The sequence below is a fragment of the Neopsephotus bourkii genome, unplaced genomic scaffold (assembly GCF_033783945.1).
Source record: "Neopsephotus bourkii isolate Nb327-2 ecotype Australia unplaced genomic scaffold, CSIRO-AGI_Nbou_v1 NB_1638, whole genome shotgun sequence".
Taxonomy (NCBI): Eukaryota; Metazoa; Chordata; class Aves; order Psittaciformes; family Psittacidae; genus Neopsephotus; species Neopsephotus bourkii.
Window position 1 is genome coordinate 6,122,801 of NW_026902113.1, and position 144,179 is coordinate 6,266,979.

The 144,179-nt window shown below is 43.7% G+C and overlaps 2 protein-coding genes across 2 annotated transcripts in view; one reads left to right on the forward strand and one right to left on the reverse strand.

Annotated features, from left to right (window-relative positions):
* The window catches only part of FDX1 (ferredoxin 1), a 16,508-nt gene extending 16,456 nt beyond the window's left edge, over window positions 1-52 (forward strand). Inside the window, exon 4 of the mRNA XM_061374506.1 lies at window positions 1-52. This exon is cut by the window's left edge and continues 2,477 nt beyond it. The gene's annotated coding sequence lies outside the window, so the exon portion shown is untranslated.
* Window positions 53-17,799: 17,747 nt separating this feature from the next.
* On the reverse strand, window positions 17,800-81,979 carry ARHGAP20 (Rho GTPase activating protein 20). Its single transcript, XM_061374296.1, is given in 17 exon segments — window positions 17,800-18,769; window positions 18,771-18,833; window positions 18,835-19,847; window positions 21,381-21,492; window positions 21,965-22,154; window positions 23,414-23,523; window positions 24,934-25,095; window positions 27,997-28,175; window positions 32,628-32,810; window positions 34,729-34,795; window positions 38,669-38,746; window positions 41,603-41,687; window positions 42,648-42,689; window positions 44,559-44,708; window positions 51,758-51,928; window positions 70,794-70,879; window positions 81,764-81,979. Coding segments are annotated over 17 exon segments (2,820 nt in total). The 5' UTR covers window positions 81,866-81,979; the 3' UTR covers window positions 17,800-18,742.
* Window positions 81,980-144,179: the final 62,200 nt, after the last annotated feature.

The following is a 144,179-nucleotide window of genomic DNA, read 5'->3' on the forward strand; positions in this document are numbered from 1 at the left end:
CCTTATTGTCAAAACGATTTGGAAATAAATCTTATTTTTGGCCACTTTCTGACATACCTTGTTTGTATTGATTTTTTTTTTCCCCTCTAAGTTATTGAATGTATTTCTGGGCATAAAATGGAACTTAACAGTTAGTGATGCATGTTCAAGTGTAAGTATGAATTATTGCACAATGGCACACAACTAAAGCATCAAAACTAGTCAAATATATATTTTGCTTCCTTGTCCAAATAAAGTTTACAGGTAACTTGCTTTCTAAAAGCTTTTCCTTTCTCTGGTAAAACAAGGAGTCAGTGGGTCTCTTCTGTTTCACTCCCACTCAAAAATGAAGAGAAAATCAGAACTGACTTTGTTCCCTTTGCCTTCTGAACCTCAGTTTGCAACGTGTGCTTGCAGTCTGGGGCAGAAACAGACCTTTAATTCACAATTATTGGTGGGGTCCTGATTCCTGGTTTTGTGAGGAAGCCAGGCCAAAACCCTCCTCTGGCAGAAGGAAAGGTCTCATCCCCACTCTTCCTTTCTGAGGGTGTGGGGGAACTTGTCTGTGCCTCCAGGTCAAGTCCCTTCACCCCCTGAAGCCCCAGTCACGTTTGTGGTCCTACTGTCTTCTGTTGTGGGCCGGGACACCAACCACAGGAGCCAGCAGTCCCCATTTCTGTGACAGTGGTGTCTGAAGGGGGAAGAGGAAGTGCCTCACACTCCCACCTTGCTCTTCTGCCAGGGAAAGTGTCCATCATCTGGGCTGCAAGCTCTCACTAGGGAGAGGAAAAGGAGTTCTCCAGGCAGTGTGTTACTTTGGACAGAAAAACTCCTATGTCCATTTTTAGCTACAGGGCTCCAGAGGATTTAAGGGAGCTGTGTTCAAACTTAATGTCCCAGTTGGAGGCAGGTTGAAGAGGCCATGTCCAAAAACTAACAGTGGAAGAGGTGATGCAACCCCAGCTCATGAGTCTGGGCTGGGCACAGAGACTGTGTTTTGCCCTAACAGAGGCTGATGTGCTATGCAAAGATTGGGTAGTCCAATATCCAACAAACTCCTCATTCCTTGGGAGGAAAAAGGAGAGAGAAATCTTTACAGGAGATGCTCAAGATCAGTCACTGAGGTATCAAATAGTACAAAACATTGGAAAGGGGCTGCTGGTGATTTCTCTGCAAATGATTTGCAAAGATGTGGAAGGGATCAGGGATTTTGTGCATCCTGGCAGGAGCTGCTGATTCTGAGGGTGGCTGTATAGATCTATGCACTATAGTGTCTCTGCTCCTCTCCCTGTTAACCCTGCCAAGAGAGCAGCAAAAAGTGCGGTCCATACATAAACCAACCAAAGTAACCCTGAGATTTACTTTCTAACCTACTGCCCTCCACTACTTTTTTATGAAGTTAAGCATTTCATTGTTGTGAACCAGTCCAAATTAAAAAATGATTGGTAAGTAATTTCTGGCCAGCAGTGATGGAGCATTTGCAACTAGAGCAAACTTCCACCTAAAGCTGTGGCCTCGCTCTGCTCAGAGAAGTATCTCTGGCATCCTTCTCCATGGCTCTGGAATCTCCCTTAACCTCAGACCAACAACAGAAACGTTATTTTGAGCACTAAAACGGCTTGTGTGCTTCCACCAACTTTTGTTATCTTTGTCCAGCGTAATCACCTTGTTCCTAACCCTTTCCAGCACCTTCTTCCTCAAACAGGCACTGGAGTGCATCTCTCACATTTGCTAGAGATCAGAAAGGATAAAAAGCTTGATATAACCTTCCTTATATCCACTCAGCGAAGCTTTCATCTTCCCATTTCTGCCTGTTTAGAGCACGTCTGTGCTAGAGCACAGGCTACGTGTGAAATTGCCTCCGTTGTGCTGACCCCAGGTGGTACATCCCTGCAGCACAGCGCTGGTAGGAGTGAAATTTGGGCATGGGAACAGCAGCCGTACATGTGAATCCAGCTCGGCTACAGCCCTCGGTGGAGCTGGTGACTGAAGAGCTGCTGCGAAAGAGACGTAGGGTCAGTGCTACAGTGGACAAGAGCTATTGCTGAATTATGCCAGGCTGCCATGGCTGTGGGTATCTGTGCCCGGTCATGTAGTCCGACAGACAGACAGATGCACAGGCACACAGAAACTCCTGAATCAGCCCCCTTGACCCATGCAGATAGAAATGGGGTGCCAGTCCCTGCAGACAGCAACCCCCTCTGTGAGCTACTGGGAGCCTCTTCCATTGACCTGTGACAGCTCTGGGAGCAGCCCTATCAGGGACTCAGCCAGCTCTGCTGTGGGTACTGGGGTTCCCTGCCTGTTGCGGCGCCTCTGCTCCTTCATGTTCACAGGGATGAGCAGTCACATAACCCACCAATGGCAGGGTGGGACATTTGTGCTCCTGGTTTCTCTAGTGCTGCAGCAAGCAACAGAGGAGAGCACATGAGAAATGATAACAGCACTGGACACTGGTGCGAAGTAACCGTTTGTAGGTAAGCCAGAGAAGTCTGTTGGTGCCTGTGGCAGCTGTACCCGGATTGCAGCTATGGCTGGGCTGGTTTTCTTCCTGCTGGCAGCAAACTGCTGCTGGCAATCTCTGGGTTTGGAGAAGTCGGTCCCGTCTCACTGAAGGAAATGCCAGGCCACAGCATAGCACAGTTTCTCCTTCATGCTGTGCTGGATCAAAAATGTCTCTCCTTAAGGATCCAGTTTTGTATCAAACAAGCATCCAGGTAAGTGGGATGTTTTTCTCCATCCAAGTGAACGTGAGAAGGTTCAGAGCAGCTCATTCTCATTTCCCCCTCAAGTAGCAGCCCTTGCTTTGCAGAGGTAAACCAGCACTAGCTGTTGATGTGGTGAGCACTCACAGGCTTCACTGGTAATGGTTTGGAAGAGGAAGGTCATTGCCTTCCTAGAAATCTCTGACTGGAGGGCAGAAAGAGACAAAGAGGGAGAGCTGAGCAAGATCATGATGCAGCTGCAGCCTCTTGGATCCAGGGCAGAGGCAGACTCATACCACCCAGGGAGCCAGCGATGGGTTTTGGCTGTGGATAAAGGTAGAAGGTCTCATCTCAGAGGAATGTTTAACCACAGATGAAAATAGCTGCAAAAGAAAACAAATGGTGTCACAGAGACAAGGTATGTGGTAGCTCAGAGTGCTGGGGAGGCTCATGCAGACTGTGGTTCAGTTCCAGGGAACTGATGACTGTCAGGAGGGAGCACAGCAGGTGATGGCCAGAGCAGCAGAGGCTTTGTTTCAGATTTCAGCACTTCCAGCCTAATTGAGTTGTTGTGATCATCACAGCCAGTGGATTTTTATCAGAAAATTAGGAAAAACACACTCTGTCCTGGCATGGAGAAATAAAAACAATCAATGTCCTTTGCCTTGAAGTTTCCTGCTCTTCTGGGGCTGTCCTTCAAGGAGAAGGGCAGCACAAGGAGCCTCTGGTGCAGAGGTCTGGGGAAGCAGAGCAGAGCTGCCCCAAGGTGAAGGTTCTCCTGGGTGGGATCTCCCTCCACTGAGTGATGTACACAGAAAATGTTGGAAATACAACCCAAACAGCCCCTGTGTGAGCACTGAGTGCAAGCTTCACATTAAAAATGACCTTAATCAAAGCCCTCATTGCAGGTCTATTCTCTACTACTTTTGCATTTTATTAAGCGTTTGTCTCTGGATACGAAGGATGGAAAGGTTTGGCTTCTGAGTTGCCTGTGAGAGTACTTATTTTCAGAGGTAAAAATGCCTAAAGGAGGCAAAAGACACCAGTGACCTTTGCTGCAGCACACAGAAATAAAGGGGTGGGAACAATTACCAGGGAGCAGGAGTTAATTCTTAGGATAAAGGTACAGAGTAACCTCAGGGTAATTGTTATGGTATTTCACTGCTTATATAACAGGTTAATCAGTGCTGTCAACTGGTTTGCCATAAAGCACTGCCTCCACCATAAATAGTACGTTTAATCTATTTCTGCTTCCTTCCAACTGAAGAGCCTCTGTAATGGCTCTAGATCGCAGGAATTTCACAACATTAACCTTCCTCTGAGCATCAGGTACCAGAAATCCTTACTCTCTGGCAAAATACTTCCCCAGATCTTTTTGCTAGCGAGTGAAAACTGAATCCCAGCTCCAAGGTGAACTTGAGCTGCAGTATAATCAGTGCAGGTACCACTGCCCAGCACTTGTATTGCACAATGCAGGCGCAGTTGGCAGCTCATGGTTTCTGCAATGCAATGTTACTTACAAGGGCTTTTTTTGCTGCTTCAAAGCTGGAGTGCTTTCAGAAAGACACAAGAGGGTTCTCTTGCTGAGAACTCACGGTCACCTTTAAATCTGGAAGGAGACCTGTGTTACTTAAGTTCATTCCTAGCAGCAGGTTTGTGTTTGTAAACACTTGACCTAAATCCACAGAGGGAAGAAAAAGTCCCTTTAGCTGATCCATGACACTTGCTGCCACCTCTCCAAAATAAAGAGACCGGTATGCTTTGGTTAAACAAAAATGCTGAAACATGTTCCATTTGGTACAAGTCGCAGCACTATTTCAGAAGTAAAGCCAGCAATATTCCTTCCAGAGCGTGCTGCATATTTAGGTATAACAATGAACCACCCTGCCAGGCCCTGACGGTACATGCACTGAGCTCCCAACCCTCTCCTCTTTTACTGCCTACGCTGCTCCTGCCAGAGAGACCCTGATTTATCAATTGCTTCTCTCCTGCTCTGTTGCCGTCAGGTCTTCATGTCTTCCACTTGCTCCTTGGGTGAATCTGTTTGGTTTGGTTTTTCTGCTCAGTTTCTGTCCTTTTCATGGTGTTTCTTTGACAGAGATGTCAGGTACCTTACAAAAAAAATTCCTTTCTACTGCACAGGTCAGTATTTTCATTAAAAGCAAACTTTGCTCATTTTAATAATCATGAAATTCTTCATCTCTTGTTTTCCAAGAAACCAGGATACCTGCAATCCCAGAGGGGTAAATTGCTGGTAGGAAAAAAGCACCCTCTGGGAGGTGGCAAAGGAGATAGGGAATGGGTGCAGGAGCAGCTCCTGGCTCCAGTGCCACATCCTTGTGTTTCAGTACTGGCTGTGGCCTCTATTCCATCCACGTGAGTTGCAGGGGAAACTCAGGGCTTGACCCCAGTGTAAAGCTGAGGTACGGCTCAGTGCTGCAGAGGAATAGCCGAAGTGAATTTGTGGACACACGTGTTCTCGGAACTATTCAACACCAGAAAACCTCCATTTCTGCTGTGTGGCTTTCACCACAGCACCTCCTGCAAAGTGCAGAAGGGCTGGGCAGCTGGGCATACAGCAAGAGGCAGTTTAATAGTCACTACTTAGAGACCTCATGTCTAAACAGCTTCATCTGGCGCTGTGTCCTTCCTGTGCAATCTCTGCCAGGCATGATGTCCGCTTCTATTCCAATTAAATCCGATAGTCCCCTTAAAAATGAGGAAATATGGTAATTCTGTCTGAAGATGCAGCAACAGAAATCTCGAGCCTGCTCCTGTTTTCTCCCCCGTTATCCACAGCTCTGGCGCCATCTGTAATACAATATGCTCTTCTTCCAACTTCATAGCCCTGATATTAGTGGGTTTGAAAGAAAAATCCCCATTGCTGATAGCTACCCGAGGCCCTGGCTAGGAGCTTTTTGACTTCCAAACTGAATTTCAGGCTCAGTCTTTTGACAATTACCACTTATTTTTCTCGTGGTAAATGTGAAATAAACTGCAGAGTAAAACATTTTTTTTTTCCTTGAAAAAGTGTGAAATTTGAGTATTTTTCTTTTTTTTTCATTGTTACTCATATAGTGAAAGCTGTTAATTGAAAAGGCATGTGCAGAAAGCCAATTCCGTTGGTTTGCACATTGTACCATTTAATTCTGGTAAGCTTATGCGTAAGGCTTCACAAATTTGATAATTACTGGAATTGTCTGTAAGTCTCTCCATAGCACAGGCTCTGAAAGATCTCTTCTAACAGTCCGTTGTTTCATAGATAAAATAACAGACACAGGGCTATAAACCAGGATATTTCATTGGGGAGTGACACAACCACAGAACAGTTGGAAGGGACCTTCAGAGATGACCTCCCATACTTGATGAGGCAGCTGCATAAACTTTGTGCATCTGATGAACTTTATTGTGTAAAATTTGTAGTGTGTCTGATAAGTTTATTGCAGAACTTGTCTGGATTCTTTTTGAGGAACTCGATTGCTTTGAGATTTGGTGTGTTCTCACAGACTTCATTGGTTTAATCTGTTCAGTAATTTCTGGTACATTATAAAACAGTTGACATTTTTTAATTGAGTATGATACCAGCAGAATGTGACGTTCACCTTTTATTTTTCCATTAAAAGCCTAAGAGCTATAACAGGTAAAGCAAAAAGAACGTGAGGTGTGGATCCCATCTTCCTGGCCAAGTGTTTTTTAGGGCTGGAGTGATCCTGAGTTTATGGCAGATGGGCGCTAAACAACCCTTGTTGTAGGGTAACAGAGACCTTTAACAACATGTGAGATGGTGTCTCCAGTGCCCTTGAGAGCATGAACCACTGTGGGGACTTCTTGCTGGCCACAGGCTGGAAGGGGCTGGATAATGATGGCTTGAGATGTTAAGTGGCAAAAGTATCAGAGGTGAAAACAATGAGAACAGGTTTAAAGGAAGGAGCTGTTGGTCTGAAATCTACCAGCAGAAGTCAGCTGGCATTCAGGCAATTTGTAGAGAAAAAGTCAAGTGGCAACTGAGTGCGGATCAGATTGCTGCTTCCCAGGGGTGTTTGTTCATGAAGAGTCAAAGTGCCAATAAATCTAAAGTTTACCCTAAACTGCACTCAGTAATTTTGTCCTCAGCTGTTTGCTTGACTTGGAGGCTCTCAGGCTATGAAAGTGGTTTTGTTGCTGTTTTTTTATGATTCCCAGGAGCAAGGGTTCAATTGAAGAGTTAGTTCAAGTGTTATTCTTCGTGTAGAGCTTCTAGAATGATGTATTTGAACCCAATGTGTCCTACCGTGGGGTGAGTGGCCACCATGGGGACAAGTTTAGGAGGCAAAACTGTTGTCTTCGTGGAAGAAAAATGTCTGACAAAGCTCCTCAGAGATCAAGGTTGAGAAGGAGAAATAAAAATTGTTTGGGAACCGCTCAGATGGAAAAGTAGCTGTGCTCATGGAGTCCGTGATACTTAGTGTCTGAAGCAGTTATGAGTTTCTCTTCCAAGTTTTACCTTCTGAAGGTGGTTTTATCCCTTGAGAATCAGAAGCCGAGAGCTGGAAATGGAACGCTGTGAACATACTTCTCTCACGTGTAACTGCTTACTCTTGGGCCTTTATCAGCTGTCCCAGTCAGTCACTTTTGGTGGCTAATGGCCATTTAGCTTTTCCCACAAAAGCATTTTAGTTGAGCATGATGATCACCCACAGCTTTTGGTGTTTCTATCATGAGGATGCATTGTAGAGCTTTATCAGCCTGTCTTATACGTGCTTTGGCAAGATCAGTCTCCATTTGGTGTCTGTTGGGCAAGAGGCATCTTGCCTCTGGTGATGAGATTGGAATGGGTGGAACTTGCGTGGAGAGAGGTTGTGGGTAAAGAAAGTAGTTCTAAGAAAAGTTATTTCAAGGTATGATCTTTCAGCCAGGTTTTAATTATCCAACGTTTTTCAGGATATACCCAGAAGGAGGAGAAAACTTACGATCCTGGGTGGGAAGATGGGTCTTTCTGTTTACCTGTCAGTCTGCCTGACGTATCTAAATACTCAGATACTATCATTTGTCTTGGGAAATTAAGGAAATTGGAGTGGGAGGATTAGAGACATTTTTAATCACCCCTGGCTCTGCATCCAAGGATTTTTTTCCATGATTCATCTTCACCATGGGCAAGGAACTTCTTTTCTGGGCCTCAGAGGATACAAACCCCACTGCAATTAGGTCCTCCAATACCTTCTGTTTGACAAAGTCAGTAACAGCAATGCAGGGTGGGGGTGATCTGAGGAGCCTTTATGGCTCATTTCTTTCCCTGTAATCTCCGGTGGCAGCATCTCCTTTTTGTCTTTTTTTGAGGGAGACATTAATGAAGGGTGATAGCCAGCTTAGGGCCAGCCCAGTATTTCATGGTAGATTTGTCTGCTTCTGGGGGCTTTGCTGTGCCTGGGGGGTGGGTGAGTGGTTTAGGGTGAGTTTACGTCCTCTGTTGGGTGGCTCTCTATGCTCAAAATATTTACTGATCCCAGCTCTGTCAGGGACTGCATAACCAGGTGCATTAATACACCCTCTCTGCTTCATCTCTGTTGTTCAGATGGAATTTGAAGCCCCACCCGACCTGACCCATGATCTCATGTTTTGTACAGCGTGCGTTTCCAGTTGATTTGTGAGGTGAGTGTGTGCTGCTTTCTGGTTTGCCAGGTTAGGACTGTCCCCTTCACAACAGAGACTCTTGCTGTCTTGTGAATGATCTTTGGAAGGAGATCTGAGAGCATACAAATATGACAGAGTGGGAGATAGAATGTGGCATTTATTTATTGTGCCAAATATAAAGCAGGGAGTAAGAAGGGTAATACAGTAATTGTGTTATTTAAAAGTATTTAGTGGGTAATGCTGATGAACGGCAAGGACGTTATTAGAATGCTTTTGTTACAGGGAAGGATAAAAATGGAATTATTATCTCCTGCAGGGAATTACTCTTAAAAATCACAGCTCGTTCCCTGTCTCAGAAGCTCAGTGGGATGGTGGAGCTCTGGTGTGGGGCCAGAAAGGGTGAGCACGTGAAAACCTGACCCTTGCTCCGTGCCAGGTTTCTTCCTGTAAAATTCCCCCCACCCACCACACCTCGCTCTTAACTCTACAAGAGCAAGAGAAGGCCACTTGAGGGGTTCAGAGGGTACCTGGACATGGTAGGCGCCTCAGTAGTTCAAAGCAGGGTTTATGTGGTTGATGGTGGCTGCTGCTGCCGGTGGTGGGCTTCAGTGTGGCTGCCAAAGGAGCCTCTGGCTTTAGGCAGCCTCTGGGATGTGCAGTGCATAAAACCCCTCCTGCTTCTTCTGCTTGAAGAAAGATCTGATGCAGAATTTCATTTTGCCTTTTTTCGTCTCTAATGTGAGAAGAAAATGGGGGCTTCCGTGGATAAAGGAAACAGGGCTTCAGCACTTTTTAAAAGAGAACAATTAAGCAAAATTGATGTGTGTTTAAGAAAGGTTTGGATATAACTGAACCCTTGTTTTCCAACAGAAAAATATTTTGGCTGAAAATGTCTACCCGACTACAGTATCACCTGAAAAGAGCACAATGTAGCTGCTGAAAACAAGCTGCAATAACCACACAGCACAAGACTCATGCCCCTTTTTCCTTGCAAAGGGCTGCTATCACTACAGCAGCAGTAATTGCCAATTGCCAATATTGCCAGGAATTTGCATTTCTGGTTATCGTAAAGCTTGCTATTTCAAAGGAGAGACTGCAGAGAACTAATTAACACACAGGCTCATTAAATCCTAAGAAATGCTCTCACTATCTAGATAGAGCATCCAGGCCACTAACCCATTTCCCAAAGGCAAACCCATCTCTGCCTCCTTAGGCTCCATTCTGAACAATCTGAATCATTTAAGCTGTGTATGCTCAGGGAATGCCATTTTATTCCATCTACCAGCTTTCCATATCAGTACTGGGAAGTGCTGAGGCTGCCCCATGGTCATCACTGCCCAAGCCTGGTGCTGCAGCGGTGAGGGGCAGGACCATCAGCACAGCCCAGCGGTGAGGGGCAAGGTGAGGTGGGTTCAATGGTGCATCCCCCCGACACAAGGAGCACAGGGATGATGCTGCCAGAGCTGTTGCAGTGAGCCAAGCCCAGCCTGCAGCCAGTGTGTGCCTGCATAGAGGGAGAACGAAAGGGGAATTACGGCAACTCCGTGCTCGTGTTCGCCTCCTACTCAGCACCTAAAGAAATGGCTGTGGCTTTGTGTGGAAGTTAATTAGTGATAGTAAATAATATTCCTTTGTGTAGCAGTGAATAGTGCCCCTTATTTGGGGGTCTCAGTGTGCTTCATGCTTTGTGTTTAATTGAGCTTCACAGCAAATGCTAGCTGAATTATTCATTGCAAATAAATTATCTGAAGAATACAGTCCGGGTTTTTTGCTGTTTTTCAAGCCCAGCCTGCTTTCTTTCATGCCATTTTCCACAGCCAGCGGTGTCTCTGCAGCGATTTGGGCACCCGACCCACAGCTCATTGTGCTGTTTGCTAATTGTGGCAGTGTGCCTGCACGTGGCGGGTGGAGGGCGGAAACCTCCAGGTCTTGCTAATGGTCTGAGAGAACCCTGAATGGGGGAGAAAGCAATAAGCAATGCTGGGCACATAGATGAATACACACATATGCATATGTATACGGAGGTTTTCATACACACGTGCTGGTGTTCATGGAGTGCCATGAGAGACCAATGGCAAGTCTACAAATAAGAGATTCAGAGTGTATCTTTCTTGACTGGTTTTGATATAAAGCTCAATGTTACCTACAAAACACGTCCACTTCCTGATACTCAGGTAAACAAAACCCTCTCCCCCACACCCTCAACCAGTAAAAATCTCTGTATTGAAAAGCGGGGAGATTTCATTACTCAAAGGGAGAATGAACCCAATTGCTTCAGGAAAAGCAGCAGGCTGTATTACAACCCAGCCTCTTGAGAAAGACAAATTCCTGAAGAAGGTAGGTTCAGATCTGTCCACATATGGATCTCAGAGATTTTAGGATGCTCTGCGCCTGAGGACGCTTTGGTTGCAGGGTTAGCCAGCCCTTCATCAGCACTTTGTTGTGAGTGGCAGGACCCAGAATGCCTTTTCCATGTGGGCAGAGCTCAGCTGTGAACTCTCTACTACCGCAGGTTTGAGATGCCAAAAGCTGATGTGGAACCAAAAAGCTTTCTGCTTAATTCACATACACAGAAATGTGCAGGTGTCACCTGTGCAAGGAGACAAAGGCCACCACGTACCCACTGGTGCTCCTGAGGAGGGAGAAGGGAGGCATGAGCCAGCACTGGCTCCAGCCCCAGTGCTGCAGGGAGGCTCTTCCCATGTGAATGGTCCTACTACTGTGTGGGTTTGCAGGACCTCACCTTCCCACCTCCTTGAGGAGTTGCTGGTCTGGGTAATTTTGTCAAAAGCATCTATTCCATCAGTATTTTGTGTGTTTCTGGCAATGACCCCCCCAGATCCGGTCACCGGGGAGCCTCTCAAGGACAGCTGCATATGGGATGCTAGAGCTGCACTGGACAGGGATATTGCCCAGCCAACAGCTGAAACGCTGGGCACATGGCAGTGTGTCACTAAATCTGTAGTTTGAGTCTCATGGTAAATGAATGCATCACTGAAAATCACGAATTCCCAAGTTTTTAACATAAAACTTCTGCTTGCTGTTTCTTGTTGTTGTTTTGTCTGTTTCTTTCTTTCAAAGAATAAGGTCACCCTTGTAAGAAGGGCTTGTTTTCCTGTTTACAAAGATCTTTCTATGCAATTTTTTCTCCTTTGGAAATAGCTAAGCTGACAGAAAAAGAAATCTTAGGTGCATGTTTCTGTCAGTTCCTTGTAATCAATAACTCCCACATATAAAAAAAAAAGCTGACATCAAACATCAGCACGGGAACAGGCCGAATCCGTAACAGTTTTGCTGACCTCTTTTGTAATCACATTTGCTGAGAGGAAAATTAATCAAAGTAATCCAGCCTCCTGCCTCAAACCTGATGCATTCTCTTGAGTTCATTGCGTGTTTGCCCAAACACCCTCCAAGCACTGAGTGAGGGAAGCACTCAGACTGGGGTCCAGCAGGGATGTGATGCTCAGGAGATGTCAGCAGCCACGTTTCTCCATCCTAGGAACGAGACTCCTAAATGTGCCCATTTCATTTTCATTTTGACTTGCAGATGTATGGAAATCCATGATAATGTGGCTGTGTTTTTCCCCATGGATTTGCTTGTTGGAACCAAACCCTGACATGTTCGGTCTGGCGTATGCAGCAATGTTGTAGAGTTGAGTTATTCCAGTGTCACCTGAGGAACCTGAACATACATGGCTGTGGCCACAAACCCAATCTTCTTTAGCAGTGGGAAGGACTTTGCTCCTCCAGCCCCTGTCTCATGGTCCATGCATTCAAGAGGTATGGCAAGAGAGGTTGCCAGTGAAGACTGAGGCAAAAAAAAGGTAGGGTAGACCAGCTGCCTCTTACATCTCCCATGTATATTTAAAGTACATCCAGGGAACAGCCCCAGAGAAGGGAATTGAGCACCAAGATCTCGCAGCAAGGTCAAACGAGTTCCCACCCTGTGCCTGGTGTGAGGGTCCGGGATGGACAGACTGTTTCCTGTGCTGAGATTATATTCTACTTTTTCTTCAGAAAGCAATTCAGAAGAAGACACTTGTGATGGTTTTTGTTGCCCTTGCAAACAAGCAGTGAAAGGTCCATGGGATGCTTCAAGGAGAGAGAAGCAGATCAGCATTCCTTCTGGATCTGGGTGCAGGCTCCAAGTGTCCCTGGCCACCTCTGTCCCTGTCCTGCTCTAGAGGGTTGTCCTTCCCCTGTCCCTCCTCAGGAGGCAATTCACAGCCCAGCTGGGGACACAGATCTGAAGTGATGTGTTGTCCCCTGCCACTGGGAGCTCAGCAGCTGATCCCACCTTCTCCCTTTCATTGCAATAGCCCCCCTCTCCCCAGATAAACTGATTTTAAAACACATAGGTTTCAGGGCCTGATTCTACACCAGACATAGGAGAAAATCAAATTTGGAAGCATCCATCCCTTTATGGGATGAGACCCTACAAGTTCCTAACAGAAATCTAAATATGGGGACTGCATTAAGGTTATAAATACCTTGGAGTGATTGGCCTGGACTAATGAACTGGGACCTGCTCTGCACCCGTATTGTGTGGGTCTCCTGACCACGAGGCCAGGCTGGGATTTTGCTCACAGAGACCCATTTGCAGAGCTGTGGCTTTTATGGCCTTTCTGAAGGTGAGAAAAGTGAACAATTTATGTAGTAAAAATTCTTGGCAAAGCCGGAGCCTCCAGTTTCTGTGTAATAAACCAATCACCCTGCTGCTGAATCCACACAGCTCAGACAAGAGCACTGAGAACTCATAGCCCAAGGTAAAGACATGCAAAAAACTCAGACTTCAGATTTGCCAAACAGTTTATTGGACAAATTCTTTTCATTAAATCTAGACAGGATGTGTAAGAGCTGAACACCTTTTCTTAGCTCTTACATAATGAAAGAGTATTTTCAAAGGCTCTTTATGAAATAATAGGTAGGTCTCTGAAATGGAAATTAAAACTGTAGATGGAAACTTCATAGGAACCCGTTTTACAGTGCAGTAACATCTGGTATGGTTTCTAATTTATTTAGAAAATAGGCAAATGGGCTCCAGCCCAGTGAGGAATCTAAGCTTATAAACAATCTGATTGGACTTTTCTGGGACTATTTACACATTTAAGCTAAGGCCAAGCCTAAGCACCCTGCTGAAGTTGACCTTCCAGGTTCCTCCTCATGCTACCTCTGCGTGAACAGTAGGACATCATTTAGATGCTGCACATTTCTGCAAGTGTTTGGATATGTAGCAGAGGGATAGCAGTGCCATGGGCAATGTTCAGATGGGCCTGAGCAACCAAGAGCATCTTTCAATGCCAACCACCCATGGAGACCAGGTCCTGCTTGAAAAGGTGACTTCAGGGCATAAGCTTCCTTGGTTGCTTGGTCACCTCAGGCTCCTTGAGTCAAAGACACTTGTGGACATGGTGTCAGACATCCCTTTCCCAAGCAGATGTGCCAATAAAGCACCTGAGCACAGCCCTGACTCCTTCCTAATGCCTCCCAAGCCAGCCCCAGCTGTGGTCAATGGTGTTTTCCGTGGTGTCTCAGGTAAAACCGGTTTGTTCAAGCGAAACATTCCGAGTAGGCTGCTTGTGTTAACAGAGCCTGCTGTGAGGAGCTAATGAGCTGCTCTCTGTAGCAAATGGCAACTGACCCCTTGGTGGCTCCAGCTGGATCTGGGGGAGGGGGGATCATCTGTCCTCCCCTCAGTCCTTTCAAACCATTCTACACTACATATCTTACATAAGCTGTCCATGGGGCACATTTAGAAACTCCTTCTTGTTCAAAACTATTTGCTGACCATGGTGTAAGGCAGCCACTCACTCGCTGTGCGTGCACGTACATAAACAGTGTGGGCAGCAGGTGCTGGTCCTCTCTGGCTGGTCAGGACTAACTTCCCCTAGTGAAATACGTACCCACATGTGGAAAATGGGTCCCTCTGGAAGCTGGCATCAGCTACTCATCTGCCTCAGGGCTGGTCCAAGGCCTGGTTTCCCCGATGCTGGCACAGGCACCCTCCAGCCTCTGAGGTTCCTGGTCCTGCTCCACTTCCCACACTTGGCTCTCACACTGCTGTGCACTGGTTCATCTTGAAGGCTGCTGATGGAGTCTCATGTGTGTTCAGAACAGAGGGTGCTCCCACACAGAAAATAGATGGAAAGAATGTAAGAGTGATTGTTATTAGGAGTAGATAACTAATTACATCATTACATATGGATATTTAGTAAGACTGAAGGGCAGGCTGTGGTGATCAGACACAGGGCTGGGCCAGACGAGCACACTGACCAGGCAGCTGTTACCCAGAGCAGCCCCTTTTATGCCTTTTCCCCTCTGTTTTCTTATGCTGGTTCCTCCCCAGTCCACCTTGATCCCTCCCTTTCCCTGCATTTGATCCTTCCTGTAAACATCCAATAACAAGTCTTGCACATTCCCACAAACCCCTTAAAACACCTCATGAGAAGCTGGTAACATCTCCAAATGCTTTTCCCCAAAGCTCCTGTGAATCCCAGGCCCCTGCAGACACTGATCCTGTCAGCCTTAGGACGAGGTGGTTCACCCATGAACCATGAGGTCTCCAGGTGCAGGTGGGGTGACTGAGGTCCTGCATCCAGCATTGCCCTCTGATCCCTATGGGGCTCTCTTGAGTCCAAGCTTTAACCAAGCAGGTGCCCTCCACAGCTCACTCTTGCTTCATCAGCCCTTACAGTGGGGGATCACTGCCCAAACCCTCCTCTGGGATCCTGTAGCCTCCGCTGTGCACACTGGCAGGTGGTCCTGTCCCTTCCCTCCCTGTCTGGCAGATCACCCACCACCCATTGCCCAACCCAGCCCCTGGGGCAAAAGTAACCTCTGCAGAAGCTTACCCCATACGCAGGATGAGAAGAAAGACAGAGGAGGAGGAGCAAGAGGAGAAGGACATCCTTGCCTTCCATGATCACATCAGAATTACAGCTGCATTTGAGAGCAGAATTGTAGAAATAGTAGATGGAAATAGTTTGTGACCAGAGAATCAAGCACAGAGAAATAATTTCTGCACTGAAAACACCTCTCCCATGTAGTGGCACAGAATGGCTAAACTCTGAAATATTTAACTTAATGCAACTGGCAGCAGCTACGGGAGTACTTGTCCTTGAGGAGCTGCTGACATTTGCAGTCTAGCCACTATGAAACCGACAAAACAAGTCCTGGAGCAAACCTAGCATCAGGCAAAAATCATTACAGAGTGCGTTGTGCATATTTATAGAACACAAGTGATGTCCAAAACCTTTAGGCCCTGTGTGGTAGCCGCGTCCTAGCGGAAATACTCAACACCTTTAAGCAAAGAGTCTTCCCCTTTGGACACTAGTAGGTCAATTAGTTCAGCTCGACAGTGGCCTGAATACAGAGGTGTTGGTGACTGATCCTGGGAGTAAGTGGAACCATGCAAGCACATCTCTGAATGGGAGAGCTGGCTTACTTCCTGTGATGTGGATGTAAGGCTCTGCCTGCCCAACAGACACCCTGCTCCACCACCTCTTGCACTGGGCAGGAGCTAAGGGCTCTGTGGAAGGGAGGTGGCCTTGCACAAGTGCCGAGATGAGGCTCAGTGAAGCTGCTTACTCAGCTCTTCCCCCATCAGCCCCCAGCGTGGCCGATGCCTTGGGTCCTCCTCTAGATGATGCCGCAGATTGCTGTGAGTACATGAGGTTGTCCAGCGGTGTCACCAAGGCTACCTCCTTATGTGTGTTCAGTGTTTTGGACCCAGGGTATGGGGAGATATTTAGTATTGAGGGAAAACACCTATCATAGTCTCTGCTCCTGATATAAAAGATCCCATCCCAGCCCAACATTGTGCTATGGGGAAGAGAGTAGAAGGGACTCTGCACATTGAACGTGGGCTTCCCAACAATAACGTAACTAAAACTGCTGCTTACTGCAGTCTTCAGAGTTGCATCTGACACTTTGAAAAGGTTCAGTATAATCCATTTTGGGTCTTAACAGCATTTAATTCCTTCAGTGAGGAGCAGCAGACAGTGATCTCCTCCGTTAGAGCTCTTTTTTGTGATTGTCACAGAACATTCCCTGTGCAGCAGCAGGGCATACACCCTGTAAGACAGAATTGCATTTCAAATTGCACGGGATCTACATCCAGCTTGTTCACCATATGTTTAAAGCTGAAGCACTCTAGCATTAGCTACAGCTCAAGAGCAGACACATAATTTGTTTCCCATTGAAGCACTCTTGGATATACTTTTACTTCAGACTAGCAGAGATAAATGACTTGCTGGAAGATATCATTTGTAGGACAGAACATTTATATTGCAGAGACTAGAGTTTTTTCTAAAGCTTTATTATTGTTGCAATGAATCAGCATTTGCTACTTGATGTAATCTTGGCAGCACAGCAATATGCTTTTTACCGTTCTGAAAGGAACCGCAGAAGAGCTTTTTATTTCAAAATAGCATCTTTTTCTTGTTTGTTTTAAAGGAGGTGCATATGTAGGGCTATTGGAGTACAGGTCTCAAACTACATACCAGTGCAGTCACCTTTGGAAGGTGACTATTACACATCAGATTCTGCATATTACCATTTTTACTAGAATAGCTGAATATGAGAAAGATGAAAAAGAACAAATTGCAGTGAAGCCTTTGAGCCTGCACATAATTGCACATGCTGGTATTCTAAGTGAATGATGGTTTACTGCATTATATGGGTCTCCCCAAATGCAGCTCTGCCTACAGGTACAACTTTCACAGGATTTGAGCCTAAAATAATAGCCCCCTGATTCTGTATGTTCAAGTAAGAATATTTCTAACTTTCTTAACAGACCTCCTCCCCTCCAAACCTGCTGGAGAGTATCCACTTTGTCTGATACAGAGCTAAAAACCTTTTAAGCTGATAATACCTGGAAATGTCTCAGTGCACTAGGCAGTGCTTATGGGTTTTCCGTCACTTAGGAGCACAAGCACCTTTAGGAGAGCACAGTCAAGCAGAATCCGGATCTGAAGCTCCAGTACTGGCCAGTATTAACTGCACTGGGGGAGGCTTTTGAAAATGGAAAGGTAATGACTGAAACAATGCAATTTCAGAAGCACCATATGCGTGCACACACACTCGGGTGTGTTTAGTTTAGCCCTGCTGCTCCTTCTTGCTTTCTCTATAACCTTGCTAATATTAAAGAACTCTTCCTCTCACACAGTGTCATGCTCCCCTCCTTTCCTTACTCCCAACCCTGGTATCTATTGTCTGAAATGATCTCTCTGCAACTCCATATTGGTAACTGCATCCCATTAGCTGAAAACACCCTCATCTCTCTAGATAAAGAGCAAAAGGGTAGGAATTCTTGTTTGAATGAATACTGCTAAAATTTACAAAGTCAATGGGTTAATGACATACAGTATGAGCGATGCCACCCAAAGTGGAGGAAAACTGCTGCAAGTCCTTCCTCAAGCAAGACTTGCAGTATTATCACTGGGGCTTCTGCTTTAGCAATAGCTTGTAGAACTGACACCTAAAAAAAATTACACAGAATATAAACTGAATTTATGACATAACAAATAATATTTAATATATAGCATTGAATGCATACACATCAATACCAGTGCTGTAACAACAAAACAGAACTCGTAAAATTAGCAGCAGTTTTTTGCAAGTACAAAAATACACATTTTTTTTCAGAACATATATAATAGCAAAATTTATCAGGATATATTATACAAACTCAAAGCATTTAGATAATGCATTACTTTTAATATATTATACGATGTTTTAGATGCTGCATAATAAAATTACATGTGTTCTGCTTGCAACAATACATAATGCCATTTACAGCAATGTTAAGAAACTATTCACAACTTAAAACACGAACAGAACAGCCAATGAAGCACAATAAATGAAACACACAGTTGTGAGGTGTTAGTTACAAGCTTCAGCGTTTCTCTTTACATGTTTTTGAGCTTATTTTTTTCTTTCTTTTGCAGTGTGAAAGAAATAACTACACCTATCGAATATACCTTCTAAACATACAGAAAACAATACACTTATCCCTTGGAGGACAATGAAGGTAATATCTATCAGTTTCAGAACAGTAGTATAATACCACAGGTATGGAATCTATGCTGACTTTGCACGATACATCAAAACCACAGAGAACTGGGACTCACATCCGCAAGGCTCAACACACAAGTGGTCAAGGGGAGAGGCCCATCAGGCACCCCACTGCCCTGGCAGGCTCACAGAACAGGGCACTGCTCGTAGCTACCTCCTGCAACCCTTCCAGATTTTCAGGAGGTTTCTGCTTGCTTTTTAGCAGTTTTCATTATTCTTACAATGTTCTTACAAAGCTTCATGTGGGAACATTACTCAGTTTCCTAAAAAAAGAAAACCTGTGAATCTGGGGACTGCTCAATTAAATTTGAACAACCTGGATATTAAAATGAACACACATTAACACCAAAGGCATTTTCTTTATGGTGTTTATTTTAAGTGTTAAGATTCCTCCGCAAAAAAGCTTTGGTCAGTCTCTTCAAACTTTGGATTGCTGTAATGCTCTTCTAGACCTCCTTTTTGATCTTGGATCATGAAGTCTGTCTCTTCCCGTGGCTTTCAGAGGTAATGGCTGAATGTCAGGTTTAATCAAATAGCTGTCACCTCCATCGGCAGGTTTCAGGGGTGCTGGCCTCCTGCTGGGTTCCACCAAGCACCCCTCAGCCAAAGAGCTGGTAGGTTGTGGAGATGGTGGCACCTTGGTGGTTGTAACCAAATAGTCATCAGCCGCTTCAGCAGCAGCGTCTTTGTGTTTCTTTAGAGATTGAAAAGTGCTATCAAAAGGGGAGGAGGTTTCAGTTGGGGTAAACACAGACTGGTCTGAAAACTGAGAGAATGCACTGTCCAGAGAGCTCATTGATGACACCGATGGAGATGTTCCAGGAGAAGACAGGCTAGAAGAGCTAAATCCTGAGCAAATATTTAATCCCTCTAGCGTTGGAGGCAGCAGGCAATGGGACAAGTCTTTCTTTTCAACGTTTTGGTTTGTGTTGTCACTTTTACCAACATTAATCCCTATAATCAAGCTCTGATTGATAAGCTTTTGTCCTTCCATCTGCAATGACCGAAGCTGATGGAGATAGTCTTCATCTTCATGAGACAGGACAACATCACAGCTGGCTTTGCGTGTTGCCTTCTCATGACCAATGCCAGTGCGGGCGAAGCTGGGAGCAGGGAGGCCAATTGTGGGCTCTGAGGAGCGCCTGTGTCTCCTCAAGGTTTTGAGAGAGCCCGAGGTAGCTGCTGAAGAGAAGCCCAGTGCATTGGAGCAGAGAGACTCATTCTCTGAGTTCTCTTGTGATGAAAACTTATGGTGTACATCAACAGAAATGGTCAACTGCTTCGATTTGGTTTTACTTTGGATTTCATCCACCTCTGTCTGCTCCGAATCACCATCGCTCAGAGTGAAGACAGACTCCCTGCTCCTGTTGTCCTGATCTCGGTTCTTAATCCAGTCGCTTGAAGAAGAGTCAGCTTCATCATTTGCCTCATTTTCCAGGCTGTCATAGGAAGAGTCATTCAAATGGAGAGAAGCAGCATCTGCAAGGACAAACCAAGTGTTAACGCATCAGTGACTGAGCGACCCTGCTGACAAGCAGCTGCATTCTTTATTGCTCTTTTTGGCAAAAAATCCTCTGCTTTCAGGAGCATTTGCCCTTTAAAGCTTCTTTCAAGCAGAAATGCCAATAATTGCAGAAAAAAATAATATCTAGTTTTGAAATGACTGCTAAGTCACAGTTCATCGCAAAACACAGGATAATGGCACAAATGAGTGTTGGAGGTTTTGTTGGCTTAAGTGGGAAACTTCAGTAGTAGGTAACCTATTTGTAACAATAATTTACATGCAGTATATTGAATCAGCAATTTATTGATTTTTTCTTTTCATTAGTAAGTACTGAAAGCAACATCTAACCTTTCTTTCCTTCTTTTAGATGAATGAAGAAAACAACATACTTTGTACTGTTTTTAGTCTTCAAGAAAATAATCTCTGCAACACTATGAAGAAAATTCTCAGTTTTAACACAGTCACCTCATTTCCACGGAGCAGTGAACATCTGGTCCCTGTTCCATATTGTGATAATTGGAATTACATTGAATCCCTTTTGCTCTGGGCTATGCTAAGCTGACTTATCTCACATTTGCAGCAGACAGAGTTCACGCATGGGCAGTCGCCATGCCTCAGTGCATGCCTGTAAACTTGCTCAGGTGCCGTAACCTGTCACAGGGCTGAGCTCTCAGTCCTACCACATCCCAGAGCAGCAGATCCCATGTGCTTCCACTCCTGGGGAGGAGGCAGGCCAAATCCCACTGGATTTCATGAAATTTTACCAGTGGCAGAGCACAAGGGGTTTGGGACCACCGCACTGAGTCAGCCTGGCATGCTGGAGTAAATGCACTTTCAGTATAGGCAGCCTCTGCCAAAATTTATTTTACAAAAATTCTGCTTCAGGAAATTTTAAGGAGACACCCAAACCTCCAGTCAAAATCAGAACTATCACAGAGCTGGAGAGAAAAAGAACATCAGTGACATTCTGGAACGCTCTGCCAGCTAGTTGGTCAAACATTTTCAGTCCCCAGTTCCATGATTTGTCTGTGCTAGTAGCAAAATCTGGATGTCCCACTGAAACTCAGGAGAGCTCTCTCTTTTGATGATGAAGAATAGACACTTTTAACCCTAAGGTAACAGTGTGACAGCTGTATTATTACCACTGTTGATCACTGACTTCCCCATATTCTGAGAAAACATATGCTTGGGCAAAAAATCTAGACTTGAGATGAAACCTTTTCCAGATTTTTGTCTTTTTCTTTGTTTCCCCTTTCCCCCTTTTTTAATGTAGTGGCTCAGATGACTGGAATAGGAGAAGGTATTCTTGGGAGAGCATTCTGTGATATCGCCTAGGTCTGTGGTAAGGTGAGTCAGTGATTATCACCAATACTTTGGGCAGAGGAAAGAGAACAGCAGTATGTGTGAACACAACATGAATGGGGAATTGCCTTCTTCCACAGAACATACTGATCTTTTGCCTGGCTGAATTTAGCTATCTAACAGGATCAAAACATTATCTGTATTACCTGAACTGTTCTCTCTCTTGCACGTCATCAATATTTCTCCAAACAGGGAGGTAATTTCCTCTCCAAATATCCTGCAGCAATTCTCAGTGAGGAACTGCACCAGACTAGAAATCTGCAACAAAGCAATGGGAAAGAGATGTTTTGTCAAATATTCCATTATTCCACTCAGGGCAAGCTCAGCATACAGATGATGCCCATCCACGATGTGCCCCCTGACAGCCAGGAACTCCTCTCCCGATCTTCTGGCCCTGCAGAAAACAGCTAGGCCCAACTAGAATGTCCCAGTATACATTCTGGTATACATCTTTTCCAATCCTATGCTGTCTGTTTAAAGGTCACCAAAACCAGAGATCTTTTTCATAAGAGAAGCACTTTGATAATACACTGGGTACTGTTTTATGATCTTCCTCCTCTTCTTCCAGGCAGATTATGAGAATGGATCTATGACTGTTTCTAAAGCCCTGATAAGAGGACAAGTCCTGATGTGAACAGGTACTGACTGCTTTCACAGGAAGACTGAACAGAATGAAGGTTGGCATTTGGTTTTTTTTTGTTTTTTTCTACTATGCTGCAGTATCTCTTACCTTTTTTGTAAATTCACTTTCTATATCAGGGGTGGAGGAAACAGGAGGCCAGAGCAGGCTAGGTGCAATGCAGATAGCCAGATTAAATGCATTCATCTGGTTTTCTTCCGATCGCATTTCTATACCATGCAGTACTCCAAAGATGTAACGCAAGAGAACAACATTAGCTCTGGGGAGCTGCTCTATTAACCTGAAAACATTTACAAATGTAATTCTTCAAATTAGTGACCCAGCAAAATAAAACCGTTTTCCATAGATACACACAAGTCAAGACAATGAAGAAAACAGAAACAGGGGAACACAGTCATAGAATCATAGAATCATAAAATGGTCAGGGTTGGAAAGGACCTGAAAGACCACCTAGTTCCAACCCCCCTACCATGCACAGGGACATCTCACTCTAGACATCACTCAAGGCTCTGTCCAACCTGGCCTTAAACAGTGCCAGAGATGGAGAATTTACTTCTTTGGGCAACCTTTCTTGTGCCTCACCACCCTCACAGTAAAGAGCATCTTTCTTATATCTAACCTGAACTTCCCCTGTTTAAGTTTGAAGTCATTGCCCCTTGTCCTAGTGCTACAGTCCCTGATGAAGAGTCCCTCTCCAGCATCCTTGTTCACTAATTACCCCAAGAATGTGTCAAAGAGGTAGGTAGTCTTGCTCAGCTGCTTTCCCTCACTGTGACACATTTATGAACAGTTTTATGGGAGGACAGAAAATATTCTAACACAAAATTACACTCTGTCAAACTAATGAACCAAGTACAGTGTATGACCTGAAACTGTATTTCATCTAAGATGAGATGTCTGATAATTCACTGCTCACTTAACCAAACACTTCAGTTGTCTCTCCATGCCATTTAGTTGCCGTAAGTACTTATGTAAGTACACATGTGGTCAGCTAGTGAAAGCTCTGTTTCTCATGACATAAACTTCGCCCACTTTGTTTCTCCTGCAAGGGTGGAGGCTTCCCTTGTCACTATGCTGCAATATTTCATTCACAATTCCACCTTGGTTTCAAAATGGTCACTAAAATTTGAGATGAATAAGGTGGAATATATGAGGAACTGATTTCAGCTATCCTTTCACCCAGGACCCCAGAATTCCCTGTGGATGAGTTTGCATTTAGTATCAGACAGAAATACAGGTCTTGGACAGTGTATTTATAAATGCCATACTTTTTTTTTTCATTAAAGGATATTTATTTCATTTATTTACTGGTATCCACAAAAAGCAGGAAAGCAGGACGAAAGATAGTCAGAAAATTTTCCCATACAGGCAATTTTTCAAGTATATATGTAAGTTTGAATGCTCTGTCATATACAAAGGTATTTTAGCATCTATTTTATAAAATATTTAATTTTAAGTTGTAAAGTTGAACATTTGGGATTCTGCATTCTGGTATATAAATTTATAGGTCAAGAATACAGAGAGTCTAAGTAACTCTACCTTTGAATGCTTTTTATCTTCTCTTCATTATTTCCTTGATCCATCACAGAGACCCACTTATCACAGAGCTGGGATGACAAAATGCTGCCTGGGATGTTGCGAAGAAAATCCTTATCAAGAGAAAAGAACAAAACATGTGAACAGCTGTTCTGGAGCGCGGGAGGGAGTAGGAGTAAGATATGCATATACAAGAAGATGTATCAGTGGGACAGCACTAGCTGACAAGCATCCTGTTACACACAGCAACAAAAAACAGCAGAGAATCATCTGAGATAAAGAAGTACTTTGGATTATGCTTAATGTGAATATTTTCCTGCCCTTTCCTCACCCTTTCCTGTCAAAATAGAGGTATTCAGATCCTTCATCTGCTATAACCGAGCTAAAAAATCTGCAGTGGGACCAGTTATTTTGATGCTGCATAATGTCTGTCTTTACTTATCACTTAACTTCATCTATAGTCCCCATTTTTTCTCCTTAGCTGACAAGCTCCAACACTTCCAGACCATAAGCACTTCAAAGGCACTCCTTCCTTCTTTCCCCTAATCAATCCCTTTTGGTAATGGAGTACTTACACTATACATTGATAGTCTTGATGTTCCTGTTTCCTAATACCTCAACCATTGGAGGGCAAACTGCTGCAACTTGGGAAGAAGCCCAGATCCTAGCTTCTCAAACAAGCTAGGGTAAGGGAAGTTATGATGCACATGAATAACACATTTGCTCTTACGTGTTAACTCTTCACTGTTACAAAAGCTAAGCAATTGCCCCTCAGTGAAACTGTTACCATGGGATGAGTACTGCATGGTGCAGCTGTCCTGCCCTAAATGTATTTCATATGTAAATCCACCAGTAGGAAAGTAACTGTGCATGTCTCTCCCATGAAAACCCCTCCCACGGTAGCAAGAGGAATGGCTTTCTGCGATAAAAATATTCCACCCAAGCAGTGCTTGCTTGAGAATGGAGATTACTATTTCTTTGAAGCAAAAACTACACAAAACCAGATGCACTGTACTGAAACGTGGAAAGAAATATGCTGATCCTCTTTGTAGGCAAAACGTTACTGAATGCTTGGGATGCTTTTTGCACAGGGAACATTGTTTTCAACATGCAACTCTGTAACTAAAGATAAGCCATGGGAAAATGAAACCAAATATTTTGGGTTGGTTTAGGTCACACTCATTAGGGTCTGTAGTGTAGGGTATTAACTGACAAGTAAGGAAACAGATCTGCAAACCTGCCTTTACAGTACTGACTTTAAGCAGAGACGTGGTAACAGGACCACGTTATTATCTGGGACCTCAGGAAAGCTGGCACCAAAACAAGCTGGCTAGTCCTCTTCCCCATCCTCGTTCAGTGGTAGTCTCCTTTGGAGATCCTCACAACATTAATATGCCAGCCCATTCTTCTTAATTCAGCCCACCAAGTCCTCCTTGGGCCTGTCCCTGGGGAAAGGTCCTACTTGTCTGTGCCCATCTGCACTGCTCTCACCAAAAAGGGGGAAAGGAATATTCTTCACATACCTTAAACAAAGATGCTGTCACAAATATGGATTCACAGGCTAGGTCCACTTCAGCGCCTGAATCAAGCTTCTCCTTGAGCTCTTTGCAGGTTTTTGCACTTCCAGAGCGTCTGAAAATACCTTCAGTGGAAGGGCCCTCTTGGTAAAGAAGGGAAAGCATGTCCTAAACAAAATCAAAAAGCAGAGAGGATTACTCAGAAATGCATTTTATTTTCTGCCATTAAATTGTAGTTTTGCCACTTTTGCTACAGGTGAAGGCCTCTGAGTCCTAAAAGAAGCTCACAAATCAAACACAAGTCAAGGCTCACCGTTCAAGCCATGCCAAACTGCACAGCAAAGCTTTGGTCTGTGGCACTGATTTTGGAAAACAACCCTCAGAAATACTGTGCTTCCACCACCTACCACTAACCTCCTGCATGATTTTCCAGGATCTGTGCAAGTTTTAGCCAAGTGTCCTAGGTTGATTTAAACATATAAACACTATGGCTTGGGAAAAGGAAAGTGGTCTACCTAATCCAAAGCTCTCCATGTGACACTGGCCCCAGCAAGACACTGCTTTGCAGGAATATCCAAGGTCCTCACTGCTCATCACTGTGCTCAACACTATCACCAACCAGAGATGAAGACTTCTATTCCATGCCTGATGTCTGAAAAAACAAAGGGATTTTATCTAAGGTGGGAGGTGTTTTGTTTGTTAGTATCTGTCTGCACTTCTGTACCAGATCAGTCAGATTTTTCCCCTCACTGCATCTTGTGAGTAGTGTTGTACACTGCAAGCAGCTAAGGACTATTAGCAGGACCACCTCTGAGGCAAGGTGCTTCTGCCTAGGAGATTACCCAAAGGGGGCTAAAGCTTGGCTTACAGCGCCGCTGAAGGCAATGAGGCTGCAAAGGAGTAGACAGGTAGGTAGCTCACCACATGAGATATTTAAAATTAAAGGGAATCAAGCAGATTCCTGTCAAGCTTCTGAAACAACAGGAGGGCCTGATTTCTTCTGCTAAATAAGAGATGAAAATGAGCAGAAACGGAAATGCTGAAATCAGAGAGCTCTCCTGAGGTAACATGTACATGGTATTTTCCAGCTGCTTAATTCTATGTGATCTCCTGTGGGTCATCTCTCAGACGCCCTGCTCCAAGCCATGTGGATTTTGTCATGTTTGTCCCTTCCAATGGGGAAACACAGTCTCTCGGATTATGTGCATGTGAACAGTGGTCTGAGGACCAAGTTATCAAAAGAGATGGCAAGAAAAGGGACACTGAGGGAGAGTCTGTAATCATTAAATGGAGTTACTGTAACAGTAATGGCTAAGCAGTGGGGTTTGAAGGCTTTCCTAGTCTGGGCTATAAGGTAGCTCTTCCAACACACAGCAGTGTAAGTAAGTCAAACAAAAACTATTATTTTTACTTTCTTTTTAACACTTTCTTTCTCTCTCCTGCATTAGTTAAAAGTAAGTGCAGAAACTGTGGAGGAGCACCTTCATGGCAGCAGGACTTGTGTCAGCATTTCCATTTTATTTGCAGAGATTTAGAGCTCTGCAGTCGAAACAGGCTGAGCCCTTGAGCATAGGATCACAGCACATGAACAAACACTTTGAAAGTATGTTTTTAATAAAACCCCCACAAGATAAAACTGGGAAGCCCCTCTTACAGTAGTAAAACCAGACAACAGCACACAAATGAAGCTAATGGTGTAAGACAATTCAGTGTGGCAATGGCTAAAAGAGAGCCCTTCAGCTGTTAAAGCCAGTTTGAAGATCTGAAGCAGAGATATCAAACATGCCTGAAGCATTCATCCCTGATATTTTCTTTCTCTTGCAGGTAAATCCACACAGTCCCTCTCATGCAATATTCCATTCTCCAGAGATGTTGCATGAAATCAAAAGTAAGTTATATTTTGTGACATAAACAGTGTTTAAGAGTCAAAGCACAAAATCTAATAAGCTGTGATTCTATGCTTAGTACCTCATTGGGTTGGTTTTTTTTTTTCAGATAAAAATTTGCTAATATTTCTGGTTTAGAGAAATTTCCAAAATGCAGCATTGGGTCATCTTTCAAACAGAGAGAATGAGGGGCCAGGTTCTTACAGAGTCCATCTCTGGAGGGCTTATTTAAATAAACTAAATCGTAAAACCGCACATTTCTCACTCAGAAGAAAATAACAAACCCACATTATTAAACGACCTGAAAAGTCCTGGTATGATTCACTATTCAGGCAATGATAAAGCAGCACATCAAGCAGAAGCTTAGGAGACAAAACATCTCTCCCTATATACTGGTGTAACCCCATCGATTTCAGTGGGATTCTGGCCAGTTGTCCCAGCCAAAAGTCAGGCTGTTAGGATGAGGGGCCCAATCCCGTGGGGCTCACTCCCAATCCCATGTATGTTTCAGTTGATGCACTGACAACATGACAGACCCCAGTCCTGAACAAAAATGCCTTAATTATGCCTAGGAATGGGCTCTAGGATAACCCTTTTCATGTTCCTGTGCTGGTTTTGAGAGCACCCACAGCACTAGTGCTCCCTCAAGACAGGATGCTTCTGCAGCATCCACCTTCCCACCATTTTTGCTGTCAGAACTAAACTGAGGACCCAGAGTGCTTGCTTGCCCTAGGCTGCCTTCAAGAAAGGCTCTGAAACTGTCTACTTAAGAGCAGCCAGCACTTATATGCACACGTGGGCTGTCTATATCGAACAGCAGATGCCACATTTATGGAGTTCGGGATTTTGCAGAGATCTTGGGAGTGGTTTAAAAAGCCTGCGTGAATGTCGCACTTATTTACACGGCATAAGTGAGGATTAGGGAACCAGCCTTATAATGTGGGCTATAAAGAAGAAATAGCCCAGAGCAGCAGACCAATCACATGCATTTCTCAAGCTGTTTGTTGCTAACCAGGCCTGACCACAGCATATGTTAAAAACCAAAGTTCTTGCTGAGAACCACAAATAAGGTTTCCTTCTGGCTTCTCTGCTTTGGTAATTTACAAAGTGTCTCCATGTTCTCATTCACCAACACAGAGAAATTCCACCATGGTTAAGAGCCAGCCCTGAGCCTGGGACTCACCAAGAGGGGTTTGGGCAGGTTGTCATCCTCACAGATGGCTGTTAGCAAGAGGCCAAAAAGCTTCCCAGGAGCAGCAGATGTTGAGGAAAGGGGTACATTGTCCAAATGAGTGCCTGGGCCACGCCAGAAAGCCCAATTTATGATAGACCTTTTCCTTTTAAATGACTTTTGGCTTAAGTCTGGAAAAAGAGAAAGGTGTTTATTAGAACAAATGTATTTCAATTCTAATTCCAGTATTTGTTTTGCTGTGGTTGCTATGACTTCAAAGGAAAAAATGTTATGAACTCAACCAACTCCTTGGCATCCGGCTAAACCTAATCCACTGTGCACATACCTGTGCATGTGTGTGTGTGGAGGATGTTCTGCCTTACCCATGCTGTTAAGAGGATCACCAGGATCCACGCTGCGCTGCTGGACCACAGTGTCAGCACTTACCACTAAGTGCAGGGTGGCAAACCTCAGCCTGACTTCACGCGGAGCTCGACTGTGCTAAATAACTCACTTTCCACCTACAGGTGCAAAATCACACACCTTCTTTGGAAAAACCCAGTATGTAAACACCACTGCCCTCAGGCTGGCTTGCTGTCTGGAGGCGTTCTAATTCCCTTGGCAATGTAGGAGAGCACCTGCTCTCCCTGTAGGTAACACCAGAGAGTCAACTACAGGGGTGAGATATTTTCAGACCAGGAAACATGGCCAGCTTTGCTCTCTTCTCCACAAAGCAAGTGTATCATTTACCATCCTCGCCCCAAGCATTTACTGACCATGGCCCTGTGATGGCGCCTGCCCTTTAATCAACGCCCTCCAGATGGCATTTCAGCATGCTGCCAACACTCTGGTAGGTTCCATGTGTCTGTATTTATTTTAATGTGTTACATGACATATCTACAGAGCATCACTAACTGAAGCTCTTATCTGTAGTGTATAGAAAAAGAAATACGGGTGTGGGGATACAAAAAGGGGTTTTTTTCATAGGACCTTTCTCAACATCAGCCAGTGTAAAGTCTTCTTAACAGCACAGACTACAGCTAAGGGTGGGCTGAGACTGTTTAAGACGAAAGCGCTTAGAAAGACACATATTCTGACATATTTTTCCTTTTCTAGATGTTTTCAAAGCCAGTCAGCTTTGATTTAGTTGCTTGCCTACCCTCTGCACCTTTCTATTAGTTGGCTCTTCCACCTGGTCAAACATTTTGCTTTCATGCTGTTGTGGAGGGCAGAGTGTAGAAGCAAGGCTTACAGAAGTAAGGATTGTGATATAATACAAGATTTTTTTTCCCTATACTTTACTACCCTTGTTTTTTAGACCAAATAGCGATTTTCCGTATACGTCATTCCATTCCAGGAGATCATGCTCCCTCTGGGAATGGGTGGAAGTCTTTTCATTAGAGGCTTACAGGATGAAAAGTTACAGTTGAACTCAAAATGTGAACATCTGAATGTGAAAACCTGATGAAAAATTATTTTCATAAAAAATAATAAGGAGAATGTACATTTTAAGCAGTCCAAAGCTTCATGAAATATAAGCTTGGAACCATCTAAGGCTTTACTCAACATATCATGTCTTGGGAGAACATAACTAACCTATAACTTTCAAAATGACTTTTTTTCTTTCAGATGAGCTGGATATTAGCACATGAATACGGTTTGCTTCACTCGGAGTTCTATTCACATTAAGACAAATACATACTGATTTTTTTTTCTGGCAACCATGTAGACCTCAGTTGAAGTAAAAATTAGGAAGAAAGGCTAATTTCCTGGGGAACAAGGAATAGGAGAAGAGGGGGTGAGGGGAAGGGTCTTAAAATTAGCAACTTTTCTTAGTCGTTCACTGTTTGTTCCACTCTAAAAAGCCATGGCTCAAATTGATAATGTGAGCAAAGGGTAATTGTGATTAACCACAGCTCTCTCCTGGCACAGGAAGGAAATCTTAATCAGTGTTCTTCAACATCATGGGGCAGAAACCAACAACTAATGTATGGCAATGGAATCATCACAAAACTGAAGTTCACTGAACAATAGGAAAACTCGCCCTTTTCATACCCCCTTTTCTAAGGGGTTTGAGAAATATTAAGGTAAAGAGCAGATGAGAAGGGGAGGACACACATTCTTTTCTTGAGCCTGTGTAAAGCTACAGCACTAAAAGTGCAGCCTCCTCTCAGCCAAGAGAGATGCCGATTATTGCTCTGCATAAGTACTACCATAGAAAAACTTCAGGGCCTTGCTCGGGTGGATTATTCTAAGCCAGAATCAGAAAAAAAGCAATACTTTTTTGGTTGCAGATCCTACTCAGAGCTCACAGCAGTCATCTATTCTGCTCATATTTTACATGCAGGGAATTTCTATCCTTACTATTTCTATTTCTTATTCTTATAGTGTCCCAGCCACACAAGTGGCATTTCCTCTTCTTGCAAACTAATTAGAAACTTACAGATAAAATCGCAGATCTATTTCACAACATACCATCCTTTCTGATCAAACCCTAACTGTCAAACAGTTTTCAAAGACATTCTTTCTACATTGAGACCAGCTTGTTGAAATTTTGTTCTCCCTTAACAGACAATTAAATAGTAATTTGGATTACAGACTAGCCACTGCCAGCAGTTGGTTCTTTCAAGTTAAACTTCAAGCAGTATTTGCAATGCCTTTTAGACGTGTTCATGAGCATCACTTAATGGCTATGTTTAACTGTAGAGGACCATTCCTGTTATGTGCTGAAAGGCTGCAGGAGAGGCAGTAGAGACTCCAGTTCTTCCACACAGTAAAATTCTTCTGTACTTTTTTTAACCATCCTGCCAGGACAGCTGATGCCTCTACACCACCACAGTTGGTGTCCACACAGTTACTTACTTGACATGACAGCCAGTTATAAGTCATGTCTACTTGTCAACACCTGCAACGCTGCCTAACCACAGTGCATGTTGGTACAACTGGGCACCTACTTCTTGCTGCTGACATGGGCAACACATCCAGCACAGTGGTATCGGTGCGGGGAAGTGATGTGAAGGAGGACAGCACAGCACATGTGGCAGTGAAATGTGGGGCTGCAGAAGCCATTCTCTGCCAGTTTGCCCTGTATGCAGTGCCATGCCTAGTGGTTACCTAACAACAATACAGATTTCAGCTTGCTGGTCTGAAGATGAACCCAAAGCCATCACAGCCTTGTCTTGCATGCAGGTACCTTTTGCCATTTTTGAAAACTGAAATAGGTGAGAAGGAGTTAGGAAGAGGATAACAAACAGCAGTATGAATAACAAACAGCAGTATGCAAGATAATGTTGGTTTGCAAGCAGCCAGACATATACATCACTTTAAAAGGTTATGTCTGATGAAAGTAGGAAAGGTGAATGGACTAAAAGCCTCTTTCTCCCACTTAGCACAGTCCCTGTGCATGACTTGGAGGCTGCCCCAGGCTTCTGCTGCCCCAAGGCCAGCTTCACCTCCCCTCCTGCAGCTCGCACAGCACTGCTGACAACACATCTGCATTAGAACTTTACAGGCCTGATTTGCATCTCTATTTTCTCTTGCCAGTCAATGTCAGCTGCCAAGCAGGGCCTGTAAACCTAATTACACCCCTTTGCTAGATTGCCTCATTCTTAAAATATGCCATGAAGTAATATATGATACAAATTACTGGGAAGGGGGGGATGAAGGCATGGGGAAAGGAAATTAATTTATACAAAATGCAATCAATTTCCAGAATAATTTGCAAAAGAGACTGGTATAGCCTCACTATATTCAGTTTCTAAAAACATCACAAATGTATTCTACTCATATATTATGGGAGATCTTCGCTAATGGGGAACACACAGGATAACAGTGTGGATGTCATTAATGGTGAAGTACAGGAGAGTTCCTAATTGAGCTGAGTATGCCAGTGTGTTAAGCACAATAAAAACACATCATGGGACGCATCCTTCTTCTACAGAGTTTTCAGTCTAATTCCCCAATTCTGTAAAGATCTCATTTGTTTTACTCATGAGCAGTGGGCAGTCATTGTGTCACTGACAACAGAAGAGCAAAACAGAGAGCAGGTGCTTGTATTTTTGCAGCATCAAGGCCAAAGGCAGAAGAAAATATTACTTTGTTTTACGTGAAGAGAACCGAAATAAATAAACTGTACTTGCTCACCTCATCTAGGTACTCAAGTACATGCCTACACTTTGCCACGTGAGGGTTCCAGTGAGGCAAGTACCTTGTTGAGATAAAGGATGCTGCCAGACACTGCATGGGAATTCTGTGCTGAAGTCAAGCCTTGACTCCTGAACCATAAAACCACTCTGACTTGGTACAGAGACAGCAAGGGCTGCAGAGAGCAGCTCAGCTAACAGACTTACAAAAAATTGTAGGGGACAGATCTTGTCTTTCTTTTGCTGGTTTTAGAACAACCATTTGACAGGCAGCTTGTCAAAATGTAACTTACAAAGATGACACATATACAACAGCACACTCAAATCAGGGAGAACAACACTGCAAAATCCCCTGTGCAGCTGGAAGGTACACCTGCATGCTCCTATTTGCTTTACAAATGCCCCTTCTCCCCCTCCATCCTCCCACTATCCCGCCACATTTGCTTCCTAGAACAGAGCTGGTCTGTGGGTGAATGATGCTGGGCGAGCAGGACAACGTACCGTTGAGCTGCTGGGACACAGCCAGGCGGCTTGGCTTCAGCACAAACTGGCACTGCAGCTCCTGGGGCAGCTGCTCTGTCAAGAAGGACCCCTGGAGCTGCCTGGGGCAGGCACAGTGCTTTGATCCATGGGGCATGGCGTCGCGAATGTGGCTCATTTTAATTCCAAAGGGATATTCGTGTCCTGTTCAAAGAGAAATCATAATAATCTGTGCTGGATTGACTGAAGACTTGCAGAACTCCATCTGCCTTGGAGGAAAAGCAGACTTTGCATTCTGGCCTGCAGCACATTCTCTCTCAGTAATCTCAGAACTGATGCTTTCCTGCATATTTACACAGGCATAAATCATATACTGGCAGAAATGGAATTGCTGTGTTTGGTGTAGCTAAACAGATGTACAAGTAAAATCAGAGACCTATTACAGCTGTATCACATAAAAGCCCATTAAGAAAACTGCAAGTGACTATTTCTGAATTCAATGTTTATTCTTTCTATTGCTTTACTTGTGACAACGAAAATTTAGGTACTGGTTGCTCGTATGGTTCTGGCAAGAAATGAGATTTTGGGAGCAGTCATCTGTCAAATTTCTGCTGAGCATGCAAAATAAAAAAATCCAGTGTGCAAGTGATCTTCCCTCCCTCTCCATGGTAAGTGCAACAGCCATCAACGCAGTCAAAGGAGACACAATTACGGTTCCTGTCTGAGGCTGAAACAGGAAGGAAACGTTAATCACAGGGCTAATGCAAATGAGCTTGCTCGGCATCTTTGGGGACTACACAGAGGCAATTCACTTCTGGAGCAGCTTTCAAAAATGCCACCAGGCAAATATTTCTTTTTAAAGACCTGGCAGTTGAATATATTAAATGCAATGGATGCAGTATTAAGTCATTTTAGTTAACTTACACTTAGACTTGAATACTGATAATGGAAAGAGACATCTGAGACTATAGGTAGTATAAAGCTGAAGCACCGTCAAAATCTGCTTCTGTGTTTACCCATGATAAAAGCTGGGCTTATATAATAAACCTTTACATAAATATCAACAACAGCATCAGTTTTGTATAAGATTCTTCTTTTCCAAGTATTGTAACTTGAATTTGCAGTGAGAGAGTAAGTCAGTTAGAAAGGTTTTTCCCATTTCTGGATGGTCTGGTTCTTTGTTTAAAACTATGGCTGCGATTATATCTGAAGAAACTACACAAAATAGTCAGAAAGACAAGGGCTGTGTGTTTCCACAACAAAACATTCTCTATAAGGTGCACAAGTTAGATATTTTATAAATATTAATGTTGTCTGACTCCAGCAAAGCATTTACAATGAAGGCTGCTTTAAGAAGGAACGCTAAGATTTACTGGGTTAGATGTGCAGGAGGAAAACAGAAAGTTCTCAGATGTTTCTTGTTCTAATCATCTGTGCACTTATACAGCACAAGTAATGCTGGGCTTCTACAAGAAAAGGTTCTTAATATTGGGAAGGGATTTGTTCTCAGTGAATCACGGGCCAAAATCAAATCACTCCATCCAATCACTCCTGAGCTTTGGGTTGATTCCTGGGGATAGGAAATGTTTCAAAAAGCATTTTGGAAAGTGAATAAGCAATAATTTGCTCCTAATCAGAGGGGAGCTGTCAACCAGTAAGAGAAATATAGGATTGCAAAGGACCTCTTCAATCAGTTAACTTGAGTTGTGGAAGAACAGAACATTTTTCAAAGCTCTGCTGAGTTTTGCTGAGGAGGGGAGTAAGCAATACTAGGGAAGTGCAGGAAGAAATATGGTAAAGCTGGACTGGCTCCAGGAGTGGGGGTGAGCGAATGGAGAGGCTGGCTCTGTAGGAAGACTGAGGCTCATGCAGCAAAACTGAGGTTGAAATAAATGAACTTTTCCAACCTCTTAGTGACACAAGCAGACAATTGCTCTTCAAAACAGAGGATCAGCATCTGACTAGCGCCCTAAATAGGCAAACTAGCGTGACAGGGAAGTAAGAGAAAAAACGGGAAAAACAAAACAAAAGAGGAAACTGCATTTCAGTCTTCCATTTCTTGCTTCCTTCAGCACTAAAAACTGAGTGAATGCTGAAAAACAAAACCATGTCAAGAACTTACCGATAAGAGGGTAAGGAGCATCTTCTCTTCCTGAAATCACCCACAGCTTGTAGTCTTTTTCAGAACCCTTAAAAAAATTAAGAATAAGTTTGCCAGCCATTAAGAACAGGTTTGTGTTAGGTTTCTCTCCATGTAGGATAATCAGCACCTTGCCAGTGTCGTCAATGGAATCTCCTTTACTTTTGCAGTGCCCAAATTTGCCACCAGCAAAGCTTCTGATTTGTGTCTGTCATGTGTAATGTGCTTTATGTGATCAGGGTCCAGCTCTGAGCAATGAGAAGGGCTGGAGCCTGCCATTTCTGAAGGAAAAAGGGGAGATTCACCTCAGTTCTTTCACTGCTCCTGGAAGCAGAAGGATGGGGCTCACATTCTGCTGGGACTCAGGACTGCTTTTGAGGCCAGACCAAGATGTTAGCCATGCCAGACCCCCAGCCAAGTGGCTCAGTCAGTTCCCAGCCTGCACGCCTCCCCAGTCCCAGAAGGATGGAAATGAGGCAGCCCCCATGGTGGGGAACCTGGCCCTTAGTGCTGCTCCTGGCCCTGGCAAGTCTGTGCCCCACTTCTCCCCACTGGACTGAGCAGCACCCAGCCCCAAGGAGAGACAGGTCTGATCCCCTTGGAGGGATTACAGATAAGCAGCATGAAGTGCAGATAGCAGGCAGCTCATGTGAGCTAAGGTGACCCCTCAGCTCTGTCCTGAGAACTAGGGTAATCACATCCTCCAGGACATGCTCCACACCTGAGACCTCTGCTCCCCCAGTCTCTCCAGCTCCTCTACACCTCCTGCAAGCAGAAGGAGCTCAGGCTAACCAGCCAGCAGCACCCCATGCCTTGCGCTGCAGAGAAGGGCAGGAGCACCTTCACCTGAGACCTGAGCATACACTGATGATGCGAAGGTGAGAAAGACACACAAGGGGCTCCTGGCACTTGACACTGCTCCCGGATTGCCTCACAGGGCTGCTGTTGGCCCTTTTGTACAGCTCTTTTGTGTGGAAGGGCTTGGATGGTGCTTTAAGACTGCTGAGCCCTCCAAAAATTTACAATGGAGATGACAAATTTACATCAAAGGAGGCAATTTTCAGAAGACTGGAGAACGTGAACATATTTGGGAAAAGCTGTGTAAAATCGATAATTTGAAAGCAAATTCTAAATATTGCCTTTAACATAAATATACAAGTCAGTGTTGCAGTTTCATTGAAAAAGGAGGATAGTACATTATTTCAGATATGAAGATGAGACAATAAAATAAAAGGAATAACATTTAATATAAACCACTCTCAGGACAAAAGTTGATAGCAGATGGATAAATACACTGTACGAAAAGTGATCTATTACACCTAAATACCTTTTCAGTGACACTGCTAAATCAGAATAATTAAAATCTTAAAAGTTTTTTGGCTACAAAACGTGATAAATACCTCATGACAGTATTTATTTAGCTCGAAAATTAAATCCTACCTCCTATTAAACAGATTTGCCTACTCTCCGGCATTGTCTGGACCTTCACTCAGTGTCCCAAAGCTCTTGAGACTCTATCAGCTTGCTGCACACACCTGGTGTAATGCTGATATACCCAATAAAGCCTTTGCAGTTTGCTCTCTGACTGACAGCGCTTTCCGGCCCATATTAGCTAGCAGGGGGCAGAAGGAAAATAAATAGGCTTTGGAGACATCTCTGATGCCTCAGGGCGAGCAGCCAGGAGCAAATAAATACAGCTGAGGAGCACAAGAAAGGGTATTTACTTTTCCTTTAAAATATATATATGAAAGGGTTCACTGCTGTAAAGGGGAAGCAGGGAAAGGGGAAGCGCTAGGAAGCACAGTTTCAGGAGGCAGACTGCTCATCTCTCGACTGCAAATGTTGTCCTTTATGGGCTTTATGAGGCCATTTGTCAGTATAAATGTGACTGTCCCAGAAAAATCAGCAAGAGCACTTACAGAGCTGGGAAACCCAAGGCCCTTCTTTCTGCTCCGCTTGATAATTTGGAACAGATGATCAATGCCATTTTGCACAAACTAGTTGTCATTTTACCAGAGAAACCACAGAGGGAAAACCCCTGTTGTGTTAAACCACAGTGAACTCAGCCAGAGTAATAGGCCCATTAATCTCACAACATGTGAAATGTAGTTTTTATAATTGCCATTGAGAAGTCATAGAGCTCCTTTCAAGTGGTTCTCTCTGGACATAAATACAAATCCTTGAGACAGCACATAAGGAAAAGCTTCCTTGCAGCTAGAATGATCCTCCGAAGAGGTTGGGTGCTTGACTGGTACACAGGCTACAGCTTAATTTATTTAGCTTGTTTGATTTTACTGCTAATCTTATGATATGCATCTAACGAAAAAGACTTTATGCTATGAAGATGGAGTGAAAAAATGTAGGATATTACTTCGGTAAATAATTCTGAAAGCAAGATTTTAGATATTTTGGATGGCTTTCATTCTTTTTCCACTCAAAATAAAAATGTAAAAAGAAGGAAAGGGTTGATTGTGATACACACAAAGAACACAAAGCTGAAAGCTAACCAGCTCCTCCTCCTGCTCATCTCAAGCAAAATATTCTCTTCCAATACTACCATTTTCTTATTTTGCTGAACACAAAATGAGGAATTGTGAATGACACCCATAAAATGGGTAAAAATGAAGCACATCATAACAAAGGCTTGCAGCTGTAATATGGCATCGTCTCTTTTGATTTTTTCAGGGAGACAATCTGCAATTAAAATCCTAATTTTAACTCACATCTTATCCTTTTCACCTTGTAGCCCCTCCATCAACTGCGGAGTTACCTTAAGTGGACAGACTGCTGTATTCTGAGCTCAGGCTAGAGCCCTAGCCCTGGTGAAAAGGGAATGTCTGAGCCATAAGATGGCTACACAGAAATTGCTGTGCCTGGGAAATACCAAGCTAGCAAAATAGGCCCCTGTATCCATTAAAAGCCTGTATAAACTAGGGATAATGAATGCTAAGGAAAGCATATTCTGTGCTTGCTCCAGCTGTTGCTGGGGGGATCCACAACAGTGGCATTTCGGTCTTATGTGACTTTTCACATAGAGGGCGTGATAAGGAAATACTTGTCAGATTACAGGCAATGGGACCAACATATGCATCGAGGGTAAGACAATCAGAAAAATCTTGTTACAGTAGACTGACAGGTCAGTTAAAAAGCTGTCATCCAGGAGCTTCTGTGACCACTGGTGTTGGTTGGAGACACGTAAGAATTCTTGTCCCTGGCACTGATTCATTACTACACCTGAGGCACTACCTTGTCTGATTTAGAGCAAAAGGAGCCTGTTGACGCAGAACTTTATCTACTAGGAACTGTCACATCTACTTGGTGCACTACCCCGCACTATCCTAAGCCCTGGAAAAGGTTTCTTCCAAAACAGTTTCAGGACATTGTCTACATAGGGTGCATTCAGATTCTATGCAATCACTTAAGTTACATTAACATCTCACATAGCACCAACGGTCCATGGATATTTAGAGTGTCTGATCTGGACACTTGAGAGCAATGCTTGTACTTGTCATCTGGGAACACAGCTGATCATGCATGTTTGCACATTTTGAAACCAGCTAACAAGCAGGCCAGTAGGTTTCCTATCCACACCGAGGTATGCAAAAGGAGCTGTGTCAAACTCTCACTTCTTTTGTCACGGTATCTCTTCTTAGGCATCAGCAAAATGGATTTAAAAGCAACTTCAAACATGACAGATCCCTTAAAGAGACAAGTGACTTATTCAAAACTTTTAAGGCACTTGATGATCTGTAGAGGTCTATATATTAACAAGGTACTTTTGCTTCATTTCAACAACACTGAATTGCTATGATAAAGGATTTAATTAATGCTCATATCGCAAAACTTTGAAAGAGTGCAAGAGAAGATTTTATTATTAAAAGTGACTACAAAAAGACTCATTAAAACTCATGCAAGGACTTACGTAAATTCCCAGCTGCTGCAGGGCCATCAGAATTACATCATTTGCTGTATCAACATTGGTTACACTTAGGGTTTTTGACTGTGAACAGAAAGAAGGAGAAGAGAAAAGTGGCATTAAAAATTTGGATTTGCAAAGAGTATCTGAAGTGCATGCACAATTCATTGTTGGAAAAATTGAGAGTATCCTATTAAAATTGTACTTGATAAGTAAGTTATACTACATACATAAAGATCCAGGTATCTGAGACCGAGGTTTGACTCCTCTTTGCCACATACTTTCTGTATTTGCTCCCTGCTTCCCCAGCAGCTCCATCAGAAGGGAGAATGCTATGATTACTGGGGACAAGACCTCCACATTAAAATATGCAAAAAGAAACAGCCACTAACTGCACTTCAGACATTACATAAGGGAAATGTAATGGTTTGATTAATTTAAGTTTCCTTTCAAAAAGCAAAACACATCAGTGATTTTTTTCAGTGAAATAAGAGCCTTTCATATAAATTCTTAATAATTTCTGTCCTTTTCTACTGAAGATCTCCTTGGTAAGAAAATACTGTACACAGGCTGTTCATCTCGATATCTGCTGCCACATTCTATATAGATTTCTCAAATCTAGATTTGGCTTAGGACCAGAGGCACTTCCTCTTGGTAGTCTTCTAGTTAAAACACTACCTCTCCAGCATCCTCCAGGATCTGCTGATGGGCAGTATGGAAAAGCACGGATCAGCAGAAACATTCTAAATAGCTAGAGTGCCAAGCTTTGTATTGGAGGAAGTGCCACTTTCCACAAGGCAGTCTTTCCAGAGTGAGATTTCAGCACCTGCTGCCTGGCACCAGTATAACTCCCATACAGCTAGGGAATGCTCTGTACCTAGGCACCATGGGTTGCTCTTATAGTAGGGCAACGTGTTTCAAACACACCAAGATTAATGACATCATCCTCAGCCCTGACAGAATGTGGCAGCACCACTACCATCACCCTGCAGAAGCAAAAACAAGTGTGGAGAAAGTGTCTAGAGAGGCTTTTGCTTGCACCATCACACTCATGCTGGCCTCACTTCCAAGCAGACAGGCAGCTCCCACACATCAAGCACAAGTTACTAAGCCCTCTCTAGAGGCATGCTGGTTTGGCTCCGCTAACAAGACTCCACAGCTTTTGAACTGCAGATGGGTTTTGGCCAGCCTAAAGCCCTGGCAAAACAAACGCATGCCTGCTGCAACAAAACACCAACACGGATCCAATGGCCCAAAGATGGGAAGGTGGCAGAACCAGGATGTCAGCGTTCGTTGCCAGTACCAAGACAGTTTACTATACCCTGCTACCCTGTGCAGGATATCAGTTGTATACTGGCCATAAGATGCTCAGGTGAAACAACCCCATGACATTTTGCATTTAGAAGATATCTCAGCTGTATATTTGTGTAAGTCCCTGATGGTAACAAGCTGCCATGGCAATCAAAGGAAAGTAAGACGAATGCTGTATATTTTGCTTCAGGACATATCTCAAGGCTCAGACCATAAAATATTTAACATTCACCTGAAGAAATGACATCTGGCTCTGAGGAGTAGGTCAGCACATTTGCATAAGTTCCGCTCTTGGCTAGAATATTATAAAATGGTTTGTGCCTTTTTGCAGTCTTCCCTACCCTCCAAAAATGAAATAATTCTTGGGCGTCTCCAGCTGCTGTAGCACAGGGACCATAGTGCCATAAGAACTATTTGTATCACAAAGTTTCCTTCTGCTCCTCTGTTTTATTACTGATATCTAGACTACAGTGTGTCATTTCTAGGACTGTTGGGATCAGGAAACTATATTTGGTACATGAGCTAATTCTAGCTAAGGAGAAAAGACATTTAAAAAAACTAAAACAAAATCTAGTACAAGAATGCAAAACCTGGATGCATGTACGATTTACAGACATGTACATCTGAACACACCTTGCGCTTCAGTCCTGCATTTTAACTATCAATCACAATTATTGTTGATTAACATTTGTCTTGGCAACCTGCAATTCTAACTATTATTGTTTACCTTAATAACAATTTTCTGGGAAAGAAAAAGGCAGACTCCTATATCCTTAGGTCTATGCAAATACAGAATCCTAAGAGGAGACTCACTGTAGGGCAAAGACTTCCAACAAAGCCTAACTTCCATGAAAACTTCTGGTGTCCTTGCAAATGCTCTTTAGGCTTCTGAGCATGAAATACAGATCTTACAAACAAAGATCTTTGGAAAGAAAAGACAAACGTGTAAGAAGCAGAGGAAGAATGGATGGATTATCACTGAATGCTAAGGTATCCCTAGGGGACTGGCTACATACAAGAAATTAGTTTAAATTGGTTAAAATGACTTAGTAAAAAAGGTGCAAATCACCCTGTGGATGACCTCTCTTTTAACAGTTTACTCTGTGCCTATACATTTACCAGCATCAGTTAGTAGATGAAAAACTACTTTGTGATGTGGTGGATTGCTTAAGGCAATTTCAGAGTTTTCATATATATGCAGCTTTACTGACTTACGGTCATTATAAACAATACAACACACTGCTACTTTGGAGAACTGAATGAAGGCAGCTGTGGGTTTAGAACAGTTTTCCAAGCAAAAAAAAAAAGGGTACATTGTACTGGCATTTCTGAAGATGCTGATGCATAAGTTCCGCTAGAGATGTTTCTCGGGACTTCACACTGTACAGCTTTAGTTTGTGTGCCAGGAACAGTATTCCTTACCAAGCACACTGTCTTTAAAACGGAACTCGTGTATTAAACACAGGAAACGAACATTTCAGGGCTACATATGCCAAGTCTTTTAAGGATCAGAATCCTTAAAAGAGGTTGCAAAACAAAGGAACTCTCCCAAAATCTAATGGATTTACAGGTGACTAGCACTCATAAAGGATGTGGGTTTAGACCCCTGTTCAGCTCAAGAGCACTTACGTATGCATAAGTTCCCATGTCCTTTGCAATTATCTTCAGAGGAATACTTTTAGGGTAGTCTTTTTCCTTCTCTTCTCTTATTCGACTGCCAAAACAAGTAAAAAACAAGTAAATTTTTAATATTGTAAACATAAATAGCAAGACAGAGATTTAAATAGCAATCAAGCAGTAACTGGATAAGGAGCAGACTGCAGACATACTACAGTAGAAAGGCATCTGAGGGCAGGAAACCATCCAGCAGCACCTATAAGGGATGCTGACTGTTGGCTTCTGGTAATGCCCTGTTGTATTAAAGTTCATTGTAGAAATCAGAGTAAGTAGCAGAGAAACTAGATTTAAAAAATCAAGCTGAAGCTACCCATCATTGCGATGCCTCAGTCTGCACTACAGGCTCCTACTGGACTTGGTTACATTCCATTGTTCAAAGGACTGAACAGCAGAAGACAGAATTAAAAATCATCCTCAGCAAGGATGGCTTAACCCCTGGAACACAAACCTCAACCAGCAGAACTATGGGACCAGAAAACAAAACAAACCCACCACTAGTAATTTTCTGTCCAAACACTGACTGAAATAAGACAGCTCTATTTATGGAAACCCTCCCATGATACCCTCCAACTTGGGGCACATTTTGTAAGACCAAAATCCAGCTGGCCATGAGCAGGAGGTATATTAGAGCAGAGTTTCCTGAGCTGGGATTGCTTAGATGCCATCACCATGGAAAAAGTCCCACACTCAACTACAGCAATGGCAGTAGAGGCTCCTACAGCTGCCTAGGGAAGGAACCATGTGTGATAGGAATCACTCCAGTTTTGTGCTGAGCCATGTTCAGGCACAGGGAAGCATTCCCCCTTGCGCAGTGATTGTTGCATGAATGGCATATAGTATCTTATGCAGGGGAAGACAGGAGATGGCTTTTTTCTTAACCTCACTTTGAAAGAGTTTGTCATCTATTATGATGGCATAGGCACCACAGCTTGGGACTCACTGGTCTAGATGACTGGGACTATTTTCAGTGTCTTCAAAGACTATATAATTAAAGTACCTTTGCAAAAAAGATAGCCATGTTTCCTTCTGTTCTGCAGACCTGCAAGAATTATAGAGAAACAGGGACAAATCAGACATCATTCTAATACCAAACTAGCCCTTTTCAATAAACCATGGTGAATTGCTTCTGGGTTGCAATTTCCATAAATAGCTACAAAAACTAAAAGTTTTTTCCAGATTTAAATATAATATCTGTTTCCCTGCAAAATCAACTGAAAAGCCCACACAGAGATCAAAAGCCCCAGCTACCATTTTTTTATCACAAAAATTAAAGCTTTACCAGTAAATTTAGTCGGAAACAGGTTGACTTCTTAATGTTCAAATAGAAAAGGAGAGCACTTTAAAATAAGAGCTTAGTTCAAAAGTGTAAAGGTATTTCCTTAGTCGTATAGACTTTTTTCCAATTTCACTAGTGTAATTCCCATTTGTTATTTGGTTTATCACCACATCACAAAGTACACATAAGCCACAATGAAAAAAGGTCCCATTGTACTTAGTAAGATTTAACCTTGGATGTTTTCAGGCTTATCTCATTTATCTTTATCTCATTTTTATACTTTCAAGGATACAAAGCTGTCCAGTTAAATGCAGCTAATAATAGGATAGTGTAAAGAATCTAACCTAATTTTGCTTCAACTTTCTTATTTCAATCCTGACCCAGATGAAGTAATTGCTACTCCCACTGTTGCTTCTGAAAACCAAGTTCTTCAGATTTTCAGAGCACGCATTTAGGGAACTACACACCTACTAAATGATGCTGTGTGGGGAATTCAATCTAAACAGTAAAAAAGTGATTGTGCTTTGGCTGCTTCAATCTAGAGGTTATGCATCTACGGACTCATGTGTGGTACTTTGGATTTTTATGTGTACCTCCAGACAAAATTAATTTCACTTCTATAACATCTCTGACTCTGTTTTATCGAAGCTATTGCTATCATGTTCAACAGCTTTCTGATAGTTATAAAGGATTACATGCTGTTTCCAGATAAAATCTCATGTTTATTAGCGAGAGTTCAATTGAAAATCAATAGAAAATTTCAGCAGAAAATTTCAGGGCTATTAAGTAAAAAAAACCATAAACAGCAAAACCAGCTCAATAGAGAGCAGTTTATGTGCAGCATTCCCTTTGGATATAGACAATGTGACACAAAAATTAAGTTGCATGCATCAGCTTTTGCTCTCTGTTGGTAAAGAGGAAAATACATTTTCCAAGACCCAGCCAAATTACTGTGCTAAGCAGCTGGGATTTCAGGGGGATGGTGCCCTCCCTTATTCAAAGTGACAGAGCCCTCCCGCTGAGACTAAAATTAGCCTAATCACTGAAATTACCTCTAGAGCCCTTATATGTCCTACAGTCAATGCTGGAAAGACAGACCAAAAATCTTTCTCTCTTCAGAGATTCTGCTTTAAGAGTGATTGTGACATTTTCTCTGGCACAATTAAATTAAAAAGAGAGATAGGACAAGGTCACTATTTCACTGTATGTCTCCTGCTACTTCCAATGCAAGCTCTTCCGTTTGTGTCCTGTGAGAGTCTCTGACCCTTTCGCTAGCTTGGCTGTTTACTATTTGTAGTTCATTTTACTAATTAGCCAAGGTGTTTGTAAAGTTATACCAAAAAAAAGAGAGAATTTCCACTGAGCAACTTTGCAGCACAGACAGTGCTTTGCCAGGTCATGTACTTTCTCAAATTTGTAAGTGATAAGTGATATCCCTGCCACATTTGCAGAGAGACAGAAGATGAGGCATGGAGGGTAAGTGACTTGCTCACAATAGTAGAAGGAATTGGTTTAAGAACCAGTAAGTTCCTGTTTCCCATATTAACTGGTGCTGAAATTGAATCTGTGATAGCCTCGTTACCTGTCAGCCTAAAAACATGTAAGTAACTTGGCAAACAAAACAATTCTTACCTGAAATTTGCCACACAGTTTGTGGTGGGCCAGCCCAAAACAAAGGACCTGTCTGGGTCTGTGCTGCCTTCACAGACTTCATCTGTACAAAACGCTGTCCACATCTCACAGAGACGTGCTTGGCACTTCAGTTTGAAATGAGAGTGCGACCTGCCGGCAGAAATTCACAGGTATGTTACACACATGAAAACACAGCAAGGCAGGTTAAACAACTCAAGAGTTTCTTCTTCCTTCAGGCACATGTGAAGCTTGCATTGGAGCTGATGGAAGAAGTATTTCTGCTTTAGTTTAAGAAAACAATGCTTGATTTGGGCTGCATATAAAAAATGTATTGATTTATCATCTAAATGGTACCAACAGATACCTTATATGTGGGATAAATAGGTCGCTATGGCACCTCTGGACAGTCCTCCTTCTTGGGGGAAAACTTCTGCCCACATCTAGAGCTCCCCTCCAAATCTTGCTAGGAGGCAAAGATTGCCACTTGTGTTTGTCTCTCAGTGGCTTTAATGCCATTGTGTAGTTAACGGTATAGCTGGACTGCTTAGAACCAAAGTCAACAACTATGGCGAGTTTAAGTAGTGGCAACTAGGCCAGAGCAAATAAAGCAATCCTGCAGAAAGCAGAAAACTGTCATTTGTGCCATTAACTACAGCATAGGCCACATACAGCCTCCACAAACTAGCCATGGTAGCTTTAGGCCCATATCAATTGGAGAATGAGCCAGGACTTCATGCACTCTCAAAATATCTATTCATCTACAAGGAAAATATGTAATTTCCCCAATTTTTCAAAATTCCTCTGTTCTTGTATTTTATCCTACTAAGAGTACGGGAAAGGTCAAATTTATAGAATTTCCAATTTTAATTTCAACTCTTTTCTTCCACTTACTTTCTTACAATAAATCTGCTTTCTTTGTAGGATCGGTGGGCACCAGTGCTATGTGTGAATACAGTAAAATCTCACTAAGCTAGTCCAGCTCTGTAGCAATGCGACAGCTGCTCACTTCAAGCCTTGCAGCCTTAATTACCTGAGCTATGGTTCTCCTGGGACAGCAGGGAAAGGCTGGAGGAAAACAGTCCCCTCCCTGAAAACATACTGCCCTTCTAATCCAAGAACTGCAAGCCAGAGCATGTCAGCTCATCACTGTTTTGCAAATGTGGACGGGGACAGTGCCAGGCATGGTGATTAGTACTCTATAAATAAATATGCCAGGTAAGCAGTTTCTTAGAGCTTTGATACACATGAACTACCTTCTTCTCTGAGATTAGTCTCATTTACAAGGTATTTGATTTAGGACAGACTGAACTGATACAGTCTGAAACATGAAAGCATTTGAACCTTGTGGTTTTACAGAGGACATACATGAACTTGAAGTACCCTGACTGGTGTGAGGTTTCCAGCTGACATTGTGCTAACAGCTGTAATGGGGTAGTACACCACTAATAACCCAACAGCATTTACAGTGGTGGGCAAGAAAGGACCATCAGTGTATATCACACCTGGCAAAAGGTGGACTTCACTTAAATTGCTGTAAAATACCATCTCAAGTTTATGTGTTTTTAAACTAAAAGCTAAACACCATGATCAGCTAAACTGAGTCTGTTCCCACTGATTGGAAAAGGGGAAATAATCTGCCTTTTTTAGAAAGGGGAAAAAAGGAAGACCCAGGAAATACAGGCTGGTCAGCCTCAACTTGGTACCCGGTAATGGGTACCAAGGCACAGACCGTCCTGGAAGCTATGCTATGGTACGTGGAAAATAGCATGGTGATCGGTGACAGCCAACATGGCTTCACTAAGGGCAGATTGTGCCTGACAAATTTGGTGGCCTTCTACGATGGGGTTGCAACACTGGTGAATAACGGAAGAGTGTCTGATGTCATTGATCTGGACTTGTGCAAAGCCTTTGACACAGTCCTGCATGACATCCTTATCTCTAAACTGGAGAGGGACCCTGACACACTTGAGAGGTGGGCCAGTGCGAACCTTATGAAGTTCAACAGGGCCAAGTGCAATGTCCTGCACCTGGGTCAGGGCAACCACAAGCACAGATACTGGCTGGGCAGAGAATGGATTGAGAGCAGCCCTGAGAAAGATTTGGGGATGCTGGGTGACAAGAAGCCCAACATGAGCCGGCTTCAGTGTGAGCTTGCAGTCCAGCAACCAACCATATGCTGGGTGACCAGCAGGTCAAGGGAGGTGATTCTCCCCCTCTACTCTGCTCTGGTGAGACATCACCTGCAGTTCTGCGTTCAGCTCTGGGCCATCAACACAAGAAGGTTGTGGACCTGCTTGAGCGAGTCCAGAGGAGGCCACTAAGATGATCAGAGTGCTGGAACACCTCTCTCAAGCAGAGAGAGCTAGGTTTGTTCAGCCTGGAGAAGAGAAGGTTGCGGGGAGACCTTGGAGTAGCCTTCCAATACCTAAAGGGGGCCTACAAGAGAAATTTAAAATACAGGAGAACATTTCAACATGCTTGTCAACAAATCAGTTTGTGATACAAGTAAGACCTATCAAGAATACAGAAATAACTGTAACTGACCATAGAATGAACTGTGAATATGTAAATTAAATGCAAAAAAATACAGCTGTGAATTCTAATGCAGATGTTAATAAATGGATGCCTGGTCTTACTGCACCGAATCCATGTGTTGACCCTCCCTTTCTCCTCAATTTCTTTTTCCCATTACCAGTACAGTGAACTCTCTACATGTTGTTTCACATTTTTAACATTTACAGTTCATAAAGCCAGACCCCTACAGCGCCAGTAGCGGGTGTCAGCAGGGTACTGGCAGAAGCATAAAGATGTTCTCCAATCATGCTTGATGTATATTCTTACCCTGTTTGCCATGTCTAGTCACAGCTCTCGGCTATTATCAGTATTCAAGCGGCCTGGTTTCCAGACGTGCTGAAACAGGAGCCTCCATTAGCATCTGAAGAGCCTGAAGTATAATTTTATCTCTGTCTGCCATGTTCTTTATGCAGTCCATGGGTTCTCAGCATTTGTAAAATGTGGGTATTCTATTTAAGTGCCAAAGCATTACCTCTAGAAATGAATATATCATCACTGGCTAAGGAAGCAGCATGACTGAACATCTGAAAAATGCTAAGAGTAACAATCTAATAAGGATTTATATTTTCTTAAGGAAGTAAGTCCCCTTGCAAATGTTACACTATAAATACCAGCCAGATCCAGAGTCCACTAAAATCAACAGAAAAGTCATGAACATCAATGGTGAGGATATTGATGCACCTCAAATTATGCCACCTCTGCAGAGTAAACTCAGTTCCTTTGCATTCTGTAAGTGGCAATTGGATATCTTGTGGCAGATAACAGATGGAAGATTAACTTCTCACTAGAGTTGCTAATCTCCTTAAATAGGACCCTCTGACAAAAGCATTAACGGATCTACTGTGAGATTGGTACCATAATGCCATAAACCCAACCAATAATTTCTGTCCATCCACACTGGGAAAGTAACCTAAAAATGCATGTATTATATATGTATATATGCATGTACATATTGCAAAGGAGAAATAAGAAGGCATTTCTCCACACCTCCACACAAAAACTTACGTGAGAAAACTTGATTATTGAACTGACAGGTTGTTGAAATATTTACTCTGACAAATAAAAACACACGTTCTCTGTAAGAAATCTAATCAATATATAGAAAACAGTATAACATTTTACATGCTTAATATTGATTTAGTGAGAAAAACCTCTTTCAGTCAATTAATTTATGACAATCCTCACACAAAGGCAGTAAAAGACATGGCAGCAGAGAGAGAAGCACAGCATGTATTATTCTTATTTTTCTAAGCTGGGCTAATGCATGATCTGAAAAGATAACAGTCTACATTTCAAACATGATTAGAAAGTACCAGAAAATGAATCTACAGGCACCCTGTCCAAAGTCATATATGGACTGGTTGTGGAGAGGACCTGCTCCTCCCGAATTTCCATGGGACCAATGCCAATTTGCTGCCTTTAAGCAGGAGCTCAGTGCTGTGCAGGAATTTACTCAGCAGCTCAGAGGACACAGGATACTTGTTCTCTTTAGGAAAAACTTGTACCTGTTTGCTGATCATATGAAGTTTATTTACACAAGTTCCGTTTGTACAGTGGCTGGATACCTGCAGCTGAGCTGACACCAACACAGTGTGGAGCTCTACCTAAGATACCTTAGATGCACATGTGCTCCAAGCTGAAACTACTTAACATAGAAGTATTACAAATCTTACAGTGAGCATCACAAGGAATAATTCTGAAGTTAAGTTGGATTCAATTACATCATTAGTTCTGTTCTGGTGACCTGCTGTCTTGACTCTGCATCTGCTATTAAAAAGTCAGTAACAAATCAAAGCAACTCAGGTTTTGCCTCTAGGAATCAGCAATGACATGAGAAGGCTGCATAACACCAGGAAGGCTGAGAAGGTGTTAGTTACTTCCAAGTGTAGTCTGCAGTGACACAGCCCACGGCCAAACAGCCAGAAACTCACCCAAGGGCACACACAGGAAAGGAGGGGGCCAGAAGAATGCAAACTTGCAATGGCAAGGACCTGCAGGAAGAGGAGACCTTCCCCAAAGCCTGAGCTGCTCCTGCAGAACTGCTTCCCCATTCCACAGAATGAAGAGGAAAGACCCATCACATCAGGAGAATTGCTAGAGCCGAGTAGGGCAGCCCAATCTGCTTCCCATGTTACAACCAGCACAGCTGAGGGAAGGTGATGGGTGGCAGTACCAGGTGACTGTCTTCTAAGAGGTATGTAAGCACCCATTTGCTGACCTGCCACACTCTGTACAGTACTGTACAGAGTGTGTCAGGTACTAAAAAGCTCATATAAGGGATGTCACCAAGAGAGTACCACACCTCGTATAGTGACTATTATCCACCACTGCTGTTTCACATGGGCACCAGTAATATAGCCAGGAGCAGTCTGAGGAGTATCAAGAATTACAGAGCCCTGGGAGCATCGATAAGGGACTCTGGAGTGTAGTTTTTGCATCAATCCTCCTAGTCAAAGGGAAGGGGTTGGAAAGGGCCAATCAAATCTGTCAAATCAAAGGTTAAGGCACTGGTGCCACAGGCAGGGCTTTAGCTACTTAGACCACAGAACTCAGTTTGAGAAACCTGGTCTAATAGGGGCTGATGGGGTCAGAGAAGGGGAAGAGCACCTTTGGTCATAGGCCTGCATCCACAGGTCCTGAGTGAACAGGTAGATGATGTAGCTAAAGCACTATGTGTCATGTTTGAGAAGCCATGGCAGTTCAGTGAAGTCCCCACTCACTGGGAAAGGGGAAACATAGCTCATATTTTTTTAAAAGGGAGAAAAGGGAGGACCCAGGGAACTATAGGGCACTTAGTCTCGCTTTCAGAATTCTATGATTCTATGATCATATTTTAGTGTGAGATAGCTTTAAAAATGTTGATTTTTAAGTAGCATTCATTAGTGACAGCTCTGATGCTTTAATTGCTGGCAGAGCAGCTGTAGAGAGAACATCCCAATTAGTTCTTTAAAATATATGAAGTAATATCACTCAAAATACTATTTTTACCATTTCTAGCTAAGACTTATCTTCCTCCCCTCCTCCCCTCCCCCTTCACATGCAGAAGCACAGTTTGTTCTCTTCCTCCTTCAAATACTGCAGATCATACACCATATTAAATCAAATGCTGGAAGAACTGCTATTACTCCCTGAGACCAGATTTTTGAGTGGTTACACCAGCGGTGCTCTCCTATGCAAATAGTCCCATTGAGACCCAAACAAATCTACAGTAATGTGCAGCTCAGCCTGGGGTTGTAACATTGCTTTTGCTCAGCACACTGACCAGGGAGGGAGGGATTCATCCCTCCTGACTTTAGTCTTCTACAGTTTAGGAGCTAAGCTATTGGACTATGCCCATTGAATAGCCAGTGGACAGAGTGAGAAGACTGCCAGAAGCATGACTCCCCTCACCCACCACTGACAGTCTTTCAGGGTCAAGCGAGTTCACTGCAGGAAGGTGCTGGTTTTCTCCCAGTGACTGTAAGAGGAGCCTACAAGCTTAGGTATGTTACAAATATTTAACATTTTAAAGCTTAAATTAGGTGAGTTGAATCCCACCCTAAACAAAACGCAAACATAAACAAATACAGTAACAATGCTATTACTAGTAGTGCTGGTAGAATAGCAAGATTTCCCCTAAATATCCTACGTTCACCGCCTACCCATAGTGGAACATGTTTTGGGTAAAATAGCCTGTGTGTTGTCACATCACATCAAGTGAGGGTATTCAGCTGGGGGGGGGGGGGGGTGTTACATTTACCATGTGTGATTCAAATGGACACAGCTCAGATTTATACAGAAAACACAGATTTATTCTGGCTTTTCCCAGAAGCCTCTGAAATAATTGCTTAAGCAAAAAGACACATTGCAAAAGCCCAGGATTCACATCAAGATTACCCACCCTGTGAAACCACAAACACAGTGCCTAACAGAGAATGAAGCTGCATCAGGAATTTTTATTATTATTTCCCCATAACAACAAGTGAAAGCACCCTCTAAAATTGCCTTAAACCACAAATGCTGCATGAAGCTGGCATGCTAGACACAGCTTGTAAATCTGATTTAATTGTGAATGGTAGAGTGAATAATCAGAGCTCAGCAGCAAGCCTGATTACACATGAACTGCTCAGCATCACTTCTCTTCCCCTTCCCCTCCTGGCACCACACAACCTAGAGACAAACACTGCAATGCCATGTGCAATCTCTGTTTTTATATAGCTGCTCATCACTGGTGTGTATCAGAGCAGCTCCCAGGTAAGCATTAAGACCTCTGACATTTCTGTGACACAAACACTGGACTGAAGATGACCTGTCTCAAACACAACAGGCAGTTGAAGGCAGCACAATGGAGAGTCAAGCACCAGTGAGTCTTTTCTATGACACTTTTCTATGACCAAAGCAGGGAAGATGATACAATGGAAGCAATATATTCAAAATATCTGATACTTCTTTAAAATGTAGTATTCTGGAATTCCTCTGCGGCTATGGGGTTTTCAATGGTGGCCTAAATTCCACTGACCGAATAAAAAACTTCCTTATGATTTAGATAAGATTTGCTATTTAAAACATATTATGGAAATCCATGTTATGCTCCACCAAGGAAAAGAGCTGCTCTGTAGGAGCAGTGCCTCAGGTGCCATACTCACTTAGACTTGGCAACAACCAGAAGGTCTGTGAAGAGGAAAAGGTGTCGTTCCTGGGTTTGCAGACCTGTCTTCAGCTGCACATGGCCGTCCAGGATGAACGATCGGTTGTGGCACATGAAAGACTGCACAAGGGGACATGCCTCTGGGCTGATGGGGGAGAAGCAGCCTTCCCTGCAAAAGGAAATAAAGGGAATAAAGAAAGCAAATCAGCCGATTGCCTGAGAGTGAGAACAAGGCAGCAATTTCTCACACCCACTGCTAAAAAGCAATTTATTTGATCACATTTCAGTGAAAGGTAAGAGAGGACAATTACAACAATTCAGCAGTCTGATTCTGACACACAATCTGTTAGGGAATGTCCTCACTGATTCTTTTACAGCTTGAGCACATGAATAGCATCTCACAAAGGACAATAATTGACATATAGCCTCTCTGTTTCGTTCATATGTATTTGTCTCCCTTTGTATTGCTGTCTTAGAAAAAATACTGCGCCTCTGTAGGCTCTTCATAAAAAGAGAGGAGATACATGCATGATGAATGGGTAACTGCACACCCCCACCTTGGTGAGAAGAGGACTTGTATTCAAGTCTTGTCTTCCTTCCTGGAAAACACTGATCTTTTCTAAGAAGGTATCAAGTACATTGCGTTGGTACCTACTAGTCCAAGGTTACTACTGGTGGTGGAGACATGATTCCCTCAACTCCTAAGCTAAGTGTTACACATAAAATAGTTGAATAGTTATTGAAGCAGAGATTAGAATTTCTCTAGCACAATGGTCAGTTCACTCAGACAGGAGGATATCCCTAATTTCTGAACCTTGCCCTAACAGATGTCTATTTATACAGAGCCAAACTGAATCAATGTGAGGGTCTGAGGGGAGGACATCTAGGACTCTCTAGAAGCTGGTTGCAGGTCAAGCTCTTCCCTGGAAAGCCAGAAATGTGGCTTCAAATTCTCTCAGACAGGTGAAAGAAAACCTGGGTCTCCCACAGCCTGGTATACCTGAAATAATGAATTTCTGGATTAAAACCAGGACCCATCTGCATCTTTACTCACAATTTTTAAATGCAACTTTTCAAGTATTTGCTTTCCCTAGAGGTGCCTCCAAATGAACTATTTGCCTTTGGTTGAATGAGTAAGTTCAAATTTTATTCACATGTATTTGCTTTTTTTTTTTTTTAAGTTACAAGAAAAATTAAAAAATAAAAAATGAAGCTAACACATGGCAGGATCAGCTTGGCAGCTTCACAACTATAGTTTATTCCTGGTCCTGCTGGATGACGAACACCTAACAACTTTGCTGGGAGAAGAAATGGATCTTATACATTGGAAGCCACAAAACAAATGGGAGAGATATGAAAGAAAACAAGAGTGAGCAGAGAAAATTCAAAGAAGGGCATAAACTTTCCTGTACCTCTCTGAGAGCCTGGGATATTCTTGACTCTCCTCTCCTTGATGCCTGGGGCTGGATTACCCAGGAAATTATTTAGGAAATCCTGACAGCTGGGAGAGAAAGGATAAGCTCTGAGATTGGCCTGCATTAACAGGACGCACTTTCACTGACCTGTAAGGAGCTGGTGAGGATCTCCACCTCCATTGTGTTGTCCTGGATTTCCCTTTATGGCTGACAGCTTAAGTTTTTGAAAGAATTCCTCAACTTAAATTGCCTTAAACCGTGTCTTTGTCTTGTATTCTACTACCCACCTAAGTACTACTAAGTTCTACTGCACACCTAAGTTATTTGATCACCCCCAAGCAGAAGGGGTGTTCAGGAGTGTGGGGATTGAAGCAGAGAGAGGAGTTTTGGTCCAATATGATAATGACACATGCTGTGTGGCCAGCAACAGGAATCGGGAACGGCAAGTATCTCTCATACTCTGCCAGTTCACGGGTCTGGGACACCAGTTCACCACTTCATCAGTGACTGATAGGCTACTGGGACTCAATTCCATAAACTTCCTATCAGCATTTGGCACAGAAACTTAAGCACAAATCAGAAATAATGATGGGTCCACCTACATGAAAGCCATGCATGGCCTTTACTTCAAAGGTTAAGTCAGGGAAATACTCACTTATATTTGAACCCTGTAACAACAATAATTAGAAAAACCCCTTTGATGTTACACCACTGCTGTAACAAAATCAGCAGAAACATTCATAAAATCATACTGAAGTGCCTGCCGCTACTGACGTTCCTTTAGTGTCAGGCTCTTATGTCTCCACATAGGCAACTCTACTTGATTATTCTTATTCATACATTTTCTACATCCTGATTTGTAAGCCCACAAACCTCCCCAATTAAACTAAGCAAAATCTATGTCACATAGATAAGTGAATTAAGATGCATTTATGCCAGCAGGGTCAAGAAAATTTAACTTGGTTTTAGAACAGAAAATGCAGTAATATAAATCAGTTATTTTAATGAAATCTGCCTTTTGACCAAGTGCCTTTCAAGCATATCTGTCATTGGAACTCTAATAAGCACTCTAATAGAGTTTACCTGACAAGCCTTATCAAAAACGTGAAAATATTTTCTTCCTTTGAAACAAAGTGGAAAAAATCAAAGCCACTAATTCACCCTTCATCTTCTAAAGCCCCAGGATGAAGGAACATGCAGGAAATTCACCAGCATTGACAAAACATGTCTTTTGGAAAGCATGCTTCTGATTCTCTCAATTAATGTTCCATTGTTACAAGACACGAACGAAACCCAAGTTTTGTTACATTGAAGAAAATGCAGATCAGCAATACCCTCAGGCGCAGGGATTTATATAAGACAGGTATTTTTGGAGTTCAAATTTTAATGGCTCAGTGATTTTTCTGGCCATTAAATGGGTCTAATTTCGAAAAAGTGCTAAGCACTCGAATACGTATTTGCTGAAAATTCCTTTTTAATAGAATTATGTGAAACTGAGTACTTAAGCCAATGTGAGTTCTGATATAATTTAAAAAGTAAAAATCAGTGAAATAGGGCTTTCTCTCTGTTTCCCTAAAAGTCATTCTATGCTAAACACATGTAAAAACTCCACAGAGTAATATCTTTCCAGTTTGGCAAGTAAAAAAAGCCATCATCCAGGTTTGTCTAGAAGGAAATGTGAACTGATTCCCAAAAGAGAAGGATACCCTGCAGAGTCAGCAATCAGAGTTCCATTTCATGTAGAAGCAAGGATAATACTGATGTTTAGAAGGCATTGCCATTGTAACACTCTAGTCTCCCACTGGTATTTCTTCCTAAGAGCACTATTTTGGGGACCTGAAATTTCCATGTGTGGTTTTAACCAAGGAATAAATTCTGTAATTTGAGGATATCTACAGCAATATTCTTGAGTTACTCAGAAAAATACCAGAATCACTGTACTGGCTGACATCTGTAGACAGATAATTGCAGATTTTTCTTCTGGCATTTCCAGAACCTAAATTTTTATAGGTATTATTTTTCAGATTAATCAAAATAGGCATTTTGTGCCTATTCAAAAGACATAACAATTTAAAAGAACTCTTCAATTCTGTAGGTGTAATATATGAAGTTGAAATCCAGAGTAGTGAGCCAAACACTGAAAAATACATCCCCACTGCATTTAGTGTGAAAGCAAACACATCACTGCTCACTCACTTCATCAATCCTGTATTTACCAGAAACCACAAAAGCACAGAAAATTCTTCTGCTCCCCCCTGTAGAGGTTCCTTAGGGTTTCTCAGTAAAACTGATACCTGAATGGCGTGACGTTTATTCTTGGTGTAATGGAGACATCAGCTTTCTTCACTATTTGCAGTGAAAATAATGAAAGAAATTATACTTTCGAAGGGAGAGTTTAACAGCCCACATAAAGTGGTTACTAAATCCATGATCCAAATATCAATCATACCAATGTGAAGTTTTCCTTTGATTTCAGTCAATGATGACTTCAGCCTGATTTAGATTAAGCTATAAGGTGTCTCAGAGGAAGAATCTTTTCCAAGGTAACTAAACTGAAACGAGATATTGCAGGTATCTCAGCTATATGACATCCTTCTTACAGACTGCACATGCTCCATCCTAAATCTCACTCCTTTGTTTTGATTATTGTTCTCTGCCAGAACTTCTCTCCACTGATGACATCTCTGCAGCTGCTTAAGTTTATTTCCTCTCTAGATGCTGCACCAAGGCTTTCAACACGACCGATACCTACTGAAATAAAATACCACTTTGCTCTTTAACCTCTGAAGTCCTTCACAAGAGGTAGGTGAGAAATGCACCTTTTCATTACCCGAGCAATAAAATGGCAGCTATTCAAAAGGCTGAAATCTGAATCAGCCCAGCTACATGACAGGCTGCGTTTGGTCTGTCAAACACACATTGGTAACACCTTTCCAAATTCCTCTCACAGAAAACAACTTAGCTTGTACTCATTTCATACATAGGTACCATACACAAAAATACTGCATGCCTGTGACAGCGCTGAAGCCCAGATAAAGACCAGGAGTTCCTTCTAGTTTTGTGCCTACACATGTAGAATGTCTAGCTTGAAGGATAAACCTAACTTTGCTTTGGCTGCAGGCTAGAGAGGTCACCAACCAAAGTGGTGGCCAACCCTCCCCATGGTGTTCTCAGACAACAGATTCATTTTGTATACCTCAAGGGCCAGTTTTGGATGGCTCTTAGGATCAGCAATACATCTTTTAGGAAAGATAAGGCAAATGAATTTTCAACTTCAGTGCCTCTCAGTAAAGCATTTATTTTACCATCACTGAGTCAAAGCACTGGACTAGAGAAACCTGCTGTGAGAAGCAGGAGCTATTTGCATCCTTTGAAGGCTAGTGAAAATAGCAGTTATCTGCACAGTAAGAAATGTCTACAGCCCAACCCACACTATGGATTTTTGCCAAAATGGATTTATCGGTCAGGGACAACATGTGATTTGTGACCAGCAGAGATACTTCCAAAAGCAAGTCTAGAAGCCAGGTCTTGATTTTCTTAATAGAGCTTATTTTGGAAACCAGGTTACATATTTGCACTTTTTTTCTGTGCCTCCTACTCAGACCCTTAAGCTCCTAAAAATTCCTGTGAGAAGGAACTTCAGTAGCAGCTTAACAGATGCTTGTTTCATATTTTTGCCAATGAGGCAGGCCATGCTAACTGAAGCTTGGAAGCCAAGTTGGTTTACTACTGGAAATCCTTTAACATCTATGACATATTACCCATACTGTGTAGCTAGAGGGTATTTTGCATTCAAGATAATTGAGTTAATAAGGTATTGAGAACAATTCTTTAACCAACCAAAAGAAAAAGCTCCAATTTGGTGTGCAAGAGCTCCTTGCCTTCCCTGAGATAATATGGAAAAAAACCCCAAAACCTGTAACGCAGCAATGAGTACTGATCTGCCTAGCAGGCATGTGTATAGTGCATTCAAGTGCAATATTAATATTTCAGGGCTTCAACATATACCTAATTTCATAAGAAATGATATTTTGGACATGACTTGTACTATATCCTTGCCAACTTGACAAAATCATGATAACAGAGCAATGCGTTCTGTGTGCAAAAACAGAAGAGTGAAAAACGAAGTAAAAAAAAAGCTTTTCTTGTACACTGGAACCAAATGCTCATGCTTAGGACTGAACACAAGACAGTCAAGATGCTGCCATTCACATTCCTGATGAATTTAACTTCTATCATGCTGACAGCTCATTACAGCACATAGCTTGAAGAGTCACTCCCAGTGCTGGAAAGGCTGGGGAGAGCAAGAAGGCTACAAGTGCTTTACGTGTAGCAGATCTACTTCCAAAATTTATCAACAAGGGACATCCTTATGACATTGCTTCTGGCTTGGCACAAACTCACAAACCTTTTATAGCAGAGTAAGGAGCTGAAAACAGGCATGTTAACAAACAGCTATGCCCAATTCCCATGACTTGCTAAGCCCCTGTCCCCTCTACCTGCATGGCCACACAAAGACCCACTGCCTTCAGGGACAAGCACTCAAAGCTCTGGGTTTTTTTGCCATAAACAAGGTTCCATGCAGACAAGGCTCACCCACGGGTAAAAATCTGTGGCTCAGAGCCACACTTGGACAGGCAGATTATGTGTGTGTGTGTGTGTGTATACATATATATAAAATCCTCTGCATTTTCAAAGGTGTTAACTACTCCCTACTGTGACTGCCTTCCAGCCATGACCAGTGCCCTCAGCAAGTCGCCCACATGCTCAGGATCTTCCCACTTCAATTCCTCATGATTTGGAATATGCATTTCATTTAAGTTTATACTGCACTTTAATAAATAATAGTTATTCTTGGAGGGTGAAAATAAGCACAGAAAGTATCAGCCTGGAGAGTGGGAGTGTTTTCCAGGAAGGTGGTAGGTAAGATATGGGCCAACACAAAGTTAGTATGCTGTTGTAATTTTACACTGACTATTTATAGAAGGGACTTGGATAGACAACCATAAAACTCTCTTAATCACATGGGCTGCCAAACCATTTCTGAAAATCTGCTGTCAACTTGATCCCTGCTATGCTAAGGGAGCTTCTTTCTGAGGATGCTGGGCATGTTTGCTTGCTGTTATCTATGTTAAATCTTATACAGTTGAAGCAGCACTTTGTAAAAACAGTGCAGCATTCCAGAAATAGCAAGTCTATTTTCTGCAGCACTCCATTAAAGTCCCATAGTCCATTACCATCATGCACGGTAGCTTTCGTACAATGAAACAAGTGAGATCTACTCAGTTTTTCAAAGAGCTTAGCTACCAAATATTAAAATGCCTGTTCCTACTTTATAAGCATGCTTTACTGGTTGCAACTTCTTTTTACGGGTAATATATGTGAACAAATCCGAGGCAGTCACCTCTTAACCCCTGCATTTTCCCTTATGGGTTGTACCTGTGGATCTCACAGAAAGCCTCAGCCCTGGTGCACACATCGTTCCCAGTTCACAGCCTCTAGCACGGGGCTGTCCTCACCCTACCCATGCGTGTGGCTGGACCTCAGCAAGCTGCAGCAGAAAACACTGCACCCAAGATAAAGAAGTGAGTCCCAACAGTGTCACTGAGCCTTTGCATCAAAACAGACTGCAATCCCCGCTCCAGCACAGGCAGTGCAAGCACAAGCCTGGGCAGGAGGAAATGAATATTAATGGAGACCAGGAGCAAGTTTTGCTCAGATAAATAGATAAATTTACGTTTTAGGGCAAAAATCAGGGTCACCGCTTATATTTAGGAAATCAGGTACCACTCCTCTGCTTCTGAAACTCAAGTTTCAGAACATCTAGAGAGAATGTTCCAACTTACATGATTCTAGGATTTAAAGAATTGTTTTGTTAGTATCTGAAATAATCTTTGCACAATGTCAAAATCTCATTAAAAGTAATAAAAATTATGATGATGAATAACACGGTTTACACCAAATGTTCCAGGTGCTGAGGCATGTTAACTCTATTATTTTTCTGTAGTCTTCCAAAAATCAGTAAACCATTAAGACTTGCAGTTAAATATCACGTAGCTGTAGGGCAAAATGCACCATTAAAAAAAAATCCACACATTTCATTATGGAAGCTTGGCAACTTAACTGAAAACAAGCTGCACTTAAGTAATTTCTACGTAGCCAAAAGAATAATATTCTCTGCTGAGCAAATATGTATTACAGTGTGGTGGCTGGAGACAAGAAACATGCTTGTGGTTTGGTTTTCTTCCAAGGTTTTTTGTTTTATTTTAACAAGCAGCTGCAAGGTGTTTACTCTGAAAATTCAGCACAAGAACAAAATTCTCTATGGGTATAAATTAGCACCACACATTTTGGTCATGTTTTACCTATTGCCACCAGAAAAGAATTTAGTGCAAGTTATTTAAATCCTATTGAAAAGTTCTTGCAGCGTGGGTGTCCTCTAGTCCCGCTATACAGCTCTGCCAGCAATCAGCAAGCTCAGGCGGGTTTGGTCCAAGTCCCCCTGTGCAGACATTTGGGCGAGGACATATTCACCTGTGGAAGTCAATAAAACCTTTTTTTGCCTTTGGAAGCATTGATCCTCTGTTCCACACTGCAGTTCCCGCTCATTTTCACTGACTGACCTTGAGTTACTCTCCCATTCCAGTTGCACCAGGGAAATGCCATTCCAATCATTATCTAGCTTAAGAAAGATTTCATTACCCAGATGGAAAAAAGTGACCTTTGGAAATAAAATAAGAAATAGATAGATGGATAGATAAGACAGATAAAAGGGAGAAAAGTAGGATTAACAGAAGGCAAAGAAAAGGCCAGAACTTAACATCCCAGCACTGCAGTTCTTCAATATGGCTGTCTGGGCTTTTTAGAGCTTCTTGTGGCCTACAAGAAGTCTGGAGGCACAAGATACCTTTGCCACTTCCTCCCCAGCTCCATCCTACCCATTCCATACAGAGAAGCTTACTGGCATCTCAGTTTCACCCATGTCTCCTTACAAGGATCCAGTATTAATTAGCCTGAAGGGATAAGGTTTCTGTCCCACTTAATTTTTTTTTGGAAGGAACAATCACAGTTGGGTCATTTAATCCTGCTTAGTCACAACTGGGACATTTAAAAGCCTAGCTCACCTCCATTAACTTTGTGCTACCTCATGGACAAAACTAACTTTTCCTTCAAAAGGGGATTTCAAATATCTTCTTGCAAACTGTATTAGACTCATGGAATCATGAAATAGTTAGGATTGGAGAGGACCTCAAGATCATCAAGTTCTAACTCCCCTGCTATGGGCAGGGACACCTCACACTAAAACATGCCATCCAAGGCTCTGTCCAACCTGGCCTTGAACACCGCCAGCAATGGAGCATTCACAACTTCCCTGGGCAACCCATTCCAGTGCCTCACCACCCTCAGAGTAAAGAACTTCTTCCTTATATCCAATCTAAACTTCCCCTGTTTAAGCTTTAATCTGTTACCCCTTGTCCTATCACTACAGTCCCTAATGAAGAGTCCCTTCCCAGCATCCCTATAGGCCCCCTTCAGATACTGGAAGGCTGCTATGAGGTCTCCACGCAGCCTTCTCTTCTCCAGGCTGAACAGCCCCAACTTTCTCAGCCTATCTTCATATGGGAGGTGTTCCAGTCCCCTGATCATCCTCATAGCCCTCCTCTGGACTTGTTCCAACAGTTGCATGTCCTTTTTATGTTGAGGACACATGCGCATTTGGTTCCAGTGTACAAGAACTGTACACAATACTCCAAGTGAATATTACAAGAGTTCAGCACAAGTCATGTAGTAGCCAGGAATTCTGGGCTACCAAAAATAGCCAGGACATGCTGCAGACCACTGCAGGAACAAGTCATTTCAAGCTGAGGCACATATAAGGTGAAAAGATCGGTGTGAGCATCTTTAGAAATCCCTTCTGCACCATCACGTATGGTTGTTAGTGAGCCTATGTGTATCTGCCTACCCTATCATCTGGAGCTATGTGTTACACAGGCTGTAGATGGGCAAGAATAAGGCACTTGTGTGACCATTTCCTTTAAAAGGGAAACAATGTTTTCTAGGTGATTGCCTAGCTTTATTGCTCATCAGCCACCTCACCTATTTACCAGGTAATACCAGAGGCGGCTGCTTATGGTCTCTTGAAAGTCTCACTGCTCAACAGTCATTCCCCTTTAGCCTGTAATTTTCCCATTCTTCAAGAAATAATTCAGCTAGGCTCTTACCCTCCTTGGCTTGTCCCACCTGGGTAGAGTCTGCAGTTTGACAACCATGAGTTTTAAGAAAAACAAATGCATTCAGAACAGTGTAAAACTTCAAAGATGGGGCTAGGTAGGGCTAACCTGGAGTCCATTAGCTGCTGTTCCCTGATTGTCCTTTTTCAGGAGAAAACTTGCTGATTATAACCAAATCAATCACATACAAAGTGACCTGTAAAAAACTGCAAGTACTGCCTTTAAAAGATAAGCCCCTTCACCAAGCTTTATCCTCCTGCAAGCTGCAGCTCTCATTGAAGCTGCTGCTGCCCAGCCTTGCCTGTGCTCCCACAGCTGTGGGATACTGTAGGGTGAACTCCACAAAGCTTCACTGCAGACATGGAGGGAGGATCTACTCAGCCATTGCAGTGTCTTAAGTTTTTAAGGACCACTTCCCTGCAACAGGTGTGGCACATGGAAGACGGGATTGTCACTTCACTACACCTGTCCTAGCTGCAACAGGAACAAATCTGGCTTTGGCTTGCCTCGAGGGCTTTAAGTCATATTTTGATACTAGTAGTAGAGCACAGGAATTATCCTATTACAGAGAAGAGATTACTTGATCTGCCTGCCGCTGCCAGCTATTGCAAGTGCAACGACCCAGATCCCTATGGGTAGCCAGCAGACAAATTAGTTGCAGCCACATGCACCTGTTTGCTCTCCCATAACTAACTCCCTTGCATTCAACAAGTTCTTTGAATAGGTACACACGCAGGTTAGTCAGAGGTCTCTATTCCACCTGTGATCTGAGCCAGGGGAAAAAAGCTATTAGAGGATTCCCCACATCCCTGCACCTCATGGTAATTACTTTACATAAGGGAGAAGCAGGCACAGGCCAGTTAAGTGTGAAGAACAGCAGCCTGGAGGAGGGGGAAACATGACCGCCTTTCACATGATATTTTTCCCTGTGTTTATTTAAGTCTCTAATATACCAGAAGAGCTTGCCCATGTCTGATTAGTGATCTCCTTGTAGAAATGGATGTCACACTTGGCACACCACCCACTAGGAAACCCGTCCTGCTCTTGGACAGCAAAGCTGAGGGGAAACAGCAAACTTGAGGGAAATGACCACGAGGCTGCTTTGCCCGAGCAACCAAGTATGTTGCCAGAGATGCTCTGATAAAATGAGATGCCTTGCAATATGGATACGATACTGGATACGGTTTTACTACCAGACCATGGAGTTGGAAGAGAGGGAATGAAGGTGGATTAAAACCCGTCAGCCCTGCTTATTCATTCTGGTGAAGGCCTTCACCATTCTCTTCTGCATTTTCTGAATAATCCTGCCATGAATACCTAGGATGCACCTAGATGTACTTAGATACCTACTCCCACTGAATGCAGCCAGTATTCAGTGCACAGGGTCCCTATAACTGCAAGTGGATCCAAAATAGTACACTCATCTCAGTACTTAGAACAACTTTCAGCTAGGGGGATAGGCAGGCTGAACTTGGATGTGTTGTCAGTGGGTGATATGCAAAAACAATCCCGGGAAAAGATGTAGGCCTTTCCCCTCCTAGGTAAGTGCTTTTACCATTCACCTACAGAGCCAAGCTCTCTCCTGTGAACATGAGTTTTGGTCCCAGAACATTACATGTCCTTCTGCACAATGGCCCAGCTTCAGCAGCAGAATGAAAAGGGAAAGCCCCCTCACTTCAAAGTCTCCACTCACTCCACATACCCTCTGCTGTACTAATTACATCCCTCTTCTGGGAACAGAAGATTAATTGCCTCAGGGGGTAGAGACATGAACCTGGGTGATTAATTTCCACTGAAAACACACTGATTTTGAGGCCAGCAGTTTTGCAAAGCATTGTGGTGGTCTGCAGAGACCTGGCTAAGGAACAGGCCAGAAACACTTGCCATAGCTTATACTGAGCTTGTTAGATGGCACAAATGGTGGCTGCAGCACAGACCATGGCCTCTCCCTGCCAAACTACCTGATGAGCTGTTCTTTCCCACTTCAGCCCTGATACTGCATGTTTGGAAACCACTGACCTAAACAAGTATTAAAAAGCACTCCAGAAAAGCAGCCTCAGCCAGAGGTTTAACGGAGAGCAGTGTCTGCAACTGTTTTTGTGAGGGCCTGGCTCTTGCCCAGGAAGGTTAAGCAGGGTATGTGGACCAGTGGATGGAGCTTCTCAGGAGCCTCTCACACAGCAGTGTTTAGTTCTTTGACACAAACCCATCCAATGCTGCCAACAGTCATGCTGTACCGGGGTGTGCAAAACCACAACTCTAGGTGTTTGGCCAGCTCTCTGGGCAGCAGGAGACTGCCTAAAGAACAGAAGCACTTGGGAGATCAAGCGACTGAGATGATGTTTCTTAAGTTATGGCTTTAGATTCAGGTACCAGAATTATTCACATATTTTGCCCTTGAGGCTTATTATCCTTTATTGGCTCTAGCTCCTGGTACTAGAACACTGAAAACACAGGCACAGAGAAAGAGACAGACTGTTACTCCCTTAATGTGATTAGAAACTCCTCACCAGTAGTTTTGTGCACCACAAGGAAGCAACTGGACCAGAGGAAGCAATGCAGCATCAGCCGGGAGGAAAGTCCAATGTGCATTGAATCCTGGCCCTTGCAGAGGTGAGAGCACCAGAGGCTGCACATCAGCCAGCACATTGTTAGAGGATTTCTGCTTGTTTACACAAGATAAAGGATGGCAAAGCAGTCTGATTGAGCTGGTCTGCGATTTCCTCAGGTGTGCCGCTGCCCAAACTGCTTGGCCAGACTGTCATTTGGCAGAGCCTTTATTGCCCACAATCAGGGACACAATGGCTGGACAACAGCTGCATTATGCCAGGTGTCAAGGCCTAATCCAAAAAGCCCCCAAAACGAGCTGCAGCCAAAAGCACATGTGGACAGTGAGACATCTGGACAAGGAGAGCCCTGCCCTCATCCTGATGAGCAGTGCCCCTCACTGCCTTCGTCTTAAAACTGTCACAGCTCTATCCAAAGGGGAATCGGCTTAAAGCACTAGTGTTAAACTATTAGTCGTTTATTGTAAAATTAATCCTTCATTTAAGCTCCAATCCCTCCAAAACCTTGCTTCTTGTTACCTCTAGTCCTTTTAATAAAAAAGGCAGCATATCTCCGAGAGCCGCAGCTCATTTCCATCTCCAGATGTGCAAACACTGCTATAAGCCAGTTTGTATGTCATAAATGAAGAACTGATGGCTTTTATCAAAAACAAACATATGCACACACACACAAAACCAAACAGAAGAAAAACCAGCAGGGGGACAGGAATGCCAATCTCTGAGTTAAAAGGCCATTTGAGGCCTTGGAAAGTTCACTCTGTTCCTTGTTAACAGTTAATAAAATTTTATCCCTGGCTATTACTACATTAAAATAACTTCTGCGTTCAAGCACATGCTTTAAGGAAACAATGTTCCAGTGTCATAATTACCTTAAATCAAGCATGAATTAGAAATACTATAAAAATGACAACTTCTACAATATCATCACAAGTTATTTTAATTATGTGCAATTCCATTAAAAAGGAAGAGCAATTTTACACAAAATAGTGTGTGTGTTGTTTTTTTTAAAAAATCCCATATTTTTATACAAATTCATGTATTTTTACCTTACATAGGGTAACACAGCACACTGATGGGAGAAACCCAGGGAAGTTCACATGCAGAGACTTCTGCCCATTCAGATTAATCATAAAATGTTAAAACATCAAAAATTTTCATTCAATGGAAAAATCTCAGAAAAAATACTGATCAGAAGTTTCAAAGCTGGATTAAATCTAAACCCAAAACCCAACAGAAAAGAACTTTTCATTTGCTTTGTTGACTGAGTCTTTAGGAACAGGATTTTCCCTCCATTGTGCTGACTAGGAACTTGATTTCTAATGAAACTGCAATTTCTATAAACACATGGCTCCTGGAACTGGAGCTTTATGAAAATAAGCTCTGAAATATCATGGTCAAGATAAAATGCGTAGTGCTGCTACTTAATCCCTTCAATTGGAAAACTCTGCTTTGTGGCATTTTTCCTTTTTTCTTCCTTTCTTTAATAAAATGTCTTTTCTGTATTCTTGAGTGTATTGAAGTCTCTCAGACAAAGGACTAAGATGAGGAGTGAAGGACACAGAGCTGCTTTCTGGTGTGCTGCCACTTGGGTTTCCACCTTTGGGAACCACCCTGGCAATGGTGACAGCCTGAAAAGCCATGAGCCCTGCAGCTTCAGAAAGACTGCCTTGCAAGGGCTCCCTTCCACAGCATGCCTCTTCTTTAGGGTGAATGAAGGCACTTAAAACCCCTCATCTCTTGTGACCACACCATCTGGGTGGCTCCACACTCCAACAAACACTGTCATGGTGCCCAGGGGGCTGCATGAGAGCAATGCCCTCCTCTGCCATGATGGCCAAGGGGACAGTGGCTGCTTGGGGTGTACCTGCCCACACAGGCCTTGTCCTGCAACAGCCAGTACATACAGTGGCTGTGAGGTACAGTGGGGCAGCAGGCAGCCCCCTCAATGTCCCTGGACCACGCCGAGGTGCTGCGCTTCACCAACCAAACACGCCTCACAGAGATTATTTTCCTAGGCAAAATTATTTGCTGCCATGGAAACGGGTGAAGAATGAGCAAAATGACGACAACAGAAATACCTACTTAACAAGTTAGTTACTTGCAATGAACTTTTATTCCCTTCCTCCCCGCAATCGGATTTGCCTGAAACACCGAATACTCATCTTCCCTGTGAAAAAGAGACAGTTAAGGCTTCCTGGCAGTTTACATTTATTAGAAGTCTGTATTTTTGTCTTCATCTAGTCACATAGCTTGGATCATCCACATATCTTCTGACTAAAACCCTGAAAACACAATGTCCAAGACTTTGGGAACACTCTGTATTTGATTAGCGCCAAGTGAAATGTACTAACTAGACTACACATATGATCTTTGTTATCTGGGATATTTAGCATTTGGCACAAGACCCCTGGAAGACAACACGCCAGAATCACTTACTGCGTTTTGGGAGAAGGAAGGGCAGCCCCTCCGTGAATGGCATAACACTGCTTCCATGTACGAAAGGGGGAAAAACCACCTTGGAAACTTGTAAAATTCTCAGGTTTTGCCTTTAACTTCTTCAACCATAGAAGCCACATAATAAAACTGGGTGGGGGTGACTCTTTAGGTACTTCATTTTCAGGTTCTTTAAAGATTTGTTCATAAAACCTTTTAAAAAGCATGGTTTCTATTGTTTGGTTTTGGTTTTTTTTTGTTGTTTTTTTTTTAAACAGCCCCTGCTTCCACCTTGCACCAAAATAACATAACAAACACATTTCATGCTATAATAAAGAGTAGTTTCATCACTGATATTTTAACACCTTTGGTGTGTAGAGACAGAGATCTATAAATGGTTGTGTAGACTCAGAAATTGCAAAATTATATTAATCATTTTCAGAACATAACAACACAAAGAACTGGTGAGAAGTGCATTAGGAAAGGGGAAGCTGCCAGCAACTGCAGAACAGAATTTGGCCGTCCTTGTGAAATACCCAACACATGAGCAGAAATACACCAATGCAGAGCAGAAACTCGGTAGCTTGGGCTTTGTCACATATGAAAATTGTTTTGAGGAACAGCAGAACAAATTTGGCTTGAAATAAGTCTTTGTTATTCTATATAAACTATTTTGAGATGACAAGACCTGTGCTTAAATACAGGCCCCAGATATTTCTGTTTCAAGCCCTTAATTTGTGTTACACTGAAGTGTACCTCATTAAGTTGCGCAGTTTTCATTAAAGGACACCAAGTAAAAGTAAGAGGAAGATTACAACTGCGGAACAGGTCCAGGGCCAAATATAACTAACCTAAATCCTTTGCTGATTTCATACACATTAACAGAGTTAACAATCAAACTTATTTTTCTTACATCTGAGTATCAGCCAAGAAAAATACAAAAAGCTTACTTTTTCAATGTATTTCTAGAATAACTTTGCTCAATGTGCTTCCAAAGAGGACATCTGATGATGTGAAAGAGTCCCTAAATGCCTATTCATCATTATTTTGTGATGAAAGAGAAACTGTACAAAAAAAAAAAAAGACAAGAAGCAAGAGCAGGAGGCAATGAATAGTCTGCATATTTTCATCTCGAAGTAAGGGCCCAAATTCCATTATAATGTATGTATTATTTATTACGTTCCTCTGGTGTCTGCTGTTACAGGCAAGTGAGGCAGGGATTACAGTGTGGTTGCACAACTGTGTATCACTCATCCCAGAATTCTTGTGTAGGACAAATACCTTGTAGCTCTTTTTAGATGACTGCCATGGCAAGGCAGGATTTTTAAGGCAGGCTTAACTTTCAGTAAACGAAATGATGTAACTGGAGAAAAAAAGAAACAAAAACCCAAACCAACAAGCTTTTAAGCACATAAGAGTTTCATATTTGCTTCTGTTTCAGGACTGAAGAGGTTGACAACACAAGTGTCTGCTTTTTCCAGCCAGATCATCTCATCTTATTTACATCGTCATACCATCACAGCTACAACACTTCCATTAAAACACCTTTATCCTCTGAATGCTAAATAGATGTCAGAGATGTCACAGTGGTTTCTTTGGATAATTTAAAATGCCCCAAAGTAAGTGCCACCACATTTCATGAAAGTCCCCTGTATATAAACAAAGGACACCTGATAAATAAAATGGTATAAAAATACAAACTGACTTGTGCTGCTAAGTAATTCATGCCCTTTTAAACTTTGCACTTGCTCATTATTTTCAACAAATATTAGGGTGAGCCAGCTGCTGAGGTGAGAGGATTCATATAAATCCCTCACACGTTTGCTAACTTCAGATAGAGCTTTATTATCTACGAGTCATTAATCAACCATTAACAAGTTAGTGTTATGGAGTCCCAGTATTAAGGCTCACTGCCAGAGGAGAATAATGGATTTTGCAGGCTGGCTGTGTCTACAAGAAGGGAAACTAACAGCTGAGACAGGTGTGAGATAAAACATTTGGAGGAGATTAGAAAACATGAGAAGTCATTTTGTTGCTCTTCAGCTCACTTGAAGAGAAAGCACTTCACAAGAGTTAAGCATTTACACAACAGAGTGGAAAGTTCAAACTCATCTATCAGTTGGTGATGAAGAGGAATGTGTTTTGCACAGCCAAACAAGGAAGTCAGGCACAGGTGAGAATTACTGCTTGTGAACAATAATAAACACCAGAGTCCAAAGTGTTACCCGCTAACTGATAGCCTTTGAACCTGCAAAATCACCTGCGTTGGCACCAGGGTCCTCAGACTTCACCCCCTCTTGCTAAGTCCACAGGCTTCAGTTCAAATTAGGAGCAGCTAAATCATTGCATGCCACAGGCAGGGGACAGGCATGACTGAGGCAGCATCAATCAGCTGTGAAATCAGCTGGGTCCAGCAGGTAGGCAAAGCATTGCCCTTACTGCTGAACAAGGCAATATTTTCCCTCCTTCAGCCCTCTCTGATCCAAAGCCTTGATGAACTGGTCTTATACACACAACAGATCGGGAAATAATTATGATCTATACAAGCAATTCTGGGCTATACAAGCAAGATCTGTTTACAATTAAGAAAGCGTTAAAATTATCTCAGTGTCTCTCCAGCTATGCCTGATTTCTGATACTTACAGAGTAGGCAATAAAACAAACATACAAACAAACATAATTGAAGAAAAATGTTCATGTCTGAACATTCCAGCAGGAAAATGACATTAAGACTGAAATATAAGCATCAAATATAGTTCACTCTCTTAATATTGAGGAGCAAGTCTTAAGGCAGCTTGAAGGGAAGACGTTAGAGGCATAAGTTTATGAACTACAGCTAAAGTCCAAGAGCTGAAAGATCCTTTCTCTTCTCCCCTGCACTCTCCAGTTATTGCTACTTTCTGTAGTAATAATCTGTCTCTAATTTCACAGCCTCTGTTATGAACGTGTCATCTACACCCAAAACGTGATAATCACAATTATGAACATAGGTATGATGAAATAATAGCAAATCAAGAATAAATATGGCAGTACAGACAATCTAAACAATTTCAGTATTTTCATGAAGGGGGTACAAAATACCCATTCATCTTACTTTAAAGACCTGGAAACAAAGTCAAAGAGAGGCCACAGAAGACATTTTACAGACAGAACCAGAACATGTTACTAGCTCTCAGTCCTAGGCTCAGGCCACTACATTACACAAAACTGTACAAACACCTTCAGGGATTCATTTCCAAGTTTCCACTTTAATGTCTTAGCCAGCAAAAAGACCCACAAGTAGTTTCAAATTGTTTTCCTTTCCTATTTTTCAACTCCAATGTTTTCACAGAATACTTTCAGAGTTTTCTAAAATACTGTGGAAATCTGCATGATGACAAATACAAAACCAGGTATTATTAGATCAAACACAAAAAACTTTCCAAAGCTCACACTTGGATTACTTAACATACCACAGAGTAGGAAAAAATACTCCTTACAAAGCCATACTTTAATTTCTGTCAATACTGTTTCTCCATAAAGAGCTCTACACAGCTGGAAGCATTAACAGCCTACCAGATGGTTCACTTCTCGATAAACACTTATGTTTTGTAAGTTTAGAGTCTAATGAACTGTAGTGCAGGAAGACAAAAGTTATGTATGCAGAGTGGTTCAAATGGCAGGTCAGGGCTGGGGCTGGACAGGGGACTAGCTCCATAGAAACTCCCATTTCTATGGAAGCTTCATGTGGGGTAGGGAAGGAAAAGGAAGGGCTGGCCCTGTCAGGAGATGAAGGCAAAAAATGCTGAATGCTTCACACCCGCACACTCCCAACATACTCAGCCCCTCAAGTGCTAATGCTGGATGGGAGAAGGCTGTGACCATCAGATCCTAGCCCAAAGCATTGTCCTAAACCAGAAGGGGCTTTCAGAGCCCCGAAGAGCCTGTACCATGCAGCAGTCCGTGACAAAAATCTTAGCTCAAAATAAAGTGTACCATCCCACAATAATCACTCCTGAGTTATGCCTGGCACTGCATGAGTGAGTGTACAAAGGAAAAGGTAGGAAACATGCATCGTCTTCTTCCCATACCATCTTACCAGCAGGCAACCACGGCCAGCCACAGATTAATTAGAACTGAGCAGCCCAAACATTGCGTGCCCAGTTGCAAATTGCGGAACACCTGTGCTTGCCCAGTTGGGTATGAACAGCTTAGTGTGGCAGCACTGGGGAAACCCCCTCTAGGAGATTAGCCAGCATCTGAGCTGGTGTGTCACATTTTTCAGTAGACTTTATAGCTGGGCAGCCACCAGGCAGCCTGAATTGTGTTTGACAACCTGGTGCGGATAATAGCTCAAAAATGTTTCAAGTTTGGGGCTGAGAAAGTGCCAGCAAAACTCACTGACTCACCTTGAGACCGATCTAGATCTGTTCAGTGCTTTGACGAAGATCAAAGACGGTGCAGACTGGCGTCTTTGGGCCAAACTCTTCATTTTCTGATTGGAAAGAGAAACAAAATGAAATCACAGGTGAGATTTGGGACTGTAACTGTGTGCATACAGGTTTGTCACAGCCAGGCTCCAATTTCAGACCAAGGAAAAAGGTTGAGTTATTGCCATCACAACCCAGGAGGGCGAAAACAGTTGTAAAATATCACATATTGAGAAAAACAGAAGCACAACCAGAAAAACAGTGAAAAGCTAATAATTAGTGTCTAGATATAGATGCCCAAGGTACACTGCATGCATGAAATAAACACCTAGAGCTTGTCCTCAATCACTTTTTTTGTCCCTTAATAATCTATTGTATTTCACATTTATCAAATATCCAAGTGGTGGCTCAAATTTCAAATGCTTCATACATTTCTGTATCAGGTCTGACATTTACCATAAATCAAGGTTTGGATTCAACCCAACTAATCTTACATGCTACATTGCACTACCATTTTCTTCCAGATCATTAGAGAGGAGGGCATTTTCCTTCCCTACTAAACTAGCTGGAGTATTACATCTTGTTTCTCATGTTGACACGCTGGAATGGGTTGCTCAAGGAAGTTGAGAATGCTCCATCCCTGGTGGCGTTCAAGTCCAGGTTGGACAGAGCCTTGGGTGACATGGTTTAGTGCGAGGTGTCCCTGCCCATGGCAGGGGAGCTGGAACTAGATGATCTTAAGGTCCTTTCCAACCTTAGCTATTCTATGATTCTATGATTATATGGAGTGTGACCAGCAGGTCGAAGGAGGTGATCCTGCCCTTTATTCTGCTCTTGTGAGACCTCACTTGGAGTACTGTGTGCAGTTCTGGTGTCCTCAACATAAAAAGGACATGGATCTGTTGGAACAAGTCCATAGGAGGGCCACGAGGATGATCAGGGGACTGGAGCACCTCCTATATGAAGATAGGCTGAGAAAGTTGGGACTGTTCAGCCTGGAGAAGAGAAGGTTGCGTGGAGACCTCATAGCAGCCTTCCAGTATCTGAAGGGGGCATATAGGGATGCTGGGGAGGGACTCTTCATTAGGGACTGTAGTGATAGGACAAGGGGTAATGGGTTAAAACTTAAACAGGGGAAGTTTAGATTGGATATAAGGAGGAAATTCTTTCCTGTTAGGGTGGTGAGGCACTGGAATAGGTTGCCCAAGGAGGTTGTGAAAGCTCCACCCCTGGCAGTGTTCAAGGCCAGGCTGGACAAGGCCTTGGGTGATATGGTTTACAGCGAGGTGTTCCTGCCCATGGCAGGGGGGTTGGAACTTGACGATTTTAAGGTCCTTTCCAACCCTAACTATTCTATGATTCTATTCTATGACTCTATAATGATGTTTTTTTCATTTCATCCTGATTATGTATGGGAAAAAATAGGAAAGTGAGAGATAGGTCAATTCTTAGCAACGAATAGGAAGAGAATGGAGAAAAGGGGACACTCAAAGACAGAGAATGCACCAGGAAATAGACAAAGCACAGGGAAGAGATGAAAGTGTCAGCAGCTGTCAAGGGAACATGGATTCCCAGCCAGTGATGTTGAATATTACAGTAAAAATACTGAGCAAATAAACAGCACTGTTTTCCCCAGAGGCAGGAATTTTCAAAAGCACCCACAGGAGACAAAGCGACACCTTTTCCTCAACACAAATGTATTCACGGCCGTATCATCTCCTCCTGCAGCAGGAAGCAGAACGAAGGAGTCCCATCCCTGAATGTGGAGCTGCTCTCTAGACCCAGTTGTGCAGCCTGCTGCTGAGGTGCATGACCTCTCCTCTCACTGACCCTCCACCAGAAGGGTGGTTGTTACCTTATTTAGCACAAACATTTTTCAGAACAGACTGGCAGACAAAAGGAGCAGGGTTGAACTCCTCCTGACAAGACACTATCCTGTGTGGAGCAGCCCCTTGAACCAGCCCGTAACCACCGAGAGCCCACAGGCAGGTGAACCTTTGACAGTCAGGAAGTCTTTGTTCGCAGCTAATGGCAAACCATAACTTTCTTCCTTCATGCTAAAAATAAACACTGACTACCAGGAATAAATATGGTAGGGAGCAACTGATTCTTCTGCCAATGTATGTGCTGGATGTGGCACACGCTTTGTTCGGGCAGGTGCACAATGTGCTCTCCTCAGAGAAATTAAACTCTACAATACTACGTTTTACTTGCTTTTACAAGTGCATTTCTTTCACTCATTGCAGTGCATTTGTTACAATGTCATTTTTTTTGGTTCCCCCTCTATTTATGTGGCACACGCTTGTTTATTTTGTCAGATGCTCAGTTCCAGTTATTGTGCAGCAATTGTTACAAATTCAACTGTGTAATTTGAATCCACCTTTGAAAATTATCCACTCCTTCCTGTTTCTTTTATCAAAAACTAACCTCCTCAAGACTGATAAATCAAGCCTGGGAACAGTTAGCTGTCTTCGACTGGACTCTAACTGGATAATAAACGATGACTAACATAATAGATGCCCATTTTTGCTAGTTTTGAGGAAAAAAAATATACTTGCCTAAATTTTTCTAGTGAATAAAATCAGTTTGTCATAGTAGCAAATCTGAAAAGCTGTTAGCAGTTTAAAAAGTAGCCTATCTACAAATATGAAGGCAAAAAAAAGACCTGTGTCACCATGCAGTCTAACATCCTACAGCAGACAAGGCACAGATTTCACACAACCAGCAGATTTCACGAGTTTATATAGAGCATCAACTGCCCAACTGTAAATTTACTGCAAGCCTTGTTATTGGTCAGGTGGCTTTCAGGGGGTGGTTAAAAGTAGAGCATCTCAGCTAGAGTATATCAGGGCCTGCAGATGCACTGGAGATTTGGTTATGTGTTCAAAGAGATATTAATTCCTTTGACTTCTCAGGTCTGAAAAGGAAGCCACTGAAAAAAATGCAGCATCTTAAAATCTCTGCCAATTATGGCAACATTTTTCATACTTGGGTTAGCAATGCTGAACAGTGACTGCTGCAATGAGATTCTAGTCTTGACAAACATGTGAGGACCAAGGTAAAGATTAGGACTACAGCAAGCTGAGTAAGAGCTCAAATACCTGACAGGGAGTCACTGAATAATTCAGATTGGAGGGGATCCCAAGAGGTCTGTGGTCCAGCCTCCCTGGACCTGCCAAGAGTAACACCCATTTGAGCACGCTGCTCTGGGCCACTTCTGGTCCAAGTCTGTGTTACCTGCAAGGATGAGATTACACAGCCTCTCTGGGCAACCTCTTAACACAGCTATTAAGTACAACTTAATAAAAATAAATAAATAAAGTTTTAAAAAGAGCCTTAAAACATAAACCAAACACTGATGAGATTTGGGAAAAAGGAAAATTTTCACAGCAAAAGTAAAGAGAGTCAGGTCAGCTGTATGTAAATAGAGATGCTGACTACAGACAGAAAGAGGGGTTTTGATTGTATTTTGCCATGTACAGAGCTTAGGAAGATAAAGTAGTTGACCGCCATGATAACTTGGACAGATTTACTTTGAGAAGGAAGAGGAAAAATTCATTTTTGGTTAAGTTGGACTCATTTGCTCTCCTCAGTTTCACTGCGTTTACATGTGCAAGGATGTCACACTGGCAATGTGGAGAAGAGGAGATACATCCTGGACAGCTGTAGTGAGAGCAGATGTTTGGGAGCAAAAGGAGATGCAATGACCAATTATGTAAGCATGAAACACAGAGAAGCATTTCTCAACATGTGTCCCACATCATAACCTCTCATTTTTTTCATGTAAATATTAGAAAGGTCAACAGAGAGAAAACCTCATATTTGCTGACTGAGTCACACTCATGTGAAATGTATCATAAAATCGGTATCCATAATGAATGTTTACAGTGTGCCAGATGCAAAGATTATAATCTTGTATCAGTCAGAACAAACTAAGTTATTTTTGCCTTCATCTTGCTCAAAAGCTCGAGTTCCTTCTCTCCTTCCCCCGATTCAGGTTTAACTTCATATTTCCTGCATTTCTGCTGGTGGTTTTAACCGAAAAGTTTTGCTTTTTGGTTGTTGGACTGGTGGTAGTATTTGCCCAGTTTCTCATCTGACATAAACAGACATCAGGCTATGGATTTCAAAAGAATGGATTTGCACCAGATAACGATCAGACCTACACTCAAACACTGTTTTGTAAACTGTGATGGTAGGTGGTTTATGAGCAGATCAGCCCACCATGCTGAGGACAGTAATCTTGCAAACCATCACTGAAAATATGTTGCCTCTCCTCAGGAATCAGAACCCCTACAGATCTCAGGATTACGGTAAAACTTTCACAAGTATCTCACAACTCATCAGCTGGAGGAAATATTTGTTCCTGACTGCCACTATTCAATGATAATTTTGTCTCCCAGTTGAAGTGGAAAGTAGTATTATATTGAATTTATGTAAATTAATATATTGCCAAGTTATGTTAATTCCCATTATGTGAAAAAGGTAACACAGAGCAGCATGTGCATTATGTCCTCAAAAAAAATTGAATCTGAAGATAAAGCACTCCCTTCTACTCTACGTATATCACTTAACTATCACATTTAGAAAGAGAATGGCAGAACATGAATTAAATAAAGGATGCATGAAAAAAATCACAGTGCTTACTATTTCTTTTGTGATGACAAATAACAGGTATAGCGTTTAGGATATTTTGCAAGTATCTGGAGAAGTGAAAATCAATGCAATAAGCAGATACTCTGCTGCAGCTCCTGCAAAGGTGCCAGAGGTGGCAGCAGGCAGGCTAACATGGGGACTGTGTGCTGGGATTCCCCAAGAACACACTTCTCACAGTGCCAGGTTGTGCTGCCTGACAGACACAATGGTCAGACACGTGCAGGAGGATCCCTCTTACCCAGCCTCTCACTTGCACACCTGAACTGTTTGCCCTGTGCTCCAACAGAAACAGACACACGGAGTGCAGTTTGCCTTGTCCTAGAAGTGCTCTTTTCCTCCACTGACTGTAGGAGACAACTAAGGTGAGCAAGAAAATTGAGTTAATCAGCTCAATCCTCTCCTTGCTATCTGAGCAAAAGAGAGGCAACAGCCAAATTTGTGAACTCAGTAACATAAGGAACAGTTGCCTTCTCAGAGAGTGGTTTGAGCTTAGGGTGAGAAAACTATATTACCTGGTGCCTATTTAAGAGTCATATACGAAATTGTTGAAAAATGTGTTCAGTTCCTGGCCAACAGGTAAACACAGCAGAAATACCTCCTCAGCGATGTGCAAATACTGTTGTAAAAGCCTCCCCAGGCATTAAAGGATTTGAGACTCCTGCTTTACAGGCTTGCTCCAAAAGTGGGTCAAGGCTGGGACATCTGCCTGGGTCATTTAACTGGGTGACAGGGACAACCCTCAGATGTGCCAATAGCTGGAGCTCAGGATGGCACTCAGGTGGCTAAGCTCTCCCTCTCACTGCTTTAAGTCTCTTTTTTTTTGTTTGTTTGTTTTTTAAGTCTGATTTTAACAAAGCCTACTCTTCTAGGTTAACACCATGAGAGATTTCACTCATGCAAACTCTGCTCTTTTTGTCTGAGCAACAGAACATACCTGACACACGTTTCTGGTTTGGTTAGACATGAACCAAAGCACAGAACACAAATCTTTACCAAAACCTGTAAGGCCAAGTTCAACTAACTGCCTAAAAATCAAAATTCAAAGCAATCCTCAACACCTAGCAGTTAATTTTACAGGACAATTGGGCCTCACTCTTTCCCCTGCATCACCAGGCCACTTACAAGAGGCAATAAATCATTTCTTCCTACATACTATAATCCAGTATTTGTTAAACTTACAGTCTAGGGTTGTCTAAAAATAACAGAAATAGCAAGAATCTCTTATACTTCGGTAGAGCAAGAAAAGGCCCTATATTGACCTATAACATTCTTGAACCCTTACAAACGGGGTAAGAGGATGACTGCATTTGAACTGCTGGCTCAGGAAGCAGAGATGTCTAGGTCCCATGGAAAGCCCATTTACCATAAAGACAGAGCAGGTAACACAACTATGTGCTTTTGTTTATGCTGGCAGAATACTTTTACTTACAAGGACTTTCCTAAAAAGAAAACCATTTTCGGATGGATAACCAGGGAGAAAACCAATTGCAGGGGCACAAGAGGAAAGAGCTATTATTAGCACAGTGGACGCAAAAGCCCATAATCATGGAACAAATATGGAGACTAAAGGCTATCTCAGAGTAGAAAGAAAAAAGAATGAAAGCAACTAAGAGCAAGAGATGTTCTATCACCTACCTTCCAAAGGATAAGAATCTCTGGAACCACTGATATGGATGTGCCCAAAAGATCCCACCCACTTACATCAGAAGATGGAGATATGGAAGACTACTAAAAATGTGGAGGAGGGAAGCGTGGAATATTTCACCCATGGGTCCTATTGTCAGCCTCAATGTGTTCACAGTGCTCAGAGCAGCGACTCTGATTGTGGTGGTTTTGATGAAGCTCAAAGTTTCTTTCCAAGCTTGACACAAAGCAGGAAGGTTAACAAATGGACACAATTCTGCCCCAATTTCTGCACAGCAAGGCTTGCTCAGAAGCAGTTTCCAGATGACAGAGAAAGCAGATTCCCTCCCCCACTCCACATGGATGCTTCAAGCAACATTAAGTAAATAGGCAATAATTTGATATATGCAGTTCCTGGGTATTAGATACCACATGACCTGCCAAATCCCTCTCTTGCCGACTGCCGCCATGAGGGACAAGAAGAAACCCCAAGGCTGGAAAACTCAACAACTAGAACACACAGGTATAGGCGTCATTTTCAGTTTCTCTCATGGACAGACAGAGGAATGTTGGTTTATAATTCAAGCAGCATCAGGAAGCATATCACAACAGTTAGCTATCATAAGCCAGCATAGCCTGCCAAGGTGACTTCAACATACAGACCAGCTATGCAGATGACTTCATTAAAATAGGGGCCTTTTCAATCCTTGTCAGAGATAAAACTGCTCCAGGATATGTTTGCAAGATGGCAGGGAGGTTGCACCTGATGATCTTAAGGTCCTTGCCAACCCTAACTATTCTGTGATTCTATGACAGGAATTCTCTATAACTTCACTAAATGGTGCCAAAAATGTTCCTGAACGGCCAAGATTCCCAGCACTACCAGGTGTGGTTTTGGAAGCAACCTACTAGATCCTCAGCCAGGATCACATTAAACAGAACAGAGACTTACAGGAAGAAGAAAACTCTGCTTAAGCAGACTTACGTTAAAACGCATATATTTAAGGGCATGAGATCAAGGTGCCATCAAATATAATGGCAAATACATACTTGATTCTTCTTTGCAGAGTAAGTAAAGGGATGAAGATCTTGCATGACTACATTAATTTCCTTGGATTTCACCCATTTACTATAGTGCTAGGGAACGAACACTGTAACTTTCCCTGCCAGTAAACAATTGCTGTATGTGTGATCAGAATCGCAAAGAAATACATTTTTATAGTGATGGCATACCATACTTCAAGTCTCAAACCATAAATACTATTTTGTTTATTGTGCAAAATGGTTAATTTTTTGCACGTTGTATGAGTAAATATGAAAAATTGCTGGGCCTCCAAAACATTACAAATAGTTACTTGAAATCTTTGAGGAGGCAGAACAAAATCCTAAGAGTGACTCCTTGTGTTACCAAATATTCTTTTGTGTAAGATACTCTGGGTTGGTTGGAATCTACCCCTCTAAGAAGAGAGAAATGTAACACCAGGAACTTATAAATATGGTCAAATGACCACAGCTGATGCTGCTGACACAGTTACACTGGTATAAAAGGCATCTCTCTTGCACTGTTTGTTTTGATAAAATAGCAGAAATAAGCTCTATCTGTAGAATCACTCTTACTCATGTTACTTCAATCCACTTCAGAGTTGCATCAATTTACTGGTATTGGTTACTAAACTAAACAGTCTGTACACAACTTCTCTGTAGGTCAACCACACATAGTCCAGTGACTCCAGTAAGCCCAGTAAAGGAGGGAATCTAGTCCAGAATTTTCCAAAAGCATTAACTAAAACACTGCACTTCAGTGTCACCTTTGAACAGTGTGCTGAATGCCCTGTAACAGAGAGAACTTTCCTGAGCCTACGAGGTAGGTTAGCTGTTCAAACCACTTTGCCTGTCAAGAAAAGGAAGGGAAATGTTTCCAGGAAAATAGTTTAAATGGTCACGCAGAATACATGAAAAAAGTCCTCGACATTTTCTGTCTCTTGGTCCTATGATGCGGATCAAGCATGTGATCCTTCAGCTTTGTTTTGACAGCCAAGAGGAAGACGACGTAGGAGTTCAGACAACCACAGGACAGTGCAGCAATTCTCAGCTAATTTGAGAAGGCATAGCCATGATAATAAAAAGGGAAAAAGCTTCAGTGGTCACTTAGCATCCCGTATTTGAAGGCATTTCTGCTGGAAAGTAAAATAGTTGATGTTAAATACGTATTTGCGACACAATTGTTCAACTTGACATGCTGTGTCACCAGTATCAAAACTAATTCCTTGCCAACACATTCTTCCATTTAACTATATGTAACCAATACAAGCAGTATAACCTCCTCAGTAGTAAGAAAGACTTTCTGCATTGTAAATAACTATGATGCTTTGGCACTAAGTGGAAGACAAAACAGAGGTATATAGAGAGTCCATAGGACCCAAGTAGTAAAAAAAAAATACTCAGACTGTCACTGAGATCCAGCCTCAGGCAAAACTAGAACAAACCCACTGCTGCACATGGATAAAGGTAGGAATCTTCTTCCACACATAGGCACAAAGAGATGGCATGCTAGTGATCTCAAGGGAGCACCACAACCATGGACAAGCAGCTGAGCAGTTGGCTGAATGTTGGTGGCTGCGTGTGTTGGCTGTGCATGGTGTGCAAAGCTGCCATATGCTGTGTGGCCCAGCCAGGGTCTCAAGCTGCTTCTCCACATGAGAATCTCAATCTGAGTGTGCCTCCACACTGAGGAATTCCAAAAGGGCTGCCAAGATCCATAAAAAGCAATATCCCCACGCCCTTGTCACTGCTGCCAAAACCGAGGTCTTCTGCGTCTTCTACTGTGGGCTCTTTGGAGCAGGAATAGGAAACACAAGTGCTACCATTAATATTTGTCCTCAGAATCCTGAATCATAAAGTAGAACTTGTAAGAAAAAAAATTATCATCTTCATAGTACTTGAGCATCTCTTTGCATTTCAGGCAGGCGTCAGGGCTCTGCCAGGTTGGAAGGTACATCATACTCTGTCTTCGGCAAAAAAGAAAGAAATGATAGAAGAAAAATCAAAGCCACCCATTTGGCCATCTCAAATTAGACTGCAGCTCTTGGAGAGTGTATCTATTGCATTGCTTTGTCCAGCTAGGCAGCAGAAGGTACTCCACTGCTTTGTGCAGGTATATCACACTCCCTTTCAGAAACTGGTAAGGTAGTAACTGCAGCAAAGTGTGGTAGAAGTCTTGGCTACACACTCTCCAGGCAACCATTTCACAGCATGTGAAATGGAAGAGGTCCCAGCAGCTGCCATGGATGAGGTCCCCAGGGCTGTGGTGAGGGTGGAGTGCTACATGCCTTGGTGGGACATGGCACACATGGACACAGCCCAAAGAGACACTTCAGCAGGAGAGAGACCTGCACTCCTCTCCACACCACTGAGCCGTGGGCAGCAAAGCCCCAGCCAGCACTCAGCAGCAGGACTGGAGACAAGCTCAGCTTTTCCTAACACACATCCTAAATTCATGTCACCAGGTGGACAGATTTAGTAAAGGACACTGTAACCTGGCCACATTCTAATCCTGCCAGCCTGTTTGCCAGCCAGTTGTATTGTGCACCTCTAAAGACAAGGCAGTGCATAGGACTTAAATGCCACTGTGAGGCAAAATAGGAAAGGCAAGAAAATATCAGCTCTACTTTAGGTAGAAAACCACTATGGCACTTGCTAAACCAAAGATAAAAGAAGCATTCCTGTTTTACACAGGAAGAATGTGGTTATTACATTATTCCCGTTACAGAGAGTTACAGCTTGTTACAGCTGAGTATAAGGCAGAAACAAGCTCTTGGATGTAAGCTGAACACTTTGCACTTGATGGTGTCAGATGCTGAAAAGCAATTCCAGACACCAAACAGATTTTACAACCAGTTTTGAAGATGGGATGATGCTCTTCTGCCATCAATTGATACACTTAGAGCAGAAGGCGCTTCTTTGGGAAGCTGCTCTTACATTTCTTTTGCACAAAGCACGTGCGAGAGCAGCCAACAAACCTCCTCAGCTCTAGCAAACCCTTCCCTCACTCCCCCCAGACACACATGCAGCAGATCCCTCTTAGATCCCCTGGATAAGCATTCTGCAAACCTCCACCCGTCTCCCTCTTATACTCAGCCAACAAAACCTCCAGGCATCCATACAGCAAAGCCCCTCTTTAGGTCTCCCCAGGATATCTATGCAGCAAAGCCTTTACTATCTCCCCAGCATACCCATGTAGCAATCCCCCCCCCCCCCCCAGCTCACCGGTAAATCTATACCCTTGGTTTCACTGACCACCACCCAGCACACCCTCTCGTAGCTCCCCGGGACATCTGGGCAGCAGCGCTCCTCACCTACCGCGGACATCCAGGCAGCAGCCTCCCTTTGCTCCCAGGACATCCGTACAGCAACCCCGCTCACATCCCCGGGGTTACCCACCGGGCAGAGCCCTCTGAGCTCCCCGGGCACCGCCGCACACCCTCCTCCGCAGCAAGCCCTTCCCGTGGACAACCAGCTCCCTCGGCAGCTCCCCCAGCACCGGACCCGGCGGCACAGGACCGGGGCCGATGGGGCCGTGCTGACTGGGGGTGACCAGTGGGGGGCTCTGGGACCGGAGCTCGGGACCAGGAGGGGGGCTTTCCCTCGGGGTCTCCGGGGGGCGGCCTCACCTTCTTGCTGTCGGCGGCGGCGGTGAAGCCCCTGCTCTCGCCGCTCACGGAGGACGAGCGGCTGGGGCCGAGGAGCTCCTGTTGCGGGGACATCACGTCCATGCAGCCCCGCGCCGCAGCGCTCCCGCCGCGGGGACACCCGCACCGCCGCCACAGCCCGCACCATGGACAGGGCGCGCCGCGACACGCCCCGCGCGTGCACACCCCCCGAGGGACACGCCCCTCCCGCGAAGCCACGCCCCCGGCAGGTTCGCCCCACGCTGTGAGAACACCCGTGCGGCGGGGAGGACGCGACGCGCATGCGCTGGCGGCTGAAGCCGGGCAGGGGCGAGGGGGGGATGCGCTCGTGCTGGGGAGGGGGCGCGCAAGCTCTCCCCGCGCCTGCGCGCGCTGCAGGGCCGGGTGGAGACGTCAGGCGGGCGGCGACGAGGGGTGGGAGCTGGGATCCGGGGGGTCCTGGTGCGGGTGTTGGGGGTCGAGGTGCTGGGGGTCGAGGTGCTGGGGGTCCCGGTGCTGGGGGTCCCGGTGCTGGGAGCTGCTGCAGGGCCTCAGGGATGGGTGCTGTGCTACCCAGTTACCCTGTCCCACCTCCTCCCTGCAGCGGGCAGGCCAGCACAAGACGTGATCCCCTCCGGAGCACTCCCAGGGGATGGTCCCCATGTGAGGGGCAAGCAGCGGGATGGGTGCCGGTGCAGGTACAGGGGTCCCTGGCATGAGGGAGGGGCAGCCATGGCAGCACAGGGTCTGAGTTGACTGGGCAGTTGCAGAGAGGCTGAGGGGATGCCTCTGTGCTCCAGAGAGCCTTGAACAAGTGAGGCGGAAGAATCACTAGTTAAGTTACTGGATCGTGTTGGCTCAAGAGCAAATGTGAGTAAATAGGCTATAAATAAATCTTGGCTGGAGAAGGGAAGAAAACGTCCCGATCATTGTACTGATCGTAAGAAGATGTTTTGGAAGATCCCCCCCCCACTAGCCATAGCTCTGTGAATGGTGGTGGTTTGATAAGGCTGTCATGTTTGTGTGTTACTGTATATCCTCATTAAATATGGTGTCTGTAACAGCAAGGGGCTACTCCTGATCACCCAAGAGGTTCATTCTAATCCTGTCTTTCTACACTTTGTGAGGCATATTTTTATGTCCAGGCTTTCCAATTGTCACAGGCTCTATGTGAGTTTTTCCCCATGTTGATCACAAAAAAGGCAGAAAGAGGGAAAAAAAGCTGTCTCTCATGCAGCTTTTTGTATCTACCACTTTCCTTCTGTGGGAAGAGTTTTTACATCCCTATGATCTAGATTTACAGGCAGATGGCCATACATGAGTAAGGCAAACCACCATTTAAAAAAAACTGAACTTTTAAAGTGTGAGTCTCTGAAAGCCTTTATATCAGCTAATTTTTGTGCCTCTGGGCCTTGGCGAGCGCTGTCCCTGCGTGCCAAGCAGACCTTGTCCTCAAAGCTCTTGCAGGTTCTCTCCTCCCTCTGCTCCCATCCCCTTGTGTTCTTGTTTCCCTTTCTTCCGCTATAGTGCTGGTCCCTTGGGGATTAGGGGCATGTGGAGCAAAAGCGGAGCCATAGCTTACCCTGGTATAACACCCACATCTATTAAGATGGGGAGGCATGCCTCTGACTGCTGCACAGCACCCAGCCCAGTGGGATGCTGTCCCCAGGCAGGTCCCTAAGCTTCTGTGAGGGGGCTAAGAAAAGTTCTATCAGGGTAGAGCAGAAACAGTACAAAACGTCTATTCATAGCCAAGGATAGATATATACACACATATATATAACTATATGTATATATATTTGGTAACCTCCTCCCCAGAAACATTTGCAAGGGATTATATTCCTGGTGACATTTTGGAAACGGGGCTGTAAGTGTATGTTTATTTTGTAAAGGAAACATTACATAAGCTTTCCAAAACGCTCGCATGTGCTTAGAGGTGTTCCTTTATCTACTACCATGAGCACATTTTCTACACTCTTCACTGGATACTCTTTCACCTACTCACTGAGATAGATTAAAATCTTGCATTTGCAGAGCAAGGTTGGAGAAGCTGACTCCTTTGCATAGAACACATACAGCCATGAAGTTTTTGGTAGCTGCAGTGCTTCTCTGGTGCTTTCCCATGCCTTTCCTTAGCCTGCGCTGCCAGAAGCATGGATGGGAAGTTTAACACTGGAAATGTGACTTGGCAGGAGTGACTTGGAGGCAGCAGGGCTTTGCAAGCCTCGGTCCCCTCACGGCAGCATGGGCAGAGCTGTGGAGGGAGCATGTTGGGTACAGCAGCAATGCAGAGGCAGTCTGGAGCACCCTGCCTGTAAAAAGACCTCTGGCATGGTGCTGGCAGCAAGCGGATCCCATGCCTTACAATGGTTAATCTCAAAGGTTGAAAATAAATAAACACACCTATGAAAAACTGCTAAAAATGGGAAAAATTTGTTTTCCTGAAGGGCTGTTCAGGGCTTAACTGACAGTTTCTTTCTGGCAAATCAGGTCTTTGTTTATTGATTTTAGTTTGGATTTTGAGAGACCTTTGAAAATTGGTGGTGTGATGCAGGCTGGGAACAGGATGCTATTGCAGCCTGTGCAGCGTTCCCTGTGCTGCCTCTGCCCAACTGTTACCTGCTGCTGTGCAGAGATACCCAATGAAAAAAACAGCAGCTTTCCTTCACTGCTAGCCCAGGGATGCAGAAACTCACACATGGGCTAGTGTGGAGCCAGCCATAGGGGTGGGGCTGCTGCTGCCCAAACCACCCTGGTCCCTGCTATACCCATCTGTCATCAACCAGCCACAGGGCACCTGCTGTGTGCTTCCTCTCATGACACCAATGCTATTTGAGTTTTGACATCAGCCTTGGTACTTCTGACCCACATTGGTCTGAACAATGAAAAGCCAAGGTAATACAGTTGCACCAAACCATTCTTAAACTCCACCAACTGTCATCACCCCCAGCTAGAATCCTGCATAAGCTCTGTCCTAAGAAAAGATGTACAAGGCTCAGAAAATAACATGCATGTTCATAAAAAGATTTTCTTTCTGTTGCCTTGGCCACAGTGTTGTGTGAAGAAAAATACTGGGGAGACAGAGTGGGGATTGGAACACAGAAATATATGGGTGTTGTAGGCAAATTGCGTTTGTGAACAAGACAGAAGAATTATTCATGGTCAAACCCATCCAGATGGAAATGTGACCCCTGTAAATCTGCCACATTAGGGAAACCCAAAGTGAACTGTTAGCAAATGCTAGATATGCAGGCTGCAGCTACCTCTGGTTTTTATGAGATTCTCAAACACATTAGCACTAGCAGACATTCCCTTCCAAGAAAATCATCATATACAAGAACTATGCGAGGCTGGAAATGAGTGAGCTGTGCTTAACTTGCACTGAATAAATGTGATTCCACCAAATCTGCCCCAAAAGGGTACGTTTGCCTGAACACTAATTTTATGAACCTCACAAGTACCTCATGCAATTAAAGCCATGTAATAGATCCAAGTTGGAAACTCCAGAGGCAGTTGTATTTCAGTGAGATCTGATGCACGACTTTCTGGTTTAATAACACAGAATCTAGAATCTCATGCTGCTCATGTATTGTTAGAAGCTAAAAATAGGGCAATATCCTGGACGGACTGGAGCTGCTCAGGTGGAGAAAAGCTGAGCTGAAAGGAAAGGTGGGAGAAGGAGAACAGGATGGATGGAAATGGGTGTTGGAACTCTGTACAGGAGCTGTAACAGCAGGTTTTTACCCTGCAGTGTGAATCCTTCATTGCTCATCTTCACAATATTTGCTGCTGCTTCTTGCCAAAAAGGTTGTGGTAAACTGAGAACATCCTCTAATCTCCCAGAGATTCTGGCCAGACTAAGGCCCAGGTACCAAGCCCTGCCCTTTTGATAGCAGCTTGGTAATAAAATTGTTAAACACTGTGTGAGTAGTTGGTAGCTGGAATTCATCAATGTCCTGGGTTTTAGGCCATAACATTACTTGTGCTTTGTGCAGATAGGCTCACATTAACAGGAAATACCCCCTTCTGTCCCTTCCCGTGCTCTAATGTTTGCAGGGTCTTTTGTGCCACATGCTTTGCTTCAGAGACTCCATAAGCATTCAGAAACACCTCACTTGGGTAATTCTGCCAAAGCTTGGCAAAGAAACAAAGGTGTACCCACTCTTTTTATCCCAGAAATGCAGGGTGGCCCCATGCGAATATGGAGTCTGAGTCTGCAGCACATGGCATATTCCCAGCAGCAGGGACAAGTGTGCACACTGAATAGGGACTGCAGCTGGCAACTCTATTGTAGAAATGGGAACAGTACCATTACTGGGAGAGTCTGATCATCGAGTGCTCCACATGGTATTACCACTATGGCCAGCTAGAGCCATCCTCCCACAGCCACACCTGCTGACCAGATATGAGGGAAGACTTTCATGACCCAGCATACAGGGGAACCTACCAACGATCCTACCAATTCTTAATATCTTTCAGCCTTATTACATACGCTGTTTGAAATTCAGTCCAGCGCATCAAAGGGAAGTTTGCCTTTGAAGGGCTGCATGCTTCCTGCATGCAAACATCACTCTGATTTAATTAAGCTTGATTTTATAATCACTGTAGTTAAACCAGTATGATGCTTGTGAACAAATATGGCTAACATAAGCACCTCAACATGCACATGGCCTGCTATCAACACCACCCATAAGTGACATTCAGATTTTCTGACCATTAACATTTTCCCTGTTTTTCCTATATCTTGCTTCTGATTCTTATGCATTATTTCTTTTGTTCACATTAATATGCTCCTAAGGCTGTTTATTTTTGGTTTCTCCGCACTGAAGATTTTCTTACAGGCATTGTCCAGAGATCAATCTTTTCATTTCAAATTGTGAGGCAAAGTTAAAAGTCAGTAACTGGATATTCATCCATGAGGGACCTCACGTAGGAGCTAAGTATTATACATGAAAGGATAGCATTTCATTTAAGATAAGTCCTAATCTTTTCCCCTTTGTGAGCAACATTTCTGAACTAAATCTGAGCACTTGTACCTGAAGCCATTTAACTTTGCTTTCAGCTAGGCGAGTAGTGATGGAAATACACAGAACTGAATCTGCAGGGTAATCCTGAATACTAAATGCATGTGCCGCTAAGACTAGGGAGGCTGACTTTAAGAAGCATCTAGTAAGTGTTCAGCTATATGCAGGACATGTCTTTTCAGTACAAGGTTGAGCTTCCTTGAGTCTCACTGTGCCCATCACACTGCTTGCGCCACCACTCTTGGAACACCCACAGTCCACAGCACTAGGTGTCGCTCAGTGCTGGGATTGGTTTCTATTCATCAATATATTCTTGAGAAAAGGCATCCTATGACCTAAAATTTGATAAGGGGGAGTTTTCAAATGCTTGACCCACCATTATGGTTGAGAAGCATGGTTATCAGCATACAGGTCATAAATAACCTATGCTATTTTCTGTGTTATAGCCAGGTGTTGCTGACAGACTCCCTGGAGCTCCATAAAAGCATTGGCCATGTAGACAGCCAAATTCCCATTTCAGTGGGTTGAGGCACAGAGTGATAAATTAGGTAACATGAGTCAGGTTGGCATATATGTGCCCGGTGAGAATTATACATTCATAGCAGGAACATTTATAGTAACTAGAATGGGAAGTTATTGGGTTGCAGTAAGAATAGAGCATCTTTGTTTTATGGCTGATGGGACTTAAATTTATTGCAAGCAGAAAGTGAACTGTTGACATTGGCTCTTTAGGAAACATGAAGGAAGCTCCCATGAACAGGGGACCCTTTCGAGTGTAACATGCGCTGAGCCGTAAAAGTTAACCACATTATCATCCTCGCTCTGGATTCATTTCAGGCATCTCTTTCTCTGTCTGATTCACAACCTAGACAGTTTTTACTGTGAGTGTGTTTAAGAACCCAGAGGGCTGTATTTTTTGTCAGTTTGTGTTCTTAACATATTGATGGATTGTACTGTACTTCTGATTCCTCCCTGGATTTACTGTTTTCCATTCAACATAGAGAACTGTATTTTCCTAATAGCTTGTGGAACTGACAAGCTGTGAACGGCAGACCTTTAAAAATGATGGGCAAGACTTTTAATTGTCCTTTCATAACATGCTGCAAAATGTTTCACTGCAAGACTGGGATGCTTTCAAAACTGACTCAGATGAATAAAACTGAGCTAGACATGCTCCCGCTGACTGGAGATCCAAGAGGAAACAGCTCTATTTTTCTTGTACACAGTATTGAATTACACAATATAACCTGATGTACGTATCTTCAGTTTCTGTAAGTCAAGGAGGGAGACCAAACTTCACTGCAGTCCAAATATCAAGGAGTTGCCTTTCCTGCCTGTCTCAGCCTCTAACCACACCACTACTGGTTTACAGATTAAATGGTCTGTTACATGAGTGAGGTGGGTTGACCTTGGCTAGACACCAGGTGCCCACCAAAGCCACTCTGTCACTGTCCTCCTCATCTGGACAGGGGAAAGAAAATACAACCAAAGGTTCATGGATCGATAAAAGGATAGGGAGAGATCACTCAGCAGTTACCATCATGGGCAAAACAGACTTGACTTGGGGAAGTTAGTTTGACTTCATAGAATCATAGAATAGTTAGAGTTGGAAAGGACCCTCAGATCATCTAGTTCCAACCCCCGGCCATGGGCAGGGACACCTCACACTAAACCATGCCACCCAAGGCTCTCAAATCAAATCTGCCAATCAAATCAGAGTAGGATAGTGAGAAACATTACTCCCAAACTCTCAACCTCCTCTTCCCCCAGCAAAACAGAGGGATGGAGAATAGAGGTTGTGATCAGTTCATCACCCGTTGTCTCTGTCGCTCCTTCCTCCACTGTGTACCTCCATGTGCTGCAGGGGCACAGCCTGTCTTACCATGGGCTGCACCACGGGTTGCAAGGGAATCTCTGCTCCAGCACCTGGAGCACCTCCTCCCCTCCTTCTGCACTGACTCTGGTGTCTGGAGAGCTGATGTTCCCACATATTCTCACCTCTCTCTCCAGCTGCTGTTGTGCAGTAACTGTTTCCCGTTCTTTCCTATGTTATCCAGAGGCGCTACCGCTGTCACTGGTGAGCTCAGTGCTGGCCAGTGGTGAGTCCTTCTTGGAGACAGCTGGTATTGGCTCTATCAGACATGGGGGAAGCTTCTGGCAGCTTCTCGCAGAAGCCACCCCTGTAGCCCCCCAGTATCAAAACCTTGCCACACAAACCCAGTACAACAAGGGCTGGAATTCCTGTATCTTCTGTCAGATGTGGACAGTGTTCACCTCCAAATGGAGTTTGACTTGTGCTGCAGTGCAGAGGGTTTAAGTGTCAGAAAGGTGTCCAGCAGGAGTTGGGCAGAGGAGTGACTGAGGCCCCTGTAGGCTTCCATCACAGCCCCTCCACGTCTCAAGTGCTACTTCCAGCATCCTAATTAAGCAATGTTTTCAGAATGTATCCAAGCTGTTCCCGACTCCAACACAGTATGCACAACAAGCAGGTTTAGGAAGGACCTCAGAAGGTCACCTAACCTTCTTAGCAAACAGCTTTACCTAGGTCTTTCCTAAGGGTCTCCTGCGTAACTTAGAAATGAGTGGGATGCGTGGCCTCCCTTGTGAGCCTATCTCTGCATCATCCCCACAACTGGGAACTATTTTCCCTGATGCCTGACTGAAACTGCCTCCTCCTCAGTTAAGCCTATGACAACTTGTCCTAAGCCCAAGGGATATGAAAAGAGTTTATTCTTTCCTCCTTAGAGCTACCTTATACATATTTGGACACTATGTCCCCACAGTCCTCTTTTCTAGACTAAACAATACCAAATCCTTTAGCTTTTCCTTGCAGTTGATGATTCCTGGTCCTCCAACCAGTCTTGTTCTCTGAATTCTTTCCATTTGGTACATTTCCTTTCTAAATCATCATTTCGAAAGCAGGATATGTTTTGTTTGTAAGGACGACATGCACATGTTTCTCTTCCGTTTGCACTCCATCTCCAAACCAAATGTTTCTCTGCTTTTTTGTTAACTGAAGAAAGGTGTAGCCATGGAGAGGGGTACAGGAAGGTTGGCATTCCATCCTTAGTACTTTAAAAAAACATTTGTTCTTTCTTGTGATGCAGAAAGCCATTTAGAAAGGGGAGATACATTAGTTTCACATTCCCTAAGTGTCATTATGACTGTTGAAGCCAGAAGATATACATAAAGCTGTTTGGATAGTTTAAGTTTAGGTAAGATTCCAGCAGATATTCCTATCACACTTATTTCTCAGCATGAAAGCCATTTCTCCTGAATGAGCAGGATACGGGCCCTGGTTATGAAGCAGAGCTAAATAGTTATTGCTTTTAAATTAACAGAAACGTGATCACTGCTGAAGTGCATGCATTTGTATGGAAGCCTAAGCTGTAGGATAATTGTGGGCTTGAGTTACTTTAGGATGCAAGCTTGAGAAAAAAAGGGTTTGTTACTGAAATCATAAATCATAGAACGGTTTAGGTTGCAAGGGACCTTAAAGATCATCTAGTTCCAGCACCCCTGCCAAAACTCCCAGACCCTTCAAAACAAAAACTGTTTTGTAAACTCTGTTAAAAAATAAACTTTTTTTTAGATCACAAAGTAGGGAGAAAAATAATCCAAAAAATAAAAAGGTTATAATATTTTGGGAAATAAAGAAAAAAATCCTTCAGGATGCTGGAAGAGTGAAAAAGTTCTTTGCTGTGAATGCACAGGATTTTGGGCAAAGAGGCAGGAGGAGAGGACCTGAAGGGGTGGGAAGGAGTGTCAGGAGAAGAGGAGGCATGGAGCTGACACCACAGAGCTGGCAGCCACAGTGCTGCTGGCTTGGGAGTGCCACGTGCAGCAAGAGGGGACATGGAGGCAGCAGGGGCATCATGGACTTTGCTATCACAGACACTGCACAACAGATTGGTGACCTGGACAGGGAGGGCACGACATCTCTGTTCTGGTTTGCCTATTTCCCCAGTGAGCAGAGAGCAGCATCACCATGGCAAAGGAACAACTGGATGTTCCCTCAGCCTAAATATAGCAACATAAATATTGTGTATGCATTAATTATAACTGTTACAAGGTAGAGTGTGGAAAAAATCCTAATTAATGTGAGGCATATTCAAATGACTTCACTGAAAGTCATGATTCTTTCTTAAAGGAATGTGGCACTTTTTTTCCCAGATGCTTTTAGATATGGCACTTAAGATGACGTAGTTTTCATAGGGGCTTTATCTTAGGAGGACCCTCAAGCATGGGGCCAGACAGCTGGTCACCATATAGCATTAGCAATATAACATTGCCACACATTACAGTACTTTGCACACATCTTGAATACAAAACCATCTTACAATTATTTTAATGTAATTGAGATATAAGCTAATGCAGGCTGGAACAAAATTAAACATGTAGCATAGATAATTACTATTAAATGCCCTGGGTCCATCTTCTTGCCACAACGTCCAAGCCTACCAGCTTCACATGCACATTTAATGTATTTGCAGTTGTCAAAGCATTGTTGGCTGTGGGGATGTGTACTTGGCTACAAAAAACACCCCCAAAACCAGGCTAAAATTAGTGTCAGGAAGAGCACTGGCATTTATTTAAATGAAACCTGAAATAGTAATCACAGGACTATCATGTTGATTCTGTTGCTGTTCAAGGTTCACAGCTTAATTCTGCACTAAAGAGATTTGCTGTTGGCTCGAAGACTTACAGGTCAGTGGAAACTGTTGATCCAGAGAGGCCTGTCAAGAAAAATGAGTGAATTATGGGTTTGGGCCAAGTCATGTGCTTACTAGGCCAATCTTGGTAACCAAGGCAGCAAAAGATCCATTTCAAAGAACTGAAATGAAAACATGTATAAATGTACAGTCTAGTTTTTGCAGGATTTTTGGTGCTTTGCAGTAATGACATAATGGCACATATTTTTATGTCCTCAGAACAATTCTGCTGGTTTCAAAAGGTTGAGTTGACACTGATGTTACATTATCCACTTATTCTACAACATATCCTGGCCTTGTGCTTTATTTAATGATTTGCAGTGTTATTTGGATGCCATAATTTTACAGTTACTTCACTGGATCGATAACAAAAAGTAAAAAGCTGTCAGAGAAAGGTTATTTCACACACAAAATAGTCAGCATCCCAGGCTTGTCGTAGCTTAACTTTCCTTCACCTGAATGCAAACCCATCAAAAATGGTCCAGGAAACCTCCATCTCTGCATTCACATGCCAGATGCTGTATTTCTTTAGCAGGGATTTATAATCTGATGTTAATGAAGACTATAGGGTAGCACTGTATTCAATAAGGAAGCAGAAGGGAGGAAAGAAAAGGACAAGAAAGAAGACAGAAACAGAAAAGAACCAGAAGGGTGCCAGAAAGAAGGCTGATGAGGCTGATGTATGGTTGCATACCTCCAGTGTTATCAGTGGAAACCCTCTGAATTACATCAGTGCAAGAGCTTTCCTGTTCTTTAGTTCAAAAGTTTCTGTTGGCAGGTTAATAAAAATCCCCCATTACATCTCGTGAATAGTTTACATTGCAAATTCCAGGGCCCTGGCTGCTCCACTGCATGGGTCCCAAAACACAGCAGCCGTGCTGCTTCCCATCCGCTGCCAGGCCCTTTAGACCACTCCAGCAACGTGAAAGTCTCCTTACTTCACGTGAAAGATGCCTTTCATTTAAGATCCTTTTCCAGTGTTGGGTGAGTACGAGGACGTCAAAGTGCAGATGCAAAGCTGTGCTGCAGCCTTGCAGGCCTTTGAAGGGAAATGTGATGGTACTTTGCTAGGTGATTTGCAGGATCTGCCTCTGTGCCTCCTAAATCTTTACGTGAAGGATTAATGTCAGCTCTTTAAGTTGTCACATAAAAGCCCATCTCTTACACCCCAGTTCCTCACACCATCCAGTAGACCAAGGTCACTTGCAGACTCATTAACCTGATGAATATCAAAGATAAGCCAGAATGTTGCAGCCCCTGTTGTCTCTCCCCCCTTTCAAGCGCTCAGAAAACAACTGCTGGTGGTGTCTCACCCCTCCAACCACCGCTGGCAATCCCATAATACCAGCACAGCCTACCCTATCTCCCCTGTATCCATCCTCTCTAGTTTTGGGTGGCCACCCTACATTTTGGAGCAGTGGCTGCTAACTATAGACCAAACAACATTCAACAAGGAGAACAAGTATTTTCATCTATTCCTTTATCTGCTGCCTAAGCAAGCCCAAAAAGGTATTCCTATAAGTTCCGTGTCTTAAGAGACTGCAGGAACTAAAGTAAGCTTCACTTGCCAGCCTGTGGCTTTGGTTGCTTTATTGTTTAATTGGTCTATATGGATTGATGGGTAATAGGCGTATGAGTATTAGCTAATGAATCATGTACATGGCAATGGGGATAGAAATGATTTAGTCTTCTAGAGAGTTGTACCAAAAAGCTAGTAGTCAGAGTGGGTTGGTTACTGAAAGCTCCTTTTACTTAGGGTTTGAATACTACAAAGTCTGGCTGTAAAATAACTACTGTGCTAGGGAATAGAATCATAGAATAGTTAGGGTTGGAAAGGACCTTAAGATCATCTAGTTCCAACCACCCTGCCATGGTCAGGGACACCTCACACTAAACCATGCCATCCAAGGTTCTGTCCAACCTGGCCTTGAACACCGCCAGCAATGGAGCATTCACAACTTCCCTGGGCAACCCATTCCAGTGCCTCACCACCCTAACAGGAAAGAATTTCCTCCTTATATCCAATCTAAACTTCCCCTGTTTAAGATTTAACCCATTACCCCTTGTCCTGTCACTACAGTCCCTAATGAAGAGTCCCTTCCCAGCATCCCTATAGGTCCCCTTCAGATACTGGAAGGCTGCTATGAGGTCTCCACGCAGCCTTCTCTTCTCCAGGCTAAACAGCCCCAACTTTCTCAGCCTATCTTCATACAGGAGGTGCTCCAGTCCCCTGATCATCCTTGTGGCCCTTCTCTGGACTTGTTCCAACAGTCCCATGCCCTTTTTATGTTGAGGACACCAGAACTGCACACAATACTCCAAATGAGGTCTCACAAGAGCAGAGTAGAGGAGCAGGATCACCTCCTTCAACCTGCTGGTCACACTCCTTTTGATACAGCCCAGTATTCGGTTGGCTTTCTGGGCTGCAAGTGCACAGTGAAGCCGGCTCATGTTCATTTTCTCATCAACCAGCACCCCCAAGTCCTTGTCCACAGGGCTGCTCTGAATCTCTTCTCTGCCCAACCTGTAGCTGTGCCTGGGATTGCTCCGACCCAGGTGTAGGACCTTGCACTTGTCATGGTTAAACTTCATAAGGTTGGCATCAGCCCACCTCACAAGCATGTCAAGGTCCCTCTGGATGGCATTCCTTCCCTCCAGTGTATCAACCGAACCACACAGCTTGGTGTCATCAGAAAACCTGCTGATGGCGCACTCAATCCCACTGTCCATGTCAGCAATGAAGATGTTAAACAAGACCGGTCCCAACACCTATCCCTGAGGGACACCACTCGTTACTGGTCACAGCTGGACATTGAGCCATTGACCACAACTCTTTGTGTGTGGCCATCCAGCCAGTTCTTTATCCACTGAGTGGGCCATCCATCAAATTGATGTCTCTCCAATTTAGAGACAAGGATGTCGTGTGGGACAGAGTCAAACGCTTTGCACAACTCGAGGTAGATGACATCAACTGCTCTACCCCTGTCCATCAGTTCTGTAGCCCCATCATAGAAGGCCACCAAATTATTCAGGCAGGATTTCCCCTTAGTGAGCCATGCTGGCTGTCACCAAGCACCTTGTTGTTTTTCATGTGCCTTAGCATGCCTTCCAGGAGAATCTGCTCCAAGATTTTGCCAGGCACAGAGGTGAGACTATCCTGATGTTTAATTAGTACCTAAATGATACTGTGGAACAATTTACATTAAAACTAATTTTCTTTACGGCCTATATATTGATCGGTGTGGAGTAGGCATAATTTTTTCTACTAGTTGTTGCTGTTGTCAAGAGGGAATGATCCAAACCAGGAACTTTCTTGGCTCAAATGCCACTCAAGTCTCTGCATTGTAAGTACAGGTTCCAGATTGTAGTGTTATATCAGCCACAGTGTGCACTTTCATACTGACCAGTAAAGTTGCAATATTAATTTGTGAGTGGTACCATAGGGTTATTGGAGTAAAAGCTCGTATTCTCACAGTACTCTGGAAAATTTCTCAGGATGGTGATAAATATAAAATGAAAAATGAAGTGCAGCTCAGTAGAATAACTGTGGCTAGCATAAAGTCACTGGTGTCTTTAGCTGCTGTGCATGAGGGATGACAAGGATGTCATTATCCAAAAGCCTCCAAGAAATCTGCTTTTCCTTCATTTCAAAGTTAAACTTTTCTTTCCATGTAGTCACTTCGTCCTCTTTGTTCATACAGTTACCTAGAGCAAGGAATATTTTCCCAGGCATATAAGAAATGTATTTTCCCTTCTTTCACCCCAATTTATTGTTTTTCATCTTTCTGAGGAGCTGCTAGCATTAGTCATTTGTTCTCAGTGGTGCTCATGTCCTGCCTGTGCCTGGAAGACTGTGAGGATAGCTGGCAGCAGAAAAGAGGCTTCAGGCCAGATACTTCATTCTGGGCAGTATATTGCCCTGATCTGCAGGCTGGCTCCCCCAGTTTTGGCTGTTAGACCTAGTTTTACTGAGTAAATCAAAGGCCGGTCACCCTCATGAGGCTTCTTTACTAAATGTTTTGTTATTCTTCATGGCACTGTGTTTGTAGCTGTCCAGCCAATTTTCAATCCATGAGACAATGTTCATTTCCAGGCCAGTTTTGATTATTATTCTTTGGTGTGAGATACCCTATCGTTTGCTTTGCTAAAATCCCAGAATATTTCCTTTACGTCACTCCTTTGTCCAGTAATGGTAAAACACCATCATAAAATGTAATCAAGACTGTCTGGCATGATCTTTTATTTAGAAACACATGTGGCTTATTGCACATGATTCCACTGCCCTCTTGATGTCTCATGATTATGTTTTCAATCTTAATGTCATATTAATGTGGAGGGAAGGGGGACACACATTTGCTGCATACCTGACTAATCATTTCTTGTGCATGTACAAATGTCCTATATAATGCAGAGCACATATGGAAGGAAACTGTTCTTTTTCCACGTGGCTTAGACTGTTTGTTTTATCATTAATTCTCAGTGAGAAGGTCATCTGTTCCCCCAGATGTTTATTACTTCTGCAAACCAAAAAAGATTTCTCTCATAACTTGCATCGCAGATCTGATACTTATAAAATGCACTAGTGATGCCAACGCAGTAATGTTTTCAAGAACTTTCTATATGCAGAGTTGTGGTTTACCACTACAACATGGTTTACCACAATTTAGCCGAGAGCCATAGCTTTTAATCAGGAAACCAAGCCTTGGCCAATCTGAAAACACAGTGCTTGGGGAGGGGGGAAGATTTCAGAGAGATTTGCTGAACTGGTTTATTTCAGCTTTTCTGTTTACTTCAATTTTTTTAAATTATTACCAGATTCCCATCAAGGAGGAAAAAGGTGGCAATCAGGAAACATTTGGATGTTGGCAAATTGGAGACTAGTACAGATTTGTCAGTTGTATTTTCAGCTTCAGCCTTTATAGCCCTCTGATCCTTTTTTTAGGTATACATATATAAAATATGTATATAAAATGCAGAATGTATAGGAATGGAGTGTATAAGCATGGAGGTTTCTGAGGTTTCAGTATATTGTCTCCACTCAAGAATTTTCCCTCTGCAGAATTTTTGATCACTTTGGGTGTACTCAGCTACTTCTGCATAGCTCACTACTGACTGCAAGGTGAGAAGGTTTGGAAATAAACTCATATATACATAATAGAGAATAGACAGGGACATCTAAATACACTATAGTTTCGTGTCTCTATGAGCCTGAGGGAGTGTTTATATGTATACATATTTTGCCCTTGGAAATCTTGCAAATGTGTTTGATTGAGGGGATTAGAGATATATATTCAGTGTGTAATGTAAAAATGAACTGGTTTGTTGGAAGGGGGTGGCTCATATTTCTGATACATCTGAAGTTCAATTTCTTCAAATAAAATCTCTATTTTTGCCTTGATAGTGTGAAAACACTGGTGGGACTTGCTAGAGAGATTAATTTTACTAGCTGAAAGCTGAGTGGGCATCTCTGAGCAGCTGGTGGTAAGGACAGGAGATAGGTTGAATGAAATCACCATAATGAAGAGGGTTTGATTTAAGGAGAAATAATTTTTTTTTAATGGCATCAAATTCCACCTGTAACTTCCTCCTTAGAAGAGACAAGCTGTAACTGCTTTATATTGAGCAAGATATAAATCTTTTGATCTAGTACTATAAAGGCCAAGATGTCAAAGATAATGTCGATTTAGTCTGTGGCATCCATTTGACAAGGAGAGGCATGAGCCACGCTGTAGAGCACTGGAGCAATAATCACACCAAACATTGGGATAGGAACAGTTCATTTCCTCATTGTATGATTTTCACTACAGACAGGTCCATGTTAACCCAGTATTTTACATCAGTTGTCCTGTGGGCAAGGACAGGTCAACAGCTCAATGTCCACATGGAGACGTGACAAGTGGTGTCCCTCAGGGGTCAGTGTTCAGACCAATCTTGCTCAACATCTTTGTCGGCAGCATGGACAGTGGGATTGAGCACGCCTTCAGGACCACTTCCCTTGTCCTTGCTAGCTGTGACTGCTCCTCAGCGAAGTGTGTTCATGTATTTCTCATCTTGCCTCTCTTCATGTCTCAGAAGTCAGTATCATGCTATACCAGCTCAGGCTTTCTGAATCATTACAGTGGCAGATCAATAAATTTTTGCCTTAATCACCATAAAAGTCATCTTTTTCCCATGACATTAACAGGAAAATCTCCTGTATGGTAAATCAAAGGCACTATAATTATTCTGTGTGTGCTCTGGAGAATTTGCTTGTATGGATTTCTGTCTCTGAACCTCCCCCAGCCCTTCACTTGTACACACATTCCTGTGCACAGACGCTTTCATTGCTTTCCTGCCCACCGCCTGCTCTGGCTTCCTCCTGCAGTTTTCAGCTGAGGGCTCTGGTAGCCCGCAAGGCAGCACAACCATGGTATGCATGTTCCTTACCCACTCTCCCAGCAAATCGTCGTATGTTCCTCCTGCTCACTACAACACAGGCAGCTGCAGCAGGAGCCAAACAGGTGGTCTGCACTTCCAGCCTGGAAGAGAGTAGAGATGGGAGATGTCTGCAGTCATAAAATCCAAATGGTGTGACCTTCATAAACCCACACAACTTTCACTGCACAGGTTTGAGATGAGTCTAGCACATGAGCTTGCATGAGCAGGAGAGCAGCTCAATCAGGAAATGGCTACTACAGTCCCTTGGTAAGAGCGAGCACCTTAATAACCAAACCTCAGAAGCTCAGATTTGCAAGCTGGTCTCGTGGGACAGATGGATGCTATTATTTACTGCATTGTTTGTAGCCAGAAAGCATCCCTGGCAGTAATGAGTGACCTCTGCTTTCAAACTAGCAAATTGCTGTTTGCTCACAGCATGCATGATGTACTGCAATCACAGCAACTCCAGTGAAGCAGCAAGTTCACATCACTTTCCAAGAAACCATTTTGGTCCCACTGCCCAGAGCTCGGCTTTGCACAGCCCCTCCAGGCAGCTGGTTTGCATGAAGACCCCATGAGCTGGGAGTGTACTGACGTCCCTTGAATTCCTGTCCCTGAGCGCAGATCTGGGAGAAGACCTCCACCTCTCACTGTGCTTTTGTTGGTGATGGCCACCAGTTCCTAGCTCTGCCATGTACCAGGTCATTGCTGGTATGTGATTTCGTGGCTTGGCCTCTGAATTTGGGGTTTATCTGGAGATGTTTCTGAGTTATGTGGAGGAGATGGAAGCTATAAACTACAGAGAGTACAGACATTTGCGAAAGAAGCCAGATGAGGCAAACCAGCCCTGTTTTCTTGTCTCCGCTAACATCCATCCCCATGTTGGCGTGTTAAACAAAGATGAACAGTTTCTCTATAAGAAATCCTATGTTGATCTAGCTAAGAAATTGCCAGTCATTCCATGACGTGCCTCAGACACTAAATCTGATATCAGTTCCTTTTTTTCACCTGAAATCCTGCTTTTTTGGCAACCCTGGTTAATCATTCCTGCTTTTCACACCGTGTGCTGTGACATGAGCTGCACCTCAGGAGCATAACAAGGTTGATCCTCACCACTTCATTCCCTTGGGTCTCTTATTAACTGCCTCTGGTAAGAGGTTAGCCAAGTGCTGGCACTTTTATGTCCTTGCAAATAATCCCCATATTTCTTGACGAAGTTGTCTGCTGACTCAAAAGTCCATCACTTACTGCACGCAACTACTTCTCCATGCAAAGGGCCCAGTTCCTCTGTTGTGCAATCTGTCCATTTGATCTTCTGACAGCAAAAAAACCCAGACATTTGCTATTTCCTCAGCATGTGGGAGGCGATCGGCTCTTTTATCGGGTAAGGACTTTACAGCAATAATGTGCAGTCCTCCCCTATTCTTAGAATGAAACAGCAGTGTGAAACTCCACTCTGAAAATATTAAAAGTTGTCATTGCACTGTCTGCATGTGTAGTCCCAGCAGCCTTTAAAAATGCCTATAGTTGTAAGAAAGGTGGAAATTATGGTTTCACTCTGGAATTGTGCTGCAGGGTATCAGTTAATAATAATAAATCAGAGCAGATACCTGCATGCCAGATTACACAAGTGTGTAAAGTTAGGCACCTGGTTTGAACCTGTTGGCCTCATTTGCTTCCAACTAGGGTCATCTACTGTGCTGTTTCCTTACAGCAGAAGTTATAGATACTTTTCCCTTTAAAGTGGTTTCCAATGCTGCCTTTCCAGTTTATCCTGCCAGGATAGGCTGGCTCCAGGCACTGCAGGGCCTGGAGGTCAAGGGACATGAACACAGTGTCACCAGGGCTCACTTGCTCCATCCCATGGGGTCCATGTGCACCACAGGGCATGAGGTTCAGTGCACCTGCTCTGCAGTCCAGCCGGTCCATGTGGTATGTCCCAGACAGCCCTTGCAAGCTTCCTACCCAGTACTTTTCCACTTGCTCACTGATGTATTGAGCCCTATTTTTGAGGTCTGCTAAATACATGGCCAGCCATAGGCTTCAGCCAGCAAACTGCAGAACCCAAACAAAAGAATCTTATTCCTCATTTCCCTGACCAGACCCAAACATCATCTACACCACTTCCCCAATTTGAGCATGTGAGATTTGCCTGCCAGTCCCTGTAAAAAAAAAACAAACCACAAGCCATCTTCTCTGGCAGGTACTGAGATACAGCACTGCACATCCCTCTGCACTGCATGCCCCTGCCACCCCTCTTGGGTGCCCAGGCCCTGGAGACCAGCCCCTTGCTCCCTTGGATAACCAAGTTGTTGCTAGCCCTGGGCACTGTCTGCTGGAGAGTTCTTGTTGTTTGGGTTCAAAAGAACAAACCCAGTGCATCCTTTGATTAACTTAGAAGAGTACATTTCTGTGCCTTTAGGTAGATTGATTTTTTTTTAGGTGTGATATTCAGCAAATATATTTGCTACATGCAAAGTGGAAAGCCTCAGACTAGCTACCCCAGCACAGTTTTTAAAACAGCTCTTAGACATCTGTGGAAACCCACCCCTTTTATGCAATTTCCCCTTTTCTGCAGCTCTCAGGATATGATAGATGGCAAACCATGTTTCCATTCTAGGGTAGTCTGTTAGAAATAACTGTAAGGTCCAGCAAAACAACAGCAGTGTTTGCAAACAAAGAGCAGATGTGTTCACCATTGGCAGTGCCACTGTCCTGCTCCCTCTTCCCTCCCTGTAGAAACTCAGCCCCACAGTAGCTGCTGGCTTCCCTCCTCTTCCATGCAAATCTTCTTTCCTCCTTTCGTTACCCTCAGACATTTACCTTCCCCCTCCCTGTTTCCCTGCATCATGTGGTGCTTTGCACTGGGGGACCTGACCAACCTGTCCCATTTTATTCTCCCATCCTCCCATCCGGATGCTGCTGCTCCAGTGGCTCAGCATCTCTGGCTGTCCCAGAAAGCCTCCCCTTCCTCCTCCATCGCCCTCATCATAGGACCAGGTGTTGGACTCGGCTACTTGCGTTGGAAAGTGCTTCCATCCTGCCCAGCTGCTGAGGGTCCCTGAGCATTATTCCACCATATGGCACCATGTCCCTCCTCTTTATCTCATGGAAAATAGCAAGATAATCAGATCTGCCTTGCTGTGATTCATGTAACCATCTGTCTGGGCTTCCCACTATTCAAGTGCTGTAATACCCAGCCTGCTAGCCAGAATATAAGTGGGCTTTTACTGTCCAAATTTCTTAATCTAAACAAACATGAAAGGCCAAATTTTGCTCTGGACTCTGTTTGTACAAACCCCATTTATGACATTAAATGGAGCTGTTTGAATCAGCCCAAGCATGGAGATTGGCCCAGAGTTTTCCAGCTGTTTTATGGTGTCCATCTGGCTGCTCTTAATCAAGGAGAGTCTGGCCTGAGCACAGCTTTTGAACAATGCCAGTATACACACAAAACTCAGTTATAGCCACAGCCGTTTTCGGTACCAGGGCTGATAACGCAGCTCTTGTTCCTCTTGCCTTCAGACACTGCCTGTCTGGTCCAGCTCTGTTGTGAGTAAATCCTCTGAAATGGGGATGATAAACTTCTGGGGAAAGCTTGGCTATGGACAGTTTAACTGCTTCTGGGACTGCTTCTGTAAACCACACTTCACTGCAGGCTAATGCACGTGTCTTCAGCTACAGGGAAAAATTTGGGAGTTAAACCAATTAGCTCCCAGTTCTGCTTGATACTCAAGATACCAGTTGCAGTTAGTAGGACCTGGGCAGACTTGGTCTCCAGAAATGTACGCTGCAGCTTCAGTGCTCCTGAAATCTCTTTCCCTAAAGGCAACAGCCACACGGAACTTGAGTCTTCTGCCCCAGGAGCCAACCCTGCAGGGGTGGTCCAGCCCCCATGCTGTAGCTCTGCTGGCACCATGTTTCTTTGGTCATCTCCCCCAGGGATCCCAGCTCTCCCTGAGGCCCATCTCCTGGCCCCATCTCTGGATAGCAGCTGGAAATGTCCAGCAGGCTTGCAGGAAGTGCTCAAAGGAGACATGGGCAGGGATGGGGGTGGCAATGCCTTTTGAGTACCTAAAAGTCTATTGTAAAGAAATGGGTGTGTATGACAGGCAGTGACAGGCATACCTGAAATGAGGAAGGGCAATGAGACCCTTTCCAGTCATTTCAGGAGACTGGGAAATCAAGATTCTAAGTCCTCAAGGATGCAGCCTTTAAAAATCATGTTGCATGGCCTGTTTGTCTTACCTTACTGTCCCCTTTGCACTGCTGGCCAGCAGTCAGTCAGCCCAGCAGTCAGTCAGTCCGATTCCTGGTGGAAATGTGTTAATACTGAAAAAGGGATGTTTTGAAACTGAAATCTGTGTATTTCCCTTAATTTAAAAATAAATGAGTCCTACAGTTCTTTACAGACTTTGTGGCATGCCCAACACTTGCAATATTTTAAGACCACAGTTCTTGAAACCCAGTGAACATCAGTGCATCTCAGCTTGATTTTAAGAGTTTAAAATCTTCGTTTCCTCAATTTTTTAGAAAAAAAAAAATCCTTATATGGAAACAATGAGCCTGCACAGTAGAGGTCCCAGAATCAGCCAAAAGACAAATAAAAGTGATGTGAACCTGATAGTTTTAAAATCTCAAGATCTCTAAATGCCAGGAACTGGTGACACAAAATTTGCATACAGACAATAAAATGAACCTTCTAACCAGTCAGCACGATAGAAAGTCTTTTGGATGCTACCCACAGGATTTGTTATTTTTATAACTCTTGGCTGGTTTAAGTTATTTTTTAAATTATGCTCTCTCGTTACAGTTTGATGTTAATTAGTGTATAGCTGAAAAAGGAAAATGTGTTAAATCTAAAAAGCAGGAAGAAACAGGAAAAAAAACACCCCAAACTCTAGGTTTCCTGAAGCAATGCTTTCTGAGCCACATTTGGCCTCTTAATCCTTTCATGCAGAAGTTGATCTGAAAGGGGTGTCAGGAGAGGTAACAAGGTGAGACGGCACTGCGGGGAACCTACATTGTCACCTTTTTGGCTGTTTTTTCTCAAGCCAAGAAGGCCTCAGAACTCCTCAACGAGGGTACAGCCCAGGCATGTCTGAATGCTGCACTATAACCAGTTTTTCCAAAAGAAGCAGTAGGGTCATTCTGTAGGGTCTTCCCAAGCAGCTGCTCCATTTGCACAGGCAAGACCCTGGGTTCCTGCGGAATCAGACTGATTCCTCTGCTCATCAGCTTCTGCTTTCTGAGTCAAATTGGCACCTATGTGTATACCAGTTGGTATGCCAAATACCTGTTTGTATTGTTTGGAAAGTGATTCCCAGTTCCTCAGGACAGAGAGGAGCATGCTGGAAAGCACCTCAGCTCTGCACTTGCATCCTTTGCTCCCATTCCCTCCCATCACTATTTTCCCAGTAGGTTCCTCAAGGGGACTGGCAGCAAAAAAAGTCCAATAACAAAGATTGCTCACTTAAAATTTTCCTTGTTAATGCCATTGCCTTTTCTCTGCTCTTAAACCATTTTTTTAATCCCCTTCAGCATTTTTCTGCCCATTCTTTCTGACCTTGCAAATAAATCTGTGGTGCAGTGTGGTATTAAATGCACTGGATTGACAGCTGGATGAACCATGCCTACTGTTTCCTCTTTGTCCACTAATCCAGTAAGCAAATTTATCAGGTATGACCTACATCACTTATTGGAGAGTGACAGTCATTCACGAGAGCCTCTTGAAAGGCTGGAAGACAGAAGTGTACAGCCCAAAGGGTTTACTAAAGGCAGCCAAATTCTGCAGCCAACATCCATAACCTAGTCCTGCTCTCCAGCTTGAAGTGAGACTAAAATTAAAGTCAGTGGGGTGTATATGAGTGGTTCTGGCATGGATGGGAAGAGGTTCAGTTCTGTCATTCACAATGTGAGGTTATATTTGCTTTTTGCATTCTCACACCTGCACAGCCTCCCATCTTCCACATCACAAAAAGCCTCACACAGTACGGCTGGTGGCAGAGCTCTGTGCCTGGCCGCAGCCATCTGACCAAACCAGGAGTGAAAGCAGAGCTGGAAAGCACCTTGGAAGATCATACAGCCCAAACCCTGTGCTGAGACAGGCTGCAGGACATCCAGACTGTCCCAAATGGATGTCTCTCTGACCTTGTCTTTAAAAAAAACTTTAATTAGCCTTATAATTAGAAAGTTTTAGAATTAAATTCTCTGGCTGCCAATTCAGCTGATTACCTCTTGTGTGCCAGACTGGTCCCCAGGGTGGTAATGAAACAATGGAGAAGAGGAGCTCTGAGTGCTCATTGGTATTTTATAGGGGTTTGGGGTCAAAATTGAGGCCAAATTCAGGATTTCATTACTAGCAGAACTGTTGTTGACAGGGTCACATTTTTTGGAGGATTAGAACAAATGGGAAAACAAATGAGCATCTCAGGGCATGAAGGTGAGCACTGCTGCTCCACTTGTTTCTCTCCCACAGGCTCAGGAGAGGACTGTGCTTTTCTGACCTGCCCTGGGCATGTCCCTTGTGGATTCTTTGTTCATCAACATTCAACATGATGACACTGTTGAAACAGAAAAAAAAATATGTGAATTTCATACAACAAAAGTCAACATTTTATCCATCTCCCCTCCAAAATGGATGATGAGCAAAGTGCTGCCTTCACAAAACATACCCATGTCTATGGATGTGAATTCTTGGAAAATAGGTTTGTTTCCCTGATTTTTCTGACCATCTCTGCTCCCATTCCTGCCCCTCAAAGGCCTCTTTCTCTCAGGACTCTCACTACAAAATGCCTCTCTAACCTCAAAGCATTTTACTCTTCTCCACTTTTCCCCAGGTTTTTTGACATCCTCTAACATGTAACCACCAGAACTCACATTCATGTGTAAGGGTATTTATTAGTCTCTGACCTGAGAGAAGTTTGACCAGAAATCACTATTTTCACAAAACTCTGTTAATGGAAATATTAAATAACATGTCAGATGGAACAGGTTTCAGACTCCTACGAGACACTACCATGATGCAGTATCTCCTTGGAAACACTGCAGCTTGGGGTTTGGTAGTGTGTTAGTGATACTACAGGTTGTATAGTATGGGACTACTATAGCTGCTGTGCACTGTAACTGTGCATCCAGTCTTTCAAGGCTACCTGCTGAAGGTATCTATGCAGCAATCAATTTTCAAACCCAAAAGCTGTGATCTATGTTCCCTTCATTTTAAACTCAAATAGCAAGGGCACAGAAGGCACTTAGCTCCAAAGTCTGTGTGTTTTCAGCCCATCTCCCTGTATGTATAGCCAGTGCAAACCTCATGAAATTCAACAGGCCCAGATGCAGAGTCCTGCATCTGTGCTGGGACAATCCCAAGCACAGATACTTGCTGTCCAGAGAATGGATTGAGAGCAGCCCTGAGGAGAAGGACTTGGGTGCTGGTTGATGAGAAGCTCAACATGAGCCAGCTTCAGTGTGCACTCGCAGCCCAGAAACCAGCCATATCCTGGGCTGCATCAAAAGGAGTGTGACCAGCAGGTCGAAGCATGTAATCCTGCCCCTCTGCTCTCGTGAGACCCCACCTGCAGTTCTGTGTTCAGCTCTGAGGCCCCCAACACGAGAGGGGGTGGAAGCAATGCGGAGCTGTTGGAGTGAGTCCAGAGCAGGGCCATAAAGATGATCAGAGGCTGGAGCACCTCTGCTACCAAGACAGGCTGAGTGCTGGGGTTGTTCAGCTTGGAGAAGGCTCAGGGGAGACCTTAGAGCAGCTTCCAGTGCCTGAAGGGGGCCTACAAGAAATCTGGAGAAGGACTTGCTACAAGGGCATGTAGTGACAGGACAAGGAGGAATGGCTTTAAACTGAAAGAGAGTAGATTTAGATTAGATATTAGGAAGAAATTCTTTCCTTTGAGAGTGGTGAGGCACTGGCACAGGTTCCCCAGAGAAGCTGTGGCTGCCCCATCCCTGACAGTGTTCAAGGCCAGGATGGACGGGGCTTGGAGCAACCTGGTCTAGTGGAAGGTCCGCCTGTCCACAGCATGGCAGTTGGAACTAGATGGTCCTTTCCTTCTCTAAGGGCTTTAAGGTCCCTTCCAACTCAAACCATTCTATGATAGAGTAGATCTCTATAGAAAAAGCCATGTACTGAAAGTTGAGAATGTCTTTTGATGAATCATGACCCACATTTAATATTTAACTTGAATAAACTGGCATTCTAGCACCAAAGGTACTTATGGGGAAATTTGTGTTTCGACACTGAAGAAAAACTCTAGTTTCTGGTTGCTCTGGCTTGAATAACCAATTTTCATGATAGTTCCTTTGTAATTTGTACACAGCAAAATGAGATAATTTAAGAGGAATATGTCAGTCCAGACTGCAGAAAGAGATGATATTTAGAGTGGATGAACACACAGTATGAGATGCTGGAAACTTGGAACATTATGTACCAGATTACATTAAAAGAAAAAAAAAAGGAATGGAAAGGAAGAGACAGAACAAGTTCTTTTTCCCCTCCTGAGAAATCACTTCTAGGCAAGCCTCAGGAATTAACAACTGATCTGACATTCCCCCTTCTCACTGTCCCCCCACTATAGCAAGAGAAGGTTTCTCAGCAAGCTACCCCAGCTCAGGCTCTGTTCAGCTCCAGCTCAGGGACTGGGAAAGCAGGTGTTACTCCACACGGGTAATAAAGGAGTAGAAAATTGGCTACTGGGTGCTCCCAAGACAAGGCTTTTTGGAATCAGTAGAAAGCTCTCCTTTGGCCCTGGTGGGGGGGAAGCTGTACTCCCTGGGATGCAGTCCTCTCCCGTGGGAGACCAGCCGGGCTGGGCTGTCACTCACACGATGCTGAATGCGAAACCCATGCCAAGGTTCTTGGAGCTGGTTGCTCTCTGTGCAACAAAACCATGTTTGAGGAGCTCCAGCATGGCCCACACAGGGGTGGGATGGGATGAACTGGTTCAGCACCACCACACAGCCTTTAACTGCACCCAGCAGTCTGCCAGGCAAGGCCCTTCTGCTCAGATACGTGTGTGTTTAACCCCATGGACGGTGAGTACTTCTCTTGGCTTTGTATGCATGGGACTAATTTGAGTGTGGTTCTTTGTGGGAATGAGTCTTACGTGTTATTAACATAAGCATATGCTCAGCATCAACATAAAGTTGTTCCAGCCACAACGGCTGAAATACAGCCACGGTGCCCCAACTCCTTGCTAGTATATTTCAGTACAGGTTAAAAAGGAAGAGAAATTACTTCGCATGGAAGCAGCTCAAACCATAAAGCGTGTGAAAGATTGACATGTATCACATTTTCCTGCTTATTAGACCTGGGGATGCTTGAGTGCATGTGATACTCAACAACACAGGTGACAGCAAGGATACAACAATCTGTGGGGCTGTATCTGTCTGGTCTATGCAACACAGAGAGGGTATTTACTCCTATGTATTATTAATGTGTTGGGTTTTTTTCTTAAAGTACCAGAATGAAGGCACTGAAAAATGATAACTTCTGTGCCTGCAGGGTGGAATAAATCTCAGTAAAAAGGGAAAATGATTCATAGGGGAGTAAAAAGGGAAAATAGACCTTGGTACTAATCATATCCTAACTAAATCCTGTAGTGCACAGCAATGCGAACTTCCTCAACCGTAGCATCCTCCAGAGCCTCTCAACCGTGACATGGAGAGTACCACCTCCAGGGCTGAGAAACTGGATGGTATTCTGCTTTTCAACCCTCTTTTACTGTAGTGAAATATTCCAATAAAAATAGAAGCTGTTCAATGTATGGCTCCAGCATTTGTCGAATGACAGCAGCACTGGGACTTTGCAGTTTAGAAAATCCCTTGTTCACCCTTATGTGATGTGTGAGATCATGGAAAGACAGAGCAATTCGCCTTCTGCCTGCCAAACACCCAATCACCACTTTAAAACTTTACAGCATCCCTTGGTGGATATATATTAGCACTGTTTAACTACTTGTGCATATTTTTTAGAGAAAATAAATTAGAAGTATGAAAAAACAAGAGATAAATGAGGCAGCCCTTATAGCAGAAGGAAGCCACAGGAGGGAAAGTGAGTGGAAACAATTCTCCTTCTCAAATGGGCAAAGAACTGGTCTTCTAGGTATACACGTATTCACCTATTATCTACTGCTACCACTTCTTGCAGTAACACTTTTGTATTTAGGGGCAGTAACAGGAGAGAGCATCTCCCTGCCTAGTCTGCATGCCGTTAGGTAAGTCCTCTAGTGTCTCTTGCTGTTAATAACAGGGACAAATAAGTGCAGCAGAGTCCATCTTCATGTCTGCCTGCCTCCCCAGTCCCAGGAGGACTTTTTGATGAGCATCATGGCAGAAGTCAGGGATAGAGCAGCTCTGTGTGGCAGTTCACAGGTCCCTGTGCAGGAGGTGACCCTGTAATGATGGAGGAGCTGTGAGTACAGCTCTGGAGGGTGGCTGCTTTCAGCCAGCATCACCCATGGCTGTGACAGGAAAGCAGAGCAGGGAGGTGCCGGTGTGGTTGGGTGGATCAGCTGGCCAGGCATATATACATCCCTGCACCTCGGACTGGGAAAAGTGCCCACACGCTAATGAGCACAGAGACACAGCAATTAGCTTGTAAGTGCTTTGGATTAGGACCATCTGCACCATGCTTATACAAAACTGCTGCAATGGGTCCTCAGCCTGCCTTGCTGAAATGCTCCTGCAGGACAAACACCCAGAGCAAGGAGCTCACAGTTTTCCTGTTGTCACTGCATGTCTTTTTGGAGAAAGTGGGAGAAATTACTATTTTTCAAAAGAACATCTTGTTACAACAGCTCTGAGAATTTATGCTCAGAGCACCTCACTTTTCAGCCAAGGAGCACAGCAGAGACATATGGAATTTTTTTGGACAGGAAGGCAGAAGATGGACTAGAGACAATTCCACAGAAGATTCAAATATATTTCCAGGAAAAAGACAAATGATTCATCACACTTCTAGTAGTGGTTATAAGCCTAACTGTAGAAGCAGTAGCACAGTACAAGTGATCAGTTTAATTAACAGGGACCAGGATAACCTCAATTCTGAAAACCAGAGAGAGGAGAAGATTTTGGTGCAGTATCTTCAAGGGTCAGGCTGAGACATTTCATCATACAATCACCAAATCAGAATTTACAGTTGAAATATGCATGAAAGAACAACCAGGAAAGGGGTCCTGAAAAGCACCAGGGTCCAGTCCAGCACCACCCCAAAATTGTCTTTCCTATTCATTGTACCTTATAGTTTAGTAGTTCATGGTAGGAAAGATTACAGAGATGGGTTAAATCCCATCTACCTGTTTTTGTATTTGTAAGACAGCCCACACTTTATGGGGAGAGGACATGCACAACTCGTTTTGCATCTGTCAGGAGAAAAGGCTATTTGCTATCTGCTGAATTTATCTGAACATCCAACTCACTGGTAATGAAGCTGCAATGATTTTGAGATAGAATAATAAGACAGGAGTCTAACACAGTGTGTGATGTATCTGGGAATACGCATTTTAAGGTTAACTAGGTTACATAGGTGTGTTGTAGGGTCAGCAGTGCTGCCTCACATTGTACTGTCCTATATAGGGACTGTAGGATTTTCTTTTCATAAATCCATCCGTGCTTTAAAAATCCAGCATAAATTAATAAAATTGTGCAATGACTGTAGAAGATAAATCTAACTACGCTTTAGGATCTGTTATATGCAGAGGTACTCGTTATTACTGATCTTGTTGGATAAATCCATGGTTCCAATGAAATCTTAAATAAAGCTCCTAGCAACTTCAGTGAAGCCAATGGTTAATGCCTTTTTCCACTGAGTTTGCAGAATTCTCATTTCTGAGCACTGACCAGAAGCTGAGAGAAGGGTCCAGTGCTTTAGGTGTATGTACTTGAGTATTTCCCTGCCCTCAGTTCCCTACTCCATGGTAGATTTTTCAGTGTCTTGTGCAAATGATACACGGTCTATGTTCCCATCTCTCAAATGAGGCTAGTGCTTCCTCATTGAAAACAGTAGAGTATGTGGAGGATGGCATGGAGGCTAGGACCATGCTGGTCCAGGCTGAGTCCAGAATTGCTCTCAAAGAGGATGTGCAAAACCCCACATCCATTGAAGCCAACACAAGCAGAGGGGCTGGGCAGCAGCATAGAGAGGGTCCTTTCCTGCAGGTTCATCTGAGCTGGAATGAAACTTCCAGAAGGAGGGAGCAGTGACCTCATGGGAGGAAATCTGCTAAATTGTCTCCTGTCCCCTTCCAGAGGATGATTACTTTTGTAGCACACAGCTTGTTGATGTAGCTGGTTTAGTCTTCAGTGTCTCCAAGGACATGTCTCCTAATTCTCATAGCAGACACCTACGTCATTTTAAGCAGCGAAATGATACCAAATATTGTCAAGTGTGTCAGTCCCTCCTAGCAGTGTTCAACCTTGAGCATGTGTTCTTAGCACAAATCCCAGAATTCAGACTAAAAATGACATTTATGGGTGCAGAAACTTGAACGAATTCAAAAACATGAGTAAAAAGAAACTGTGACCAGAGCCGGCATGCTGTGGGAATTGCAGTGGATTGAGCTGATGGGATGCACATATCAACTGTTTCTCTGAAGGCTTTTCAGAGAGGCAGGCAGGTCCTGCTTATTCTTATCTGTAGGGGTGGTGCTCCCCAGCCATCAGCCTAAGCACAAGGCAGCATACAGGGCTCCCCTGCTGGAGCCTGTGGCAGGGAAGCCATACCATATCTGGCCAAGGTTTGTTTCCAGGACTGATCCACATTCTGGAGCATGGAGTCTCCCAGGCAGCTGGATGTAGGGGGGCAGGCAGATTTTGGTTACCCAAGCAACTCACATGTTGTGATTTCTAAATAGCTGAGATGTTGGAAGGCTGGGGACACTTGAGGGAAATTATTGTGGAAAATAGAAGTAGTTTTCCAACCATGAGGACACAGTGTGGTAAAATATGCTTATTTTTCAACTCCTCATCATCATCTGGATTATCAACTGTCAGACCAGACACTTGATTTTCCTGCTTTCCTTTATTAAATTCAGACACCAGCAAAAAAATGAGCCTGTCCTGGAAGAGTGCAAGTGGTTGGTTAGCCAGCTGTACCCCCATGGCATGAACAGTAAAGAGACTGAGATTGTAAAATAGGATGATGAAGTTTACTGAAGGTCAGGGCATCAGATCTTGATGCAACAGCAATGGCATTGCTCCAGGGACACCAGTGCATCAGGTCAGTTCACTAGGCAGCAGTGATGGCTGCTTGCAGATCACCTTCATCGCATTTTGAAATTCCAGTTATGATTGCCAGGAAGCTCCCCTGACTGGAGAATTGCTGTGCTGAGATCTCACACACCAACCTGATTTCCAGACTTTGGTGCGGAACAATTTCCATTGCAGATCAGCGCCTGTAGCCCCAGCAACCTTCATTTAACTTCACAGCTTCTGACCCGAATCAGTTCCTCAGTCATTTAATTTGAGGCTTGTTATTAATTACATAGGTAGCTGATGTTAATCAGCAATTTGTTACCTGCCAGAATGACCACCTTATGAAGGACTGTTTCTGTAGTGCAAGGTGTCCTCACAAGGGGAAGCACAACATGGAGCTGGTGAGGCAGAGCAGTAGTTTTATGGCAGTTCATGTCATGTATTTCAGCTAAGCAAAACTGGTTTGAATTCTCTTTTTCCTCTGCACTTGCTCTGCACTGTGTTTGCAAAGGTTAGCTGGCACTCACAGGATAGTGTGTTAACAGAAACGCTGCCAGTTACTTGAGATACCCTATCAAAATATTTCCAAGGCAGGTTTTTTGCAAGTACTAGTACAACATGAGTCACATCTAAAGTCAGCCCCAAAGTAGCAGCCAGTGTGATAAGCAGGCGAAATCAAATCAATTGGCCTGACTTACATTTCGTATCCATCAACTTTGCAGTGATCTGGCATTTCTGACAGTCAGGCTACTTGCATGTCATTCAGGGGGAAATGCAGACTGCAGACCAAGAGGGCTAAGCAGCCCCATGCAGAAGCAAAGGAGTAGGAGTCACGGGATGTAAGGAAATGTCACAAATGTCATAGGGCATAAGAATTTTATTGGATATAATAAACATAATCTTACTTAGCTGACCTCTGACTGTGGATGGGTAAAGCAACCACTGGCCTGAGCAGAGACCACTCTGCTCTGAATATCCAACTGATTTACACTGTGCCAGCCAACAAGTTAATCAAAGAGATTGCAAACCACTTGGCATAAAAAGTGGATCATAACTCTTATTTTCCATATCAGTCCCAAATACCCAGTGACCAAAACCAGTATAATAACAAGATAACAAAACCACCTCTGCTGTAAGCAGCCCCTGCAATACTGTACTGGCCCAATGCGAAGACAGCCGCTAGACACCTTCAGAGAGACAAAACTGGGCAAGAAAGAGACACTGGTCTCTCTTCCAATGGCTCCATCCTGGCCTTGAGGGCCCCCCTGTTTCCCACTTCACCCAATGTGCTGGCCAGCCAGGCATGAAAGGGTGCCACATACCCAAAAGCAGTCACCAAACACAACTGAGAGGGAAAAGGCTATGTGTTTACTGAGGATATTGTTGCTTCTGGCTAGTGCTCAGGATCTTTTTACTCCATCATATCCCTGCCTATTGACCAGGTATGTCAATCCCTCTCAAAAGATTGTAGATCCAACATACATGCCCATTGAGGGTTTTGGAGGTGGTCTGGTTCTCAAAGGAAGTGATGGCTTTGCATATCAGCAAATGCATAAAGTACATACTTTAACACTTTGGTAGTTGTAATCTAAATATTGGGAATTGATTTGTTAAAATAATCCCAGAAACCAGCAGTCTGATCTGTCTTCATATGATCTCAGGCCCAAGACCTGTCTTACATCAGCAATTAGATATATTCCTGCAGTCACAGAGCATGTTCGGTGGCTTCTTCTGCAACCTTGAGTTATATATACCCAAGATATATATATAACCAAGAGTTATATCTTGAAACTTGAAGAGTTATATCTTGAACTTTGATGTGGTCATTGAGAAGCTATTGAAGAGAACAGAAGCTATTGAAGAAAACAGAAACTGAGGAACATTTTGGTAGGCCAGGATGAGATATGGGATGAATAGAAGTATGAGAGGATGCAATTTGCAGAAGCAATATTAGACACAGGTTTGGAAGCTGCAAGGAGGGAAATCCATCTGTCATGGACTGCCACTCCTTCAGCTGTCACCAGTCTCTGGATGATTGGGCTGACAAGGTACAATGTTCCACTATGAAAAATTATCCAAAACAGGGCTAAATAATGATGCTTTGAACTCATTTCTGGAGCTGAGAATTGTGGCTCAATAACAGGTATGCTCACCCCTAAGGCTTTTCTGAGAAAATTGTGATTATTTGGGAGAATTCCTGTGTTACATCAGGATGCTTGTTGTGCTTTCAAATTCAGACAAATAATTACAATTTGAAGTGTGACTGCTTATTGGATACCAAAATCACAGAGAATTGAGTGTGAAAGTTTTAAGACACTCAGTGCAGCCAGATCCAGAAAACTCATGCCATTCCCCAAGTGTCTTCATCCAGCTCTGGAGCTAAGCAACATACTGACTTTGGAATAGTACAACCCAACTGGGATTTGAAAATTGCCATAAAAGTTTAAATTCTTTTTTATTAACTTTTTTTTTGGTGATGAATTGGTCTTTGACAAAGTATATTAGCTCATAATTTACTGCAGCATTAACCAAATGACAGGGTTTCAAAATCACAGCTTTTCCCTGAGTAGTCCGTTCTGAATTAGTCGCTTAGTATATCTGGTCTCCAATTCAGCATCTCTGAGGAACATCTGCATTCTGGAGTTTTAAGGTCCACAACCGTTATGGAAATTGTGCTCTTTTCTAGGCAATGTGCCACCACTAAAAAAGCTCTTTTGTACCAGAAGTTCCTCATCATTCATTTCACTGATGAGATATTCTGGGATGAGTCACACATTGCTAGAGTTCATTTTGAGGTTTGTCTTGTTTGCATCCCGGTATGAAGCATCCGAATTTTCCATGAAAAAATGTGATGCTGTCTGGTGCACTGAGACGTGAAGGTGACAGGCAGCCACGTCACTTCATGAAGAAAGAATGAAAATCTTGTGAGTCAGGTAATTTTCATCATAACTTCTGAGAACACTTTACACCTGGAAAACACTCTCTGAAGCTGTCAAACCCCAGGTGCTTAATTTTCCCTGCTGGAGTCAGCAACGGTGCACCACACTAGACCAGTATCTTATACTTTGTAAACCCTTTTACTAAAAGAAAACAGGTAGACCCAGCAAATAAACATTCCATTATTTAGGAGAATTGTGCTTGTCAGTATATTAATCTCCAGGAACAGGAGAGGCAAGTTCCTGGAGCTGGTTAACAGGCACAACCCATTCCCAGGATCAAGATCTAATTAAGATTCTTTTCCTCAAACTAATACACATGTAACTTGTTCTATCTGACAATGAAAAGGCATGTCCCCTGTACTTCAGCCAGGGATGTCCAGAGAAGAGCTCACCCTGTGTGTGTCTCATCCTCTGCAAGGAAACCTTATGTGAAAAATAGAATAGAGAGGTGGTAGATGCCCCATCCTTGGAAACATTCATGGTCCGGTTGAACAGGGGTCTGAGCACACTGATCTAGTTGAAGCTGTCTCTACTTATTGTAAGGGAGCTGTACTAGATACCTTTAAAGATCCCTTCCAACCTAAACCATTCTATGATTAAAAACAAATCTTTAAGGATCAATTTAAGTCTTTGATAGAGTTAGGTGGATCCATTGGAGCAGTGACAATTCAGCATCAGATGTCTTCTAGAGACTTGTGTTTCTTTAATTAAGAACCTAGTAGCAGCTTAAAAAACAAGGACATTCTGAGTGAAACTTGCAGTTTTTTCCCACTGGTATTAATTGGTTCGGCAGCCCATGGGCCAGTGTGTAATGGAATCATTCAGGAAAAAAAGCACATTTTCCATACTAGGTGTGTGTGATGTCACCCCTCCCAAGTGGAAATATTACAAGTATTGCAGTAAAATTTGCCACAGACAGAGTTGGACTTTGTTTCTACCAGCACCCACTGTGCCATGTTACCAAGCTGTGCGTAGGCTTAAATAGAAAACCTGGCAGCTGTTAACAGCCCAACAGTCCTTCCTCCTCTGCTCCTCCTCATTCCCCTCTCCTGCAGCAAGGAACAAGGTGGGATGGGGACAGGGGACCACGCTGTTCCTCTCATCATCAGGGTACGCTGTCTGAGCCATAGAATGAAGCTGCAGCTTCACCCTGCACCTGGATTTTCACAGAAGACACTATTTCTAAAGTCACTGGAAATAAACAGCTTTGCTGAACAAACACTGTGTGCATGAATGTGTGTGTAGGGAGGGGTAGACCCATCGTGTTCCTTTACATAATAATGTTGTTTATACTCAGGATAATGAATTATCAGCTTCCCTAGTGACAGTGTGCAGGCATCAGCCTCCAGCTGTATGCTCACTTAGCACCATCAGCAATGTAGAGATGGTCCCTGAGTGCCGTGCAAGCTCCGCTGCCCTTATTGAAAGCAGAAATACATTGCAGGCCATTGTCCCTGACCCCCATCACACTCTTGGGCTGGCTGAGGGCAGGGTTAGCCAGGTTCAGGACTGAGCTGCCAACAGCCTTGTCAGCATGGTGATACCTGTGGGTATCACACACATTCATACATGTGTTCCCCTTCTCCAAGCAGCTATGTGCCATGGCACAGGCGTTGCCTCACCCAAAGGTGACCCTGTAAGAGCAACAGTTCTGGGGCATGGGTCCTCTCACCAAATGTCCTCCTTCCCCCTAGGCAGAGACAAGCTGTCATGTGCTTAATGTTCAGCTTCATTACCTGAGCAAGCAGATGATAACTTGGGAAGCCCCTATAAATCATTTTGCTTACAGCCTACCTGATCAGAACAGCCTCCAGGTGCGCACAGGCAGGGCAAAGGAGAAAGCCTTGGGCTAAACTGCAGTTAAGCAAGTTTAGACGCAGCCTAAGAAAAAGTGCTGGTCATGATACTGGGAAATAAGTGGAAAAGGGGGGGCGCGCATGCTTTTGGAGGAGCAATCCCCATGTGCCTCAGCTGAATAAAGCATACCTACTTTACAGCTCATTAGAGTTGTGGAGTCTATCCGCGTATCAGTCAGAGGGAGTAATAAAAAAGTATGGCCAACAGGACTATTGTGGCACAGCGTGTATCTTGCTGTTTCTTGCATTTCTCCTCTTGCTTCTCATCATGTGCAATCACAATAGGCCATGCTCTTCCCCCTAGAATTAATCAACATTTGCACTGGCTAACTGAGTGCAAATGGAGCTCATGATAAGCAGGCACTCTAAAATATGTCCTTATTAACCTCTGTAATCCTCTCTGTGCTTGTTAAAGGTGATGGAAATTTAGTGTTTATTATTCCATTCCATTCCATTTAGCATTTTTCTTTACATAAAATTTCATTTTCAGTTTCTGTCTGCTCTACTAGTGGGGAGGGAAAAATGCAACATTAACTGTCCTTCATTATGTGGGCAAAAGGATGCAAGCCAGAGGTCCGTGGGAACATGAAAAAGCCATATTTATAAAAGAGTCACCTGCATTCTCTTGATTTGTACTAAATGTATTTATTAGAAATACAATTGAGTACTCACAAGGGCACTCTCAATTTAAAACTTACTGCATCTCTGCCTGGAAATGACTTACTGTCCCGTGCTACAAATAAACCCCAGCTCAGTATAAACAAAACAAGGCAGGAGTAGAAGTCACTGTTATTCTTTGCTTTTCCATTTTCCTCTCTCCATTTGCACATTCACACAGCCCTCTATCTCCCAGCAGCCATCTATCTCCCCTTTGTGTCTATGACCACTCTCCCCTCAGAGGTTTGTGGTACAGTTGTAGCAGAGGGGAAAATATTTTCATTTAAAAAATAGTATCAGGAGGTGGGAAGAAGACAGAGACCCTTCCTGCGCTTGTAATCACTGAATGTAAAATGGAAGGTAAAATGTAGATAAAACGTTTTGCCTTGCTGTGATTTCTAATAGTAAGTTCATTGCTTGGTTTTCTGTCATTCATTGCCATGCACCTTAATCACCTCATTCTTGTTAATTATGAATGAGTGTGCACTTCTAGAAAGGGAGGTGGAGAGGTGGCTATTGCAGCAGGACAGAAGTCTCCCAGGGGTAGGGGTGGCTGGGCACTGCCCCACACCCTCCTCCCAGCCCCAGCTGTCCAAACACCATGGGCTGGCCCTAAATATCATGAATATTATGAAGAACAGGTTCTTGTTCCCTGCTTCTCTTGTTTGACCCTTCCTGGGGCACGTTTTTGATTACAGTTGGAAATCTGCTGTTTGCAAGAAGTGAAATGAAACCCCTCTTCTGGCTGCGGCTGTGCAGGTGGCAGACATAGAGCACATCCCAGCCCAGGGTCAGAAGCAGTCTCCTCTGGGCCACCATAGCCACGCTTTGTGCTGACAGTGTTTCTATTGAGAATCCTGAGAAGCAGATCCTGGCTTCATATAGGAATCTCCTGCCCATCACTAGAGGATCAGGTGCCAGTACTCCTGGTCTTCTAGCCACAAATAGAGACAGTAGAAGTGTCTGCAGAATGCCAGCCAGGTCATTCAAGGTCAAATCAAACATATTTTCTGGCATTAAATTTTAGCTCAAACCACACTTTTGCCCAGCTTCACCCACCAACGTCCAAGCTGCGGAGATACACAATCTACCTGGTGTGAGGATGGTGGGTGGCAGAGGCTGGGAAGCTCTGCTCATTGGAAAGCTCTGAGTTTGGGGAATGGTCCTTCACAAGTAAAGCATAAAAACCAAGAAACAGTTATTACTACAGCATATTGCTTCCAGCATACAGGTTATTACAGAAATGCTGAAAGAGACCCCTTCACCACCCTTAGGAGCATTTTTTGAGTGCCTTATAATAAATACACTTTCCAAACCTTCCATAAGCTTAGCATCTAGTTATGCTGTAAGACTTGTCTGACTTCAAATCCTTTTCACATTCTGAAAAAAAGGGCAAATATTTGGTGAGCCCATAATAAACGAAGGATGGATGGGTACTAAGAGTGGAATAGTCTATTCTTAGTATTATGTAAATGGGATTTAAATAGAGTTTCTCGCAGAGGTTGTGAAAAGAGATAATGTACCAAGCTATTTTGGATTCTGGATAAGTTCTTTCTCTGAAAATTAATGTTTTTCCCAATACCACAAAAAAAAAAAAAAAAATTGGTGAACCTTATTTTAATCAAATGCTAAGCTTATTCAGGTTAGTTTCTCTGGAGGGCAGTTGTGCTGGGCACTGATTCCAGGAAACCAAACCACACCTTCCAACTTGTGAATGAGTTCCCTGAGTTCTTGGTGAGGTAAATGTGAAGAAGCCCTATCCTCCCCCAGCAGATACCAGAGGTGTTGCTTTCTGGGACAAGCTGAGCAGCCCCTCTGTGCTCTGAAGGATGCTCTAGGGAAGGGGTAGCAAACAGGCGCTCTCATACTCTTCCACATATACCGGCAGGTCAGCAGTGTGATGCTGAACAGCCACACACTCTTGCAGGATTTCAAGCCAAATGAGTTTGTTCTTTCTATTAGTCTTATTCCTGCTAGTGGCTCATTTGTCCCTTCCCATGGCTCTTGTGCTGAATGCACACCCCCACCCCAGTGCTCTGATGGAAGAAGTTGTCCTCTTCCAGCCTCCCAAGCAAACCTGCAAGCACTGTAAAGTCAGCTCCTCATGGGTTATTCAAAGTGGATATTGCCTAAAAGCCTTTTACAAAGCAGTAGACCCCAGGGAGCGTTGTTGGCCAGCAATCCACCACTCATTTCGTTTGCCCCACCAGCCGGAATATTTATGAGGTGGCATGTGATTTAATGGTATCTGGTTCCACTTGTAATACTGATGTCATGTGTTTCAGATTAAAAATGCCAGTTTCATTTTGTAGTGCATAGTAATTTGTTTCTTTGGTAGTTCATAAAGAATTGCACTGAGTCTTGGCATGCATGGCTGCAACAATGTGAAGGGGAAGCAGGAGAACTTAATTCTCCCTTAACAGGGGTTGTACCAAGAGTGGTGCAGTTTGTGTTCTCTGCCCAAAACTTTGTCTGACCTCAAGATATGCCTATACATGCCTGGAACACTTCCTACTCCAAGTGCTTTGCCAGCAGTGGAGAACGAAGTCTGGCAGTATCCAGGCAATGAGTATGTGATGTTAAGACCCACCCTGCCACTGCCTATGTAAAGATAGGGAAACTGAGGCAAAGCATCCTGATAACATTATAAAACCCATGTGCAAGAGGGAAGCGAACCCATCTTGCACAGCTCCCACAGCTTCACTAGAACTATCCTTCTTCTTCCAGATACAAGCACTGTCAGAATTTGGCCCCATCTCCAATAAACACTCTTTTGATTAGAGGCAGCCTACACCTTCAAACCTCTATTTAATTCTTTTCTGAAATTAGAGTCCTGGATGTAATCTATCTATCAAACCTCCTAGCTAGTTTTGAGCCAGTTCCCAGTGCAGAATGAGGGGTACATTTGGGAAACAGATGCTTAAGGAAATAGACACACTGGATAAAGAAATAGAAAAGCAACCCTTTTTTTGGCCTAAACAACTGATGAACAGAACTTAGACTCTAAGAGAACCAGTGATGCATGCCATACCCACTGTAGTAAGTAAAGGTATTGCCATCAAATACCCAAATGTATGAAATTTCACGTGCATTTACGCAGACAACAGAGTCCTTCCAGTGACTTCTAATGCCCACAGAGGTATCTGTGCTATGCAGGAGCTTCACAAACACTTTGAGCTGGATCCTGCTCCCCAGGCAATGGGTGCTAGCATGGTCCCACAGGCATTTCTCCACCATTGCACCTGGGGCATGTGAACTCAGGAGAGTATTTCTGGAATAACTGCAACTGTGTAGTGCTGTGAGCAAATTCATTCAAAGGAGGAATGCTTTCTGGCCATGTCAATGTAAAAAGCACCCTGATAGCGCATTGCTAGCGGTATATGTGCCAGACCTACAGCACATGGGTCTAGACCCTCTCCTGTCTTTGCTAACTGTTCTGCTTAGATAAAATAATCTGTGCTTCTGAAAGCACCAACCTGCCTGCACAGGCTGTGTATGAATTGTTGTTACTATCCTAGCTCCATTAGTCTGGGGTAAGACTTTTTTACATAGCTGTGCTGGCAGAGACTGTCTGTGGCTGAAGGATGAGGTAGCATCTACTTTGCTTAGCAGTGTAACTGCACTACACTGCTGTGTTTTATTCTTAAGTTTACCTGAATACAACTGCATCAAAATGAAAGCTCTTGCTGATCTCCTAATAGCTTGTCCTGGCATCCATGTCTGAATCAGTAAGGAGAACTGTGCAGATAAAGTCTGAGAGATTCAAAAACACTCTGAAAGATGACAAGAAGAAGAGGAATTCTTAGAAGAATTACTTGAACAAGCTGGTTACTAAAATAAACCCAGTTATTACCCACAGTGCAAGCTCCCACAGATCTGGGTGTTTGGTGGGATGACTCATGGAGACACTCAGCTGTCACTGATGCCTGCAGACAGCAGCCAGATTCCCAGGGGACAGGCGGGACAGACAGGACATCTGTGCCTTCCTGTCCCTCCAGGAAGGCAGCAGGAACCAGCACATCCTGGAGCCCACGCGGGGATGCTCCCCAGCTGCCAGTGTGAAGGTGCATGGTGAACCCAGTCAGACCCTGCTTGAGCTGCACCGGGTGCTTACGAGTTTACCCACCGGTGAGGTTGTCAGAGCTCTTCACTTGTGTAAAAGGTCAAGCCATTGAATAGAACATTGTATATTGTGAGTTTATTTTCCCATTTCTCTGTGCCCTTGTTTGCTCTCTGGTCTGAAGTAGCTCTCCCCACTGAATCAAATGAAGGGAGATACTATCTTTACACAGATGGGCATAACTGCAGAAAACAAGCCTTAGGGAAACCAGAGGGGTTTTTTAGGACTGACACAGCAAAAGGAGCCAGTGCAGGTCCAGACCAATTGCTCTGTCTTTATTCTGACTATATTAATCTCTTAAAAAGTCAGAAAAAAATTATCCAGGAGAGCAGAGGACATCACCATGAGAAGAGATGGGTAGACCACAGCCGCTTTTCTGCTCTGAGGAAAGGGTGGTCTCTCCACATTTCTTTCCATCAGCTCTGTCTGTTGGTCTAATAAAAGATATTATCTCCTCCAGTATATCCTGCCCTGCACTCTGAGGCTCTCCCAGTGACACCACCACAATTATTTTCTCAGCCGAAGCACTCTAAGACCAGGATGATAAGCACAGCACACATGCCTTGGCAGGTTGACAAGATAAGGTTATATACAGTATGACAAGAGTTTTTATATTATTACTGTCCTGGCCAAAATGCTCAGTAAGAACTGAACAGCTTGTTCTTATGACATGCTGAACCTGTTTTCCAGACCAGAGAGCTCTGAATACATTTCAGCAGGCAGCAATCACTTAGATGTGCTTCAGCATCCCCACTCTGCCACCGTTCCTTGGAAGACACCCGGGGGATGCATTTCTGCCACACTGACTTCAGATTTCCCCTGTCAGAATGCATTTATCAAAATGAAGAAGTGAAAGATCCCCAGCACCCAGCTGTCAATTCCACTGCAGGGTGGTCAGGACACGACCAGCTCCCAGCACACACGCTTTTGTTTCTGTTAATGAACTGCAAGCAAAAGGTAGTTTGCTGTTCAAAAATATAAAAAAGTTCAAAAATACAAAAAACAGAGAATAGACATTTCAACATAACAGCCTGCTTTGGTTTCCCACTGATGGGAGGAATCAGCTTATGGCAGTATTATGTGTTGGTCTTGCTCAAGCTCCTAATAGATTTTGCAGAATTTCAGCCTTTTATTACTTTAAAATAAAAGTCTTCAGGAGTTATTCCTTTGTAGACAAGCCTGGAGTCATTGAAATGCCTGTGACCTGCATATAGAGATCTGTGAATCCTGCATGGCCTGGAAAAATAGCTGTGACTGGTAGAACTTCAGAGCAAGAAGTAAAGAGTGTCATTCCAAAAGGGTGGAAAAGAAACATGGTGTCACTGTTGGCAGTGAGGCTTAAAGAGCAATAAATAACTTGGCGCTTTCTTTTCCTTGTTAACAGCATAAATGTGTTCTGGTGCAATTTAGGGGAAGAGTCAAACTGAAGGCACTGCAGCCTCACATCGTCCTCCCAGTTCTGTAATTCTTAATAAAATCAAACATACTCATTTACTTGGGTAGACATATTTCCCACAGCTGCAACGGCCTCAGTGGAGAAGAAAGATGTATTAGTGATCCCAGAAACATTGTTTTCTGGACCATGTAATGCATTTTATAGAGACATATTTCCTGGGTATCTGTGGGCTCTGCTCCCTGCTAGTCAGTCCCACTGGCCTAGGAAAGCAACCACGGCTCTCAGTATATTCCTCTAACCTTTTTAATTAAATTTCCAGCAATGGGCAAGACAGTGTAGCCTATTCCATTGCTCACCACCCATGCCATCAGAAACTGACCCTGCACATCTAGCCCAAACTTCCCCCAGTGCCTTTCAAGGCATCTAGACTTCTTACCCTGTCCCCTTCGGATGCCCTGTCCCCTTCAGCCTGAGAAGCATCTTTCGTACAGAATGACCATGGCATTTCTTGGCACTGCCCTGTTTGAAAGCAAAGAGACGTGCAAGTTTTGGTAGGGTGCCACCAATACGCTGTTTCTCTCCACATGAGCCCCTGGAGAACCAGCCACCCAGCACTGCCCCTTGTCCCCAGTGGTGTCACTGCTCTGTCGCACCCATCACAGCTCCTTCACCAAGCCCTGTACACCAGGGAAGTGCAATGAAAATGGTCGTACTACTCCTCCTTCTCCACCAGCTGCGTCAAACAAGAGGCTACAAAACCCATCTCCTCTGTATCCCTGGGAAACAGTAGCTATCAGGAGCAAGGGGTGCAGAGCACAACTTTGTATTCACGTGAATTCAAAGAAAAAAGTGAAGGAAGAATGTTCAAAGAAATATGTGAACTATTAAGGCTTAAAAATTAGGTGACTCCCAACTCAGCTCCAGAAAACTGTTGGATTAGGTTAAATTCAGTTAGTTCTCTTTGTGCCCCAGCAAAGCCCATCAGAAAAACTGGCCTCCTGAGTTAGACAAAAAGCAGCAGCTCCTTTCCTCTAAATCTGGCTGCAGAGACTGTGTACAGCATCCCGCCAGGACAAGCTGCTGGTGATCACGGTTTCATCAACAGCTGGGAATAGTTTGTACGTAGAAGATTCATCACCCCTTCGCTGTCACAGCGTATCATAAAATTCGAAGTTAAAAGGAATGTAATCTCACATTGCATCAAAGAGGAGAAATTTGTTGTGTGTTGGACTTCTTTTATTTATTTTTTTTAAAGACAAAAAGAAAGCTTATACCTTAAAATCTCTTTAGCCCAAACCAACCTCAAATGGGAAAGTCTGCCACTCTATTTATGGCTCAGTTCCTTTGTGTGACTGCACTTAAAACTCTTGCAGTGATTTTTGTCTTGGAACCCGTCATTCTCAGCTTACTGTATGCATTAACTCTCAAGGGCTTGCAGTATCCTTATCTGAGCTAAACACAGCAAGGGAGAGATTTGTTTCATCTAATGTTACAGTCAAAAAGTAACTTTAAGACTAGCTTTAAAGGTAACTTTAAGACAAACAATTAATTAATGTTAAGGTAATTAATTTAAAGTTTTCAACCTAAGTATCTATTGACAGAGGGAGGGAGACATCTGTGAGCAGCTCCTCTCTGCCTCAGGCAGGTGGGATGTGTGGGAACCTGCAGCACCACATGGACCGCAGCAGAGCAGGAGGCACGCGATGTGCATTTTGGATGGCTAACACTAGATGAGATGTCATCTGAAGGAGCCCCTGTGGCTTATTCCCATTTTACATCACTGTTCCCTGCAAAGCTGCTTGAACACATCACTTCCTCCTTGCTTCCTGCTGCTCCCTCGCTGCTGTCACAGCTTAACATCTTTCATGTGAAATTAAGCATGAAAAGTAGACAGACCTCATGGAGTCCTTGACATCTCTTCTGGATATGCTGTCTGCCTGGGATCCCTCTTTTGGCCATAGTCATTTGCTTTGTCATTATTTTAGATAGGAATTGTTCTGACAAGGCACTGGAAGATCTGTGCCCAGGGTAGATGAGTGGTGTTTGTACGGTAAGGAAGGTGTTGCTGATTTCTCTCTAGGCAAAACAGTTTTTAATTCACTTTATCTCCTTTTACAATGTGCACCTCAGCCAGATGCCTCGGAATAAAACTGCTGCCTCCTGCTACAGCAGGAGTAGCTGGAGGACCTTGCTCAGGACATTGCACCCATCTAAAGAACTTTGTTCCTCATGCTAAGTGCGAACGATATTGTAATTAAACACTTCTCCATGAAGACATGGCTGAGTTGTGAGCACAGCAGTGTCACCCTTGCAGGCCGGGGTCTCTCCCCAGGACCCTTGCTTTTAGGTATGAGCAAGGGCTCCTACTCAAAAGGAGCCAGGGCTGGAGGTGTGGGTGTGCACAAGGGACCATGCTGAGGAGGGTACACAGACAGCACTGACCGAGCATGACCACTTATAACTGCACTACTAGCACAGAATTCATGACTGAATTTAGTGCTACCCATATTACTGAAATAAAGCCCATAAAAGAGAATTAGCTTGAGTCAGTGGCTGTAAATCAACCTATCCCTGAATCTCCAGGGTGTCAGGGGATGAGAAACGCATGTACTTTTAAGACTCACACAGTGGGCTCCTTGGAAAGCTGATCGCATTTCAACTTGTCCAATTAATAATAAGTACAGTACAAACTATATATCCTCTACTGTTTTCATTTTTGCTTTGTTAAAGATGCCATGTCTCCATTCCCTCCCACACTCCCCCCTTTTCTCTTTTCCTATTCATAATATTTGCTTAAAAAATGCTCCTAGCATTCCGTATTAATAACAAGTAACATTTAGCCCCCCTCAAAATGCCTCACAAATCAAAATGAAATACATGACATGTAGCCACATTTGGAAAGGAAGTTGGCAAAGGCTGAAAAGGAGAATTCTCCACAATGGATTAGATAAAAAAAACTTGGATTTTCATAATCTGGGTGCCAAGAATTAGACCCTTACAGTCATACTAATTCCATAATTCATACTAACAGCTCTTAAATATGGTTTTCTGGGATGCTGAGTAACAGGTATCTCCAAAGGAGCTTTTCTGGGTCACATATTCAGATTTTGAAATATGGAATTGGAAGTTTGGCTTTAGGTCCCTGTTTTTCCCCCATTTTTCCTGCGGGTCACTGCTAGCTATGGGCTGCATGGGTGGATGATTCCCCACCAGCAGTGGAGCCAGGACCCTATGCCACCACTTCATCAGGGTACACACTGTATATCATCTCCCAGTGCCGGCTGACCTTAGCCTTGCATCAGCACCCCATCTGAAAATTAACATCCCATTCCCCACAGCAGTGTTCCTGTCTGAGGAGAGGGCTGAGGGGGCTGAGATGGGCCAGGTCACTGCCCCCAGCCCCACGAGCTCAAGGCCAGGCTGTGTTGGCTGTCCCTTTTATAGACTGGTGCCACTGCCACCGCACATCTCCCATCTGGGATGCACCTACAGCTCCAGCCACAGAATTAAAAATACTTTCCTGCCCCCCATTAGTCACCTCGACAGGTCTAAACTGAATCTAAACTGAAAGGCATCCCCAGGGGTATGGTTACATGAAACACATGCTAAAAGGGCTCCTCAGCATCAGGCTTTATCTTTGCTTGGTAAGTTCTAATGGCACGCACATGACGAGAGCACTGGGGAAACAAAGTAAACCTGTAGCAGGACCCTGTTTGGTTTAATAAACCTAAAAATCATATCCAAAATGGGGCCATTCCGTGGCATTCTGTGCTTCCTTCCTTGGCTGTTTTCTGATGAGAACACATCTACCTTGATGTTTGTTTTCACTTGAAGTGGCTTCTGGGTCTTCCAGCACACAGCAAATGTGTTTTCTGGGACAATTTCTGTGCTCCTAGAGCACCATGTACTCCTGTTTATGTTATAACATGGCAGAAATGAGCTCTTTCACTGTCTGGTGTTTTGGCAACCACCTGTCCCAATGGACTCCAGGCTGCTGGATCCCTTCATTCCAACCAATCTTCCTTCCTTCAAAACGGGGATGTGTTTGTGGACAACTGCGGGTGACTTCATCACCTCCAGCCTGTTTCTGTGTGTCATTTTATATCAGACAAAAACATAATACGCCATCTTTCAGTAATTACTGTAGCAGCCAGCTTTATAGCTCATCATCACAAAATGAGGAAAGGGAACATTTTTTAGATCGCTTATGAAAAATTTATGTGGTTCTTAGAGCTGGAACTTTGTTTCTTTTAGGCAAGTTCCTGAGGGGTTTCTGCCGCTTGCTTAAGTCAGTTCTTGTATGCAGGTTTTGCTGAAGGTGTTCACATTAAAGCCTTCTCTTTCAATGGTGACAACTGTGTGAGCCAAAGCTCTTGGAGGGACCTGGTAGTTTTGGGTTAGTTTTTTTTTTGGCTTGTAGCTTTTTCTGCAGTTCCAGAACCTTAGGTTTTACATTTTCTTGAGCATTTTTGGAACAGGGTAAGGAATTGAGGGGGTAAAATCAGTTTCTATAGAAAGATACTGTCAGTCATCACCAACACTGAGCTGCAGTGCATCTCAGCCATAGGTTTTGCTGAACTGACTTCAGTGGCTAGCCCTTATTACACTCAGAGCAGACCAAAGGGAAGAAATACAGATGTACTAGCTCTGATTCTTGTTCCTCCAACACAGCCATAAATCTGAAGTCTCTCCATTAAAGTCAGTGGTGTGTTCTCGCAGGTGTGAGAAGTGCCTCGCTGCAGCCAGGCGCACTTACCTTGCTGTAATCCTAGAGGCTATTTTTCACACAGATGTCATTGCTTTGCCCATTAAACATTGCTGGGTGAACAGAGAGTTCTTCTCTGAGAACAGTGCTAATGAAGCACAGCTCTCCCAGCTTTCCCCATGCATCCCAGTGTGCAAGCATCGTGCAGGGGGCTGCCCTGTGCTCTCCAGTGCAGCTTTCTGCAGGCAGCTCAGCTGCATGGGGCAGTGGTGAGTGGCAGAGAAATAAGGTATGGGAGGACCCACAAAGGCTGCCTGAGGAGCCCACCCTGAGCCAGAGCTGCTGCCTGCTCCCAAGCTGATGTCAGAATTAAATAAAGCAGCCCTGGCACTTGTTTGAGGAGAAAACTGTTTGAAAGCCAAGGCCCGTAGTGAGATTCTGCCTGTCCATCACTTGTCACACACTGAGGATTTGAGGGCCAACAGCGCTGTTCCTCCACTCCTCACTGCTCGTGTTTGTATGGCACTTCCCTTCTGGTTAGGGATGCACTTTCTCCTGCCTGGGCTGAGGAGCGAACGCTCAAGAGTAACACTGGTTGCAGTGAAGTAACTCCGAAAGCCCTCTACTGTGCAGGCGGCTGGCAGAGGCAATGTAGAGCTCTGCAGATAACACGTTCAGGGAGACAAAAGTCTTGCCGAGCGTGGCAGCCGTTCTGTCAGGAGCTGAAGCTAGTTCTTGAAGCGAAGGGCTCAGACCCCTCACAAGGACCCACAGCACAGGATGCTTCATCCCTCTCCTGAGTGGCCCCATGCCAGAGCAGGATGCTCAGAGAGATGGGGTTTTGGTCTTCTTCAAACTCCCAACACTTGTCAAGTATGGTTCCACACCAAGAGCAAACACATTGTCTCAGGTCCCCCCTGAAGGCTCTCTACACTTTGCAGACAGTTGCAATTAGGCAGGGTTCAAATCTCTCAGGCTGCAGGGAGTCACTAAATACAGACTTAGCGTATTTGGAGGAATGCAGCAAGCCCCGGGTTGCAGGAGGCATGGTGGCGTCTTGCCCTCTGGTTACAGAAGTCCTAACCACAAAAATATTTTTCCAAATGAAACCCTCTGATTGAATTCATGTTCACCCTTAATTGCAGGATGACGTGGGGTGTATTTTCTGGTAATTTACTCTTTACCAGAACTGTTTTTAAAATAACCTATCATGGACAAGACTGGACAGACTGAAAGAAAAAGGGGCAGGGGGGGGAAATCAGTCTCTCATTGTCTCCTTGTCTTCCCAAGGGGAAGGGTGCGAAGCCCAAGATTATAACATGCTGCAGAAGTCAAAAGGCTTTGGTCTCTATCAGGCAGATGGTGGTATGGCAAACACATGGCTGGCAGCCTATTCTCCAGAGGGTGGGTGCACATAGGAATGAGGATCAGTACCTTTTTTCCAAAGCTGGAGAAAACTCACTGGTAACATGGAAATGTAAAATCAAATGGTATGTGGAGCTTCCAAGGCTGGTGCATGTCTCATAAAGGGTATTTACAGAGTCAGGAGATATAAATGTTCTTTTACTTAATTGCAGTTTCCACACAGGGAAATAAGATACCTGCTGAGGCTGATGTCAACAAAGATGATTTCAGGTAACTCCATGGGGCTGCAAGTGAAGGATGACATATATCATCAAGAATGAAAGCACAAGAACCTGCTTTTAAGTTAACAAAATGATCTGGAGGTCATCAAGACTGTGAAAGAGCCTTTCAGTCTGCAAATAGGAACCCTGACCAGCAAAGATCTACACATAGCTGAGCTCACTACTCTGTCCTTCAACTGCAGTACAGGAAAGTGTTGCTTCCTGTGGGGTTTATTGTCAAGATGTTCTTTATGTCTGCTAGCAAAATATAGATAACTCTTTGTGTGTTGCTATAAGGTATCCTTGCCCAGTCATCTCAACTACATTTAGGCACTTAATTAGTATACCTGAAATTAGGTGTTTAATCATTTTAGACTTCCTCTATAGATATCTTCCCTTTTTGCTGTTGGTGGGGCAGCCAGGATGAGAAGCATTCCTGGTGGTGTACCAGCAGGTTCCTGAACACTGCTTTTTCAGGTTTTCAGGAAGGTCCTTCTGTATCTCTGCTTCCCCAGAGCATTCCCACATCACACAGCTTTTAGGACTGAATGGTGCATAGAGTGATTTTGTGAACCGCTACCAGCCCTGAGGATAAGTAATGTTAAGTAGTGTGTGGGTAATGTCCTGAAAACTACCCATCATAAGCTGTGGCCTTACCTGCTCCGGATCATGAAGCAACATCTGAAGGCCCACTACGAACTGGAGAATGCTGAACAGCAGCAAGTTACCCTAACCCATGAGAAGGCTACAGCATCCCTCTACAGCCCTGGGAGAGAGAGCACACAGCAAGGAATGACAGCCATTTCTGCACAGAGGTCAGCCAGACCATAATACATTTTCTTTAAAGGCATTTTCTGCTTTGTATTTTGTTAGGAGCCTGATATAAGGCTGCCTGCTAAGGATATCTGAAAGAGACAGTCCCAGTCTTTTACGCACGTCATTTACAAGACATGTTGTCCTTCTCTCTAGAAAACGTCACAGTAACTCCTCTGCAATTTGGAGCCTTCTTGCCTGTGTCATACCAGTATGTGGCACAGCAAGACATGAACCACAGCTACTGGAGAGCCTGGCTGGATTCCTTGCAATATGCGTAATGGAAACAGGTGACATCTAAACAGTACACTTAAGTACTTGTCTAGTCCCCGTTAGGGTTTTGTAGCCCTCCTTTATTTAAAGAAGAAGTTTCTGACACTTAAAAGAAGTTAAACAACTGTGTTTGAAAGCTTTAACATAAAACAGCCTCAACACTGTTCTCTCTTTATCTTGAGAAAATTATTCAAATCACCATTAAAATGTTTCTGTTGAGAATATGGAAATGTTTGGATTAAACAATAGATTTCTTTTCTAAAAATGATGCAAACTACAGAATAGGATCCAAACATACAAACACATGGAAAACACACATGTACACAAAAGCATTTAAGAAACAGCCAAAGCAACAAGTGTTTAGAAAGAAGTTAGTACAAGGTGTATCCAGGAAGGAACACTCCCTAAAATACTGAGCTTCAGCTGATGTGGCACTAATGAGCTATACAATAAAGCTAATGAGCTTTAGCTAATGTGGCACTCACTGCCTGCACAGAATAATGGGTGTTAACAAACAGAAGTGAAATCAAGACTATTTTAAGGTCATATTGTGTAATGGCCTTTCCTTGAAGTGGTATCCTTTAAAAGGATTGAAATAGTTATGAATGTCCTTGGATCTATTACAGATGGCGAAAAGAAAACTGCAGTCATTTCTTACACCCTTGTTTTGCTAAGAAAGGGGACAGCTCCTGGTGGACTAAGAGGGCTAATGATGTTAGGCAGAAATGACTTTGTCTATGTGATTTGCCCTGGTGTTTCTGTATTCCTTACTGCATACTTGAAGACAGCAAGGACAAGGCAGGTATTCCATCACTTTGTGCAAGGAGTATGTGGTGTTAGCAAACTTGTCTTACTTCAGATTTATTCCCCTCTTTTAAACACTGCTACAGCTTCATCCTTTTGGCCATATGCTGGAACCTGCCTTAGTGTCCAAGATTTATTATTATTACTAAAGGGCAACATCTGTTCTCACAGTGCCAGTGCACCTCAGACAATCTTTTGGATATAAGCTATACAGATCAGTGATTTTTATTAGTTACCAGTTGCTGTTTAACATCCCTTTCAGTTGCTGTTGGATAGAAAATAACTGCTTATTACTACATAGTGCTAAATATAATCAAAATGAAGCACAGAAATGGTTGTTAAGCATGTGCATCCTGTCTGCATTGTAATTGATCATGTATTCCAGTTGTCTAGCAGTACACTGAAATCCTCCCCAGAATGTTTTTAAGTTTAAAATCATTGAATGACAGAGCCACTAAAGCAGGAAGGGACGTCAGGAAGGTATCTTCCTTCTCGTCGTTCTCCTTGCTGTTTATATCTTCACTTCTATAATCATAGGAATGGTTTGGACTGGAAAGGACCTTAAAGAGCATCTACTTCTAACACCCTTGCCATGAGCAGGGACACCTTCCATTAGACCAAGTTGTCCAAAGCCCCATTCAGCCTGGCCCCCCTTTTAGTTGTTTACTGTTTCTTCAGTGCTGAGAACCAGTTGGTGCCCAGCTGGGGCCTTAGGTTGGTGTGAGTGAACAAACCCTCATAAAAAAGGCACCTAAATGTCTCTCCCAGTCAGCAGTGAGAAACTGATTGATTCAACGGTTTCCCAAGGGAATCTTTGCTGTTACTTCCTTACAGTCAGGTGTCTAAATTAGGTAGATCGACTTCCAACCTTCCTTGTTTATTCTCTCTTTCTTTTCCTTTCTACACCACATTGGCCCTTCCTGAAAGTTGATTGTTCCTTCTGCTTTGGCCAGGGTGCAATAAGAAATTGAGACTGTGTTCAGTAATTACTTGAATGTAAAGATGTACTAGGTTAACTGATGGTCACTGTCCAGCCTTGCTCAAGCTCCTGTTCAGCCCCATGGTTTAGAGCCCAATTCTACTGCACTCAAACTAAAAGTCCCCAGGCAATTCTCATCTGCAGGACAAGACATCAGAGAGTTAACACACTCCTTCCTCCAGACACTTAATTGTTTCCATACAAGCAGGTCAGACTGCACATGTTTAGTTGTGGTGATCTGTCAATTTGATTTTGGAGGTGAGGGCAGGAGCAGGTAGGTGACAGCGTGCTGGCGGCAAGCCCCAGCAGTGCAGAAGTGCTGCTGCAGGAGAAGTGAAGCAGGTTTGCTCCCAGGCTCCTTGTCACGCTCTGGGTACACAGCCGTGGCTCGCAATGACAGACTTCCTGGCTGCGTTCACACCCCCGCGATGATGCTGAGCAGACTTGACATCAGCACACACTGTCCCTGTGATACCGCCGTTTTCGAGCTGTACCAGGGCTAGATCTGTGTTTTAAAAGTCTTCTTTCAAAGCCAGCATCACTAACTCGCTCTCTGAATGCAAGGGCAAATCTGGCAACCTGGTCGTGTCAAACGTGTGTGAAGTCAGGGGACTGGGTGCGTATATCCTTCCTTCATATGTTAGTTATCCTAACTGCTGAGGAAACAAGATATTAATCTGAAGTACAAATGGTCCTTTCTTTTATGTTATTTTTGTTCATTAGTGACAACAGACACCATTTAAAAATCTATAGGAGCCTGTGTCGCCCTATTCAGGTGGCAAAAGTAAAGTAGATAAAGGAATATGCTTTTCAAGAACTGGACCTTGCCTTAAAAATAAGATAGGATTGACTGCTAACCAGAAAGCTCCATGTAATGTAGTGCCACATGATACTTTGCTTTTTGTTGACAACATTTGCCAGGTGAATCACAACAAACCCCTAACAATTTCTGCATTACTAAGAAGATAGAGACGGACAATATTACCAGTGAAATCACTAGCTCTCTAGCTCATAAACTATAGGAACAATTTGCTGTAGTGTCTTCCTGGTGAAATCTTGACATTTTTCCCCATTTCCTGGAGGAACTCTCACGCTGGTTCACCATCACCCACTGAAAGCAAGGTCCACCTCAGAGTTACAGCAGGTGACCCAAATCAGTTTTAAACCCCCCTGAGGATGGAGATATGACTACCTCTCTGTGCCCCTGTTCTCATCTTTATCCTGGCTCAGATTTTCTCCTTATGCAGGAGAAATTGTCCATGTTGCAACGTGTCTCCATTGTCTCTTGTCTTTCTCTGTTCACCTTCAAGAAAAGTCCAGCTCTATCTTCTCTTGTAACCCCCATTAGATAGCTAATGATGCAGTTAGGGCCCTCTCAAGTTACTTTGGTGTAGGGGCACACCTCTGTCTCATGTTCAACTTTCTGATCACAGGATTCCCAAGCCCAGACTTTCATGAGGGCTCTGCCACTCCATGTCTCCAGGTTGTTGAGATCTCACTGAAATCTCCAACAACTCCCTCTCGACCTGAGGGATCTCACTGTAGAAAGCAATTGCTTTGGTCAACCACAATTTGCTCTTGATATGCCCGATGGGGCTGAGTCCCCATCACTTTCTTCTCCTTCACATGCTGGATGTAGCTGCCAGGAGGATTTGCTCCATAATCTTCCTGGGAACTGACCAGTCTGCAGTCCCCTGTAGCCTCCTCCTTGCCTTTCATGAGGACATGAGTGACATTTTCCTTTTTGCAGTCTGTTTCTGTCTCTGTCTCACTCATGAAGCCCACAGGCACTGCATTGTGCTGCCTTCTTCTGACTAAGGATTCAGCTCTGCTGAAAATAATCATGTCCTTATGCTCTTAGAGGACATCAGAGACTTCTGCTACAATATACTCAACTGCACTGCACAGGGGCAGGGTGGCTGCTGTGGTGGGATTTTGGTTCTAATTCATGTCGCTTTGCCAATGGAAGAAATGTCATAGAGAAAAAATCAGCTGTTGAGAATTTAGCTGCTATCTTTCTGGGAAGGAGTGTCTGTTGTTACTCTTAAGGAGCATGTAGACTATGCTCAAATTCTGAGTCCACCTCCAGCAATCCTTGTAATCACAGTTTTCACACTGACATAGCTTGTCACTTCAGGCACCAACTTTCTCTCCTATTTTAGCATGGTTTTAAGCCTCGATAGAACTGCACCTGCATGTGTAAATATGACCCATATTTTGTTTCAATATTAAGCCCTTTCAAATTTATCCTTTTGGGTGTTGAAGCATAATCAGATCCTGGTTGAAACTGGTTTGAAGTGTTAAAATGAGATTACCCCCACTGCTCTGACTACAAACTCAGTGTCAAGCGAGCCCTCATCAAGTTTGCAGGCTACACCAAGCTGGATGGTGCAGTTGACATGCCTGAAGGACAGGATGACATTCAGAGGGACATGTACAAGCTCCAAAAGTGAACCCATGTGAACCTCACAATGTTCAACAAGGCCAAGTACAAGGTCCTGCACCTGGGTTGGAGCAACCCCTGATATCAATACAGGCTGTTGGATGAAGGGATTGAGAGCAGCCCTGTGGAGAAGGACTTGGGCATACTGGTGGATGAAAACCTGGACATGAGCTGGCAATGTGTGCTCACAGCCCAGAAAGTGCGCCCTCAGCAAGTTTGCCAATGACACCGAGCTGTGTGGTTCAGTTGATACGCTGGAGGGAAGGAATGCCATCCAGAGGGACCTTGACACGCTTGTGAGGTGGGCTGATGCCAACCTCATGAGGTTTAACCATGACAAGTGCAAGGTCCTACACCTGGGTCGGAGCAATCCCAGGCACAGCTACAGGCTGGGCAGAGAAGAGATTCAGAGCAGCCCTGCAGAGAAGGACTTGGGGGTGTTGGTTGATGAGAAAATGAACATGAGCTGGCTTCAGTGTGTGCTTGCAGCCCAGAAAGCCAACCGTATCCTGGGCTTCATCAAAAGGAGTGTGACCAGCAGGTCAAAGGAGGTGATCCTGCCCCTCTACTCTGCTCTTGTGAGATCTCACTTGGAGTATTGTGTGCAGTTCTGGTGTCCTCAACATAAAAAGGGCATGGGACTGTTGGAACAAGTCCAGAGGAGGGCCACAAGGATGATCAGGGGACTGGAGCACCTCCTGTATGAAGATAGGCTGAGAAAGTTGGGGCTGTTCAGCCTGGAGAAGAGAAGGGTGCGTGGAGACCTCATAGCAGCCTTCCAGTATCTGAAGGGGGCCTATAGGGATGCTGGGAAGGGACTCTTCATTAGGGACTGTAGTGATAGGACAAGGGGTAACGGATTAAAACTTAAACAGGGGAAGTTTAGATTGGATATAAGGAATAAATTCTTTATTTATATCCTGTGGTGAGGCACTGGAATGGGTTGCCCAGGGAAGTTTTGTATGCTCCATCCCTGGCAGTGTTCAAGGCCAGGTTGGACAGAGCCTTGGGTGACACGGTTTAGTGTGAGGTGTACCTGCCCATAGCAGGGGGTTGGAACTAGATGATCTTAAGGTCCTTTCAAACCCTAACTATTCTATGATTCTAAAGTATCCTGGGCTGTATCAAAATGAGCATGACCATTGAGCATGGTCAAGGGAGGTGTTTCTGTCCCTCTATGCATTCTGGTGAGACCCCACTTGCAGTCCTGCATCCAGCTCTGGAGTCCTCAGCACAGGAAAGACATGGACATGTTGGAGCAGGTCCAGAAGAGGGTCACAAAACTGATCAGGGGGCTGGAACACCTCTCCAGTGAGGAAAGGCTGAGAGAAATGGGGCTGCTCAGCCTGGAGAAGTCTCTGGGGAGACCTTAGAGCATCCTTTCAATACCTAAAGGGGATTTATGAGAGCTGGAGAGGGACTTTTTACAAGGGCATGTAGTGAAAGGAAAAGGGGTAATGGCTTTAAATTAAAAGAGAGCAGATTTAGACTACATATAAGAAAGAAATATTTTACAATGAGGATGGTGAAATGTGTAGTAGAAGACATCCCTGCTCTTTGCAAGGGGTTGGACTAGATGACCTTTAAAGGCTCCTTCCAATCCTAACTATTGTATGATCCCATGATCACTCTATGGCACAGTCAAGGGGTCTGAGAAATAACCTTCCCCAAGTGCCAAGAAAGGAGCAACAAGGAGGGAAGGCTCTAACATGGCTTTACTGGTACATGAGTAAACAAGTAAAAGCATGGACTTAAACAACCCTTTCTTGGATATAGACATGTGCGTGTCTGTGCACACCTAGATACACACCTAGATGCATGGATAGGTAAAATGACAACATTATTAGGATATGCAGTGCCACATGAGGAAACAGATACTGCATTTAAAAAATGAAGGGGCAACTTTTCTCTTACTAAAGTGGAATTAAATTCAGGTGTAACCACTGAATCCAACAGAATTGCTCTACTATAAAATTGCATAAAGAGAAAGCCTTTATAGAGCCAGCATCAAGAAAGGAGTTAATTTTTGAGCTCAAAGTGTGAAGGGGAACAAGATCTTACCTTCAGGGCAGATACTGATGTTGAATCTCTCTGTGAACACATACCGTGTGGTTTGTTAGAAGGAATGATTCCAAGATACTTCATGTATTTGCTTGCTGGGAAGATGGTACCCACTGCGGACACTGGACAACTTATGGGAAGTAGAAAATTCCCTGCTCCAAGAGATTTCCAAGCTACTGAAAGCTCTAAAGCACCTTAATCTTATATCTTGTGATGTCTTTTAAGGGCTATTCATAGCCCAGTCAAGGAACTGATTTTCATCTGAGGAGCTGGCACAATGACAGTAGCTGGCTAGAGTGACATGAGCTTTCTCTGGCCTTGTGAGCTTCAGGAGAAACTAGCTTTTCCTACCAGCACTGTCTATTATCTGCCCAGTCCTGCTGTGAATCAAGGCAGTACATGCAGAACCATCTTTGTAGTGCCAGAAAAATCACTGCTCATTTCCCTGCTGACATTTTGGGATGCAGCACTTTCACAGGGCGGATTGCACCAGGGCTCCCCATGGAGCTGCAGGAGGCTCTTTCCTCCAGCCAAGACACCACTGGAGCAGAGTAACAACCCCTGCCTGTGCGAGGCTTTAATCAGCCATTCATCCAGCTTATTAAAGCATCTATGAGTAACAGGAGAGCTGCAAGATCCCTTGGTGTGAGCACTGTGCATTTCCCAAGCCCCCAAGAGAACACACTTGGCAGACTCACTAGTGCTCCCCTGCTCTGGGGCAGGGAAAACCAGAGGGGCAGTTCAGGTCCTGAGCACCAGTTTGGTAGTATTTAAACAGTGTTATAAGAAGGACAACGCACAGGGATTTTTCTGGTACACAGCTGTGCAAAAACATTTTTCAGGCTGGAGAGGAACTCTGGGTACACTGGATATAGGGAGTGAGAGAAGGGGGATAGGACATTAATTTAAATGGTGAAAGCTGTCCTGTTTGAAGCTTGGCTTTGTAAAATCTGTCTGCTTATTTGCATCCCCCTGACATTTCAGCCACAGGGTAAATTACTCATCCAAATTATGAGGTATTTGAGCAAGATAAAACAGAAATGACAACTTACCTCCTTCTATGAGGTTGAGAAACAGTGCTGTTTGTGTCTGGCATTAGCCTTGCCATGGGAAATGATGGAGGAGGAGAGAGGAGAAATTACTGACCAAAATCAAAAAATTCCTGTGCTCATCACTGCCAAGCTAGAACTTCCTGGGGGTGTCTTGGGAATTCCATCACGTGGAGAATGGATGAACTTCACCAGCTGAAAATCAGGAATGGCAAGACTAAGTCACACATAAAGCCAGCAGCAAGATCTCTATTTTGGGTAACCCTTCTTTCTAACACCTCTGATCACCAGCAAAAACCGAAAGTACAGATTTCTAGGCTCACTAATTAAACATCAGTTTGATCCACCTCAAAACCTGGGAAAGTTTAACTGAGCTTTCTGGTTTTCCTCACTTACAAGCACAAACCCTGTAGCTTAAAGAGGAGAACAGAAAAAAAAATCAAGGAGATAGCTAACAGGGTGCTAATAACTTTAAGGCAACTATTTCACTGTCTGTCTTCTCAGCTATAGCAAAAGGAGGTCTTGGAGCAGACACCATAAACAGGCGTTTGCATTACTCAGACTTTGACCCAGGCTGTACAAACCTCCCTCCACACTTGCCCCAGAAATTCCTTCTAAGACCCCCCAGTACAGACAAAATAATAGGTGGCAAGGCACAGCAGTGCACGCATGCATCCTTCTGCAGGCACCTTCCAAAACTCAGTGATGCTGTGCTCACTGCTGCTGAGGCGTCGGGAGTTCACATGAACAGATGCTGTAATCCAGCACAAGACAAATATTGGCACAAGCTTGGAGGACCTCTTCATGTTTATTTATTATGAACCACAGTGAAACCTTTCCCAGTGTCTCCTGCCAGACCCGTGCAGCAGAGCCGGTGTGTGCATTGGGTGGGTTGCTGGGCTGCTTCTTCATCTTGATGGAGGTTTACACTTGCACAGCCCTCCATCTCCCCAGTCTCTGAGCTGCTCCTCAGGGAACACAGGATGACCATGTCCCAGGTGCTTACCAGGAGATATGAAACATTGCTGGGCACAGCTCTATTGTCACAGGTTAGTTCCATGCCAGGGTGTGCGCTAAATATGGGCCAGGGTTCACTCAGCCTTTTTCCCTGGCCTCTTCCTTTTCATGGTTTATGTACAGCTTTAGGCCCTATCAGTCCACCTCAGGAATGATATTCTGGAGCACTTAGTTAAGAAATGTGCTTACTGGGGACATACAAGCACAGCTCATCATGATCATGTCATTGCCAGCATCCTTCTCATGTTCTGTGGCTAGCAACCCCAGTTGCCTCCTTTTCACATTTGTGAGTTTTCTGAGGCATGGAGTATCTTTTTACATGGCTTACGTATCTTCTTTCTTAGTCTTCCCAAGTCTTCTCAATGCAAAAATAATGAGTAATAATCTTTTCCAAACTCCAGACACATTTCGACTGTAAAGCTGGTCAGAAAAAAAAGAGGGCCTCATTTTGTGGAAGCAGCTAGTTTTCTGTGGCCTGTCAGAAGGAAGCTGCGTTTCACACACCTACATTTTCTTTGACACAGAATTATCATCCTTTACCTTGCCTTTATTTGCTTGCCATACAACTTGCTTCAGATTCAGGCAGGACTCTTTCAGGATCAGAATGTTTTCAGATGTAGAAAACAAAATCTGTATACTTTCAAAAAGTAGTTTTAAATGTCTCTTCCCCTGCCAACATATTTTTAATAGTGTAGAAAAAAATGTATTCCAGATATGCTCATCCCACTTTGCAAATCTTATGCAGTCAAATAACTGGCAGCTGTTGGGCCAACTGTTTCCCATTTCAAAAGAACACAAAATTTATTTATAAAGAAAATGTCCAGTCAGACATTCTCCCATTTCTGTTCCACAGATGCTTGTTTAAAACCTCCTTGCATTACTCATCTATGGAGTCCTCTCTGCCCTGATCAAGCTGTAATTCCAGCTTTGTCAGCAGTGACACATAGTAAATAACAACACATAGTGAATCTGGATATTGGGGTTTATTTAAGAGCTGACACGATTCAAACTTCTGCCGTCTGTCACTGTCTCCCATGCTCACTTCCTGCTTTCCGAGGCCTCCACATCCCTCCTTCCAGCAAACTATGGTTCCCCTGGATGCGCAGGCAGAAATCTGGATCAGGCCCTGGTGTGCTGCTGTTCCCAACTACTGGCCTTGGGCATCATGGCCAAGGTCCCATTGCAACCCCAGACACATCACCATGCATCTCCCTGATCTCCGATATCTTCTCCCACTTCCAGGATCTTCCTTCCAATGCTTTTCTTTTCAAAATCACTTATTGGCAGGGACCCTTCTTTTCTGGGTCTAGATCTTCTTTCCAGAATCCCAGGCCCCTGGTTTTCCCAACCTAAATGGTCCATGTGCAGAAGTCCAGCACATGAGCAGCCTCCTCCCTGGGGGCTCTGTCTCATGGCTCTTTATTAACTGGAGTATTGAGGTTGTGCTGTTTTTCTTCAGCTCATGTATTATCAAACTTTGCAAGCAGACCATCCCACTCACAGCTAGCAAGGAGCAAGTTCCTGCCTCAGTGTTCAGAAGTTCAATTTTGGACAGTCACACACCCACACACACATACCAAATGATCTTGCTGCCTGTTAACGTTCACAATTTAAGCTATTTCTTCGCCTACGACAACCTTCAATAGCATGTTCTTCCAGAGAATGGAAATTAGCTACAATTACATTTGCTCACTTTAATTTCATTCCCTCTGGTGATATTGCTGGTCCCAACTACTGATATTTTCTCTGACATGTACATTGATATGTCAAGTACCAATGTAAGCAAGTTGCTTTTTTCTGTGTTAGAAAATATGCTAAATAAGTTTCCATTCCAATGTGAATCTACAACAGATTGTATAAGAAGATTGATGAAGCACTATGCTGAAGGAAAATGCATTGAAAAGATGTAGGAATAATCATGAATTTATGCCTCTGACATACATTTCCAAAAGCATTGTTCTGCCTGACCTTCTTAAATGCAAGGTACTTGAGTACAGTTCAGGAGGGCTGAAACATCTCAGACAGCTTCAGAGAAGGCTGCAGTTGATACAAGACCCTTACCTCCTACTATAGCAGCTATAAGAAATGGAAGCTATTAGTGATGCTTTTGTGAGAAAGCCTCAACTTTCATCAGCTCTCTGTGGCAGTAGGTTTGGAAACAGCATCCACCTCTCGAGTCTCAGGCAGAAGCCAGAGAAACCAGTGATGGCTCCAAGAAGCACAGCCAAAGGCTGGGGTGAAAGTCAAGAACTGGAAAACACATGGCATGTGAGATGTTGGGTGCAGGACTTGATTGTCAGGCAGATGCTGAGAAAAGCTGGCAGCCTGTGCTATCCAAATGAAGGAGCAATTTTCATTTGTTACATTCAGCTACTTTCCCAGCAGTTGAATACTTTCCCACTCACCCAGTATGAGGTTCATTCGCATTCTTTCAGGGATGCCTGTTGCACACAAACCTACGGATCCTGTGTCACTGCCAAGATGCTTGTTCAGCTTCACTGTGGCTATTACACTGCATGCCCAGACACATGCTAAGGCCCAGCATGATGACACTTGGAAATGCGTTCATAAAAACAAAGAAATTCATTAGAGAACGCAGAGGCGTGAGAACAGCAATGCAGTCCTGGGGTGAAAGAGGACCTGACTGATCCTTAAAGCATCAGCTAAGCCCATTTCAAGACCCAGACAGAGACAAGAACAACATCTACCAGTACAAAAGACAAAATTTGAGATACTCGTCTTTTGTAAGACAAAATGCATCTTGGGTCTTCTTGCTGTGCCTTGTGCACATAGACAGATGTAGAGTAATTGCCTTTTTTATTAGACAATAAGCTGTTCATGGGATTTTGCCAGCCTGCCTTGTGAATGATCATTTGAATGTTTGCAGGATTCAGCCAATGCTTTTTATAATCACACCCCAGGCTTTTCCAATCACAGCACCTCGCTACACAGCACTAAGGCACAAAAGCTCTTCCCTGAGCATACAATCAGCAATGCTAGTCCTGACATTTCAGTAGAGCAATGTGCAAAGGGGTAGCGCAGCATGCTTGCATGCACTGGAAGATGTGAATTTGGTCATGTATGCCAGAAGAAGGAGCAAAACCATCCAGGGTCTGAGAAAAACAAGCAGATGATCTGATCTTGACCTGTAGCCATCTGGACATATTTCTGTCCTGATGTGTTCCTGCTGTGCAAAGTATGCCTGGCACAGGAGTGGTGCCTGCCTGCCCACCACCACATCCAGCCCCAGTGCCAGCATGGAAGCATCCACCTTCTCTATCATATAGAGGAGCTCGCTGGCCAAAAGCTCTGGCATGGAAAGAGCTCTATCCTTGCTCCCCCAGGGAAAAGCTCACTGTCCCAGGGAAAAGTCCTGCCTCAAAGCAACACTGCCCAAAGCCAGGTGTCCTTAGCGTTATCTTAGTTTGCCTTTGCTTCTACCACCATCCCCACCTTCTCCCCAGATTGTGAACCACCACAACCAGGGCCTCCTCCTTGCTGCTGTTGCTTCCCTTCCTGGCCACTTTCCAGCTGATACACAGTTTCACCAGTTCTTGCTTGTGATCTACACTGTCCAAGTCCCTTTAAGTGCCACCGAGGCAGGCAGTAGAAGAGCTCATAAGTGTGGCAAACTCTGCCCAGCCCCTCAGTAAAATGCCAATTACAGGTAAAACTGTCTGGGCCTCAAAGCCAGGCTATGAAGCGTTGTGCCTGCTCACAAGATCTCCCCAGTCCAGACCTGTGGCGATCTGGACACAGCCTGTTGCAAAGGGCTGGGCAGGTTCAGGTACTCCCATTTCAGACCATTTGGTGAAGCACTGGCAGGTTCTTTCACAGGTTGGTTCTTTCTTCTTTCCTATGTTTCTGTATTTTTTTTTCTCCACTGAAATAACTATTCTAATGTTATGCGGGAGCCTAGAGTTAGGGTCATGTTAACATTTAGGTACTTTCTATGTTTCCTAAATTTGTAAGCTAGTAATAAAGAAAAACACTCAAAGAGATTTATCTGGTAAGATTTCTAGCAAGAAATGTATGCAGAGTTTGAAGTTAAGGATAAATCACTTCAGGTTTAAATTATCAAGCAAAAGTGTTTTAAAATGTATGCTATTAGTTTGGAGTAGTTTCATGGAAACAGTAATTTCATTATTCAAATTTGGAAAATAAGGGCATGAATTGATTTTATCAGTGAATAACTTCTTACATGAGGAGAGTTCAGCTTAATCCAGTTCCTGAGCACAGGATATTTTTCCATTGGTTATCATGTAGAAGTTGTGCTGACTAGCACTTACCTGTTGGAATAGTCCTAGTACCACCAACTAATTTACTTGCATAGCTGCTAATACAGACAGAAGGATGGGATGCGGTTCCTTGCAACCACAAGTAAACCCAACCTGGTAATTCAAAGCTGAAAACCACAAGACAAAGAAGACTATATTCCTCCTGCTGTGGGACAACTGCGGGTAAGTAAGAAATGTCACAAGAAATCAAAACATTTGTTTTTACTTTGTTTGATTTTGTGGGTTTTAATAAGTAATAATAGAAATAAAAAGAGAAGAGAGGTAAAATAAATATCTGTATAAAATTCATGACTGATGTATTAGTGTACATGTCAAACATGATTGAAAATTAATTAGATTTAATAACATTTTATATTTCAAGTATAATTCAGCTGAAAACATTCACAGCTTTCTATAGTGGTGATTCAGGTGAGAAGTAGTTTTTTACGACCTCAAACAGATTTAGGTTTTATTACTCTTTTAATGAGGTAGACCGCATGCCATATGAATTCCCACATACATCACCCTGTCCATGGGCAAAAATGTGAACTTTGAGCTCCTAACAGGGAGACTTTAAGGGAAAATTAGAGGCTAAAACTTCTCCAGCTGTCTTTGCAATTCTTGTTCATTGAGGTTTGAACTCTTCTAAAAAACTACGGTCTAGCCAAGGTCAGTTTGTAACAACACGTTATATTTGACCTGTGCAGTACTCATTGCAAAGTACTCACTTCATTTTATGTTAGTCTTTCCTACAAAACATGTGGAGGTGAAAGTATGCCCCTAATTTTAGTTCCTTCTATGTATGCGTTAAAGAAGCCTATATAAAACCAGTACTTGTCTGTGTCAGCATCTATAAAGAACAAAATTCATGGGAATATAGACATACGGAAGATGAAATTTTGGTTTAAAATAACTGCTGTTACATGTAAAATGGCTCCCATGACTTTAAGGACATTTGCCTCCATTTAATACTGGTTTACTGGTTCAATAGCTGGAAGGTATCTGGGGTCTGTGATTGGAAGAGGGTTATCAGGTAGGAAGGTGCCACCTGTAAGCCAGCCTGGGCAAACCAAGTGTGCTGATGGCTGCTGCAGAGCAGTGAGAGGAAACTCCTGGCTGTGTATGACAAGCTTCAACCAGCTTACAAAGCCCAAGAGCATTGCACTGCTCCAAAGGATCATTGCTGGGTGCTTGCAGGCCGTGCTTTACACAGGCACCGAGACCAAATATGCTCCTGCTGGTTGGAGAGGCTCCTGCAAAGCATTTTCTCTCTGCCGTGCTCACTTGTGCAGTGCTTGCTCTGAATGCAGCTGCTGGAAGTGGGCATTTCTCTGTGGGACCTCAGAGGAGCCAGTCCAGGGCTGCTGAGACTAGAGTGAGGGTCCCTGCAGTCAGGTGTTGCTGTATGCATCGTGGTGGCTAAATTAAAAGATGATCTTAGAAAGACAATCTTTTCCTTACCTTTACCGTTCTTTTATGTTTGTATTTACAGCCTTTAAATATTCTGTATTCTGTCTCACTTGGTCTTCTTCCTGCTCTCCATCCATTCATTAATCCATCCATCCATACAACCTCCAAAGAAAAGGATTACTTTCACTATCCCAGCACTGCCTTCCTATGCAGAACAAGGTCTGTAGGTAGGAATGAGCTGGGGATGGAAAATGTTCTCTCTTCTTTTGCCAGTTCTTACTTGCATTGTAGACACCTTTGGTTTCAGGATGGCCAAGACTCAGAAACCTGCAGCTGGTCTGCTCTGAGAGACACAGAGCCTTACCCCTACACAGATTCAGACGGGTCAGTTGTCCCATTTCTCAGGAAGGACATTGCACAGCCATCTCTTTCACTTGGTTGGACAGCCTGGTTTGTACCTGAGTGCTAGGGAGCATCCCTAGGCTGTGTACCTTGCTAAGTTGGTAGCACAATTCCAGCACTGCTTTGGAGCAAAACAGCTGATCCCCACCCCCAACCAGTCAATGAACACAGTTCAGGAGGCATTCCCAATAAGTCATTTCAGTGCAAGAATCCTGTTGCTTCAATGCTGGCCTCAGCACC